This window comes from Ovis aries, chromosome 18, assembly GCF_016772045.2.
Source record: "Ovis aries strain OAR_USU_Benz2616 breed Rambouillet chromosome 18, ARS-UI_Ramb_v3.0, whole genome shotgun sequence".
Taxonomy (NCBI): Eukaryota; Metazoa; Chordata; class Mammalia; order Artiodactyla; family Bovidae; genus Ovis; species Ovis aries.
The window spans coordinates 21,275,192-21,397,087 of record NC_056071.1 but is presented as its reverse complement, the minus strand read 5'-3'; the positions used below and the strand labels follow the sequence as shown (position 1 = coordinate 21,397,087).

The following is a 121,896-nucleotide window of genomic DNA, read 5'->3' as shown; positions in this document are numbered from 1 at the left end:
TAAATCCAATCATAATGAATCAAACTAATCATAATGAATCAAACTAACCTCTAGCTAATAGAGGTATGTTCTCATTAAATTTTCTGAAAAACAATCTATGAGACGCAGGAAAAGTAGAGAGAAATACTACACAGGAATTAAAACAAATGAATCAATACAAACGAATTTCAAAAGCAATGGTAAATGAAAAAAAGGTGCCAAAGTTTATCTAGCATGATGTAGCTTTTCTGTAAAATTTTAAAAATAAAATTTGGTATTCCATATGCAGTTGGTGGATCCATATGCCGTATATAATAAAAGTGTAAAAACATTAATGTGAATGATAGGTACCGACTTGAGCCCAGTGACCACCTCTAGGGAGGAGGGAGAAACAATAAGGGTGGGGTTTTAGATCTGCCTGATTTTCTATTTCGTTAATAAATACCAAGTAAATGAAGCAAAATGTTTTGATACATTTAACCTTGATAGGGGAGGGCGTGGGTGGCGCTAACATCATTTTCTGCAGTCTTCTGCGTGTCCCTGATAGTTACTAGCTTACAAAAGGCAGAGACACACTCTCAGAGGCGTCCAGGACATCTTTACACACATCAACATCTCTACGGAGAGGAACTACGGGGGCTGCAGACAGGGAGAAAACCAATGAGGCTGACTGACTAGGCTGGAGCTGGAGTCCAAAAGAGCCCACGGATGCTCATAAAGAGCCTGGAAAAGGGGCCGGGGCTGAGGAGCGAAGAGGGGGACCCCCGGGCGGGGGGGATGGTGTCTCAAGTGCAACTCGGGAGACGGTTTTAGAAACTGAGATCCAGATTTAGTAACTGTTTTCTTGGGTGGGCCCGAGCGGACCGTCAGCGACACAGATCGAGGGAGGAAGCGGGCTGGGAGGCGGAGGACGGAGGGCAGCTGTTAGGCCCCACAGGGGTGGGAACCGAGGGAGAGGATTGCTCAAGCGTAGGTCGCCCGTTTTCGCCCCGCTGAAGGAAGTCGGCCTGGCTGGGGAGGGCGAGCAAGGTGTTCAAACTCTTTGAAAACTGTAACGTCAATCCGAAGGCCAGGCGAGCCCTACCGGGGAGCGCTTCAGTAAAATGGTACCCTAGCGGCTCCCTCACGTCGGGCCCGCTCTGCCGCGCGAGCCGGGGGTCTCCTCGCGGGGTCCGCGCGGCGGGTCGCGAGCCGGGCGCGGGACGCCGGGGAAAGCCCTCCGGCGGCGGGCGCGGGGCAGGGTCGGGGCCGGGCGGCGGGCGGGCCGCGCCGAGGGCGGGGCCGGGCGCGCGGGGGCGGACCTCGGCGCGCTCCCGGCCGCTCGCTGGCGGTGGGGCCGCGGCGGCTCCTCTGCCGGGTCGCGCCGGAGGACGGGCTTCGGGCGGCGGCTGGGGCTGGCCTGCGGACGGACGGGTGGGCCGAGGCAGGGCCCGCGCCCGCCGTCTCCCGCCTCCTGCCGGCGCCGGGCCCGCGCCATGGCCGCCTCGCCGGGCTCCGGCAGCGCCAACCCGCGGAAGTTCAGTGAGAAGATCGCGCTGCACACGCAGCGGCAGGCCGAGGAGACGCGGGCCTTCGAGCAGCTCATGACCGACCTCACCCTGTCGCGGGTGAGGGCCCGGGTCGCGCGGGCGGGGGCGGCCACGGCGGCGGCGGCAGGGGGAGAGGTCGCGGGGCCGAGGCGCCGGCGGGGCCGGGCGGGGGGCCCGGGAGCGGGCCGGGAGAGTCCGGGAGCCGGGCCGGCGCCCCCCGCGCGGCCTCGGCGCGGGCCCGCCTTCCGACACCCGCTGACCGTCTGCGGTCGCCGCGGAGGTGGGAGGGTCGCGGGGGCCGGCTGTGCGGGGAGATGGGAAGGGGCCGAGCCCGGGAAGGCGGGCCGCCGGGTGAGGGAGGCCTAAGGGGGAGGGTGACCGGGAGCCCCGGGAGGAAATCACAAACAGCTTGGAGGCGGGAGGTGCGGCTTCTCGCTGCTCCGAACATCCACCGCCCGCGAGTCCTCCGGGACTGCCCGGCGGGGCGGGCCCGGGGCTCCCACCCGCTCCCTCGGGAGAGCTTCGCGCACCCGTGCATCCGGGGACGGCCCCGGCCTGCTTTGGGGTCCGTCTGGGTATCAGGCGGTGACTCCTTATCGAGTATGGGGCTTTGCTCCTCTCTCTCAGTGGAAGTGCTATATCCGTCCGGTTTACCGAGTTCGGCCCCGGTGTATCATGCGAACTGGGAAGGTGCACAGCGTTGCGGGTGACCCGAGGAGGGTCCAGGGGGACCGAGTAAGGTCCAGGGGGCCGCGCGACCAACACCCGGCGAGGTTAGGTAACTGTCGAGGGAGGCAGTGCAGGATGGAGGATGGAGGACACAGGAGTGTCTGCGCAGGGCTGCGGGGAAGGAGGGTCAGCGTGAGCGGGGGCAGGCCTTGAGGATCCTGAGTGCTGACCTTGAAGGACCATCAGGAGGATGGGGGAGGGTATGCAGGCGCGGGGCCGGGGTGCGGGGCAACCCGGAGGAGAGCCCAGTTGCAGCAGACTGGTGGTTCCTGGCTCGCTGAGCTGCAGACGCGTCCGTTGCTGGCCAGCAGTGTTTGGGTATCTGTTGCCAGAATTGGGAGGGTTTTTGTAGAAATCAAAGTTAAGAGATTTTAAATGTAAAACCGACATTTCTTTACATTTAAAATTGGGAGACCTGATAACACTCCTGATTCCCATGTGACAGCCGCTGGCGGGAGCTGGGTGGTGGCTGCGCACGCCTTCTCTGGCTGGCCACAGTTCACACCACACCCTGTCATGATCCCCCCTCCTGATCCCCCACTGCTGAGCCTAGATGTCATTTGCCATTTATCATATTTTTGATGTTTTGGTTTTTTTTAGTGAAGTTAAGGAGAAACAGAAATATTTCTTATGCTTACTTTTCTATCATCATGAGAAGAAATATATGCAGATTAAAAAGACAGGATTTCAAGAATTTTTTTTTCCCTTGTGTCCTGGCTGGTTTCACTCATTTATGACCTGCCTGGTGTCCATTTGTGACCTTGGTTGTGTCCCGGGATGAGCATGTCAAGCTCATCACATTGAGGAACATGACAGGGTGAAGGCTGAGAATTAATGCTGGGGCCTGAGTTGTTTAAATACATAAATTTTATGTGTACAGATACATGCATTCTGTATGTATATCTAGAGGTGATCTGCTTGCTCACCCAATTCATGAATCCCGTTTAAAGTGTCTCAGACAAAGGAGGCCGTAATGTACAGACTCTTTCAAAGGCAGTTAATTTTCACAAGTCCTGTGTTCACTGAAGTGAGTCTGATTATGTTACTTAAATATGTTCAAATGTAAACTTGTATGTAAAATTCTTTGCTTTAACTGTGATATAACCATTAGCTAAAATATAGGTACCAATAAATTCAAAGTTACAAATGTAGTGAGTTCAAATGGAATTAAGTTAATGTGATAAATGCTGTTTTGCTGAACTGAATTGAGGCTTTCAGTGTGAATCTCATGTTAAACCCTATAGTTCAGATTATCTGGAGTTTAGCAAGCCTGACCAACTGTGCCTTATATGATAATTCAATTCAGCCACCACTTTTCTCTGTTCTAATTACCACAAACTTATGATGTCATTTTGTCCTTCACCTTGTACAGGACATTATTTACATGTTAATTCTGCCTATTACTGTCTACCAATTGCAAGTAAAATAATGAATGCTAGTTGGGTCCTCTGTGTTCATAAACACAAAGGCAAATGATAATTCTGAATTTGCCTAGTAATTTTTGCTTATTTACATTTTTAGGAATAACTTTCATAATGAAATTACAAAGCTGAAGTACTTTTCGTAGAGAGTTCTTTGATTCCCCGAGCATATGTCCCAAATTCCAAGGGTCCAAAGATCTCAGATGGAAAAGAATCTATCCTGTTCAGCAGATTATCGATAATCTGATGGCACATATACTGATTTTCCGTCACCAGCCCATGGCAGTCATGCTTATGGATGGAACAGACATTGCTAATCAACCTAGGTACTCTTTCCTTCCTGAGTCTGTGCTGGGCTTTGAGTCTTTCTCCTTATAATCAGAGTTGGAACTAAATCCTATTTGTTTAGTTGGTGGGATAGATTAGATTATGGAGAATTTTCCACTCTAGCTTTAGGGGTGCAGCCTTATCAGGAAGCAGTGGATAATTTTTGAGAAGAGAATGCTAGGAGGATCAGTTCAGTGATGATGGTAAAGAGAAGGAAGAAAGCAGAGGCAGATAGGCCTGGAAAGAGGCTGTTCCTTTGTTCATTCATTAATTTGTCAGTACTTGAGTGCCCAGTGGGGAGATGTTGGGGTGGAGTGAAAGGTGGGAGAGGTGAAGATGTGGTACTTCCCTTCAGAGATCTTGTTAATTTGTTTAGCAAACACCTTTTGAGTCTCTTGTGTGTGTGGGAGGGGGTGTGGGGTAGGATGGACCCTGGGGATACAGTAGTGTGAAGTCGCTCAGTCGTATCCGACTCTCTGCAACCCCATGGACTGTAGCCTGCCAGGCTCCTCTGTCCGTGGAATTCTCCAGGCAAGAATACTTCTTGCCATTTCCTTCTCCAGACAGTAATACGGTAGTGTCTCCTAATAGATTGTAGGGATGCTATGGAAAACGAAGATTAATGGGGAAGACATTCATTTGACAAGTAAGCTCATATTTTGATGAATATTATGAAAGGGGAACAGCTGGGAGGGTATGGTAGAGAGTCCTCACCTCTTACAGTGTCATAAAGAATTAATGGGAGTGGAGAAGGTGTTTGAGGGTATATACTTGTGTGTTGAAGGAGGCAGAATGTTTTAGGCACAGGGACAGAGGTGCAGCAAGGGAATGAAGAGGGTAATTTGAGATGAGGCATTCTCGGGAATTTGGGACTTGATCCCAAGGACAATGGAAAGGCACTGAAGGGGTTGAACCAGGAGAGATTTACGTTTTAAAAGAATGACTGTAACTCCCGAATAGGATAGATCAGAGGACGAAGTCACAGGGAAATGGTTTAGAGTCTAGGAGGTGTGATGGTGGGAGTGCAAGGATGCAGTGAGGTGAACAGGTTGATTCTTAGAAGGCAAAAAGGACCAGAATGGTGAATGGATGAGGGAGCTGAGGGAGAGGGAGGACTCGAGAATGATCTCCAGCTTTCAGAGCCGAGCCATTTCAGGGTGTCCTCTGTTGAGAGGGGCTTCCCTGGTGACTAAGATGGTAAAGAGTTCATGTGCAATGCAGGAGACCTGGGTTCGATCCCTGGGTCATGAAGATGCCCCTGGAGAAGGGAATATCTACTCACTCCAGTATCCTTACCTGGAGAATTCATGGACTGAGGAGCCTGGCAGGCTACAGTCTTTGAGATCACAAAGAGTTGGACCGACTGAGCAACTAACACTTCCACTTCACTTCTTTTAAGGGAGGAAGTGCTGGCAGGGGCAAGTCGGGAGCAGACTCGGTGTCAGGAGATGCCGAGTTTGAGGTGAGCATGAGGCACTTAAGTAGAGATGGTTCAGCGGACAGTTGTCTGTTCGCTTCTGGAGCTCAAGAAGGAAGTCTTAGCTGTGGGGGGCAGGGCGGGGGCGGGCGGGTCTCTTTGTTGGGTAGCAGCAGGAATAGATTCTGCTGCCTAGAAAGAATTTCTAGAACAGATCTTATAGATTGGTGGCCTGAATTGTAATTTGGCTGTGTGATTTTTTTTTTTTTAATTTCTTTGGTGGGAGGCCCCAAATGTTTTTTTTTTTTAATTAGGGCCAACAGTGAATATTGAGATTTTTACATTAAAATCTGGACTCTGGCTTCTTTTGAAAAATGAGATTATCTAACAACACTTACTGTCCATTTCTGCATGACTGCTGAATGGCAGCTGCCCCCATTAGACATGCCCTTCATTCTGCCACAGACTTCCTCACTCTCTGTGGTTTCCTCACAAGTGATTCTAGCCTGCTTCGCTTATTTGCCTTCCATACTTGGCACCCCTCCGCTCTTGAGTTTGTAACTCTGCTGCAGAATGAAACATGCAAAGGGCCTAGGAGATGTCCAAGGAGCTGCACCATTTAAAGGAGAGGGACAGGAGGAAGGGAGGAGAAGGGGCGACAGAGGATGAGACGGTTGGATGGCATCATTGACTAAGTGAACACAAGTGTGAATGAACTCTGGGAGATGGTAAAAGACAGGAAAGCCTGGCATGCTGTAGTCCATGGGGTCACAAAGTCGGACAAGACAGCAGAGGAGGATGAGCCCGCAAAGATGACTGAAGGGTAGACAGAGAAGTAGGGAAAAAACCAGGAGGGTCATGGTTCAGAGAAGGGAGGGCGGACCAGCCGAGCCCAGTGCTGCTGGCTAGTCTGATGTGATAAAGACCCAGCCTCTGGTCTAGTCATTTGGAGGTTGTTGGTGGCCTTGGTGAGAGCCACCACATCCACAGCATACTGGGTGGAAGGGAACTTGTGAGGCACTGAGGGCTTGAATGAAGGAAGCAGGAAAGGGTTGGGAACCTGCTTAAGAAGTCTGGCTTTGAAGGACAACTGGTAGTGTTGAGAAGCCCCAGGATAAATGCCACATAATCTGGAATGTTAATTTTGCTTGAATATTTGGGAGGAACTGTCACTTTCATGGGCTTCCCAAGTGGTGCGTGGTAAAGAGTCTGCCTGCCAGTGCAGAACATGCAAGGGATGTGCGCTTAGTCCCTGGGTCGGGAAGATCCCTGGAGTAGGAAGTGGCAACCCGCTTTAGTATTCTTGCCTGGAAAATCCCATGGTCAGAGCAGCCTGGTGGGCTGCAGTCCTTGGGGTCGCAGAAGGTCAGATATGACTGGGCATGCATGCACATCAGTTTTGCATTAAAACAGGCAATAGATACGGTATAGTGAGGCCTCTGAGAGAGGAGCAGAGAGAGGAGAGGATAAAGATTAGGTGTGGTTTGACTGTGGAGTGTTATCGCTTTGCCAGGCATTGTGCTGATCACTGTCCATTCATTGTCTCCTGGAGTTCTCACAGCAGCCCTATGGACTGTGTGGTCTACAGTGTTCCTCATTTTGTGGAAGGTGGCATGGCCAGTAAGAGGCAGTTCTAGGGTCTGATGATGGTTGTCACACTGAATGTCTATATGCTCAGCTGCTTTTCTCCCCCACTAAGATACCCAGTTGTACTAGTGGCATCTGCCGAAAACAGTTCTCCACTGAACTGCTGTGACACTTTGGTCAAAAGTCAATTGGCCATATACGTGTGGGTCTGTTCTTGGACTCTCTCCTGTTTCTGCTGATCTGTTCATCTTTCTTTTGAACAGTAGTGCACTGTCTGGATTATGATAGCTTTATAATCAGTCTCAAAATGAGGTAACTTAAGTCTTCTGTCTTTACTGTTCTTAAAAATTGCTTTGGTTACTCTAGCTCATTCACTCATCCATAAATTTTAGAATTGTCTTGTCAGTTTCTGTGAAGAGGCCTGCTGGGATTTTTGGGGGGGATTGTGTTGACTCTTGACAAGACTTTTTCAAAAACGAATTGGTGAGACTTAGATCTCATTTCTTATAGACATTGGAGGAAATTCCACTGAAGTATGAGACCAAAAAAAAAAAAAAAAGATAACCAACCTCTACTGTACAGCACAGAGAACTCTGTTCAATATTCTGTAATATCCTAAATGGGAAGAGAATTTGAAAAAGAATATATGTATATATATAAATTAATCATTTTGCTGTACATCTGAATCGAGCACAACATTGTAAATCAACTATAGTCCAATATAAAATAAAAAACTTTTTAGACTTTTTAAAAAATTGAAAAAAATAAAGTGTATGCCTATAGGCTAAAAGTTGCTAACTCAAGGTACCAGGTGAGGTAAAAAAATGAATGGAGGGATCAGGAATGAGGTGGTAAATGGTCACTGATCTCAGGCCAGAGTGGAGGATAACAGGGTACAGTGAGGACTTGGGGAAGCTGGAGAACCCAAGCCCTGTCTGAACTCCATGCCTCGCCTCGCAGCTCCATGCCTTGTTGCCAGGCAAGAGCATGGGTTTAGTGTTCGTCAGATCTTTCAGTCAAGAGAAGATGGAAATCCAGATTTTTGTGCCTTCTTGCAATGTTTTAAAATTTAAAACATCGAGTGGGTCAGTTCCATGTGGGTCGAACAGAACTCTCTAGGCTAACCATGGCCTGTAGCCTGATGGTCCAAGTCCTCTGTCTCAGGCTACTCATTCTTTGATCCTCATTCTCCTTATCAGTAAGCATGATGGTATGGGAGACCATCTCTAAGGTTCTTTCTAGCTACTGGTTCTGTTTCAAAAGAGGAGGGCCTCAGAATTACTCAGTAGTTTAGGAGATGGCTGAAGCTATCAGCACTAATGACGTTTTGAGCAGTTGTCCCAGACCTTTACACACACTGTCACATCTGTTCTCTGGCTTAATCCTTCCATCATCTGTGTGAAGTAGGCAGCAAAGTGGTTTGTGCAACCACATGGGAATGCCAGGTTACGACGTCAAGTCTTCCCATTCCAAATCCAGCGCTCTTTTTTTTTTTACTGTGGTGCAGCCATCTCTGAAAACTCTAGGAATGGACATTTTGGTAGAGCCAGCAGATGCAGGAGACGTGGGGAGGGACTCCAGTTCGGCTGAAGGCCCATCTCTAGCTAGATCCAGAGCTCAGCTTGGTTGAAGTGTCAAGGCTTTTGGGTAAGAGTTTAAGCATTTGTGAAAACTCCCTGAAGGTAGAGACTTTGGCACATATTCATCTTAGTAAGCTGGTACCTGGCACTGTACCCAATACACAGTTTACCATTTTTATGTAAGTGAGTAAGTGGATGGGCTGATGGAAGAAGGAATCAAAAGCTTTAGATTAAGGGGGCTGAGAATTTTGTCTAGAGAATCTCAAGGACAGAGAGTCGAATGTTTCCGGTTGAGAATGTTAAAAGCTGAGACTTTATACTGATTACTTAGCTGATAGATGGGAAAAGCTCACCATGGCCTCCCTCTCGTATTTGACTCTCAGATCTGGGTTTTGATTAATAGATTATTACCATTTCCCTGTGCCATGTTTTTGAAAAATCAAGTACTGTGGGTATAAGGAAGCTAAGGCTGCCAAAGGATTTTATATGATATGCTTTTATAACCTCCAGACAGATATAAGCCCTTATCTTTGGAGATACCTATTGAAATATGGAATGCTAGGCTGTCTGGCTTTCAGTGGAGTGTAATGGGTAATGAAGGAGATAAAGATGAATCAAGGTTGGATGTAAGTTGATCGTTGTTGGAACTGGAAGATGAAGAAATGGGGTTTCATTATACTCATCTCTGCTGCTGCTGCTGCTGCTAAGTCGCTATAGTCGTGTCCGACTCTGTGCGACCCCATAGACGGCTATTTTGTATGTATTTGAAAGTTTTCATAATAAATGTAAAAACAAAAACCCAGAGCTCGCCATAGGCTCGGTGAAGCTTTTGGTCACTTTTCCCTGAGCTTGTGAATAGTGTGATCATTGAGGAAGAAATGGATCACAGGAGAGGAACATGGCAGAAATAAGAATGTGGGTTTTGAGTTTGCCATAGCTCAGGCTCCTCTAACTGGGTGACTTTGGGCAGGTCTCTGACCTTCCCTAAGTCTGGGTTTCCAGGGTTGTAAAGGCAGGATCACTTGGTCTCCCTTGGTTGTTGAGAGGGTGAGGGATAAAGTGGGCATAGCATCTGAGGACAGCCTCTGGCTCATCTTAGGGGCTCATATCTGGTAGTTTTTATGATTATTAGGCAAAGACAGAGAAAGTAACGAAAGGGTAAAACTCTGCCTCAGGGTTCCCAGCTACCCCCTTCTTCCCTACATGAATTACAAGTGCCAAGGGTTATATAACCACCGAGGTAATTTATTGTTTTAGAAACAGAACTCTCAAAGATCAAATTGGACCACTCTGGGATTAAGGACCGTAACCAGTTTACTGCCTTTTGGAAAATGAAGCAAGAAAGAACTTATAGAATAAAAGCATATTAAAACAGTGGGACACCATGTTATACCTGTTGAATTGGTCTCCTTCTTTCCTCTAATTAAGGATAATATCCCATGTTAGTGAGTTTTTGGCCAAACAGTTTTCTCACATATACATTGCTATACCCTCTGGGAAAGCATTTTGGCAATGTGTGTCGAGAGCCATCTAAGAGCCCAAACCCAAGACTTAGTAATCACTCTTTGAAATGTATTCTAAGTCAGGAATGCAGAAGAAGAAATGTTATGTAGCCATTTAAAATGCTTATATAATATCATAGAAAAAGTTGTGATGCAAGCTTGTAGACTTGTGCCTATGTTGTGATCACCACTGTGCAGTTTTGTTTTGTTTTTTAATTTTGGCTGTGCTGGGTCTTTGTTGGGGCATGCAGGCTTTTTCTAGTTATAGCGTGGGCTCAGTTGCCCTGCAGTATGTGGGATCTTAGTTTCCTAACCAGGGATCGAACCCCTGTCCCCTGCTCTGGAAGGAGGATCCTTAACCGCTGGACCACCAGGAAGTCCCAGTGCAGCTATTACACCTGAAAGTAAATGGAGACTGGAAAAGAGCATGGAAAAGGGAGGATAGTATGTTAGGATCATGGGCAGTGGCTTACTTTTTTAAAATTTCTTTTATTGCTGTTAAAGATTGTGCCTGCATGCGCCACCTCCCCCATCCCCCCTCAACACACACACACATGCACTCAAAGACTGTCTGTGCAAGAAGGTCTTTGAGTCATGCCTGGGACATGACATGGATAAATTCCTTCCCCAAAATAGATGAATCAAAACCCAGAAAGCCCCGGAAACTGGAAGGTTTTAAGTAGAGAAGAAATTGAAACCAAGACTTTCACTCTTGAACCATGTCGCTGCATAACACTACTTTGATGCTTCTTTCAGATCTTTGCTGTCATGTCTCAACAGCTTTGAAATCTCTCTGTCCCCAGGTTCAGTTTCAGAAGCTTCAGCAGCTGCGCCTTACACAGTACCACGGAGGATCCTTGCCCAACGTGAGCCAGCTGCGGAGCAGTGCCCCAGAGTTCCAGGTACTGGAGACACTTGCTTCCTTCACACCTTGTGAGATCTCAGCTCCATGGCCAGGGATCGACCCCAGGCCCTCAGCAGTAAAAGCAGAGTCTCAACTACTGGGCCACCAGGGAATTCCCAATACTTACTATACTTTCTTTGAACTGAGTGGAGTGTAAAAGAGGCAAAAATTTTCCTTGAAAAGATTAGATATCAAAGGATAAAGTTCAGTAGTGTTCTGGGCAATCCATTATTATTCGTTTCACAAATGGTCCAATGTAGCACTGTCCAGTGGAAATACACTGTGAGCTACATATGTCATTTAAACATGCCTTCATTTAAACCATGTTAAAGAGAAAGAAATCAATGTACTTAATTTTAACATTGCTTAAGTAATTTCAATAATTATTTGACCCAGTGTATCCAGAATAATATTATTTCAACATATAATCAGTATTAAAAAATTGATGAGATATTTCATCCTCTTCTTTTTTTGAATGAAGTCTTTGAAATCTCATGTGTGTTTTGCACTTAAAGCACATCTTAATTTGTACCAGTTATGTTTCACCACCTTCATGTGACTGGCTTCCACCACATTGGACAGGACAAATCTATGGCACAGATAAGTGGTCAGTACTTTGTTTAGAGGAGTAGTGTCATAGAGCGCTTTAATCATTCATGTTATTGAAAAGCCTTATTCGAAACAATGTGGAATCAGTGATTTGGACAATGGTATATGATATTGTTGTTGAAATCTGAATTAGATTTAGGTATCCTAGTCTCTGAAAACTTAGGAGCCTGACATTTTCGTTAACGCAATTTAAGATTAAGTGTTAAATCTGGTATATAAACTTTAAAATGAGGTATAACTGTATTCATTTGGATGCCTCTCCATTTTAAAAGTACTATCTTCTTTCTCTGTGGCGAAATCTGGTTCACTTGTTTGATGATGTCCCATAAAGCAGAAGTAATATTATTTAAATGGAGACTTGCATTTGAGAGTGCTGATAGAAACTCTTAGGTATAAGGCGGGTAGAAAAAGTACTCTGTGAACCGGTTTGTGCCTTAGTACACTGGAGTCTTGTCTTTAGCATAATGACTTTGGGATCTCACCGCAACACTGCCTGCATTAGAAATCCACTTCTAGCAGTCAGACTATCTTACATCTTGGCCCGTTGGGTCATTCAGTATCCAAATAAAGTAGATCTCTACCTTACGCTGGAGTTCGTGCTTCAGAAAATAGGGCATCGCCAAGGGGTACTGGGTTTGAGATTCCAGTTTTGTGGTATTTTCCTATCAGCCTTGGAGGAATACAGAGCAAACTGTACTGTCCCTCCCCTGGTATGTTGGATGGGACAAAGTGACAGGCCCTGGGCTCCCCAGGATTCTTTGAGTAATTTCTAAACTTTGAAGCAATTGCAAACTTAGAGAAAATTTGGGAGCACAGTAAAAATAGCTATATTTTTCCCCTTGAGAATAAGTTGCTGATCTCATGCCCTGTCAGCCCCAAATACTTGACCGTGTGTATTTCCCACCATCAAGGCTATTATTCTACATGAGCTGAATAGAGCCGTGAAATCAGGAAATTAACAGTGATGTGTTACTACCATTTGACAAGCTTGGGCACCTTCAGGGTGGTATGGCTGTGGACACATTATTAGTATTTGATCCTGAGACCCCATTCAGGTTTCCCCTAGAGGTCCCGTTACTGTCCCTGACAGCAAAAGGATCGAGTTCAGAGCACATACATTGTCTTTAGCCCCTTCTGGACAATTTTTCCGTTTTTTATTTTTGACATTAAAAAAATCATTTTCAAATTGTGTGACCTTGCCACTTCTGAAGGTTGCAAGCCAGTTCTTTTGCAGAATATCCCTCGATTGGGGTTTGTCTGTTGCTTCTTCAAGATTAGATTTAGATTATGTGTCTTTGGCAGAAATAGCCAAAATTGATTTTAATTTTGTATCCAGTGAAGTGAGTGATGTTTCATTTACATGATGTTCACTTTTATCACTTGATTCAGGTGGTATTTGTCAGTCTTCTCCACTCTAAAGTTACTCTTCTTTGTAATTAAATACGTATTTTGGCACCCTACTCCAGTACTCTTGCCTGGAAAATCCCATGGATGGAGGAGCTTGATAGGCTGCCGTCCATGGGGTCGCTAAGAGTCGGATACAACTGAGCGACTTTACTTTCACTTTTCACTTTCATGCATTGGAGAAGGAAATGGCAACCCACTCCAGTGTTCTTGCCTGGAGAATCCCAGGGACGGGGGAGCCTGGTGGGCTGCCGTCTATGGGGTCACACAGAGTTGGACACGACTGAAGTGACTTAGCAGTAGCAGTTTGTGAGGAGGTAATTTATCAGGATTCTCATCAAACTTTCAACTTATACATTTATTTATTTCTACATATATATAGGGTGTAGTGATTTCTTATATTATCTGATGGGTTGTAATCTCTAACTATTATTAGTATTTTGGTCCTCACATTTTCCCTGATTAGGCTGATAGGAGCCCCTTCCCAAGAGTCTTGTCAAAGTGAGAAAAAAAGGGAATCCCAGAACCATAAACTATTTTTTAAGCAAACAGCGCTAGAGTTTAACTTATGGGCAGTACCTACTTGTATATACGGGGGCCTAATCTCTGGCTGCAGTGTGTGGGCTTCTCATTGCAGTGACCTCTCTTGTGGTGCGCGGCGTCTAGAGCTGATGGGCTTACGCTATATGTGGGCTCAGTAGTCCAGTGGCTTCTCTTGTGGCGCATGGCATCTAGAGCTGATGGGCTTACACTGTATGCGGGCTCAGTAGTCCAGTGGCTTCTCTTGTGGCGCACGGCGTCTAGAGTGGATGGGCTTACGCTGTCTATCTGGCTCTAGAGGATGAGCTCAGTAGTGGTGGCATATGGGCTTAGTTGCTCTGAGGCACATGGGATCTTCTCAGATCAGGGATTGAACCTGTGTCTCCCGAGTTGGCAGGCAGATTCTTTACCACTGAGTCACCAGGAAAGCCCTGACCTCTCTAAGATTTATAGTTTTACATTGTATAATTACGACCACAGCCCAAGTTAAGAACAGTTTCATCATCCTGCAAAAGTTCCCTTAACATCCCTTTGTAATCTATTTCCATCCCCACCTCCTGCCTCTGGAACCACTGATCTGCCAGAGTGTCCGCCAAATGCAGTCAGACGCAGAATTTGTTGACATAGAAATTGCATTTGAGACTCACTCACCTCTATTGTAGCATGTATGTGTTTCTTAGAGCTGCCATAACAAAATACCACCAACTGGGTGGCTTGCATTTTAAACAACAGAAATGGATTCTGTCACAGTTCTGAGGCTGGAAGTCTGAAATCAAGTCCATAAGGCTATACTCTCTGGGGACTCCAGGGAAGAATCTATCTCCTCGTCTCTTCCGAGCTTCTCTTGGCTGCCGCCAGTCCTTGGGGTCCCTTGCCTTGCGTGCTGTCACTGCCCTGTTGATCTCTATTCCATATGACCGCTCCTGTTTGCCTGTGTTCGGATACCCGCTTCCTTCTCTTATAAAGACACCACCCGAATCCAGTATAACCCCATCCTAACATGTTTACATCTGCAAAGACTCTCTTCCCAAATAAAGTCACATTCACAGGTACTTGGGGCTATGACTTGAACAAATCTTGGAGGAACATGATTCAGCCCACTGCACTGCAGTCATCAGTTGTTGTTTAGTCGCTGAGTTGTGTCCATGTGTCTTTTGTGACCCCGTGGACTGTAGCCCACCAGGCTCCTCTATCCATGGGATTTCTCAAGCAAGAATACTGGAGTGCATTGCCATTTCCTCCTCCAGGGGATGGTCCCAACTCAGGGACCGAGGCCAAGCACCCTGCATTGGCAGGCGGATTCTTTGCCACTGAGCCACCAGGGGAGCCCTGTTGCTGAGTAGTATTCCACTGGAGGGAGGGACTATAATTTGTTTATCCATTCATCACTTGGTGAGCACTTGGATGGTTTCCACCTTGAGGCGGTTGTGAGTGAAAATATTCACATTCAGTTTTTGTGTAAACACCTGGTAGCGGAACTTTTGGATCAAACGTAAGTGTATATTTACCTCTGTGAAAGACTGCCAAACTACCGTACAAAGTGGCTATACCATTTCACATTCCTGCCAGCAAAGTTCCAGAGACTCTGTACTCTCTCCAGCCCTTGGTATTTCAGTTTATTTTTTTTTAAATTATGATTAAAAAAGCACAACATGAAGTTTATCATCGCCACCACTGTTAAGTGTGCAGTTGAGTAGTGTTGAACATATACACGTTGCTGTGCAGCCAGTCTCCTGAACGTTTTCATCTTATAAAACTGAAACTCCATGCCCATTAAACAGCAACTCGATTCCTTCATTCTCCAGCCTCTGGCAACCACTGTTCTACTTCTGTCTCTCTGACTCTGACCACTCTAGGTACATTATATAAGTGAAGTCATATAATACTTGTCTTTTTGCGACTGGCTCATTTAGCATAATGCCCTTGAGGCTCATTCATATTGTAGCATGTGACAGGATTTCCTTCCTGTTGAAGGTTGAATAATACTTCATTGTATATATATGCCACATTTTGTTTATCCATTCATCTACTGATGGACACTTGGGTTGCTTCTACATCTTGGCTATTATGAATAATGCTACTATGAACATGGGTATGCAGACACCTCTGTGAGATCCTGCTTTGAATTCTTTCTGATGCATTGCCAGAAGTGGGATTGCTGAGTCACATGGTAATCCCATCTTTAATGGTTTGAGGAACCCCCATACTGTCTTCCACAGTGGCTACAGCATTTTGCATTCCTGCCAACAGTGTGCAAAGGTTCCAGTTTCTCCACATTGTTGTTACTATTTGCTGGTTTTGTTTGAATTCTTTTTTTTTTTGGATAGTAGTCATCCTAGTGGGTGTGTGGTGGCAGTATATCAGTTTTAAAAAGTTGGTCATTCTGGTGGATGTGTAGTGGTATCTCATTGTGGTTTTAATTTGCATTTTTCTAATGACTTAGGAGGGCATGGCAACCTACTCCAGTATTCTTGCCTGGGAAATCCCATAGACAAAGAAGCCTGGCAGGCTATAGTCCAGGGGATTGCAAAGAGTCAGACACGACTGAAGTGACTTAGCATGCACAGTACGCGATGACTTACGATATTAAGCATCTTTTTGTACACTTATTGCCGTTCTTATCTCTTCTTTGAAGAAGTGTCTGTTTAAATTTTTTGCCCAGTTTTAAAAAGGAGTTCTTCTTCTTATTGTTAAATAGTTAGAGTTCTTTATTTATTTTGAATACCTTTTCTTCAGTAGATATGTATTTGACAAATAGTTTGTTCTGATCTGTGGGTTATCTTTTAATTTCTTAAAGTTTTGAAGAGCATAAGTTTTACATTTTGATGAGGTCCAATTTATCAAAATTTGCTCTTTTATGATTTATCTTTTATATTGTCTCTAAGACTTCTTTGTTTAATTCAAGGTCAGAAAGATTTTTTTTCCAATGTGTTCTTCAGAAGTTTTATTGTTTTAGGTTTTATACTTCAGTAATTTCAAGTTAATTTTTTTAATGTGATGCAAAGAGTGGGTTGGAGGGCTTTTTTGCATATGGATGTTGAATTGTTGAGCGTCATTTGTTGAGAAGACTTTCCTTTCCCTACTAAATTGCCTTGGCACCTTTTAATATTTTTATTTACTTATTTATTTGATTGTACTGGATCTTAGTTGCACCGCTCGAGATCTTCTGTCTTCCTTGCTACATGTAGGATCTTAGTTGTGGCATGTGGGATCTAGTTCCCTGACCGGGGATCAAACTTGGGGCCCTGCATTGGGAGTGCAGAGTCTGAGCCACTGGACCACCAGGGAAGTCCCACTTTGGCTCCTTTGTTGAAAATCAGTTGACCGTATATGTGTGGGTCTGTTTTTGGACTCTCTCTTCTGTTCCACTGGTCTCTATGCCCATCATTTCACTAATATCACACTGTTTTGATTGCTGTACCTTTACAAGAAGACTTGAAATCAGGTAATAGGAGTCCTTTAGCTTTGGTCTTTTTCAAAATTTTTTTTGCTTATTTTAGTTCCTTTGCTTATCCGTAGAATTTTAGATTTAGCTTATTGACTTCTACAGAAAGGTCTGCTGGGATTTCAGACGGGATTTCATTGACTCTATAATGATGGTGAATCTAAAACTGATGTTTTAATACTGAGTCTTCCAATCCATGAACATGGTGCAGAAGCAGAGGTTCTTGAGTCAAGTATTATTTAAACACAGCCCACTTCCTGTTTGTTTATAGATCCTTTGGAGTTTACAGAATGTTTTCACTTCTGCTGTTCTACTTGATCTTTAATACATTAATTGGTAAGCATGCTGCTACTGCTGCTGCTAAGTCGCTTCAGTTGTGTCCAACTCTGTGCGACCCCATAGACGGCAGCCCACCAGGCTCCTCTGTCCCCGGGATTCTCCAGGCAAGATTACTGGAGTGGGTTGACATTTCCTTCTCCAATGCATGAAAATGAAAAGTTAAAGGGAAGTCGCTCAGTCATGTTCAACTCCTAGTGAGCCCATGGACTGTAGCCTACTAGGCTCTTCCGCCCATGGGATTTTCCAGGCAAGAGTACTAGAGTGGGTTGCCATTGCCTTCTCCAGTTGGTAAGCATAGTACTGTGTTAGTATTGGTTAAAGACTAATTTTCTATTCTAATGGAGGATCTGAAAGTATACTCTTCATCTAACCCATTGGGCTCTTGTTCGGAGAACACAAACTTAGCTGATGAGTAAACCAAAGTAAGCTTTTTCAGGCTATGTTCTGATAGTCCTTAGCAAGAGGCAGGTCATCAGTCAGGAATGGCTAGGGTCACAGCCCTCCTGTTTCTGGGCCGGGCCTGGCTTGTGCACACAAGCCAGGAAGGCAGAGAGAGGAACTGAGTGATACCCTCTCTCGGAGGGTCTGGGGAGGGCCAGCTGGTCTCTGGCGTGTTTCAGCCTGCGTGACAGCCAGGGCTCCTGTTCACTGTGCAGCCTGAGTGTCAGGCAGCTACTGAGAGAGACAGAGGGCATCTATTTGTACAGCACTCTCTGGGCGCAACTCTGTCCTTTCCTAACCTTCACGTAACTCATCTAGTTCTTTCAAACTGTATCACTAAAAACTAATCACACGTTTGACATTTCTGACTTCATTTTTAAAAAGTTGGGTCATCTTGTTTGTAACTGAGAGTTTATAAGATCTAACTAATTTAGGAAACAGTCTGATGGGAGAAAACCCTGTTGCAGGTAGCAAGATGTGGGCCAGATGTGGAAGCTGATTTTTCTGAGACCCACTCCCAATACACAGGGGTATAGTGAAACCAAGAGTTCCTGTAGCAAGTATGTAGGAGAAGCCGAAATTGCAAATCCTGGTTCGATTTTAATGGCTTTCCATTGATGCATTTCCTTTAAAATTTTTATAAGATTCTTTCAAAAATGATTGACAGAAGATTTATTGGTTGAATTCAAACAAATGGAAGACTTAAGTAGCAACATGAACCTTAAAATGCTACTAATAATAGCCAACACTTGTTGAGTGTAGGCTGTGTGCCAGACACCACATTAAGCTCACTACAAAGATTATTTAATTTTCACAAAAACTGATTGGAGTTGGTATATGTCTTTGGTAGTTGTCAAAGCATTCTTTGAGTTGTATGTGATAAAATAACATAGCAACAAATTACAGTTCTGAGACAGGAAGAACTTGTATTTATCACTTTTGACTTCTTTTTCTTTCCCCCTGTGCTCTTCACGTTCTCCCCACCCTGCCAAGACCTGTGCTGTCCAGCGTGGTAGTCACTGCTGTGCTGTCTGTGCTTAGTCGCTCAGTCATGTCCAACTCTTTGCTACCCCGTGGACTATAACCCACCAGGCTCCTCTGTCCATGGGGAGTCTCCAGGCAAGAATACTGAAGTGGGTTACCATGTCCTTCTCCAGGGGATCTTCCCAACCCAGGGATCGAACCCACGTCTCCTGCATTGCAGGCGGATTCTTTACCATCTGAGCCACCAGGGAAGCCCAAGAATACTGGAATGGATAGTCTATCCCTTCTCCAGGGGATCTTCCTGACCCAGCAATTGAACCAGGGACTCTTGCATTGCAGGCGGATTCTTTACCAGCTGAGCTACCAGGGAAGCCCATGGTAGTCACTAGCCATATTTAAATCTTTAATTAAGATGAAATAAAATAAAACACAACGGAAGATTCACTTTCGCAGTCACACATCCTTCAAGTCTCAGTAGGCACTCCCTAGGTTAAGGCTGAACACCCAGTGCTTTCGGATGATCTGTGCTCCCTGCTTTCCTTCATCAGCCAGTCAGGTCACTGTGTCTTGGCTAAGGTGCTTGTTTGGATTATAAGAAAAGTGTTCTGGGGGAATTCTCAGTGGTTAGGACCCCAAGCTTTCACTCCCAAGGGCCCAATTCCATTCCTGGTTGGGAAACTAAGATCCTGCAAGCCAGTCGTGTGGCCAAATAAATAAATATATAGATATATTCTGATTAAATTTATATTAAAAATTTTTGAATGGACCTAGATATTATTATACTAAGTAGAAGCAAGTCAGAGAAAGAAAAATACCATATGATATCACTTAAATGTGGAATCTAAAATATGATACAAATGAACTTATTTAGAAAACAGAAACAGACTCCCAGACTTAGAAAACAAACTTATGGTTACTAATGGGGAGAAGGAGTGGGGGAGAGATAAATTAGGAGAGTGGGATTAACAGATACAAACTACTGTATATAAAATAGATAAACAACAAAGTCCTACTGTATAGCACAGGGAACTTGTATTCAGTATCCCCTAATAAACCATAAAGGAGAAGAATATGAAAAAATGCACGTATGTATAACTGAATCATTTTACTACCCACCAGAAACTTAACACAACATTGTAAATCAACTGTATTTCAATTTAAAAAAATAAAAAATGTTAACTTCCACTTTACTTCTCTGAGGCACATGCATTTTGAAAGAGGGTGCCTGAAAAAATCACACATCTCCAGTTGGCAGAATTCCACACAGTAAATGTTGGTGGTTAACCTGAAAGGCTGTGCAGAAGGGCTTATCCTTAAATTATGGAACGCACACACACACGCATATGCCGGTGGGCATCTGAACGAACAAACTGACCTGTGAGGCCTTTGTGTTCTCCTGTTCCTTCCCTCCTCTAAGAGAGGATTAACTACTCTTCTTTTTCTCCTCTCACTAATTGATAGATAATAAATACATTCATAAATTTCTTGCAACCACTGTGGTGGCAGAAATGTATTTCTGTATGAAGCTTACAAAGAGTGGAAATGGGTGAGTTGGCCTCTCCGCAGAAGAAGACTGTGGCCCAGTTGGTAATGGTGGAACCCCCTCAGCTTTGGCCCTGAGGTCTGGGCAGCCTGCACGCGGCCACTGCCCCTCACTGAAGGAGGGCTGCTGTGCTTAGTTCCATGATCATGGACTCTCAGAGACGATCCCAAAATAGTCAGGGCTTGAGTCATGGATTAGAGTCTCCACAGAGACCTCAGAACAGCCTCTCTTGTGCCTTCAGATGGTCTTCAGAAATTCCATCTATCTCCACCTTCAGCTCCCTCCCAGAGCTGACAGCATCTGCTGACCCTCTCCCACCTCATTCTCCCGTCTCCTGGAGTCATGGCAGCAGCTTGTAAGGTGAACTTGCCCTGAGCCCCTGCCTCCGTTAGGTCCTGGGCAGGGGTAAGCTGTGGTATGCCGAAGAGTGTGGCTTGGGTGTCCGAGCTCTGGCTCCACTGCTCTTTTGATCTGTGATCCTTGGCTTTCCCTCAGCCTCTCTAAGCTTTTTTTTTTTTTTTTTGCATATAAAATATAATCATAATTATCCATAAGGTAATCTGAGATCGTGGGAGGCATGGGAGCATGGACCGAGGGATTTGGGAGCTGGACTGAGTTAAGGGAACTAGGGTGTAAAGATAACTGATTCCTTCCCAAGCCGCTAGCTAAATTCTGTTTATGTATGCTCGTTCGTCATAGTTTGTGGCTTCTGTGGCAGTCATCTCTCAGAACTTGAAAGTGAGAGGGAATTTTGTTCCCAAGGTCATAAACCTTAGCTAGCGCAGCACTTGGGCACAGCATGCTCTCTGCCAGCCCTGAAACAATACCCTTTTATCCAAATACTATTAGTTAATAATAGAGAGGGCAGTGGCCTTGGTCTTCTGCGTGAGATTTAGAAGACCACATTTATAGATTATTTTATCATGCGTTATTTCCAAGAAAGATTTTCACCGATTGCTAGTATCTCTTATGTCTAAATGACAGTTTTCTGAATTTGTCACTAAACTTTGTTTAGGAGTCTGTACCCCCCCAAACTACATGCACTTTGCAACTGTAATTTTTTCCCCACTGCCTATCTCTGTGCTTGATTTGCTGCCTGGCTTGCCTTTGCTTTTGACTTCAATGAGTTCTTCTCTTCTGCCCAAGGAAACAGTGAGAAGCCCAGAAAGCTAGGGCCTTACTTAATAGCTTTGGAATGTGCCTCTGTCCCAAAATAGGAACTGTGACCAAGAATACGGTTGTCATATTTTTAATACAGAGTCGGGTAGTGCTTTCCCCCCTTTTTGTCTAACCATACATGTTGAGTAGAAAACTTACAGCATGAAGGAGAAAAGTAGGCAACTCATGAATCTCTAGTCACTCGGAATAGAGGTCTTTGATATTATGCTAGGGGCAAGGAAACACTGGCCCCGCACCCTGAATCGGGAACATCTGCCTCCATGAGAACTTGAACGAGAAACCTGGAATACGGCCACATTCATTCTGCTGTTCACGTGCTCCCAGCTGCTCATGTGATGGAGGGTAAGGAAGAGCATGGATACTCCAGACAGTGCTTCCAAGACTGAGCTGTATTCCATTAATTTAAATTTTTTTATGCCAGATAATACTGGAAGAGATGGGAACTTCTCCTGAGAAGTCCACCTGTTAGATAAAATCAGGGGTCTGCTTGAAAAGAAATTCTTTGAGGACTAGAGTGCCAGACATTTTGTTGTTACTGTTTTCAGATGCTAAGTTGTGTCTGACTCTTTGCGACCCCATGAACTGCAGCACACCAGGCTTCCCTGTCCCTCACTATCTCCTAGAGTTTGCTCAGATCCATGTCTATCGAGTCGGTGATGCCACCCAACCATCTCATCCTCTGTCGTCCCCTTCTCCTCCTGCCTTCAGTCTTTCGCAGCATCAGGGTCTTTTCCAGTGAGTCAGCCCTTCACATTAGGTGGCCAAAGTATTGGAACTTCAGCTTTAGGATCAGTCTTTGCAATGAATATTCAGGGTTGATTTCCTTTAGGATTGACTGGTTTGATCTCCTTGCAGTGCAAGGGACTCGCAAGTCTTCTCCAGCACCACAGTTCAGAAGCATTTTGCTTTAGAATAAAAGCTTTAGTGCCACACATAGGCTGCCCAGCATGATGGCCAAAAGGTCAGACTCTGAGTTCAAATCCTGCCTCTGCCACTTTCCAGCCAGGTGACATGGGACAGATCGCTAACATGTCAGCCTCAGCTTCATCATCTGTAAAGTGAGGGTGGTGGCGGGGCCCAGGTCAGAGTTTTGTCGTGAGGAACGGATGAGTTAATATCTAGGACACTGTCAGAACAGTGCTTGGCACAGGATGAGCCTCTGGAGGTCTTTCCTCTTGTTGATGGCTTTGTTCCTACCCGCTACTCCCACCCTGCTCTTCCTACCAATGTAATTACTTCTACCACCTCGTCTGTGGCCACCTCAGTGGGCACTGCTACCTCTAGGGCTTTGGCCTCTGCCTGGCTTGAGTTCCAGCTCTGCCACTGTTTAAGTCCAAAAGCCTCTGTGTCTGCATTTGCAAGATAGGGGTGTTGCGAGTGTCCTTCCCAGGGTCCTGGTAAAGATGACCTCAGGGTCGTGCATGTGAGGCTTGTTGCTGTCTTATTTTACTGCGAAAGCTTGAAGCCAGGGTGTCACCCACAGAGTGCTGGGCTCTGTGGTGAGTTCCAAGTACTTTGTTCTTATTAATAAGCTGCCAGTGCTTGAGAATTGACACGACTGAAGCGACTTAGCAGCAGCAACAGCAGCTTGAGAATTATTTTTAAAAGGTAATTGGAACTAAATCAGGTTATCCTCATGTAGCATTGCTGTTTGCTTCCATATTGAGAAATGGGCAGGTGCTTGGAGGTGGGGACACCCGGGGTGCACCTGCTGGACTATGGGTCCTGCATTTGAAAGTTGAGAGCTTTGTGTGAAGCGAAAAGCAGGTGCGGGAGCCACGGGTCTAGGGGTGCTGGCCCCTCTGTCACAGAGTCCTGTCCACGGTCTTCCACGTTCGTGCTCCTCCACAGGGCAAATCCCTGTTCCTGCTGCTTGTCAGACCGAAGCGCCGTCCTCCCCACATCCAGCCATTTTTATCCTGTCCAGACATGTGCAGGTGTGCTCAGCCGCTCTGCCATGTCCGACCCTGTGGCCCCCGTGGACTGCAGCCCACTGGTCTCCTTCTCTCCACGGTATTATTCCAGCAAGAATACTGGACCGGGTCACCATTGTTATTCGTCCAAACATACGAGTGTGCTCAGTCGCTCAGCAGGGTCTGACTCTTTGTGACGCTGTGGACTGTAGCCGGCCTGGCTCCTCTGTCCGTGGGATTATCCCAGCAAGAATACTGGAGTGGGTAGCCCGTTTCTTCTCCAGCAAACGTATGTAGATACTGAGGAAATACTTGCTTGGACTCTGAAAATCGCCTTCCATATACATTAAACAGCTACTATGACTTGCTCTGACTTTACCCATTAATAAATATTGACTGAGTGCCTGTTAAGAGTCAATGATTATTGAGCTTATAAAGATAATCATCCACTTAGGAAGCTTATAATCAAGTTTGAGAGACAGGTTGTGTACACAAGAACTTTAACAGAAAAGCATTGACTCTAGTTTCTTTTTCTTTTTTAGCTTCCATTTTAAACTTTTATATTCAAAAAAAGTAACACATTGTGTTTTTTTTATAGCTTGTTCCCTAATTCTTTGTTATTCCTTGAAAAGTGATATATACCAATTGTATAAAATATAGAAACTGTGTAAAAAATGAAAAGGAACAGAAAAAGTTATCTGTATCTCATCAACTAGAATCTCCTTTTGAATGTTTTATTTTAGTTTTTTTCATGCATCTTTTATAGGTGGTATCATTTTCTGTATTTATAACCTTTTAAGAAAATTTCAACCATTATGTAATCATTATTTCCCTAAGTTATTAAGATACTTTGTAATTTTAGTAGCTAAATAATATTTCATCACAAATGATATAATTTATAACCACTTTCAGTATATTTTGGATATTCTGACTGATTCTGAGTTTTCTTTATTATACATCATACAGTAATAAACATCTTTGTGTATGAGTCATCTGTTTCTGAAACATAGATTCCCATAGGAAGAATATTCAAGGAGTAGAAATATTTGTAAGGTTATTAATACATGTGGCTTTGTTGCTGTTTTGTAAATATCAAAGATATTTAACCTAACAAAAATTTTGACTCTGATTTGAATATTGGCTTAGCCAAAATGTTCATTACCTTAGGTCCCTAGCCTTTGCAGATCTTATGTTCCAAGTGTTGACTGTTTAAGAATGACTCCAAATGGGGGAAATGAAACTATATAGATACATGTATATATATATACACCAGAAACTAATACAACATTGTAAATCACCTATATTTCAATTTAAAAAAAACTAAAAAAAAAATGGAATGACTCCAGAGTTCATGACGTAAGAAGTCTGCGTATATACTGAAGCACGAAACTTAATCACATGGACCTTGAGGGGCCATGAGTTGAGCCCCTTGTCTAGTGAGGGACCGGGGCTGCTTAGCACATGTTTCACTGGGGCTTCATGGTTCTTTCTGCAACACCTCTGGTATGTTGCTTTAAAAATTAATTTTTTTAAGTGTAGAGAACTTCTGTGAAAACTGAAAAAGCCATCAATTTATAGTATACAAGTATGCAAAGAAAATCTGTGATCATCAGAGAAATGTGCCTCAAGAAAAAAACAAGTTTGTACAGTTTTTTCCATATTAGAAAAATGAAGATTTTCTTTCTGATTGTTTAACGGTGTTTATTAATCTGTCAGTTATAGAAAACAAATATGATTTCATTTTTAGTGCCTACTGAAGAAATTTTTCTCTGTAATAAGTCATGAAATGGTTATATGTATCTTTATGTCAAAATAAGAAAATACATTCATGAAATCATCAGACAGTAAGCTGCAACAGCTCAACAGACATTATCCCCCTTGCATTAATTCTAAAAGATCTTTGTATTTTGGTGGGAATGCCTTATACTCTAGCTAGGAGAGACAGTATGTAGAAAACAATTTAATCAGTGTCTAGGAAGAAGTCAGAGAGCACTGTTAGTAAAAGAGACACTGCTTAGACCAATCACAGGTTAAGCTCTGCTTAACCTAATACCTCTGAGTGAAACCACCCACCTGCCAGGCCCCAGCATCACCATCTAGAGCAGCTTCCCCCTGCTCCCTTTGTCTGAACTGTTCCCCTTCAAGTTGCTTTCTGTCCTCTTGGTGACGAGGGGGTGGCAGTTACTTCCTATCTCGCCCCCAGCATGTTTCTTGCTTTGATTTCCCAGTCCCTTGGCAAACTGTCACCCCCAGCTCTTCCCATCCTAGGAGCTGCCTTTTCTTCGCTCCCTTCTGCAAGGTCTCAGACATGTATGAAAGGAGAGAGCCGTGTTTCTGCATGCCCGGACCTTTCACATAGTGACCTGGCCCCGTGGCCCTGCCCAGTGTGCTAAAGGCCTGGAGTCAGTCTGTGATGGGCCAGCATCGCCCTGATGATGCAGCTGAGCGCAGATATGGAGTCAGGTCTATCTGGTTTCTGGCTCCCGGTGTGGGCTTCTTCCCCAGGCTCCGGAGGCCACGTGACCCCTGATCAGCCAGCCTTCGCGCCATCCCTGAGGCCCAGAGAGAGAAGCAGAGGGACTGGGGCTGCCTCTCACCCTGTAATTTGGCTGCAAGTCACCATCGTTGGCCTCCTGCCTCAGCTCTGATAACTGGACTCCTGTCTGGTTGTGATTGCCAGGATCCCATGGTAACCTGCTTCGTATCCCTGGGCCTCCCTCCCGGGGACTGAAGTCCTGCCCTGAGTCAGTGACCGTGGCTCTTGGCTGATGTCAGCCACCCCTCTCCCTGGATCCCCGTGCCCTAGATTTCTCATTGTTCCAAAGGGCCTGCAGTCAGGAAGCCTCTGTTCTGAACTCTTATCTCAGCAACGGCAACTCTGCCGTCCCAGTTACTCAGGCCGAAACCTTGGTCTCATCCTGAACTCCTCCCGTTCTCTCTCCTCCCACGTCTGAGCCTTCAGCAAATTCTTGGTCCTACATGAAACATGTATCCCGCCTCTGCCTCCTGTGATCTGCACTTGTATCATTCCTGCCCTGGATTCTTACAAAGACCGGTATCCCAGCTTCTTCCTTATCGCTTTTCAGTTACTCTCAGCCCTGCCATTCGAATGATCCTGTGAAAAAATGAGCCAGATTCTGTCACTTCTGTTTTCAGAATCCTCCGTGGCTTCCGGTCTCACAGTGCAAAACCAAGGTGCGAAGCACAGTCCCTGCCCCATGAGGCCCTTCCCCTCTCTGCTCTCGCCTGCTGCGTGTCTGTCCAGCACCCTTCTCAGCACTCTCTCCACTCTGGCCCCTCTCTCTGCTCCCCAAGCCCCCGTGGGCCTCACTGCCAGGAGCACTCTTCCCCAGATGCCTTTTTTTGGCCGCGCTGGGTCTCTGTTGCCGCGCTCGGGCTTCTCTAGGTGCAGCGTGTGGGCTTAGTTGCTCCAAGGCACATGAGATCTTAGCTCTCCTACCAGGGATCGAACTTGCATCCCCCGCACTGGAAGGCAGATTTTTTTTTTTTAATTTACTTATCTGTAATATTAAAGGATAATCACTTTACAATATTGGGTTGGTTTCTGCCATACAACAACAACAATCAGCCATAAGTGTACGTACATTCCCTCCTTCTTGAACCTTCCCCCCAAACCCACCCCTCTTTTGATTGTCACAGAGCGCAGAGTTTGAGCTCCCTGCATCATACAGCTAACTCCCACTGGCTATCTGTGTTACATATGGTACTGTCTGCGTTTCACTGTTACTCTCTCAATTCATCCCCACCTCCTTCCCCAGCTGTGTCCACAAGTCTGCTCTCTGTGGCTACGTCTCCATTGCTGCCCTGCAAATAGGTGCATCAGTACCGTCTTTCTCGATTCCATATATGCTGTATGCTATTTGTCTTTCTCTTTCTGACTTACTTCACTGTGTATAGTAGGCTCTAGGTTCATCCACCTTATTGGAACTGACTCAAATGGAAGGTGAATTCTTAACCACTGACCATCAGGAAAGTGTGCCCTTCCCCTCCCAGATACCTGAATGGCTTCCTTCCCCCTGGTCTTAGCTCTTTATTCAGATATCTCTCTTCGGTGAGGCCTTCCCTCCTTATAATCGTAACCCCACCCTAGTGTCTTGTTTCATTATTTTTCTTCTAATCACTATCCCACGTGCTATGTATTTCTGTTTATTCATCTAATTTTTTTTTCTGTTTCCTCCATTGGAATGTAAGCTCCATGAAGTCAAGGGCACTTTGGTTCACTGTTATATCTCCAAAGTCTGGAACAGTGTCTGGTCAGGGTATGAATTCATTAGATTATCTGTTGAACGAATAAATCAGGTAGTTGAAAGAATGAATCAGGTAGTTGAATGTTTGCCATGTGTCAGCACTGTTCCAGGCATTTTATATAAATATTATCTCATTTAATTCTCGTGATTACCTACGAGATGGTACTTTTGTGAATCCCATTTTGCTGATGAGAAAACTGAATCTAATGAGAGGTTAAGTGACTTGACCAAGAGGATCTGACCACACACAAAACATTGGTTAGGACAGTATGTTAGAATGAATGTTTCTTTTTACTAAACAAATCTGCATTCAAGTCCAGCTCTGTCAGTTATTGGCTGAGTTAAAACCTCTTTTGAGCTTCAGTTTTCTCAGATACAAAATATGGACAATGATTCTACCTCTCAGGTAGCAGGACTGCATGAGATCATGGGTATGTGATTTTCATGTATTTTTTCCTGATGACTGGTAGGGTTGACATTTTTTAATAAATATATTGGCCATTCAGCTTTCCTCTGGGAATTTCCTGTTTATAACCTTTACCTTGCTTTCTTTTCCTTTCTTTTTTCCTTATCAAGTTGCAAGAGTTTTTTGAGTATTAGATATACACATTGTCCTATGTGTTACAAATAATTTTCCTCCCCCTGTCATTTGTCTTTTGGTAATGTTTTTGGAATCTTCTTTGATTCATGTATAGGCAGACCTCAGAGATACTGCAAGTTCAGTTCCAGACCACTGCAATAAAGGAAATACCACAATAAAGCAAGTCATAGGAATTTTTTTTTGTTTTCCAGTGCATATACAAGTTGTGTTTATACTATATTGTAGTCTATTAAGTATAATAGCATTATGTCTAAAAAAACAACATACATCCCTTCATTAAAAATATTATATTGCTAAAAAAAATTCTTTAGCAAGTGGTAATCTTTTTTACTGGTGGAGGGTCTTACCTGTGTGTTGACGGCTGCTGATCAGGGTGGTGGTCGCTGTAGGTTGAGGGGGCTTAAAATAAGACAGCTAAAGTCTGCTGCATTGATTGACTGTTCCTTCCACAGACAGTTTCTGTGCAGTAGTCAGTTCTGTTTCATGACATTTTACCCACAGTAGAGCTTTCAAAATTGGAGTCCATCCTCTCAAACTCTGCTGCTGTTTTATCAACTAAATTTAAGTAATATTCTAAATACTTTGTTGTCATTTCAACAATCTTAACAGCATCTTTTCCAGGAGTAGATTCCATCTCAAGAAATTACTTTCCTTGCTCATCCATAAGAAGCAACTTATGTTTAAGTTTTATCATAAGGTTGCAGCAATTCAGTCACATCTTCAGGCTCCATTTCTAATTCTGGTTCTCTCACTGTTTCCACCACATCTACAGTGCCTTCCTCCCTTGAAGTCTTGAATCTCTCAAAGTCATGCATGAGAGTTGGAACCCACTTCTTTTAATGTTGATATTTTGACCTCTTCCCTTGAGCCATGCATGTTCTTAATGGCCTATTGAATCTTTTCCAGAAGGTTTTCAATTGACTTTTGTACAGACTCATTAGAGGAACCACTATCTATGGCAGCTAGAGCCTAATGAAGTGTATTTTTTTTTTCTTTTGGCCACACCGTGCATGGCATGAGGGATCTTAGTTCCCTAAGGATCAAACCAATGCCCCCTGCAATGGAAGCACCAAGTCTTAACCAGTGGAGCACCAGGGAAGTCCTGAAGTGTATTTCTTAAATAATAAGACTTGAAATTACTCCTTGATCTATGGGCTGCAGAATGGATGGTTCACACCTGCTAACACAACATTAATCTCCTTGCACATCTCCATCAAAGTTCTTGGGTAACCGTGTAACTTGTCATCAAGCAGTAATATTTTGAATGGGATCTGTTTTTTTCTTTTTTTTTTCCTGAGCAGTAGGTCTCAAGCATGGGCTTAAAATATTCAACGAATATGTTGCCAACAGACGTGATATCATCTAGGCTTTGTTGTTCCATTTATAGACCACAGGCAGGGTAAATGTAGCATAATTCTTAAGGACCCTAGGATTTCCAGAATGGTAAATGAGCGTGAGCTTCAACTTCCAGTTACCAGCAGCATTAGTCCCTACAGGAGAGTCAGTCTGCCCACTTTGAAGGGCACTGACTTCTCCTCTCTAGCTATTGAAGTCCTGGATGGCTTCTTCTCCCAATAGCAGACTGTTCATCTGCACTAGCAGTCCCCAGCGTTTTTGGCACCAGGGACAGGTTTTGTGGAAGACAGTTTTTCCGTGGACTGAGGTTGGCGGGGAGGATGGTTTCAGGATGATTCGAGTGCACTGCTTTTATTGTGTACTTTATTTCTATTGTGATTACATCAGCTCCATCTCAGATCATCAGGCATAGATCCTGGAGGTGGGGGACCCTGATCCACTGAAGATCTGCTGTGTGGTGTAGCCACCTTCATGAATTATCGGCGCCAGGTCTTCTGGATAACTTGCTGCAGCTTCTACTTCAGCACTTGTTGCTTCACCTTGTACTTTTATGCCATGGAGGTGGCTTCTTTCCTTAAACCTCATAAATGACCTTTGCTGGCTTCAGAAGTTTCTTCTGCAGCCTCCTCACCTCTCTCAGCCTTCACAGAATTGAAGAGAGTCAGGCCTTGCTGTGGACTAGACTCTGGCTTTAAGGGAATCTTGTGGCTAGTTTGACCGTCTGTCTAGACCACTGAAACTTTCTCCATATCAGCAATAAGACTGTTTCCCTTTCTTATCATTCATGTGTGCACAGGAGTGGCACCTTTACTTTCCATCAAGAACTTCTCTTTTGCCTTCACAGCTTGGTTAACTGGTGCAAGAAGCCTAGCTTTCTGCCTTTTCTGGCTTTCGACATGCCCTCCTCACTTCAGCTCAATCATTTCTAGCTTTTGATTTAAAGTAAGAGATGTGCAGCCCCTCCTTTCACTGTGAACACTTAGAGGCCACTGTGGGGTATTAATTGGCCTAATTTCAGGACTGTTGTGTCTCAGGGAATGGGGAGGCTGAGGAGAGGAAGAGGGATGGGGGACGGCTGGTCGGTGAAGTTAGAATGTGCTCATTTACTGCTTAAGTTTACTGGCTTATCTGGACCCAGGTCCAGGGTACCCCAAAATAATGACATCAGAGATCACCAATCACTTATCACTGCAACGAATACAGTGATAATGAGAACGTTTGAAATCGCAAGAATTACCAAATGTCACAAACGCACAAAGTAAGCAAATGCTGTTGGAAAAATGACACCAGTAGACTTGCTCGATACAGGGTTAACCCAAACCTCAATTTATAAAAAAACAAAACAGAACGCAGTATCTGTGAGGCACAGAGAAAGCATTATATACCTGTAGTTAGCGATCGAGTGTTAGTGGCCGCTCAGGCCTGGGAGAATACAGATTTACTCGTTCAGCAGTACTTCTTGAGTGTTAGGACCTCACAGGACGGTCGCTCAGTAAGGGCAGTGCTGTATCTCTGACTTTGAGCTTGCGTCACCGACGGCGGCTAGCAGCTTTGATTGTAGCAGATTCTTGAAAAAGAACGTGTTTTCTGAGTCAAGTAGACCCGGACAGCTCCCAGACTTTGGCCACATAACCAGAAATTTCCAGAGGCTTGGAATTTGTGGGCGTAGCTCCAGGAGATCAGGCCTGCATCATCCTCTCCTTTCCCTGGCAGCTCTGCGGCATGGATAGAGCAGAGAACAAGGACTTCAGACTTGCCCTGTGAGGTGAGCACCAAAGGCAGCTACTGGAGGCATAGTTCTTACTCCCAGCCTGGGAGGCTCTTCAGAAATCATGTGATGTATTACCAGGTCACCAGCTCTGTGGATGCTCGAAGGTTAGGGTGGGTGCAGCAGTGTGGACCAAGAGCAGCATCCAAGTGCTCCCCGCCCGAGCCCAAGCTGCAGGTCTGTGCCCCTGGAAAGTAAATGTCCTGGGAATGAGTCACCAATCCTCCTGGTTTCACCCTCCGGGCCAGGTTTAGTTTGTGGAGACATCTCACACAGGAATTGTCTTGTAAGCCTCTTGGGGGTCAAACAAAATGGGTCTCTTAGAAACCTTTAATAACACAAAAGTCCTTGTTTTGAAAGAAGCATCTTCAGCAAATTTCTCCCATGAGACTCTACAACCTTCCAGCCAGTGCATCAAAATAAATACAGTGTTCATGCTCCGCTTTCGTATCTTAGCACCTGGTCAGGTATGCAGGCCTTGGAGGCAGACTGGGGAACTGATGACCAGCTTCCCCACCAGCTAGCACTGGGACTTTAGACAAACTCTCTAAACTCTCTGTGCCTCAGCTCACTTGCTGAGGGGTGCTACTGAGAGTACTTAATACAACATTGTGGTGAGAATGTAATTACAACATGTGTCTTTAGAACAATGCCTAACATGTAGCTACAAGGATGCTTGCTCCTTGAAAGAAAAGCTATGACAAACCTAGGCAGCGTATTAAAAAACAGAGACATCAACTTTGCCCACAGAGGTCTGTATAGTCAAAGAAATGGTTTTTCCAGTAGTCATGTACAGATGTGAGAGTTGGCCCATAAAGAAGGCTAAGTGCCAAAGAATTGATGCTTTCGAACTGTGGTGCTAGAGAAGACTTGAGAGTCCCTTGGAGAGCAAGGAGATCAAACCAGTCAATCCTAAAGGAAATCAGTCCTGAATATTCATTAGAAGCACTGATGCTGAAACTGAAGCTCCAATACTTTGGTCACCTGATGTGAAGAGCTGACTCTTTGGAAAAGACCCTGATGCTGGGAAAGTTGAGGGCGGGAGGAGAAGGGAGGGACAGAGGATGAGATGGTTGGATGGCATCACTGACTCAATGAACATGAATTTGAGCAAATTCTGGGAGATAGTGAGGGACAGGGAAGCCTGGCATGCTTGCAGTCCGTGGGGTCACAAAGAGTCGGATATGACTTACCAGCTGAACAATAGCAACAACACTTAGCTATTGCTTGAGAAATGCTGTGAAGTTCCTCATACATACTCTCCTGTTGAGTGAAATTCTAGAAGCTAAGTGTACCAGCCTTCCAATTTGATTTCAGTAAATTGTCGGTATCATTTTTCTGTCTTTCGTTGCAAGTACTCTTTCTAGGGCTAGAAAGTTAAGCTTTGGCTGTTTTTTTATAAAGCTGCTTAAATTCCAGACAGGCTAGTTACCTCCTACTCAGACTTCAGTGACTAGCTGAAAATACTTTTGTGGAAAGTCTTCATCAGCCTCTCGTGGGGTCAGCAAGGCTGTGTGTTGATCCCTTGACCCAGCGCAGCTTCCAGGAAAGGTAGAGGGAATAAATACCCAGACAGAGAAGACGGGCCTTGGTGGTGCACAGCCCAGGACAGAGCCCAAGCCTCTGGATTTCCTTGCATTTCAATTTCATGTTAAATTCATCTTGTATTGATACGAATGCTTTCCTCCTGAGCCCAGCGTGTGACTGCTGAATCATGAAGAGAGGGAGAAAGAGCACTACCTTTAAAGCAGTGATTGTCTGCAACTAAACTTTCATTTCTCACACTTTTTGGCAGTAGAAACAGCCAAAGTTTTGTTCTAATTCCCTGCAAAGTTTCACAATAGTCAGGAGTCAGAATTGGTCCCTGTGTTATGAAACTGCCACTTTTTATACTTTAGACTTTAAAGATGAATCTTTAGTTGTGTATGACTACTTTTGATGTTTTCCAAGAGTCAGGGTAGCATCTACAGAAGATTCTACACTGACCTTGATACCAGGTACCAAAGCAGTTTTCCCGATTCCAAAGCAAGAGTTGGTGCTTCAAGGAATTCCCCAGGTACAGAAATTGGCTGCCTTGGTGACAGCTTACTAACTAACATCTTAGCCCTCCTCCGTCTTTACCCCCACCCTCTTGGGGACATGAGTTCAGAAAGCTCTCCCCTAATTTTCTCCTGTAACCTCGGCAGAGGCAGTTGCCTTGGAAACCACCTCCTTTTATGTTAGTTTGCTTGAGTGCAAGAGAAAACATTTCCCCACAGCCGTTAATTAGGTAGAAGTTTAACAGTGGCAAGGAGAAGAGTGCAGACTGTGCCTGAGTGCCTGCCTGTGCTTTGTGTACCCCATATCCTTTAATCCTTGCATCAACCCTCTGAGATAAGCATTATCGCCATTTACTGGGGCTTAAGTAGTAACGTGCCCAGGGTCACCCGAGGGTTAAATGCTGGAGTCTGGCTTCATATCCATGTTTCTCTTGCCCAGGCTTTTGCTTTTATTTTGCAAATCAAACAAGTATGGACACAAAAAATCAATTCATTTTCAGTTAGGAAAGTGTTTGTATTTTCTTTTTCTCAGTTTGGGTAGGTAGATGCCTTTTTCTCATCCCCTGGGGCCATCAGTTGCCCAGTTCAGGGTGACTTGTGCTTGGGTTCCTTCTCTGAGATTCTGTCTGTTCACTTGTCTGCCCCCTGGAAAGTCTTTTTGCTGGTTGAATCCTACTTTCAGTGCTTTCCTTGACCTCTAGGAACCCTGTCCTGGGGTTAGTCTGAAGTTGCCCCTGAAATGAGATCTCCCTGCTGGAACTTGGTCGGGAAAAGCTAGAACTGGATGGCTAGTGTTAAGTCACTCAGTCATGTCCAACTCTTTGCGACCCCATGGGATGTAACCTGCCAGGCTCCTCTGTCCATGGGATTCTCTAGGCAAGAATACTGGAGTGGGTTGCCATTTCCTTCTCCAGGGGATCTTCCTGACCCAGGGATGGAACCCGCAGTCTCTTGCACTGAAGATGGGGCTCAGATAACAAAGGCAGGATCAAGACCAAATGCATGCAGGGTCCAAAAGGTCAAGGAGCCAGTGAGGATGGTGGGGGGTGGGCAGTGGTCAATTCGAGCAGACACGGCCCCACAGGTCGTGACTCTCCAGGCGCCATGCCTGCCCAGCCTGCTGGGTGCCTGGGACCTGAAGAGCTCAGGGACTTGCTGTTGAATCAGAGGCACGCTATCTCTTCTCAGTATCTCTCACCCACCATCTTGTCATTCACGAAATTGCTCAAGACATGCCTTCTACTAGTCTGTGCCTGTTGATCTCTAAGTAATTTACAGGCCTAATTTAGAATTAACTGATTTAGGACCATCACTCAAAAGGTTTGAAGCAGCTTATAAAGTGTAACTCGAAATGAAACCAAGAGGAGGACACTCAAAGGGAAACATTTATGGGAAGCAAAGCACAGCCTTGGCTGGGCTTCTGCCGATAAACTCTCGCTTGGAACAGAGGTCTTTCTGTATTGACTGCTGGCCCTGGCCAAAACAACGCTGAGCTTTTAGAACCAGAACAGACCCTGTAAGTCTTTTGTTGCAACACGCTTACAGTTATGGGTGAGAAAATTGAAAGCAGGAAAAAGTAGATGATTAGCTTAGTGTTTCTCATCTAGTAAGTAGCTGATCCCAGGATCAAATTCTACTTCCTATGTCTATAGAGTTTTCCAGCCATCCTGTACCATTTGACCAGCACATTTGCCTTTTGTTTCTGCATGCAGTGGAAAAGGAAATTTACCCCTTCCTCCCTCCCTCCCTCCCTCCCTCCCTCCTTCCCTCGCTCCCTTCCTTCCTTCCAAATAGGGTTAATACCATTAATTTTTGTTTTTTAAGATTTTTTTTTTGATATGGACCATTTTCAAGTCTTTACTGAATTTGTTGCAATATTGCTTCTGTCTTATGTTTTGGTTTTCTGGTCACGAAGCATGTGGGATCTTAGCTCACTGACGGGGGACTGAACCCACACCTGCTGCCTCGGAAGGTGAAGTTTTAACCACTGGGTCACCAGGCAAGTCCCTCATTTCAGTGCTACCACTTGTACCACTGCCTTGCATGGTGAAAATGTAGCGAATTTGTACCAGACGTGGGGCACTATTGCTCAATACTCTGCATATACTGTTTACTCTTCCCAGTAGCCCCAGTTACTGTCTCGATTTAAACCGGGGGACAGTGGAGACTAAGCAGGATGAGGACCAAGCAGGCTCCCCAGATCTCGCAGCCGTACGTGGTAGCACCGGATCTCAAGTCCTGGCTCCTCTCTTACGGAGATCATGCCTGTGACGCCTGGCAGCCCTTCTGGCAGTTTTGTGGTGTTTGTTCTTTTGTCAGATGACTGAAACAGAACCATTTTCTCCAAATGCAGAAGTTGAAACCTGTTGAGGAAATTCAACCGGAGTATTTCTTGAAGAAAAAAGAAACCATTTCCTGATTTCTTCATCTGTCCACCCGGTGACATCTTTAGGGCTGTTACTAGCTGCCCCCTGCCTTCACACACCAGGATGGAGTTCTGCGATAGTTCTTCAGGGACTTCTGAGGCTGTTGGGAGGGTCCGAAGCTCGATGCCCCGCCTCTTTGATTCTTTTGGCCTGACATCTGGCCCTTAAAGTCTCACTGTCCCAGCCGGCCGTCAAGGAGAGGCAGACGGCAGAGGCCCCAGGTCTAGTCCCTGCGGTTACTGTAGACATTCCTCTCTAGATTCTGATTGGCTTTTACTGCAGACTTCTGGCGTGTCCATTGTCCAAACCTTGGCGCTGAAGCTCTGGCTTTTCAGCTGCCTCTGATCCTTTGGACTTGTTTGTATTTGCCACAGATAGAAAAGTCAGGAAATATGGAATTCACCAGCAAAGAGACCTCTGGGAGTGTGTCTGTTACTCTGTCGAAGCAATGATACGCCAAGTAGAACTACAGTTAGATGCCATGAGCCAGAGTGATTGGTAGATGGGGCTCAGACTGTAGACAGCGTGGGTTCAAAGCCTGCCTCCACCCTTGCTGAACTTCGTGCTGAAGAACATAAGCTTTCTAAGCTTCAGTTTCTTCATCTGTGAGATGGAGATGTTAGTAACATCTCACAAGTTTGTTGTAAAGTTAAACAAGATGATGTATAGGAAGCATATATGCCTGGAATGTTGTCAGTGCCAATACAGGTTAATAATTTAGCCTTTTTGCCCATCAAATAAGGAAAAATTTTGAGTTCATACTCAGTGTTGGTGAGGGGCTAATAAGATTTGTTCTTGTCTGTGTTACTATAGACAGTGTAAAGCAGTGTACATCTTTTTGAGAGCAGTTCAAGAATATGTATGAAGTGTTAAGATATTCATATTCTGTGATGAAATCTACTTTTGGGGCTCCAGCCTAAGAAAGTAATCCAAGGTAGCGAAAGAAAATTTCAGGTGTGATAATGCTGCAGTATTATTTATCATAGTGAATAACTGACTCGAGTAAAAGATGGTACATCTACTCAGTGCAGTTAAAAATGACAGGTGTAAAGACTCTGCAGATAGATGGAAAAATGTTTCTGCTGTTAATACTGTATTAAGGAAACAGTTGAAAAGGAGGCCCAGCATTACAGGCACCAGCGATTAGAGGAGAATGTGAAATTCCCACACAGCTGCCAGGACACGGCTGCTTTATCTCCAGGGACTTTTTGACACGCCCACTGTGACACTAGTTTGTTTGTTTGTTTTTAAATATGGGGAGGGGGGGAAATCAAGTAATGAACGAAACATAGGACCTAACTCATGCCTGAGTCTTACCATCCGTTGCCAGCCTCTAATCTCAGGCCGCGGGTAAAGGGTGAAGGGCAGTGAGGGGTGAAGCAGGAGCTCAGAGATGCTCTGAGAAGTCACTCGTGTCTTACGTGGGTGTCTTCTCAATTTCTCGAACTTCTCTTTGTAGATCCGGGGTGGGGAGAGGCGGATGTGGGCATCCGTGTGGTTTCTCACTCTTGACCTCGCCACTGTTGGGGACCTACTCAGTGAAATTCCTAACAGTTTCTTCAGCCACACATCCATCCTATTGATGCTTTAACTCTTCTTCCTAGTGATTATTTGGGAGAAAGAGTGATAAGTTTTAAAAGTTAACCAAAAAAAAAAGTTAACCAAGTAGGTTGTAAATTAATCATTGTTCTTTACAAAAATTTTAATAGTAATTCATCCTCGTAAGACTTCAAACAATCCAGGAATTAGTAGGATACAGAGTCCTCAGTAATGAGAGGTAGGTTCATGATGAGAAAGAGCCTGGAATGTCTGTGGTCTCTTGCACATGACTTGATTATAAAAACAGCAGTCTTTACTTTGGCTGATAAGTCTCATGTTTTGACAGGGTTCAGCAAAATGTTCCCCGAACAAAATGCCTGTGTCAGAGGGGTCTTGTCAAAATGTCCAGCTTGGGACTACAGCTAGGAAAAAACACATACAGGGAGCAAAGACACTGAGTGAAACAGTGCTTCTTTTTGTGCAGCAGGATTAGAATTATTATATAGTTATAATGTGTATATATTATAATATATTATTAATAATATATTAATATATTATATATAAATATATAGGTTATTGTAATAACCACCTGTCCTTCTGTGTCCCAGATTTGTCTATGAAAGTGTTCTGTCATTGTGAAGTGATGTGATAAACCCAGGGTGGAGGGGTTCAGAAAGCGGCTGGGACTCATCTGAGCGCTGCCTACCCCAGACCAGGGGTCGGGGGGGGCACCAGGGAAGATTTTCCTGGGGGGAGAGGTGTCTGAGCCGGGACCTGAGGGCTCTAGGACTATAGGACTAAAGGTTGGCATGGGGCGTGTTCCAAGCAGAAGAAACAGCATTTGGCAAAGCTTGGAGGCAAGAGAATGCGTGTCCTGTTTGAGGAACTGGAGGTTTGGTGAGACTGGAACACAGATCGAGCGTGAGATGGGGGTGGTAAGAGCTGAGACGGGAGGATGGAACAGGAACAAGATCACAGAGGACTGTTCTTTCTTTGGAAGGGATTTAAATTTCCTCCTAAGGGCAATGTAAAGCTGTTGGGGAAATACTTCTTTATTTGCTTGCCTGCTCACTCAGTTATATATTCTCCCAGATTAATGCTTATGTAAAAGTAATACATGTTTGTTGCAAAGACTCAATACAGAAGTATAGAAAATGAAAAGTAAGCTCCCTTTCTCTCCCTTTCTTTTAAATAAACATATTTATTTATTTATTTAGGCTGCCTTGGTTCTTAGTTGTGGCATGCAGACTCCTTAGGTGCCTAGTTGCAGCATGCATGAGGGATCCAGTTCCCTGACCAGGGATCGAACCCAGGTCCCCTGCATTAGGAGCGCAGAGCCTTAACCTGCACTCTGGACCACCAGGGAAGTCCCTCCCTTTCTTTTCTTGACAAACTCCTCAGTCTAATCCCTGGAGGGACTTGTTGCCAAGGGTTTCTTTTGCATCCTTCCAGGAGTTTTCTCTGTATAAGCAAGTATATATTGTGTGTATGTATACTTTCTCTTTACACAAATGGAACCATGCCATTCTAAATAACTTCCACCTTAAAAACAAAACTTGAACATCTTGGACATCTTTCTATATCAGAACATAAAGATATGTATTCTTTTCAAAGACAGCATTGTACACTATTACATAGCTGTCTCATCATTTATAATACTTAACCAGTTTCTTATTGAGGTCTAGCACTTAAGACTGTGTTGTTGTTGTTTAGTCGCTAAGTCATGTTCAGTTCTTTGTGACCCCATGAACTGCGGCACACCAGGCTTCCCTGTCCCTCACTATCTCCTGGAGTTTGCTCAAATTCATGTCCATTGTGTTGATGAAGCCATCCAACCATCTCATCCTCTATTACCCCCTTCTCCTCCTGCCCTCAGTCTTTCCCAACATCAGGGTCTTTTCCAATGAGTTGGCTCTTTGCATCGGGTGGCCAGAATATTGGAGCTTTAGCTCCAACATCAGTCCTTCCAGTGAATATTCAGGGTTGATCTCCTTTAGGATTAACTGGTTTGAACTCCTTCCTGTTCCAGGGACTCTCAAGAGTCTTCTCCAGCACCACAATTCAAAAGCATCAATTCTTTGGCACTCAGACTTTTTTATGGTCCAACTCTCACATCTGTACATGACTACTGGAAAAACCATAGCTTTGACTATATAGACTTCTGTTGGGAAAGTAATGTCTCTGCTTTTTAATATGTTGTCTAGGCTTGTCATAGCTTTTCTTGTGAAGAACAAGCATCTTTTAATTTAATAGCTGCAGTCATCATCTGAAGTGATTTTGGAGCCCAAGAAAATAAGTTTTTCACTATTACAAAGCAAACTGCAGTGGAAAGTCTTGTTATGTGTATCTTTGGGTATTTATGTAAGGTTGATACCTATAGGTTATGTTCCTATACATGTATAATATATACCCAATATATACCTGTATATCCATGTACAATAGCTGGGTAAGAGGATGTATACATTTACAATTAAGGAAGATATTACTGATTTAATCCCTGTAGAGACAGTTATACTTTCTATTCCCACCAGCATTATCTGAATGTCTGTTTCTTTGTATTGTCTGCACCATAGGCTATATATGCTTTTAAAAATTGTGGTTAAAAAATAAAAATAAATGATATATACTTCACCACCTTTACCATTTTTAGCCATACAGTTCAGTAATGTCGAATATGCACTGTTGTGCAATCAGTTGCCAAAACTTTTTCATCTTGCGAAATAGAAACTATTTCCATTAAATAACAACTCCCTGTTTGCCCCTCCCTCTGCCCCTGGTAACCACCATTCTGCTTTCTCTCTCTGTGATTTTGACTACTCTGTGTACCTTATAGTAGTGAAATCTTACAGTGTTTGTTCTTTTGTAATTGGTTTATTTTATTTAGCATAGTGTCTTCCATGTTCATCCATGTTGTATGATGTGCCAAGATTTCCTTCTTTTTACAGGCTGAATAGTTTTCCATTGTATGTATAAACTATGTTCTGTTTACCCATTCATCCAGGGAAGGATCTTTGGGTTGCTTCTACATCTTGGCGATTGTGAATAATGCTGCTATGATCATGGGTATGCAAATATCACTTCGGAATCCTACTTTCATTTCTTTCTGATACACTCTTAAAAGTGAGATTTCTGGATCCTATGGTAATTCTGCTTTATATTTGAGGGAACAGCCATACTGTTTTCCATACTGTCTATACCATGTTACATTCCCACCAGCAGTGTACAGAGTTCTTATTTCTCCATATCCTTTCCAACATTTGTTATTTTCTGTGGTTTTGATAATAGCCATTCAAATATGTGTGAGAGGATTTCTCATTGTAGTTGATTTGCATTTCTCTAATGAAAACTGATGTTGAGCATCTTTTCATGTGCTTATTGGCCACTTGTATGTTATCTCTGGAGGAAAGTCTATTCAGATAATATCCATTTTTTTACTCTTTGCCAATCTAATGGGTAAAAATGCATCTTGTTGTTTCAACTGGCATTCCTTTAATTATGAGTGAAATTTATTCATTCCTTCAGCAAATAAATATTGAGCAGCCTCTAGTTGTCTGGCACTGTGCTAAACTGTTAAGGACATAACACAAAAGGCAGGTTGAATGTCTCTTTATGCTTCTTTGACCATTTGTATTTCCTGTTCTGCATGCTTTGTTTTTAAGTCTTTTGCCTGTTTTTCTATTGAGTACTCTTTTTATTGGTTTTTGAGACTTATTTATTACATATTAAGGAAATTGACTTTTTGTGTATTAGATTTCTATTGCTGTGTAACAAATTACCACAAGCTTAGTGGCTTAAAACAACAGGAATTTTATTATCTAACAGTGTCTGTGGGTCAGAAGTCTGGTTACAGCTTACCTAGGTTCCCTGCTTCAGGGTCTCACCAGTCTGCAGTCCAGAGAGTGGCGGAGGCTGTGGACTCATTAGAGGCTGAACCGAGAAGGCACTTCTCAGCGCCCATGGGCTGTTGGCAGTTTATTTTCTTGTGGTTGCCGGACTGAGGCACCAGTTTCTTGACGGGGAGTCCCCTTGGTTCCTACCAGCTGCCTACACTTCCTTGCCCTGTGGGCTTCTCTAGTTTGGCCAATAACTTCACAGCAGCTTATTTCTTCCAGGCCAGTGAAGAGTCTCTCCAGCACCTCTGCTTGCAAGACAGAGTCTTTAAAATATCAAAACAGATTCACTCCATTGCCATATCCTGGTGGTTAAAAAAAAAGTCACAAGTTCTGCCCACATTTCAGGGCAGAGAATTTCACAAAGGCATGAACCCCAGGCTGTGTTGATCATCAGGAGACACCACAGAGTCTGTGCACCACGATCTGCCATATATATTCCAAATAGTTTCTTCATTTAGTAGCTTTTATTTGTTTGGTAGTTTTCTCCTCTAATTTTTATGGAACAAATGTATTGATTTTTGTCGCTTCTGTATTATAATTTGTATGTTTAGAATGACCTTTATCATGTCAAGATTTCTCAAGCATTCACCCAATTTTTTTAAAACCCATACCATATTCTAATACTGTTGTTACTTTGGGATTTATTTTGACTTGAGCCTTGAGACAGCCTTTTCCTTCTATGTCCAACTTATTGTCTCAGTTCTTGAATAATTTATTTTTTATATGATTCTTTCTGTTTTGTTACATTGATGTGGCTGCCCATTTCCTCTGTCCATTTCCATATCAGTGTAGTTACTGTAGCTAAATTTATAATATACTCTTTGTTTTTTATTTTAATTGTTTGTTTTTTAATACATATGTATTGGGTTGGCCAAAAAGTTCACTTGGGTTTTTTCATGTGACGTAGTAGGAAAACCCAAAGGAGTTTTTTGGCCAACCCTGTATTTAGTATTCATGAGGTTTAAAATTAAAGATAATCAAAAGAGTATGCAATGAAAATACCCCTTCCATCTCTGTCCTAATCACTCAGTTCACTCCCTACGGGCAATAACCATACACATTTTTGTAACTTGATATTCTTCCAGAGGTATTTTATTTAGTATTGAATCCACTTCACCCCAAGGTAGCTAACCATACCCATTTATGTACCTTACATTTTTCACTAATATATTGGAGATCTTTCCATCGCACCTCACCAGGAGCATCCTTACTCTTCTTTTGTTTTGTTTGAGTGCACAGTATTCTATTGTATGGATTTACCAAAATGTCTTCAGCTAATTCTCCATGGATGAACATTTAAATTATTTACAGACTTTTTGAAAATTTACAGACTAAGTTGCAACAAATAACCTTATACATATATAATTTTGCACACCTGCAAATACAGCTGCAAGAAAAATTTTATAGGAGTGGAGTTGGTAGGACAAGGAGTATATGCATTTATAGCTTTGATGGGTAGTATCAGTTCACCCTCCATGGAAACTGCACCAGTTTACATCCCTACCTGCCACATATGAAAGTGCCTGTTTGCCCACATCCTCCCCAGCTCAGTGTTTTATCAAACTGATCTTTGTCAGTCTTACAGATGAACAGTCATGTCTCTGTGTACCTTTAAGTTACATTTCTCTTATTATGAGTGCCATATATTTTCCCCTATGTTTATGAATTATGTATTATCTTTACTGTGAACAAACTGTTCATATCTTTTGCCCTAAATTCTTTAGAGTGGTTGATCTTTTTCTTATTGCTTTTTAAGGAGCTCTTTATATATTAAAAAGGAAAGTAGACATTTTCCCAGCCTGCCATTTGTCTTTTGACTTTTTCTGTGATTTTTTTTTTTTTACCATGCAGACATTTACATTTTTTATGTATCAAAATTTAATGTTTTTCAATGACTTCTAGGGTTTTGTAAAAAGTCTTTTTCTCCTTATTTCTTGTAGTACTTTGTTCCTTCCTCTTTAGCTGTAAAATCTTTGATCCATTAGGAGCTTATGCTGATATATGGTGTGCAGTGTGGATCTGACTTAATTTTGTTCAGTTTCCTAGCCAGTTGTCCCAACACTGTTTATTGAATAATCATCTTTTCTTCACTGATTTAAAATACCACTTTTATCAGATACTAAATTCCCACAAGTGTCTGATGATATTTTGAGACTTCCTGTCCTCTTTTATTGATTTGTGTGTCTATTCATACACCAGAATCACACTAACTGATTACCATAGCTTTATATTACATTGTAAAATTCTAGTTGGGTTAATTCACTCTCATGTTTCTTTTCAGGGATTTTTCCAGGCTGTCCTTGCATGGGTATTTTTCCAGGTGAACTTTAAAATCGACTCATTAGTACCTATCTAAAAAAATCCTGTCATTAATGAGTTTTATGTAGTTGAATGATGTGATCAGATTTGTGTTTTAGAAAAATTACTCTGACTGCATTGTGGAAGCTAGGTTGGAGGAAACAAGATCGGAGACGAAAAGACCAATGACAAGCTGCTGCAGTGACTGGGGAGTGGGTGGGTGAGAAAGTGAGGAGTAGGCTTGGGAAGTGTCTGCAAGGTCAGAGTGACCAGACTTAGTGACGCCTGGGATCGGGAGAGGCTGGGAGGAAGTGTTCAAAGAGGACCCCAGACTTCCAGGGCTCAGCCCTGGGGCAGTGCCATCCCCAGACATTTGAAACACACGAGATAGAGCCGGTATGAGAGGAAAAGGACAGATTTGCCTCCGCACATGCTGAGTTTGAAGTACAGCCAGGTAGTCCTAGAAGAGTTGTCCAGTGAGCGGTCAGACTACAAGTCTGAAGCTTTGGTGAGAAGTCTGTGTTGGAGATACAGGATTATGTGACAGAGCCCTGAGGAAGGCCAGCGCTTGCAGGATGATCAGGGAGTTCAGGAGCTGGCGTGTTGTTGATTGGTCGCTGAGTTGTGTCCGACTCTTGGCGAACCCGTGGACTGCAGCTTGTAAGGTTTCCCCATCCTTCACTGTTTGCCTGAATTTTCCCAAACTCCTGTCCATTGAGTCGGTGGTGCCATCCAACCATCTCATCCTCTGTCGCCCCCTTCTCCTCCTGCCCTTAGTCTTTCCCAGCATCAGGGCAGTCAGCATAGAAGACTGGACAGAAGCTCCCACAGCGGTGGGAGGAGAACATAAAGTCGTAGAAACCAGGGAAGAACGTCTTCAAAAGAGAGTGAATTGTCAGTCATCTCAGATGCCTCTAAGAGGTCAAGTAACTCAACAGCTAAAACAGTCCGACTGGATTTAATAACAAGGACAGTCTGTGGTTATCTTGGGGAGAGAAGGGTCAGTGGGGAGGGGTCGGGGGCTGAGGTAGGGGGTCGGGGGCTGAGGTGGGGGAGTCGGAGTTGCGGTGGTGGTCGAGGCAACTCCGTCAAGAAGCTTGGCTGTGGAGAAGGGAAGAGACAGGGATGAGAGGAGAACAGAGTAGCAAGTTCTGTTTCAAGCCCCACCCACCGCCCATGGGAGAGGCTTGGCTGTGATGAAATGCAGGTGAGAGGGAGGCAGTTAAAGGTAAGAGGGTAGTGACTGAAGGCTTGGAGGACCCGTAATCCTGAGATGGGCAGAAGGACTTAGAGAAACTGGCCAGCGTGAGCTGTCCAGAGAGAGTAATCCAGTTACAGTGTTGATATACGTTCTCTCAGGTTTTTTTTTGTTGTCGAGTTTTCTGATATTTTTGTTTGGCTCTTTTTTAAAACTCTGTTTATTTATGGTGCACTGGGTCCTTCTTTGCTGCCGCACATGGGCTTTCTCGAGTTGTGGCGAGCAGGGGCTCCTCTCTAGTGGTGACGGGCTTCTCCTTGTAGTGACGCCTCTTGTTGTGGAGCCCGGGCTCTAGAGCGCTGGCTTAGCAGTTTGTGGCACATGGGCTTAGTTGCTCCAAGGCATGTGGGATCTTCCCGGATCCGGGATTGAACCCACGTCTCTTGCATTGGTAGGCAAATTCTAAACCACTGGACCACCAGGAAAGTCCCAGTTTGGCTATTTTTATATCTTGAGAATTTAGAGAAAGAACTTCTAAAAATTGGAATCAGGTTTAGAAGTTTAATTGACGATTAAGTTAAAAAGCAAAGTATAGAATAGTGTATTAGTATGCTACCATTTGTGTAAAAAATGTAGTAGAAATAATATATATTTATATTAACTGTACGTGTATAATCCGTATTTGGACGGAGTTACAGAAACTAATAAATCTGGTCACCCACTGGGAGGTGGGAGATGGAAACAGGTGAGTAAGAGTTGGAGGTTGTCTCTTCACTGTCAAGCTTTTAAGAATTTAAATGTATTATTTATCCAAATGATATGATCTAAGCTGGTTGGTTGTTCTAAAAAGTAATGGTTCCGCCAGAGCCTGAGCTTTCTTAGCTATTTATGGCTCTAAGTGTGATCTCTCTGTCCTGCCATGTCTGAGAACCTCCAAGAAGCAAGCTTTATGTCTGTGAGCTGTAGGTGTTTGCTTTTTCTCTGCTTTTCCCCACTGGAGACCAGCAGTTCTGGGGAATTGGAGAGTCCTCTATTATGGTTCAGGGAAAAGGACTTTGCCCTGGACTGGCGTGTCCTGGCCGTACAATCCACAGTTTGACTGAGTGGGCAATTAAGGTTTCTGCACCCAATTCCACCATGGACAGCCGGGGGTTCCTGGCATCCATAGGCTCATCTCCTACCATTCAACCCGGTTATGACACCATCTTCCCAGAGATAAAGGACTCAGTCCTATCAGACTGCTGCCCTCTACACTTTAGACACCAGTTGCAAATCTCAGTCTTGGAGTTACCTACAACTTCTGTCCAACTTGGCTGCAAATCAGAGGTTTCCATGATCTCCCCCTCCTTTGGATTCAATGAATCTGATAGGGCATCTCATAGAACTCAGGAAAACATTTACTTACACTTACCAGTTTATTATAAAATAATATGATAAAGGATACAGATGAACATCCAGATGTAAGAGAGGCGTAGGGCCAGGAAGGTGGGAAAGGGCACAGAGCTTCCAGGCCCTCTTCAGAGCATACCACTCAAATCTCCAGTGTTCAGCAACCAGGAAGTCCTCCAAACCCCATCCTCTTGGGTTTCTATGGAGATTTCATTGCAGAAGACTGATTGATGACATCACTGACTGTTAGTGATTGATTCAGTTCTCAGTCCCTTTCCCCTTCCTGGTGGTGGGGTGGGGACACTGAAAGTTACAACCCCCTGATCACAGAGTGGGTTCTCTTGACAGCCAGCACCTACCCTTAGGTATGCTCCAAAAGTCACCCGATTAACAGCAAAAGACACCTGTGCCGCTGTCAGCCCTTAGGAAATTCCAAAGGCTCTAGGAGCTGTGTGCCAGAAATGAGATGCAGAGCTGGCTTATAGGGAAGAGAAAGGAGAAAGGGGGCAGTCATAATCCTGACAGGGGCAAAGTTGCCCCCTGGTTGTCCGCTTCCCAGCTGAGGCACACCCCCTGACAGTTAATCCTGTGACTTTTCAGTCTCTCTATTACCATAAAGAATCTGCAGTTTCGATCCCTGGGTTGAGAAGATCCCCTGGAGGAAGGCATGGCAACCCACTCCAGTATGCTTGCCTGGAGAATCCTATGGACAGAGGAGCCTGCCAGGCAACACTCCACGGGGTCACAGAAGAGTCGGACACAACTGAGTACACCCATACACTGGGATCCAAATGGGACTTCCCTCCACCTTCCTCCCTCCTCCTGGAGGTGAGGTTGCCTGACCTGGCATCGGCAGGGCTGACTGTGCTGACCTCCCCAGTCACAGAGCTAGGGAAAAGCCCACCTTCCTCACAAGTGAGGGGAGACTCTGCCCTACTCTTGGAAACCAAGAAGCTGTCAGTACATGGTCTCCCACCAAAGGAGAGGCCCCACTCAGGATGGCAGCCCTCATCAGCTCACATCTGAGTGGTCGGTTATCTCTCTCCTGTCTGTAGGCAGAGCGGGGCCCTTGTAGGTGAGATGAAATGGTTTCCTCCTTGTGAGTCCTGCCAGTGTTTATATGAGTGAGGAAAGGAACGCCAAACCAACATAACCCGGGGTCTCCAAACGAGCAAACCGGACGTATTTGCAGGTTTAACTCAAATTAAACGGAGAACCTGGTCCCACAGCTCAGCCCCTCTACTTTTGCTAGTTTGGTTCCTCATGGAGAAGAGTGACCTTATAATGGTGAATTTTTAGAAACCTCTCAGTGGGCAGATTCCCCCAAGGATAGTTTACAGCTCAGCCTAAGGGAAGATGTAGCAGAAGCAGGGCTGTATGAAAAGGGAGTGGCCTGCCTGGGAAGGTTGTCGGGTCCCCTCTCAGCAGGGGCTGGATGCCCACAGCCAGGGTGCTGCTTAGTGGGATTGATGGCCTGTAAGGGTGTTGAGGCCCGGAGGAGCAGGACGCTCTATGTGCCTCTTCTGAGCAAGTGGTCAGATGAGGAAAAGTACCCAAGGCTCTTTTAAGTCAAAAACAGGATGTACTTTTTTTTTTTAACTCAACATGCTTTATTTAGAATTGCCACGTGCTGGTCTAACTAAATATTTCAGATTATTTTATTCCCTCTAGAAACATTTTCTTTTAGGATACCTTTTTAGTTCCTTTATTATACACTTATTTTGTCCTTTAAAGTCATGTGAAAAAAAGTACTTTAGTACTAACTTTGGCAGGCCATGTGGTAAAACACTGAGCTTTCATCCCTTTTTTTGCATGTCTGTAAAAGTTATAGAAGGTCCCTGGAGAAGGGTATGGCAACCCACTCCAATATTCCTGCCTGGAGAATCCCCATGGACAGAGGAGCTTGGCAGGCTATACAGTCCATGGGGTTCCAAAGAGTCAGACACGACTGAAGCGACTTAGCGCACATAGAAGTTATTGGGCTAAAGCTAATAAAGGTATCCTTAATTTATTCTAGTGTCAGAATTTAATTTTTAAAAATTAAAAAAATTTTAATTAAAAAATTAAGCTTTTAATTTGAACATTTAAGGTATCCCCCAAAGTAGAGAGTAGAATAGTGAGCCCCTTTATACTCATCACCAGCCTTCTTGGTGTGTCCCAGCTTTACTGAGGTGTAATTGGCATGTGACGTTGTATTGGTTTAAGGTATACAGCATAATGATTTACTGTGTGCACACATTGCAAAGTGGTTGCCACAATAAGCCTAGTTAACATCTAACAAAATAAAAACTGCTCCCTCAGGTGATTCAGGGGCTCTGAGAGAGTACTCTGTAAGGCTGGACTAAGGCCAGCTTGAAGATAGTGTAGCCCTGGCCAACCTCTGGGAGAAAAGCCCGACCTTATTGCCCAAACCTAGGAGCCTTACAGTTTTGTGAATCAAAATCTGTCCCTCTGGTGTGGCTGAGCACCAGCCCCTGCCCAATTCTGACACTGCAGAGGGCGGAGGAAGAGGTTGGGGAACTGTGGTCCGCTGGGGCTGGCAGGGCGCTGGTGGGTCTGATCCTGGAGATTTGTAAAGTATTTTGAATTTTCCTTTAAGTTTTTTTTTTTTTAATGGTGATATAATAGAGTCTCTAAGCAAGCTATGAAATCCTTTTTATTCTGCTCATATTTTAAGCTAGAAGTTAACTGCTCCATTTAGCCCCGAGGCAGTGGATTTCAAGCTGCTGCTTTGCTGTGGGCGGTCTTCCTCCCTCCTTCCCTTCATCATGAGAACCAAAGGAGGCACTTGCTGTGGCTGGAATGAGCTCCAGCTGTGTTCCCAAGAGACGACAGTTGTCCCTTGATTCGACTGACCCTTTTAGAAAAAGGGAACCTATAACATCTTCCACTGACTTAACCTGCATGTAAATAAGAGGCCTTGCAAGCTCAAGAAACCTGCCTTACTCCCTACCCTTGTAAAGTCTCCACTCTTCCCCATAGAGAAAGTTATTCAGTACCAGGGGCCAGTCTTTCCTGCACTTACCAAGAAGTAAAGATGAGCTGCCCAGCATTGTGGAAAGGCTAGAGTGCCTGCTGAGCAAACTAGCGAGTGTGACCTTGGGGCCAAGCAGTAACACACCGTGTCCAGTAGTACCTTTTTGATCTATTGAACTGCCAGCCAGTCTCCTGCCCCACCTGTAAGTCTACTAGGACAGATGAAACAGATGGGAGCTCAGATACATAGAGGAGTTCGGGATAATTGAGGTAGCATTTTAATTCTATAGGAGGGAGCATGGGATGGTCAATACATAGTCTTGGAACTCATGGCTTATCTTTTATAAAATATTAAGTCAGACCCCTACCCCAAATGAAACTGTTGGATCCAGTGTAAAGATGTAAGCATGCTGTTTATACTACAAGTAGCCAGATATTTCAGCTAGGCTGTTACTCTGCAGTTAGATCTTGGGCGTTCAATAAATTTATAAGAACGTAGTTAAAAGTTTATTTGGGACATTTCTAGAAAATACATATTGTTTTCTGTATATATCAGCAAAAATCCGCTTATAATCTGCTTATATGTGGGCAGCTGAGCAAAGGAGGCAAAACAGCGAGGTGATGAGAGCCCCGAAGCAGTCTCAGAGCCCCACGTTCAGATTGCTGGGCTATATGGCTGTGAGGAAAATCACTTTGTCTCCTTGGATCCCAGTTGCCCGGCTGTAGGAGAGCAGAGAGCTGGGCGCCATGGTGGCCAGCGGCCCTTTGCTCGCCGCTCGGGTAGCCAGCAGCTCCTGTGCCCTTGTGGTGCTCATCCCCACCTGGTCTTCACGTGCTCTGTGCTGAGAAGCCAGGTGGCCAGTTCATGAGGCTCAAGTAAGGTGCAGTGGAGAACCTGAGGGGCTCCCTCCCGAGTGCTCTCCCAGGGGGCTCTGTTTTGCTCCTGAGAGCCTCTCTTTGCTTCCTGGTCCACTGGTGAGAGGGGTGAGATGGTCGCATAAATGACCCCTGCTTCAGGCTCACACGTGGTCCTTATACCGTGAAACAACAATGGCATTGCATCCTGTCAGCATGTATTTCCAGTACTGACTGGTATTCCAGAAAAACGTTTCTTGCTCTTACAGGAATTTTATTATTTTTTGTCTTGCTCTATAGTCATAACATCTACAAATGAAACTATTGAGAATTGTCCTCTGTCGACTTGTTCCTGTTTGAGAACACTGACTGGGCATCCCCTTGTAAGGATACTGAGGTTATGGTATTCTGGATCAGGATGTTTCAAAGGAACCATTTATCTGCTTAATCTCAGTCTTCTAAAATTTTCTTAACTGTTTTTTGAAAAAATATTTATTTGTCTTCACTGAGTCTTAGTTGCTGCATGTGGGATCTAGTTCCTTGACCAGGGATCAGACTCAGGCCCCCTCTATTGACAGTGTGGAGCCATAGCCACTGGACTACTAGAGAAGTACCCCTAAAATGTTTTAAATCCATTAAAGCAAAACCTCAGTAGAACTTCTGACAATGCAAGAAGGTACTTGGTCATCCTACTAGCATTTAGAAATCTGTATTTCACTCAAGAAAATTTGCAAATTACATGTCTCCCGCTTTTAAGAACACTGTATAGAAATATAGCTGTACGCTAAATTGACTTTGTTGCAAGGAAAAATGTCTTGGTCATTGACATACATATAGTATACTATAGCACATATACCTTTAATAATGACCATCTCCTTGAGTTGGCAATAAGCAGCTCTCCAGTTCTCAGACTTCAGCTCACTTCACGACTAAACATGGGCTTCGTAGGAATCTGCTTGCAGTTTCTTAGTCACATGAGAAAGATCTGGGGTTTCTAATTAACCACAAACTTAATGGTACGCTGGCAGTGTTGAGCATCTGCTGAAAGAACCAATGCAAATGTGGGTCACGTTGACAGATCAGCAGTGCCTAACTAGAGGAAGTGATCTTCCCCTAGGAAAAAGCTGCCAGGCTCAGCCATTCACCCCAGGCGCAGGTGATGTGCAGTGGGTGGCCGCAGGTGGTGCCTGCCTGAGGTCTCAGTCCTTGTGGGGAGAACCCAGGGAGTATGGTGCTGTCTGACACTGGCCTGCAAGTCCACAGTGCTGCTGCTTTTGGCAAACCCACATATCCTATTTCATCCCAGAAAGAGTTCTGGCATCAGCATTAACCCTGCCACCCCCACCGCATCAACCACCCTAATGCCTACAAACCTGAGCCAGTTTGCTGTCCACGTAGAGATATTTTCAGAGACAGTCAGGAGCATGCAGTCCTACGGAGTGGGGAGAGTCGAGGCCAGGACTCTGCGCGTGGACACTCAGTTCCCGGTAGTACCTTGAACTCCTTTAGATTTGTTTCCTCCTCGCAAAGTTCAAGGCTTCCCGATGGCTCAGCAGGTGAAGAATCCGCCTGCAGTGCAAGCGACGCTGATCCAGTCCCTGGGCCTGAAAGGTCCCCTGGAGGAGGGAAGGGCAACCCGTTCCAGTATCCTTGCCTACAAAACCCCACAGACAGAGGACCCCATGGCGGGCCACAGTCCATATAGTTGCAAAAGAGTCGGACGTGACTGAGCAGGCATGCACGCCTAAAGTCCAACCACAGCAACTAAGTAAGGGTCGCCTACGACTTCCTGCTTACCAGCTCAGGAACCACCCTGACCCTTTCACCTCAGCTTCATTGCCCTCTACTATTAAGGTTTGTGGAACCTTGGTGTTCAGGCTGCACTCCATGCGTCTGCCCTCTCTCAGGTTTGGGGCCGTAAGCCCAGAAACTACCTTTGCCCTGCCTTGGGTTACCACTCAGTCCTTCCTCTCCGTGCGCAGCCCTTGGCGATTCAGTCACAATGCAAAGCAGAATTGTCTGGCCACCACTGGGCTGTTTGGGTTCCTGTTGAGCCTCCTAGTGCTAAACTTCACTGTCAGGCTGTTGATGCTGGCACCCCTGAGTTCAGTTCCCTCAGCTGCCAGCAAGGACACTGCTGCCATCAGGGTCCATTCCCATCTGTTTTCTAGTGCCTGGGGGCCTGCGGCGAGACCTGTGCTGGCCCAGGCAGAGACTTGAACTTGTGCCACAAGGAGGAAGAGAAGAAATTATCCAATGTAGGCAGAGATTATCCCACCAAACACACACTGAATCCAAGTAATAATACAGGATCTGGGCCAACAGGGGTTAAGTCAAAAGAGGCAAGTGTAAATAGAAAATATATATGTAATAGGAAACCTGGAAGACATTCCAAGAGGTTTCTGTGTTTTGGATCGTCGTCTTCTTCTTTTAAATTTAATGTTCTGGCCGTGCTGCCTGACATCTGTGGCTCAGGGTCTTAGTTCCCCAGTCAGGGATCAAACCTGCACCCACTGCGGTGGAAGTGCAAAGTCTTAACCACTGGACTGTCAGAGAAATCCCCCTGGACCCCTTTTGAAAGACCCTCCATGCCCCCTCTGTTCGCTGGCCTCTGGTAGTCCAGTCTGGCAGTAGCTGTGCTCTAAGACTCCTAGATGAAAATGTTGTTTTCAAGTACATTCCCCATTCGTGTGATTTTTTATCACCAGAGAGACCTCTGTTTTCTTTAGTCCTGGAACAGAGTCATCCGTCTCTTAAAATTATGTCTGTTGTGTGAACGGGTTCTGATAAAGTACACGGTGGGTGTTCAGCCTCTTGATGAACAAAGGTGTTTCCGTTTATTATTCCTGCAGTAGTGCACTCTCTCTTCTGAGCTCAGCATCCGTCTTGCCTATCGCAATGGATATTTTTCTTCCAGTACCACAGGTGTTCCTCAGGAAGATCTTTTTATTTTAGGTGTTGATAGATTTGGATTGTAAAAGAACTGTTCAACTAAACCAGCCCCAGCATTTCATCAGCCCCCTTGGGAGAAATAGGAGTCATCCCCAAATCCAAGATATGAAAATCCGTATGTTTAACAGCAAAATGAGTGGCTAGTTCTTAACTAAAAGGAGCTCCCCTAGAAAGACATACTCCATCATAGGGTTCTTTTCATAATGAGCTAGCTCTTTGACCTACGATTCAGCTTACGTGAAAGAAGGTCTGTTTCCATGTGTTTCTCGAACATCTCTGGCATAATATTGTATACACATTGCCCCATTATGTATGATATAATGGCGCAGCCTAGAATTTGGTTTTTGTCAACCAAAAAGCTTTGCCTTTTATGATGCCAGACTCAAAAATGTAGAGAATGTACTCCAAGCCTGCCTTAACAAAGGACTTTGGATTTATTGACCATGACTTTATCTTGAATCTGTTTGTATTTTCATTTGTGCCATTTGGGCTATGGCGAGTTGCGTGTTTCCCACTAGTATTCAGGTACTATTCTTTTTTTTCTCCTTGACTCGGGGGTCACAAACTCAGACGTCTAACATAAGACGTCCTCAAAGTGGTCTGGTGTCCCATTTGCAGAGAAGAGCTACTCTCAATTTCAGTCCTCATTGCCATGTGGGAAGTTGGGACCAGTGTGGCTAAAATGTTCAGACTTTTCACTAGAAGCCCCAAAAGTTTTTAAACATTGTTGAGTTAAAAAAAGACAGTGAGTTTAAAAAAGACTGTGTAAGCCAGTAGTCCCCGGTCCATAGGTACCCCATTTTATCTCTGGATGCTGTGTCTGTGTTTCTGCATGCTGGATGCCATAGGTACCCACTTCGTTTCTGTCTTAAGCAAACGTCTTTTTCATTTCACACATACCTCCTTGTTACTGGGATTCTGTGTATAAATTCATAGTCTCCAAATTGTGACAGTGTTTAAAAAGTCATTCTTTCAACTTCCATCTTCACACACTAAAGACTCATTTATTTTTTTATTTGGCTGTGCTGGGTCTTAGCTGTCTTTAAGACAGCTGGGTCTTTGCGGGATCTAGTTCCTTGAGCAGGGATCGAACCCCAGCCCCCTGCATTGGGAACTCAGTCTTAACCACTGGACTACTAGGGAGTCCCGATACTATTTTAAATTATTCTATAATTATGCTGACACAGCTCCATGCTGCATTTGATTCGCCTTGACTCAAGGCAGAGTCACAGATACCAGTAAAACTATAAAGCCAGTCTTGTCATCTGTTGTTGCTAAGAGTTGTTGTTCTTGATGGCAAGTGGCAATGTCACAGTCACAGGCCAACCGACTCTTCTCCATTCTCTCTGCAGCCGGCGTTCCACCCAGCTGACAGCGTGCGAGGGACCCGCCACCACGGGCTGGTGGAGCGGCCGTCCCGGACTCGCTTCCACCCGCTTCACCGACGATCCGGGGACAAGCCGGGACGACAGATATCCTTTCTCATTGTCTGAGGGGAGGATAAGTTTTGAAATGTTTGAAAACTTTTCAGAGTTTATTTTCCCAGTAATTTCCTTTTGGCCTCCAAATCTTCGTTTCATCTGACGAATGGAGGCAATAAACCTAAGTGACTTGGAAACTAGAAACATTTCTGCAACTAAAAATTGGAAGGATCCTTGTAGGTGTTTACTTTATGAAAGTGTCAATAAAGTTCCGTCTAATGAAGTAACTGTCATAAGCAGCCTGTCATTCAGCCCCATTGCAAGGCCTTCTCAGCATTTTCTTCAGACATTGACAAAATCAGAATTAACCCTGACTTTAAACCAGGTTAGATTTAGTCGGTCACACTAAAACAGACATAGAGATAGGTGATTTATGTTTATTTCTGTTCACGCACTGGCCTGCTGCTAGAACTTATGGAAGAAATTTTTATATAATTTTCTATTTAGGGAATTTCGAACTCAACCAATGACATCTAAAATACAAAGCTGGTATTTAGGAGAATCTTGCATAGTGATATTTATTCACACCAAATCCTGTGCTGTGAAGTAGGAAGACAGAAAAGGAGGCTGTGAACTCATCGGACAATTTTATTTATCAGGTCAGAGCAGGACGTGGTCTAGCGGTGTGTACAGGGCTTTGGGAAACAGGCCTGAGCTGGGATTTGCGGGAGAGGAGACAGGTAAGTATTCCAGGAGAGTCTGCACTCTGCCCTCGTTCTTCTCACCCGCAGGGCCGGAGGCAGGCAGGAGAGGCAGGGTGAGTCTTGCTGCAGAGCTGGGTTCCTGGCAGTGATGGTAGGGTTGGCTTCAGCAGCCTAGAAAGCAGGAAGTGGGGGGAGGGCTCTCGTGTTTACCGAGCACCTACTCATGCCAGGCACTGTGCTAGGCAATTCATAATCATTTAGATGAACTCAAAATTTACTGGGCAGTTTGCTTTTTTAACCCCCACTTCCCAGTGAGGAAACTTGAGTGTCAAAGTGACTTGCCCCAAATTCCACAGCTGAGGCTAGAAGGGCCCAGATTCAGCCCCAAGTCAAGCTGACTGACCCCCAGCCTGGGCCGCCTTCTTGCTCCAGTGCTCAGTTGCCCCCAGGACCACACTCAAGAGAGACCCCTGTGGAGGAGGTGTGGGGACACAGAGGAGCTCCCACTGCTTGTCTAGCCCTCAGGCTTCTCACAGTTTTTTATCAATCTGAGGCGAGGATAAGGACCCCAAAGGATGTTTGCTTCTCGCCTCTCCCCACCCAGGGGCTTCCCACCCAAGTCCACCAAGATGCCTTGACTCCTGACATCATGCAGCCATTATCAGAGCAGGCGAGAATGATGACTGATTCTTTCCCTTTCCCTTCTGGGAGGTGGGAATTCTACCATTTAACCACCAACACATCCCTCAAATTCCTTTCTGGAATGGATCATAACTTTTACATAGAAATGCAAAAGGGAAATGAGAATAGAGGCAGTTCTTCAGCAAATTCACACATGTGTAGGTGGTTGTCCATCGAACCATTTTCTAAATTGCTTGGAATTTTCCAGTAAAAGACTTAGTGTATTTCTTTGCTTGATGTGACTAACATTATATCTTTTCCTAATTTCTCAGCTCCCTCTTTCTCTCAGAGATGTTCTCTCTAAATATTTTAATACATACAGATATATTTATGGCTACCTCAGATCTTTTTTACAGCAAGTATAGTCTAAATATATGCATATACTCACAGCTTTTTAATTTAAAAAAATTTTATTTTATTTTGGCTGCACCTTGCTTCTTGCAAGATCTTAAATTCCCCCACCAGGGATTGAACCTGCTCCCCCTGCAGTGGAAGTATGCAATCTTAACCTGGGCTACCAGGAAAGTCCTCCTCACAGCTATTGTTTTTTTTTTTTACTTTTTATTTTGTATTGAGCTATAGCGAGTGAGCAAACAGTGTTGTGATAGCTTCAGGTGGACAGTGCAGGGACTCAGCCATACATATACATGTATCCATTCTACCCCCACCCCCCACTTCCATCCAGGCTGCCACATAACACTAAGCGGAGTTCCCTGTGTTGTACAGTAGGTCCTTGGTTATTCATTTTAAATACAGCTGTCTCATAGCCTTTTTTTTTTTTTTTTGGCTGTGCTCGGTCTTGGTTGTTGTGAGGGCTTTCTTTAGTTGCAGCAAGTAGGTGCTCCTCTCTAGTTGCAGAACGCAGCCTTCTCCTTGCGGTGGCTTTTCTTGTTGCAAAGCACAGGCTCTAGGCACACAGGACCCAGTAGTTGTGGCACATGGACTTAGTTGCCCTGCAGCATGTGGGATCTTCCCAAACCAGGGATCGAACCAGTGTCCTCTGCATTACAAGGTGGATTCTTAACCACTGGACCACCAGGGAAGTTCTCATAGCTTTTTAAACTAGGAGACTATCTAGAGAAGGAGGAGATCGAGGAAAGGCAACAGAGAAAAATGTTCATTCACTTAAAAACAGCTGGTGTTGGGCGCCATTTACATTCTGTGGATGTCATGGCAAACAATCACGCACTTCTGCCCTCCAGTCACTCACAATCTAGCGGGAGAGGCTGTGTGGCGACTGCAGGCGCCACCGCCCGGAGGCTGTGCAGACTCAGAGGCGCACAGCCTGAACCAGTCCTGGGGGGATGGAGAAGGCATCCTGGAGGAAAACCTGAGGCTTGAAGGATAGGTAACATGCGAGAGGACAGTGTTTTTATTTATTGAACAGGTATTTTCACAGAACCCCTTCTCCGCACAGGTACTGTTCTAAGCACTGGGGACTCAGTGGTGAGAGAGACAGCGGTGTCCCTGCCTTCCTGAGTGGGCGATGTCAGACAGCAAACAGGTTAAAAAAAATTATCAAAACAAAATAATTTCAGGTGGTTGTAAGTGATAGACAGAGAGGAAGACACCCCTGGAGGGCGTGTTTCAGGCAGAGGGAATAGCCTGTGCAGAGTGCCAGAGAGGGAGCCTCCACTGTGTGTGCAGGCGACTCTGTCTCCTTCCAGGTAGTAAGTTGTAGGCTGTATAACTTGACCATGTATCCGGGTCAACTCATGAGAGCAGCTGCAAAGCAGATCACCTCCTAAAGGGAGGAGAAGCAGGAACCAAGTAAATACATAGATGAATTAGAGTTTCTCATCAGACAGTATACATCTGATTCACAGACCATGAGACGTCTCTCTCTTAAGCACCTAATGGGGGTCCCAGGACTGGACATCTGCTGACTCAAAAGAGTTGTTTCGTGTAGGTCTGCCCATGAATGAACAGTGAGTCTCCTTTGAGGAATCAAGGGACCTTGAGCTCCTGTGTTGAGTCCCTAAGTCATGTCTGACTCTTTGCAACCCATCAACTACAGCATGCCAGGCTTCCCTGTCCTTCACTCTCTCCTGGAGTTTACTCAGACTCATGTCCATTGTGTTGATGAAGCCATCCAACCATCTCATCCTCTGTCACCCGCTTCTCCTCGTGCCCTCAGTCTTTCCCAGCATCAGGGTCTTTTCCGGTAAGTCGGACCTTCATATCTGGTGGCCAAAGTTTTGAGCTCCTGGTAAAATGTAGAAGTAGAATGATTTTATGTTGAAGATACTAAAATATGTAGAAAGGATGGGGAAGAGGGCTGCAGTGCCATCTTTTCTTTCATGGCCTACATTCATTTTATTTTGTGATAATTTGCTTAAAATGGTTGCCTTTCTCACCAGTCTATTACCTCCTGAATGAAGTTTTATCATTTGAAAGGATTAACACTGGTTTGAATCTTTGTTAGAACAAAGAGAAGACGTGTACCCAGAATTTTCTTATTCTAGCTGTTTCTTGGCTCAGGTGTTATTTTAGATAGCGGGTACACTGGCTTAGGAAGGGGTCAGTCTCATGATACAGTGATTGCAAATACAATGAACTCCGCTAACAGTGTGGCCAGACACAAGCAGCAGAGCGCCGGCACCAGGGCGTTCCTCCTCCGGTGGGTGGCCATGGCCACAGAGAAGGCTGGCGCAGTGGGCTCTGAGCTCTGCCATGGGCATGGGGCCACCACAGGCAGAGACAGGGCACTGCCCAGCCGAGCTCTGGTCCAGGCCATACTCAGGACAGAGGTGAGGCGCTGACTGGTCCCCGACTGGGGGTCTGGGCTTGAGAACTCAGAGGAGAGGCCCTCCCGCCTTCCTGCAGCTGCTTGTGTCCTAAGCAGCCCTTCTCACTCCTCAAAGGAGCAAATGTGTACCCCAGACACCATCCTGCTGAGTTTCCAAACTATTAACATAAATTTACGTATTTGTCATATGATCTCAGACCTGGGGGTCGTACATAGAAGAGGAGGAGGACACACTAATGACTCATAGAAGTGCCTTCCTCTCAAAGAGATGTGTTTTTAGGAAGAGAGAAAAGCAAACGTCTAGAAATTTTCTGATTTATATTTGCCAGCAAGGTTGGAGCGTGTGTTGCATCTGGAAAACTAGAATGAATGGTCATGATGAGACGCCTTGAGATCCACTAAAGCTAGGAGTGGCTTTCCTCTTTGGAGCAGGCCTTGCTTTGGTTCTGTTCATACAAGGAGATGAAAATGTTAGAACATTGGTTTATAGGACCAAACTGTTTCTTTGAAGGGCATCGCCTGTTGTATTTGAGAAATGTTGGACTCTGTCTCTTCTGGAAGGTTCACAGTTTTATATTAGGGCTGTGAGAAGCCTGGCAGTTAAGAAACTTTAACCCAGAGTTTTCAAATCTTGCTTGATCACTAAACCCAGTTTTTACCTAATACCCTTTAAAGATTTCCATCTCAAAGGGAATGCAAGTTTTTAGAGTTTTAAGGGGGAAAGAGTCAGACTTCAGAATTCTACCCATCTCCCATTTGTCACTCGTGTGCTGAGGGAAACAGGAAGATATCCTCGTACATTCAAGGACCAAAAAAGGTCTCGTTCCTGTGCCTCCCTTCACGTGTGACGTGCAGATGTATTCCAGCAGGACGTCACTGGAAGCCAAAGGACCAGAGGAAGTTGAGCGATGGTGAAGACATGGTTAAGAAACTAGGAAGGAACCAAATGCTGACTGGTTTTATATATTAAATCCAGCCCTGACACCTGTCTCATTGAGTGTGGGTTCTATTAAGCAGACCTAGAGTTCAGGAACCCTGCCAGCTGCATGGATGACCACGGGCCAGCCCCACAGCTCCAGCAGAAAACAGGGTTCCAGAGGGAAAGAGAGAGCCTGGCGCCTCAGGCTGCTCCTGAGCCCTGCCCCAGGTGCCCTTCCCGCATGGGAACAGGAAGCCAAAAGAAGAACCGGGCCATGCAGCCATTACTGGGGAGCCCAGGGAAGAGACAGGGTGGGTTTTGTGTGGGGTTTCTGACGCTCACTGACCCCACCCATGTGCAGGGAAATGGGCCACAGATGTCCTGTCTCATCAACAGAAGGGCAGAACGTTCTCAGTGACTGAGGCCTTCCCCTCTAACATTATCTGAGCTGAGAAGGAACAGGAGTCCCTTGTGGGTGGACTGGGGCAGGAACGGGGAGGAAGGATTCTCCTCCGCAGAGCCACAGGGCCTTGGGGAGAGAGAACAGCCCAGGGTGACTGACACCTCCACCTGAGTGCCTGGGTGGAGGGCGCCCCCCATTATTTAGGATGGACTGGAATACGATGGAGAGAGGAGAGGCAGCATGACGAGTCGGGGTGGAGGTAGAGTTTGGGATGCTTTGGGTGGAGAAGCCAAGTAAGGCAGTGGGAAGGGCGGGCTTGGAGTTCATGAGAACTGTGGCAAGCTGGAAGTTTGGATTCATGAGTTACTGGACTGTGGGTGATGGATGGAGCCAAAGGCATGGATGGGACTGAGCAAGGCAAGCATGGCGGGCAGAGGAGGGGGGCTGCCTCTCAGAATCTCCTCAGGTGATCTTCCCAAAGTGGCTGCACCCGGAATCTCTCTCCAGCCTCCCACCCTACTCCCACTCTACTTGGTACCCACGATACTGAGGCTGTTCTCCCCATCACGTGCTTTTGAGAGCAATGCAGGCGGATGTGGGCTGAGAGACCATGAAGCCATAGAAACTCTGGGACCATTAGGGTTGAAGGCAGAAGAGGAAGACCCAGAAAAGGAGCTGAAAAGCAGTGCACAGGGGGATAAATCAAAAGATCCATTATAATGTGGGTTGTTTTTTGACTTAGGTTTAACTGAGGTGATGGAGGCTTTCCTGGTGGCTCAGATGGTAAAGAATCTGCCTGTAATGCAGGAGACCCAGTTTCAATCCCTGGTCAGAAAGATCCCCTGGGGAAGGAAATGGTAACCTACTCCAGTATTCTTACCTGGAGAATCTCATGGACAGAGGAGCCTGGCGAGCTATAGTCCATGGGGTCACAAAGAGTGGGACACAGCTGAGCGACTATCACTTTCACTTTCTTTCAAGGTGATAATGGGTGAGGGGCTGACCTGGCTTGTTTTCCCTGTCGCCTAGGCTGCTCTTCTGTTTGTTTCCTGGAAACTCACAGGCACTCTAGAAATGTTCATTGAATTGAATGGTAAATTCTAGTTTACAAATAAGGGTATTTTTTCTGTCTGTTTAGGATGTTCTTCGAGGCGTATCAGTACCGTGGAGTGATTAAAGCCACCTGAACAAAGTTTTCTCAGATCTTCAGAAGAGCAAATAAACGTTTTCTAAAAGCTGCTTCTGTTGAGTTTAGCTGTAAGCCACTGACACGAGGGGCAGTAAAGCAGACGGTATAGTACCCGCCTGCAGTGCAGGAGGCCCGGGTTCGATCCCTGGGTTGGGAAGACACTCTGAGAAAGAAATGACAACCCACTCCGGTATTCTTGCCTGGAGAATCCCATGCACAGAACAGCCTGGTGGGCTACAGTCCATGGAGTCACACATACACACATACACACACACGCACGCACGCACGCACGCACGCACGCACGCACGCACACACACTGAGATGAGTAGGCTTCCCTGGGGGCTTAGTGTCAGACATTACCGAGTGACACACACACACACACACACACACACACACAGATGAGTAGGCTTCCCTGGGGGCTTAGTGGCAAAGAATCTGCCCGCCATTGCAGAAGACATGTACCAATCCCTGGTCCAGGGAGATCCCCTGGAGAAGGAAATGGCATTCCACTCTAGCATTCTTGCCTGGAAAATCCCATGGACAGAGGAGCCTGGTGGGCCACAGTCCACGGGGTCGCAGCATTGGATACGACTTAGTGACTGAACAACAGCAAAAATTGACGTGAGTGATGGCTAACGTTAGGGCATCTCTTGATGCCGATAGGTGTTGGGTTTTGAATATCCATTAAGTGAGACGTGAATGGTGAGAACTGGGAGAGCTCAGAGGTCACATCTTTTAACTTTTGATGCCTCAGCCCCGTCACGTTAAAATTTCAGAAATTCACCACGTACTCCTCAACATTGAAAAGATCGATGTTTGATCATTGTACGACTATTACTCCACTATGTTCTGTTTGTTTACTGGTTCTAGATAAGTGGACTTAATGACTTTAAAGGTGGCAGTGTCCTGAGAGAAGTGGTACATTTCTACTTCAGAATTAAGTATTTCTGGACAGAGGTTCATTAAAATCTGCTGAAAAGAGAAGGGCCCAGTGCCTTCTCCCTAGTGGTTCTGCCAACTAAGACACTGCCGTTTTTCCTTCAGAGGCATTCTTGTCTCTTCACCTTTTCCTCTCTGTCTCCTACTGTGGTCCATTCCGACCTGTACTTTGCGTGCATACATATGTACTAAGTTGCTTCAGTTGCGTCTAACTCTTTGCAACCCCGTGGACTGTAGCCCATTGGGCTTCTCTGTCCATGGGATTTTTCAGGCAAGAATACTGGAGTGGGTTGCCATGCCCTCCTCCAGGGTATCTTCCGGACCCAGGGATCCAACTCACTCCTCTTCTGTCTCCTGCACAGCCTAATAGTTAATGTTGAAGAAGCGTCTGGTCTCTCTTCTGAAAGCACCTCTGTTTTATTGCATTGACTAAGATTCAGATTAAGAAAGAAGGTAACTAGAGCTGACCATACTTGTGTACAGGAAGTGAAACTTGTGATCATAGTGCTTCTGGCAGAGAAACATTTCGTTAAGAGTTCAGCAGTGTCCCTGTTTCACTCATGCCAGGTTCTGCCTACATCATAGTTCCTTCTCCATCAAGGCCTCCGTTTCCTCCTGAGCCTTAGATGGTAGTGGCTTCTTTGATACAGAATCACTGAAGATCACAGGAGAATAATATGACTTAGAATGTGTTTAGAAGGTATTCTATGTGTATAATTAAATTAACCAAACGGCTCTATTGTACTCAGCACATATAGTGTAGCATCCCATCTGTTTTTCCCTGTTTCCATTTCATCTGGAATGTGTTCTAAGGCAGGCTAGACCCAGTGAAGAATACAGAATCCATAAAACGGGGCCCCTGACCATCTAAGGAAGTTCACATTTCTCCACAAACCTAATGTAGCTCTCTTAGGGTTATAAGAAACAGGAACCCTCAACTTGAAGAAAAAGGAAATGTATTGGCTTATGGTTACTAGAAGCCCAGAGGGCTAGATCCAGGGGTCCATACAATAGCACTGAGACTCAGGATCTGGGGGCGTGCCACCTGTACCTTGACTTCCAGGGAGAGAGACCCAGGCCCACATGGTCCCCGAGCTCACCACCGCAGCTGGGGGCAGTCCTTTCTTCCCCATGAGCCCATCCCTGAGCTAGTCACAGGGGTTAAGTGACGTTGAATGGAAATGCTGGGTGTGGGTACATTCTGTGGGACAGGGAGGCCTACACAGAGTGACAGCCAAACCAGGTTTCGGGTCGGGGTGCAGGCAGGTCTTGAAAGTAAAAGAGGTTGGGCACGTAAAAAAGAAAGAAAGAAACACCCCACATGAATCACGCAAAGATGGTGCTGGTTAGGAAATAGGGGAATAAACTTTTCCAGGGGAAGTTGATAAGCCAAAGTAGGAGGAAGAGCTGTCGGGTATAGAGATAAAGATACAAACTGAAAACTCAGCAGCTGAACTCCGCACAACTCCAGCCGCTCAGTTCTGCCTCAGCTTCCCCTTCGTCTGAGTTTTCCTTGATTGAAATTTCTACTTCGATGGTAGCACGCTTGGAGCGAATTACGCCTCACAGCCCCTGGATGAAAGTTGGCCCAGGTAAGCAAGTCATATTTTCAAAGATATGATGGGCATGTGCTGTGCTTGGACAGTCTCACTTTATTTTACCCACCTCAGATGTCATTTTAGAAATTTCTAATCTAAAGCACAGACAGACTCTTGTTTTCACTTATAAAACTTAAATCTCTCCACATAATAATCACAGGCTTATATGAAAGTCTAAAATTAAAAGTTATTTAAATCAATCTGAGTCTTCATTTTAAAGGCCAAATAGAAACACATTCAGAATACATTGATCAATATGATAGTCTGATTTGGTATTATTATATTTAAATATATAAAGGTGTCATGGTAAGCTACTGGAAGAAATAGAGGCGATAGTAAGCCTCTAAAACTGTAATTTGCATAGTGGATTTGATTTAGGGTCTCTTTGAGTATTTTTATATGTAGAGAATATGTACCCCCAAATTGAGTATTTTTTGGAATAGTACTGAAGGGGACAGGATATAGAGCTAACTGAACACATTCTTACATCCAGTGGATGCAAGATACCATTTTCAGATCGCCTGGTCAGATTTAAGAGGCGTTTGAAATGGACATGTTGAAAACTTCTAGCTCCTTGGATTGAAGTCCATTCTCCATCTATTCTTGGGGCAAATACTGACAGCACTTGCTGTGGATAATGTAGTCAGGACCTGGGAAAGGCAGGTATGAAGAGGGTAACAGCGGGCCCCTACTGCAAGTAGAGTTTCAGCAACCCTTAAGAATCTTGGGATCCATGATTGTAGAATGAACATAGTATCTTATTTTAAATCATAAAAGCATTAGGCAGTCCATGGTGCCTCTGTCCATGGGGATTCCCCACGCGAGGATACTGGAGTGGGTAGCCATTCCCTTCTCCAGGGGATCTTCCTGACCCAGGGATCAAACCTGGGTCTCCCTCATTGCAGGCAGATTCTTTAATTAAATCATAAAAAGATATTTCCAATTTGAGATTGTAAAAAATTTGTATTTAAGAGAAAAATGCCCTATGCTTTCTAGAGCATGAGGATTAGTTAGATTAATATTTTCAAACATTGGATTACTGTAGCAGTTATGTTCCTCTTTATGGAACTCTGTAGAGGAGTGCAGCATTTCTGTATCAGGGTTTGCCAGGCATCCCCTGTGCACACACTCGGGGTATGTGATGAGGGGTAGTTTTTCACACATCTGGAATAAGACCTCACATCCCCAGAGAGGAGTTGGTCATGGATCTGAAATATTTTGAAAGGCATTCAAAAGTGCTTGTTTGTCGTTTAAAAAAAAAAGACCAAAAACCTCCTTGCATGCCCAGCTGGCTCATTTGCTCGCCCTATTTGCACGAGTTTCTGATAGTTTTTATCATAGAAGTCAGAAATCACAGGACCTGGAGAGATCAGCTGTGCAGCTGGGTGAGTAGAAGGGCCGGTTCTCAAACCCAGGCCTGAGGTTTCCCTTGCTCCTTGTGGACTGAACTTCTTTTCTTTTTATGTTATTCTGGTTTTTAAAGGCAGCAGCCTCCTTGGAAGGAAGAGAAGCACCCTGGGTTCAGGCTAACATCTGCACTAAACAGGTACATAGCTTGTTTTCTAGTAGAAATAAACTTTAAAGAAGGCAAATCACCTTGATGGTCCTGCTGCTTTTTAGTCTATCATTTGTTTGCCAGAGTACTCTTATATCGATGGGTTGTGTTTTTACAAAGTGTTAAAAAAAAAAAAAAGCAACCTGAATCTCCCACCATGTAGCAAACACCTGCTCAGGACAACGTAGCCGTGAGAACATGACGTCTGAGTGAATGACAGAGTTCGCCTCCTACTCTGTGTCCTTGAGCAAGGTGCATAGCTTCTCTGTCTCACTTTACTCATCTGGGAAAAGGAAGATAACAGTACCTACATCAAGGGATGGTTGCAAGGATTAAATAAGATACATAAGAAACACAAGGAAGCATAAGCATTCAATAACCGTTTTGAACTTCAAGCTTGACCCCAGTGTTTAGGTCATTTTGTTCAATCCTGATCACATTCTACAAGAATGAGTATGACTTTCTGTTCTAAGAAGTTACAAATGACTTGTCCAAGGTCTCTTAGCTAATATGTGATGGAACTGGGATTAAAAAAAAATTTTTTTTAGTGCAGAATTTTAACATACACAAAAGGGAAAAGCGTTACAAGGATTCCATGTGCCCATCTTTTAGCTTCTGTGTCTAGCCTATCCCCTGCCCTTCCCACCCTTATCCCACCACCAGCCAGATAGAGTATTTCACCTGCAAATATCTCTAACACTATAAGGCTGATAGGAACCTTTAAACAACAACAACAACAACAACATAACCGCAATGCCATTATTCCACTTAACAAAATTAACAATAATTCCTAATATTATCTAATACCCAGTCTGTATTCACATCTCCCCAGTTGTCTCCCTGCATTTGATTGATATTCTCTTGAGTCTCTTTGAATCTGAACCCAAGGCTCCCCGGTCCCAGAGTCCTTGCTTTTGCTGCTGCTTCATCCTGGTTCTGAACTGCCTGTCCTTTGTGTAAACCCAGCCCAGCCATGGTGCACAGTCCAGCCACAGGGCTTAGTGGCTGCAGAAGGCCATCACCCGAAATAGCCCACAGAGAAGCATTTTAGGCTAATTTGAAGCCTCACACAAGTTCTTTTTTGGCAGTTTGACCCTTGATGGGACAAGTAAATAATATCTCTTGGAGTCAAAGCTGCATGTAAACTGCAACTGTCTGGGAGAATCTCAGAAATTTGCTATAGTTCCACACTCCCCCCAATTTTTGTCATACAGTTCTGTCACAATCTTAAAAACCATTGAGGCCCTCAAACAGTATTTATTCATGTGGGTACATTTGATTGTGTTTAGCTATTGATATTGGAAATTAAATTGAGAGATTTATAGAAGATACTTATTAATACACTTAGAAATAGCAATAATAAACTCATTACTCATAAATAAACTCATTTATGTCAACATAAATCGTATTTTTGTAAGCCAAGTTATATTTTCTGAAACAAACTAAATCACTGAGAAGAGAGGCGTTGTCCCTTTTATGTATCTCTTGAAGACAGCTCGATCCTCTGCTTGTGCGTTCAATCTGCATTGACATTGCGCGTCACGAGGCTCTGGAAAGCTACCGTGCTCATGAGGGCAAGAGTGAAAGGGCAGAGAACACGTTAGGGTTAGTCTGAAAATCGTCCCGACCTTGCATTCTCCCTGGAAGGGCTGGAAAGCCGCTGCTTTGGTGATCCTCCCTGGGGGAGGAATTATTCCCAGATGGAGAAGATCTAGCCCAGCTGCAGAGACTATATTGGCCACAGCCATCTTCTGAGTTGTGAGGAAAGATGGAACGTTTCTTAAAGAAAGCCGTGAATCCAGTGTCTTCCTTGTTGAACCATATCGTTACGCCACTAGCTTCAAAGTGTGAGATCTCACGAGTACAAATTGCTGTCTTCTGGGTGTGGGTCATCCTCAGAGGCTGATGTTGTTGTAAGGGACTGCAGGTAGGTCCAAACCCCTCATTTTATGGATGATTGTAAATCTGTTATTCTTGCTTTCTCTCCCATTGGTAATTTTCAGGAAAGAATATTGCATTTTCACTAAGGAAAAATGGATTTTTCAGCCAGACTCTCTCTCCCACCCCTCCCTCTTAGGACCAATTCTGACTCTGCTCTTCACACCAGCGCTCTGAGTACCAAGCCCCAGGACCCCTATGGAGGAGGGGGCCAGTCGGCCTGGCCTGCCTCGTATGTGGGTAAGACACGTAGGCCGGAGGCCAGCCACTTCTGTACCGTCTTGTTCTGTCCTCGGGGAGTGGGGGGGAGAGAAAAGCTTACACCGTGTGCCTTTCCTTGGCTCGTATTCCCCGGGGAGCAACTCCTGGCCGGGGAGGTGTGTGTGTGCTCGTGATGAGATGAGAGTGGACCTTCCCTCCCGCCTCTTCCTCTGCAGGTTCTCCGTGGCGTGTCTCGGCCCTCAGACTTTACTGCACACTCTCCCATTGTAAGGTCCTCATCGGTTTTATGGGGACTCATAGCAGCTTTCTAACTGGTCCCCTTATTTGCAATCTCCTGTCTTCCCGATCCAGTCTTATGTCGGGTTCTCTGAAAGCCCTTTTTCCACCCAGGATCTGGACAAACTGAGAAATAAAAGCAGAAGTGACACAGGGAGGTGGATGCCGCCTTTCCCCCTGATAAGAGGAAGTGGCTTCTCTCTGGGGGGCCATGTCTATTCAGACCAAACCCCAGAGGGACGCTGACTCCCCCAGTGGCCAGCAGCCCGGGGCCAGAGGAGCGGGAGCTCACCTGTTGCCCACTTTGCTGCAGGTCGTTGTCCCGCCTCCCCAGGGTGACCAGGAGTGGGGGAAAGAGTCATGCCATCTGCTTCCAGAATGACCCAAATCTGATCAGATTCCAGTCACAGTGCCACTCCCCCACCTCTAGGAGAGAATCCACATCTCCCAGTTTGGAACCATAGGGACCCCAGGATCAGGCAGCCTGTGCCCACCTCACTCCCCTTTCTCCTTACTCACCAACCCTTCCCCCCCAAGTCTGTGAACTGCTTTGGGTTCCAGAACTGCTTCATCCTGCTGCCATCTGGTCCTCTCTTAACTCACTCCTGACTCAGCTGGCCAGCACCCTCAGCTTTGTCCTCATGTCTGCAGAGCCATCCTTACCCTTCCTCCCTTTGCCAGCCCAGAACCCGCCTTGTCCTCCCAAAATCCTGGAGCCCCTCCCTGTAGACGGCTATCGTGCCACTGACTGCCTCTCCCATGGGTGTGCTTCTCTTCTGCTCCAAGCAGATTGCTCTTTAAAAAAAAAAAAAAATTAACTTTTATTTTAAATAGGAAAGCATTTCTAGTGCGACAGGCATCAAGGTATTTAAAAGGCATCAAAATTTGGTGCATAGCAACTCTGGATCATAGAGGTTTTTATTCTTGAGGGTAGCAGAGCAACCCCCACGAAGGGTCTTGCAGGGGAAGCTCTTACAGGAACCCCACATGAAGCAGCTGTGTGAGGGGCTGCTCCCAGTAGAGTTCCTGCAGTCAGCGTGTTAATGGTCTTATCTTCCACACAGAGTCAGGCATGGAGGAGCCCTCAGTGATGGAGAGTGAGGAGGAATTACTTGGTGGCTTATGCATACAGAGCACACTCTAGTCACTGACTAAGCTGCACCTGAATCACATTTGGTTCAGTAAGATGCCGTCCAAGCCTGCCTTTCTGGGGTTTATTATCTAGCACGAACAAGGGTCCCGAAATAGCCATTCCATGTGCACACTGACCGTTGTCCACAAACAGAGCTATGTGTTTGGTCTGAAAACGAGAATAAATACATCTTTGGCCAAGATAATACTAGCCTTTAGTTTCTTTTGCTTTTTAGATAGTTTAAAGCCTGAGTAGTCCCTATTCCTTTTGAGGAATCCATTCTGGGTCTTATTTCCTTGCATACAGTAGGGATGGGGTTTAATCATCCCGGTATGTGTTGTGATAATGCTGTATTTGTTCCCTTGATGCGATTCAGAGATGCTGCATTTACCCAAGCAGTTTGTCAAGTATGAGCTGCTTGAGGACAGGATGGGGCCGTCGAGCTTTGTGTGCACACAGGGGGCTGTGAGGGTAAAGCTGGCAGCTGTGTTGAAGCTGGATGTGGTTCCACCACTCACCACTTAGAGGAGTAGGACCTATGGGAAGCTGGAGTAGTTTAGCTTCCGCATCAGTAGTTACAAGTAGTGCGTAGGGATATATAAGCCTGTGGACTTCCCTGGTGGTCCAGCGGTTAAGATTCCACACTTCCAGTGCAGGGGGTATAGGTTCAATCCCTGGTTGGAGAACTAAGATCCCACACGCCCGCTGCATGGCATGGTCAAAAAAAGCAGAATGTGTGCTTAGGGCTTGCCCAGTGGCTCAGCAGTAAAGAATCCATCTGTGATACAGAGATACAGGAGGCGTGGGCTTGATCCCTGGGTCGGGAAGATCCCCTGGAGGAGGAAATGGCAACCCACTCCAGTATTCTTGCCTGGAGAATCCCATGGATGGAGGAGCCTGGCAGGCTACATGTCTGCCACATGGCATGGTCAAAAAAATAAAAATGAAAAAGAGGGGGAGAATATATAAGCCTAAAAAAGGTGCAGCAAGGTCTTAGTCTCCGTGGATTGGGAGGGAACCAGACTGATAGACTTCAATCTGGAACTCCCGAGAAAGAGCTGCCTTTCTGCCTCTGCCACTCCTGCGTTCCTGTTGCCCTCTGTTCAAAGTGTGCGCTTCTCTAGAAAGGGCTAAAGGCCTAGAGAGGACAAGGAAATCCTAAGTAACAGGACTTTGAGGCCTACATGCAGAGAGGAAGAGAAATAGCTAAAGCAAGTGATTAATCAAGTGAAGTATTTACCCTAAGAGTGATGTTGCCTGCAAGGGAAGAGGTGCGAAGTCTCAGAAGGCGTGAGTGAGGACAAATAAGAAAAGCAACAGAGTGTCAGTGTTGATCCTACAACGGAGCCATACGGCAGGCAGAAAGAAAAAAGGAAATCCTGGAGCAGAGTCCCAGGGTCCCCACTTTTCACATCAGCAGCTCGAGCCTGCCGTGTTTGTACCCCGGTATCTGACAACTGAGGAAGGCAGGCCGACCTCCAGCCTGGACGTCGGAACCGTGTCCCTGCTTCAGTTGCCTTGGAAGTACAGCAGAACTCAGAAACACATCCAAATATGGCTGTGTTTACATGGGAAAGCCAGTGTGTTTAAAATATTATTCAAGTCTCCAAGGATAGGAATTATTTCTGGAGAATTCTATCTGTTGGTGGGAGCTATTTTAAATAGTTTCTTGTCTTTCCCCTCTCCCCCTGTCATTCATGAAAGTTTCTCATTTGCTTTCCTTTCAGACTTTTAAAAATATCGACTAGCTTTGCAAAAAGGTATTTCTTATTATAGGAGCTACCAAATAAAGTAAAGATTTTAAAAGTGATGGGAAAAATTATAATTGAAGCTGGGAATTAGACTCCACAAGCAGAGAGCAAGAACTGCCTTTTCCCTGGGAATCTTTCCTGAGGATAGTGATGTAGCTTCAATTAATGTTCCCACTATTTTTTTTGGTTCTGAGTAGATCATAAGGGAGCATCTGCTGACAGCTTAACTACATGAGCAGAAAGCTGTGATACATTCACGAGCAAAAGTTTGTGTCCCAAGAAGACACAGTCATTAGGCTGATACATGGTTAGTAATTCTCATAATGGTTATTCAATTTGTGCGACAAGGCATCCATGGTGAGGAGTTGATGGAAATGAGAGAAATAGACTTTTATGCAACCAAGCAAGATTTTTATAATTTCTCTCTTGTTTAATTATCCAGAACTTAGCAGCATGTGCAGTTTAATTATCATTTCATACTCACAGGCACGCACACACACACACACATATACCCCCTGAATGGGTAAGCCTGATGGCACTCTGTGACACTTGCCTATTGCCCTGTAGTCTAGGACTGTACCTAACCCACCTCTGCTCATCACTAGCAAGTGGAGGAAGGGGCCAGGGTGGTCCTTGCCCTTTCAAGTAGCAGTCTAGAGCTAAGGGCAGAGCAAGGCATGTTGTCTTCTTAGCACCCAGAGCTGAGTCTCACCAGCCTTAAGAAACACAGCCCTGAGCTCCTTCCCAGGGAAGGAGATCTGCCTTGAACCCCAGTGATCCTACCGCAGGTAATACTATACCTTTGACCAGCACCATGAAGGATTAAAATGCAAATAGCCCTGAAAGAAATGAGCCTGTTGGAGAAGGAAGTGGCACCCCACTCCAGTATATTCTCGCCTGGGAAATCCCATGGACAGAGGAGCCTGGTGGGCTATATATTCCATGGAGTCACAGAGAGTCAGACACAACTGAGTGACTAAACAAACGAGAGAGAGAGAGAGAGAGAGAGAGAGAGAGAGAGAGGTGAGCCTTGGTTGCACAGACGGGAGGGAGAGGGGGATGGCAAAGGCATCGGAGATCTAAAGAGGGGGCAGAAGTGTCACACAGGTGGCAGGAGGGCTCAGAATGGGGAGGTCTCCTGAGAGAGACACTCTGGTTAAGTACTCTGCCCCCTGCCCTCTACTTCTGTTCCACAGATCCAGGCTGTGCTGGGAGGTGTTCTAGATTCGCCAGGCGTGAGGGTGGGGAGAGGGAAGGCGGCCTCAGTTACGTTCAGGAGGTCAGCCCCTGGCGGCTCCTAGTCCGCGAGGTTTCTTGGAACACACGTGAGCCTTGGTTGTGGCTGCTTGTCCCCTGCAGGGCTGCTCCATGTTTCCCCTGCTTCTGGATACCCACTGACAACTCGCTCCCTTTTATTTTTATCCCTGTATTTATAGTTGTATCATCTGATATTTTTCATCCAGTAGTAAAAATCCAGGCTTGGATATGTTGGGAAAAAACTATACAACGTGAGAGCTGTGAGTTAAGTTTTATTTGGGCAAAATGAGGACTGCAGCCGGGAGATGGCATTTCAGATAGCTCTGAGAGACTCTTCTGAGGAGGCGACAGAAGGAGCCAGGATCTGTAGGAGTTTTGCAACAAAGGGCAGGTAGTCTGAACATCAAAAGATTGTGGTTAATTAAAGAAAACCAGACAACCTGTGTATGGGAAGGTGCAAGTGTCCAGGCTCCCTGAAATCCTTCCTTTCACGTGCAGCTCAGCTGTTGGGGCCAGTGCCCTGTGTCTTCACATCCCAAATTTCCTCAGGGCTCACCATGGGGAGTGGCTGTAGTCTGATGGCTGGTAGATGGAGGTGTTTTTTCCTTCCTGAGTTCCCTGGTGGCTGCAATCGCTGGTGACTGTGACAGCCTTTGTTTACTGATATGGCAGGAAACATTCCATTTCTCACATATTTTGGTTATATATTAACTTGGTGCTAACACATTGGTTATTGCCACCATCATCCCTCTAGTTACCGAAACTCTGAGCCAGGAGTTAATTGTCTTTAATTACTCTCATTCCCACACCCCTCACACCCATTGAGTAGCCAAGTCTGTTCATTCCACGCCTGCTGTGTATCTCAAATCCGCCGCCTCTTTTCTGTCCTCGCTGCCAATAAATACCCCACTTATTTCCTTCTTGTCTGGACTGTTATGGAGGCTTTTCACTTGGTCTTCCTGCCTTCAGACTTTCTCCTTTCAATCTACCTCACATTCCGCTGCAACAACAGTCTCTCCAAAACAGAGGGGATACACGTATGTGTATAGACTTCCCAGCTGGCTCAGTGGTAAAGAACCCACCTGCCAGTGCAGGAGCTGCAGGAGACGTGGGTTCAATCCCTGGATTGGGAAGCTCCCCTGGAGGAGGAAATGGCAACCCACTCCAGTATTCTTGCCTGGGAAATCCCATGGACAGGAGATCCTGGTGGGCTACAGTCCTTGGGGTTACAAAGAGTCGGACCCAACTGAGCGACTCACACTTTGTGCCTTTTTACTTCACTCTCTATATTACTTCTTTCTTTTCTTTGTGATTTGGTTAGAGGTTCTCAGACTTTGTAAACTGTTCTTCTTTCAGGACAGAGGCAGTAAAAGATTTTAAAGACGGAGATAATTTTAAAGAAAAGTAGATAGGCACCAACCTTAGACTTCAGTTCAGTTCAGTTCGTCGCTCAGTCATGTCTGACTCTGTGACCCCATGAATCACAGCACGCCAGGCCTCCCTGTCCATCACCAACTCCCAGAGTTCACGCAAACTCAAGTCCATCAAGTCGGTGATGTCATCTAGCCATCTCATCCTCTGTCGTCCCCTTCTCCTCCTGCCCCCAATCCCTCCCAGCATCAGAGTCTTTGCCAATGAGTCAACTCTTCGCATGAGGTGGCCAAAGTACTGGAGTTTCAGCTTTAGCATCATTCCTTCCAAAGAAATCCCAGGGCTGATCTCCTTTAGAATGGACTGGTTGGAAGTTAGCTCTATCTATTTTAAGTTTACTATAAATGCTGATGCCCTCTGAGTGAACATCACTATACCAAAATTGCCTTGGAATTTTCAAAATTCTATTTGAATCAGAAAGATTTACTAATTCATTAATAAATAAAGGTGAAAGCACCGCATAATAGTGTTTTTTTCTTTCCCACTAGGTTTCTGTGATGGTGAGAATGACGTTCATGGGGAAGGTAATGAACTGATTTCACCTACCTGTGCTGAGTGGGATGCTGACTGTAGTATACATAACCTCCTCTTAACATCTGATCTAGTTAATACTCAAGTTTTCTGGACTTCCCAAAAAATGCTGACAACTGCTGACTTGTTTACTTTTCTGAGAGGCTCTACAGAATTAAGGCCAGCCCTGACCAAGGCCACGAGAAGGGAAGTGTGTGGTTAGACTACGAAGGCTCCTTGTCCTCTGGGTCCCCATGGTCCCGCAGCCATAGGGCTGTGCAGGGGAGCAGGTTGTGATCACATGAGAATAGTGATTAGACACTTAAGCCATTGGTTGCTCCAGTGTCCATCCTTCCTCAGCTGTCTTTCTCAGCCTGTTTAGAAAGTTTTGTGAGCCAGTAATCGACAGATATAAATAATGTGAGGAAAATGCAAAGTGATTGCAAAATGAAATTGCAAGCCTTACAGAAGATAATGAGTTTCATAAAGCTGATTAATGTTGGGGATCTCCTAAATGACTCTGGAAGCTATTGACAGATGAATTTATTTATTTATTTATTAGCTCATTTATTCATGCAGTACCAGGAACTATTTTCTTTTCCCTAAAATTTTATAATCTGAAATTTAATTTTCATAATCTGAAAGTGAACAACTAAATTAGGTTTATACACTGCAGGGGTCAGGACTTATAGGGACTGTGATAAATGAGGAGCTTCCTGTGCCAGAAGCAAATCTCTTTCATCATCATATATGCTCCTTTCTGGGAAGGCCATTTCAGGCCAGGAGTAAAATCATGAAAAGTTGAAACAGCAATAAATATCTAATCCACTAGGACAGAAATAAAGAGATGGCTGCAAGGTTGTTTGCATTTCCAGTGAGTTCTTTGAAGAATTACAACCAGTCTTGGATATGAAGTGACAAAAAGCAATGAACTTCAACAAGGAAACAATCCCCTTTACAGTGCTGGAGTCCATTCCAGCCATATTCTTGTGACCAGACTGTTATGAGAAGTAGCCTTAAGCCATCTCACGCATCCCTTGCAACTTTTCCTGTCATCTGATGTTATCTTTCAGGGGCTTCCCTGGTGACTCAGATGGTAAAGAATCCAGCTGAAATGCAGGAGACCTGGGTTAGATCCCTGGGGCAGGGAGATCCCCTGGAGAAGATTTCCTCATCCCTCTGGGTTCTCAACTCCTCTTTCTGCCCCACACCCAGCCCAGGACCAGGCATCTTCACTGCCACCTTGTCTTCCATGGAATATTCCTCTTCTCTCTTTGTTACCTTCCTCATTCCCTCTCTCCTGGATTTTTGTGGGTCCCTCCTCATTCCTTTTCTTCCATCCTCTCCTCGCCAGGTTTGCAAGGCCCTCCCTGACCTGACCTTGACCTTCCCACCCTTCTCTTTTATATACTCAGTGGCTGTCCATCACCTCCACTCTCAGCCTTCGTTCATATTGCTCTCTCGCTGGGGATGGCCGTTTCCTGTGTCCCTAAAAGGCTGGAGCCCTTTGACCTTTTGGGCCTCCCCCAGTCCTCTTTCCAGACATGGGTATCCACATGCCACCCTTTCCCATGTGTAGGGTACGAAATCCTCAGGGGCTGAATTCACGTCTCACCCATGCATCCCCCACAGCAATACTCAAAACACCATCTGTAGTAGACAGTCAATATATGTTAACTCAGCTGTTTTCACAAAGGTCATTTGTTGGGCCAGAGGTGGGGGTTGCAGTGGGGGGCCTTCTAACGCGGCGACTGTGCTTCTTCTCCCCTTCAGTGGTGTCTTTCCCTGGCCCGCTGAGGGAAGAGAACCTGCTGAACGTCCCCAAGCCACTCCCGAAGCAGCTGTGGGAGACCAAGGAGGTAGGTGGACAGCTGTCCTCATTGTCACTGAATGTTTGCCCTTCAGAGGTCAGTGTCAAATCCCACAGGGGATTTGGGAGAAAAAAAGCAGAGCAGAAGTCTGGCGACAAAGATAGAAGAATATACTAGGGGATGATGGTTCAAATAAAACAAGCATAATTGTATCGAAGGGTTAGCAAAACCATCTCTTAACTTTCTAGTTCCCATATGAATTCCCTCTTTCAGAAAGACTGGTTGGTCCCTCCTATCTCTTTCATATTATAGGAAGTGCTGAAACCCAGTTACAAGTCAGAGGCAGATTTTTCTGTTTTATAGCCAACACCAGCTGCCAGTCACTAGCTTCTGTCCATAATGGCTGGTTCACCAGATAACTCCTTGCTTTAGTGAAACCCATTTGACCTGAGTCACCTGGAAGTCGGAAAGAAGTCCTCTGTTAAACAGTTTCTAAGAGCCTTTGAGTACTTGTCCCTGTCTCCACCCCGGCTCCCTCTCTGTTAACCCACCTGCTATGGAAGAGAGGGGGGTCCCGTGGTACCCAAGTCAGGCTTTCTTCCATACAGAATCTGCCACCTCTGAAAGAAAACAACGTGTCCACCCAGCTCTGAGCCAAAGGAAACCAAATGAACTTTTTGGCCAACCGTATATATATGTGTGTGTGTGTGTATATATATATATATACACACACACATACATACATACATATATGCTAAAAAATAATAATAAAAAAAGGAATGAACCTATTGACTCAGCTCTTCTCCCAGAAACGATTGATGGAGAACTGCAAGTGCGTCAGAGCTGAGTGGGATGAGGGGCACTCCCTGGCGGTTCAGTGCTGCGGTCGTTGCTGCCTGGGCAGGCGTCCTGTGGGCCAGTTTCTTCTGCCACGTCTACCAAAGTCATCATTAACATTAGGGTGGACTGGAAAGGCCTTTTGTAAAAGCAAGGTGTTTTGATATTCAGTCTTCTGGGGGCAAAGAGATGTAAAAGTTCACATACTTAGACACAGGAGAAGCCCACTGTCCTTTTCCACGGGAGGCGCCAGTGGTCTTGGAGGCCTTTGTCAGAGGACAGCTGTGTCTTCCCCACAGAGGGGTCAGAGGCAGCCAGTCTTCTCTGAGCACCAGGGAAGAGGTACTCTCTAGGGAAAGCGGTGTTCATCTCTATCAGTTCTTTTTTTCTCTGCTGTGCTGCATGGCTTGCAGGATCTTAGTTCCCTGACCAGGGATTGAACTCAGGACCAAGGCATTGAAAGCACTGAGTCCTAAGTATTGGACTGCCAGGGAACTCCCCTCATCTCCCCTAGCTGTTACAGATTTGCAGTTCTCCATAAATCACTTCTGTGAGAAGAGGTGAGTCAATAGGTTCATTCTTTTTTTTTTTTTTTAAGCATGTATTAGGTTGACCAAAAAGTTCGTTTGGTTTTCTGTAACATCTTAGGAAAAAAAACCTAAACAAACTTTTTGGCCAACCCAGTATATATTGAGTACCTGTTGCCAGACATTGAGGTGCAGGGATGGGACAATAAACAAAATGAAAATACCCTCAGGGACATCCCTGGTGGTCCAGTGGCTGAGACTGCCCGCTCCCAATGCAGGGCACCCCCGACTTCCATCCCTGGTCAGGGCACTAGGTCCCACGTGCCGCAGCTAAGAGTTCGCAAGCCGCAACTGAAAGGCCCCCCATGCCGCAGCTGGGATTGAAGAGGCCGTGAGCCGTAACTAAGACCCAGCACTGCCAAAGAAATGAAGTAGATTTTAAAAAACAAGGGGAAAAAAGAGAAATCCCCCCCCGCCGCGCCGAGTTAGATTTTACTTGAAATATTTCTTTTCTTCAGATGTTAATTTCCTGTTTCTTCACTCTAGTTCATGTCTCTTTTTTCTCCTGTTCCTCTGAGGCTCGTTAGAAAATGAATGTTTATTTAAAAGCTCTATGGGACGCATATTGGCCTTTTACAAGAAAATAATTCATTTAGAAGAGAATCATCTAGAAGGATCAAATTAAGAAAAATTTATTAGTATCATGCCTCCCTTATGCCTGGAAAAGTCCAGTCAAAACTTAAACTGCTGCTTTGTGAGGATGCTGTTTCTATGCTGGCTCTCCACTCGCACTGACTGGAGCCCCAGGATACCTGCAATGACAGTTTTTAAAAACTTGAATTTGGCTTTACGGTGAGTAAGCCCGGCTTCCTATGTCTCTCCCCAGATCCAGTCCCTGTCTGGGCGCCCTCGATCCTGTGATGTGGGAGGTGGCAGGTAAGAGATGTTCTTTCAGTTCTTGTTTCAGGGCCGTCCTGAAGGTTTTACCGAAAGGAACGTCTCGCTGCTTCATCAGAGAGCACTGAGAAATTTCACACATTACATATAAGTTGAAAGTCAACTGAATTTTCACAAAAACAACAGCTCTCTTTTGGTATGCTCATATTTCATTTGTTCAAAGTAATTATATGACATAACTGCAAAAGTAAAACTGCCATAAATATGTTTGAGAATAATATCACCGACTCTGGGTAAACAAACAACCCCACTGGAGGAAGCCGGGGCCTGCAGGCGTGGAGGGGGCCCACCAGCCTCTCGCCTTTAGAATCCGTGGGCCCCTGGCAACTTGGTGACCCAGAAGTTACCTAAGAGAGTACCGAATGCCACAAAACCATGAACCTCAAAGGGATAGATTCTGTGTTATGTACATTTTATTTTTACCACATTTTTTTAAACTGATGGAAAATGAATAAATAGGAAAGCTTGTGGTATTAAAAGGAGTTTCTGTGGAACAGCTAATTAATGTATTTAGAAGTATACAGCTTCACTCCCTGAAAAATGTGAGAGACAGCTTTCACAGAAAAACATGTGCAGTACTAAGAGATTAAAATGTTCCTGAGGAGACGGGACCAAGGAGGGACGTGGAGACAACAGAGCTGATGAAGCCCGCACACTGACACCCGTGAAGGCGCTCTCACTGAGACACAGGCATGGGGAGGGCCCTCTCTCGCGGTCTTCGCAGAGAGGGCTGAGCCCTGGGGTGCACGGTGGGGTCCTGAGAGCAGGAGGGCAGAGGGAGCCCCAGTGACCCTCAAGGCTGCCCCCCAGGGTTGAAACAAAAACCTCGAAACGGCAGCTCTTCCAAAGCCAAAACCGTGTGGTTTGAAGGCTGGCCTCTTGCACGGTCTAGCTGAGCGCAGGTGCGCTTTCTAGATGGTCTGACAGTCTGCAGAGGAACTCCAGCTATCGTACCTCAGGCCGTCCTTCTTTCTCATCTCCCCTGTAAAGCCTTCACTGTTGTCTAACAGCACTGAGTTCAGGGCCCACCCTCCTGAGCAATGGGAGCGCAGGCATTCTTTTCAGCTAGTTAAATATAAACTCATGCAATGAACAGCCCACTGAGCTGAGATCAGGGTTGACCTCTTGAGAAAGTCAAAATGCCCTCTAGGATGCCCACCTGGTGAGACCATCACGCCTGGGGTATAGGTGGTCCCCACAGCTAGGGCTGAAGATTCTTCTCAAGAATTCATTTTGGCTCAATCCTCAGGCAGATGGGTGATGGAGGCCCCACAGGCCTAAATTACAGAAGGGGCTGTGTACTTTCAACTCCTCATCCCCGCCCCCGAGAGCTTTGAAACCAGGGTTCCTTAGGTGACAAAACTTGGTTCCCTGCTCTTACACTAGGTGTAGGATTCTGTCCCGTGACTTCTGTTCATCTGGTGTTTATTGACCCCCTACTCCTAGGCACTGGAGCAGAGCAGTGAACGAAACAGAACAGGTGCCTGCTCTCAACGAGCTGAGGCTCCTGTGGAGCGAAGTAGGCGAAAACAATCAAGCCAATGAATACAGGTCACGTGTTGGTAAACGCAGTGAGGAAAAAGAAAGCCGAGTAAGGAGAAAGGCGACCGCGGGTGTCTGCAGGAGCCTCTCTGACACGATGGCTGTGACCAGAGTCCAGGATGCAGTGCAGGGAAGGGCAGAGGGAGCAGCAGGAGCTCGCCTGCAGAGCGTGGAGGCAGGTGCAGCCCGACCCGGAGTCAGGCTGAGAGCTGGAGAGCTGTGGACCAGGGAGTACGTCGCCTGCCTTATAGCGGATCCAGGAGGTGGCTCTAGCAGCTGAATTTGGAAGGTTACAGGGTATATTCCTCTCCAGCAGAGGGAGGGGCCTTTGAATGTCGGTGACAGCCTGGGTTGTGTTTGTCATGGTTACTTTCTCCGTCCCTGCTCTGTGCTACCAGATGCGGTTTCTGCCTTCGCCTTTCCTCCCCCCCTCTGAGCACCCAGCCAGAGAGCCCGTTGCCCTCATAGCGAGCAGCTCTGCATTTGCCAGTTTATTTCCTAGTCCTTGGCCCTAACACTGCAACCAGCTGTCTGGAAGACAAGGTGTCCCGTTCAGCTTTTCTACAGTCTAAATCATCCTCCTTCCTCGCCCCAAAAGGACCCCTTTCCTACTTCCCCTTCTCTCTTCAAGCCTCCACAGTGATCCCAGTCCTATTTCACCAAGAAAAGAGAAGCGGCAGGAATGAACGCCCAGCTCCCTCCCGCCCCGCACTCCATGCCTCCCAGCCCCACATGCCATCCTTCCTGGTTTCTAGTCCCCAGGGACCCAACTGGCCGTCTGTTCACACCCGATAGCTTTACCCATGCCCTTGGCCTTTCCGGAAGCCTCTCTCCTGCTTATCCTTCCCGCTTTTGTGTTTTCTACCTTTCCCTATCTACTAGGTCTTCTCTCTGCATTAATCACACTTAAGGATTCTGCACCGAAAAGTACTATCTGACCTTGCGTTCCCTTCTAGTTCCTTCTTCTCACTTCCAGACTTCTCAGCCACACTTTCTGAAAGGCTTTCCCCTCGAGGCTCCCTTACTGCTTGTCTGTTGCTCGGCCCACGGTGGCCTGGCTCCCTCCCACACTGTTCTGACAGAACGTTCCTCGAGAGACATCCCATGACACGTCCTCCCGTGTTACCGAAGCTCAGCATCTACGGCAGAAGTCCTTCTCTTACTCACACCACCTACCCTGTCCCCAGTCTGCTCATGTGCTTCCCTGTTCCCTGTCCTGGTGGGGGTGGTTCCACCCGTCCCCGTGCCAGAAAATCAGGAGTCACCCTTGAGCACTTCCTTAAACACCTCCAGAATTTCTCCATATCTATCCGCCTCCACGCTCTCATTATGTCTTGACTGCTCAGTGGCAGCACTTCTCACCTCTTTGCCTCCAGGCCCCGCTTCTTATATCCTCCCCCAAGTCTGGCCTAAGGATGAGTATGTCTTTCCCGTGCTCTCCACCTTCCCCTGGCTTCTTGTCATCAGTTTAAGCCTCATGTACTTTCTGCCTCCTCCTCCAGGCCCATATCCCATCACATCTCCCCTCCAAACTTGACCTTCCTGTGGCGGCCAAGTTCCTAGTGCCCACAGTGTAGTCACATGCGTCTCTGCTTCGCCCGTGCTGGGAACACTGCCTGCAACGATCTTCCCGTTTGGAGCATCTGAATTCTTGAGCCTTCCAACTCAGCTCTGACATCCGTCAGGAATCTCCCCTCCCCCAACCCTCCAGGCCTTGTACCATCAGGCTCCGTCACTGCACAACTGAATCGGATTATACTGAAAGTTATTTTGTTTATGGTTGCTTCCCTTGCTTTGTCCAAGTCTCTTGAGGCCCTGATGCCAGTGGCCTGCACCTGGAAGGTGCTCCGCTGTGTGTGCTGTGCTGAGTCAGGGTCTTCAATCACATTCACCACCTTCCTCCCATCCTGGCTGAGGGCCCCTCCTCCAGCCACTCTCCTCCTCATCACCCACTCTGTTCTTTTCCTACATCAGACATGGACCGCACAGTCACTTCTAACCGGTTCTCCCCACCTCCCTCTCTGCCCCTGTAAGGAGCTCTCCACACCACAACCACAGGGGCCTCTCTAAACTGTGATTCTCCATCTCACACCTAGGCTCTCTGTCTCCTGCCAGCACTGATCCACACTCTCCAGAACAGCCTGTCCTCACGCCCTTGTTTCCTCCCTCGCCCGCTCATCTGCCCCCGCTTCCGCACTCTGCCTAGCGCCCTGGCCGTGCCATGCTGCCTGCTGTTCCATGAGCACAGGGTCACACGCTTCGCCAGGCCCTTCCTCCCTAACTGTCCGCACAACCACGACTCCTGCTTCTGCGTTCCCAGTGACACTCATATCAGTCCTGGACCAGCAAGCTTCCTGCCATACTGCAGTCATTTGCCTTACCTGTCTGTCTCCAGCCTGTCAGTGAACGCTAAGAGCAGTGCCCCCACCCAGCCCTGGGCTCAGTGGCCCCTCCCCGGGCCCACACTTCAGAGGGTTCCACTCCCGTGGAGTAAGGAGTCCAAGGGGCTAAGGGGATGTGGGGAGTGGCCAGACCTGGGTCCCTGGGCTGGGGAAGACACAGGCCTGATCTGCGGTGCAGGACAGGGCTGGGGAGGTAGGGAGTGGACTGCGGGCTGGGGCCGCCTCTCTGCATGTTCTAGCACAGAGCTCCAAGGAGTGGGAGAATTCTAAACTTGAATCTGGCCTTCCAGGCTATTATAAAGGTACAATCTGTCAAGATGGAAACATAGAAGATAGTTCATTTAAAGATTTATTGATTTGATTTATAACTTTAAAAAATTTAAACAATTGGCCTGCGGGGCCCCCGTCTGTACTCCTGCTCACGCTGCACACGCCCTGCTCATTCATCATCCTCCCACCAGCACTCAGCCTAGTGCCTGGGCTCAGAGCAGCCGCGCCACAGATCCTGACAAAGGAACGGTCACATCTCTTTCTCACTTGAAAGTTTATGGAAACTGTTAATGGAAAATGTATGCTTTGGAAGGTATCTGGCTGATACAGGAGATCCTTTTTGTGGGGGGAGGGAAAGATAATTTAGAAATGTAACCAAAAGAATTGAATAAATGCAGAGCAGCGTCTCATATCTTATACAGTGCTTGACAATTTTCAAAGTACTTTCGCATCAATAATCTAACCTTCTGTACAGTGAAGTAAACCAGCTATATGTGTATCCCCTCCCTCCTGGACATCCTTGTACAGTGGAGAGTAACGCAACATTGTAAAGCAGCTGCATTCCAGGGGGGAAAATGCTGACAAAGGAAAACAGTAAAAGCACACACATGCAGCTAATCTTGTCTTAGAAAAGACTCCTGTAACGCGGGCATAGATGACATCCTTAGTCTAGCATTACAGGTAAGCAGATCACACTCTCAGAATGAGGAAGAGGCAGTCTCCACGAGGACTTGGATCTTTGGTACCCACGGCTTTTATTGAACAAGGAAAGGTATCATACACATCCTATTCCCCAGCAGCCAAATGCATTTTAGAAAGTAATACTTAACCCTTCTTTTTTTCAGCACTTTCCCACACAATGGTCAAAACATGGGCCTCTCCCCCTTCCTGGGAACCCTGAACACTGGGGGGTCGTTGCCAGATCTAACCAACCTGCACTACTCGGCACCACTGCCAGCCTCCTTGGACACCAGTGACCACCTCTTTGGGAGTATGAGTGTGGGGAACAGCGTGGGCAGCCTTCCCGCTGCCATGACTCACCTCGGCATCAGGGGCTCTTCTGGTAAGTGGTCCCTGCTCCATCGGGACCATGCCTGTGTCCCCTGGTGGCTCAGCCATTGGTGGTCCCTGGCCGGGTGGCATGTTAGTAAATCATAGAGTGAGAATGACTGTGTCTGAGTTAGAGATAATAACCCACTGGGCTTCGCAGGTGGCCCTGGTGGTAAAGAATCCACCTGCCAATACAGGAGATGCAAGAGAAGCGAGTTCAGTCTCTGGGTCGGGAAGATCCCCTGGAGGAGGGAATGGCAACCCACTCCAGTATTCTTGCCTGGATACCATAGATAGTACCATGGATAGAGGATCCTGGTGGTCTACAGTCCATGGAGTCACAAAGAGTCGGACACGACTGAGTGACTGAGCAGGCATGCACACAGCCCACTAGCTCAGGTACCTCTCAACTCTGCTGGCATTTCACTTAGGTGGTTCTCTTTCTGCTGAGTTTGGTGAGCTCTGGGGCAGCTCAGTGAGACCTCATTCTTTTTTGTTGTTCTGTTTTCTTTTGGGTCGGGGGCAGAGTTGACTGTACCACACGGCATATGGGGTCTTAGCCCCCTGCATTAGGAGCATGGAGTCTTAACCACTGGACCACCAGGAAAGTCCAAAACCTCATTCTTCATTGTCTTCTCCAGCCCACATGCCCCAGGGACTTGGAGAATAAGATTTGAGAGTCAAGAAATAAGTGTCCATTCTATTCTGTGTTAGCTGTGGTCCTTTATCAACATGATGATATTTAATAATTGCAGATATCTCTTTAGATTCCTCCAACTTCCCAATGGATTGCAAAAGAGAATATTTTGAATTTTAGAAAATTGTGGGTACAAGGAAAATATCTATCCTTAATAGATATGTATATTAAGTATAAATCTGCCATAGTTCAAAACTACTGGATCAAATTTTCAGAAGTGCTTAAAGGTGCTTTAGCTTTACTAAAAAGCTGCTCATGAGGTGACTTGGCTATTACCATAGGAGTTCAAGTCCCTGTCACTCAGACCACATGTTGAAACATGACTGCATTTGCTTGAACCCTGACAGACGCTCTTGTCAATGTCTGGGGCAGGTAGTATAGCCTCCAGCCACAAGGGTCCCAAGAATGGTGGCATAGCCCATCTCCTTTAGAAAGATCCCCAGCAATGGTCTGTCACTGGGGAAAGTGCTTGCTCTTTCCGCTCTGGGTTCAACAAGACGTGTCTATGCAGATCTGAACTCACTACTCAAATGAGGGTAGGCTGCTTCATCATGGTCCTCTGGAAGTTTCTCTGTTGATTACAGTGACGCTACCATTATGCCTTTAATATATAATTTTAGGTTTGAAGAATTGACTTAAGAGACCACCTCTATTTTGGGGTCTCTGGGAGTCTTTGGGATCTCTAGGGTCTTTGAGTTATCCTGTTGCTTTACTTATGTGACCTTGGTGACGTCTCTGAACAAGGTTATCTGAGGTCACGTGAATCCAGCAGCACTGGCGCTTAGCCCCCTTGGGTCTTGGGGAAGCTGGCATTCTCCAGTACAGCCTTGGACGTTGCTTCAGCTGAAAATCCTGTGTTTAATTGCTGGCTGTTATTTTCCTCAAACAAGCATTGTATTATCGAGGATATGTCACAACCAGTGCTTAAGTTCTTAGAGTTTCTCTGCACTCCTTAAAAATGCATGGTATGAAAGATTGCACATATACTTTTTAAGATGTGTGTGCTTTCTTTCTGCATGACTGAGTTTTAAAAAAATGTCTAAATTCATATCTTTAGCTCTAATTTTCATTCTTATTCGAGCCAGCCACATCTCTGACTTTTCCATGGTGAGTTAGGTAGGGGGATAACTACTTAGAGTTTTGTCAGAGACGTCTTTCCTACCTTTTCAAAATCAATTGTGTGTGGGTGTGGGTGTGTGTGTGTTAGTGCTCAATCATGTCCGACTCTTTGCTACCCTATGGACTGTAGCCCATCAGGCTCCTCTCTCCATGGAATTCTGCAGGTAAGAATACTGGAGTGAGTTGCTATGCCCTCCTCCAGGTGACCTTCCCAACCCAGGTATTGAACCTGAGTTCTGCATTGCAGGCAGATTCTTTACCATCTGAGCCACCAGGGAAGTCCTCAGATCACTTACTGGCTAAAAAGCCTTGGTCATTTATGCATTCCATAATTTTCATCTAATACTTAACTTTTTATCGATGTGAAACAACACAGAGTTTTGCTCACCCCAGCTGTGGGCACAAGAAGGTGGGCTGGGCTCTGAAACACAGGGGTCACCCGCGGAGATGCACTGCAGGGCTAGCATTCATTCACGGAATGAAGGCACTCTGCCAGGCCCTGGGCCAGGTGCCAAAGATCCAGCGGGGCAGAGAACAGGCTCCCTGGCCTCCTGGAGCTTGTGTCCTTGCAGCATGTGTTATGGAAATGCCTTTCCCAAACTCTCTTGCTCTTGCTAAAATTCACTCCCCTCCCCTTAAAACAAAGCACCAACAAGGTGTCCTTTTCACTACACTGGAGGAGACAGTGATGAACCGCTTTTCAGGAGCCAGAAAAACAAAGAGAAGGGAAACCCTGGTAGAGGGTCCCTACCTGTGACTTGGTGCTGGGCTCAGGGTGTTTAAAGAGCCCCTCTGAGGCAGCCTGCCCTCCACATCGAGAGCCACGACACCCAGTGAAGGCAACCGAGGGTCCTGGCTGGTTGCCAGGGACAAGGCACTGGGGGCCCCAAACATAATGGGTTGTGCGGCCTTGGGATCTGTTCTTGGACTGGAGCGGAGGAACTGGACAGTCACCTCTGCTGCCGCCTGCACCAGTTCTTGCTCTCCCAGTGGTGGTTTACATGATCTAATTCTCGAGAAAAATCTATTCTCATCCTTTTTTAAAAAGCTTTTTATTTTGTACTGGGGTAGAGCTGATTAACAATGTTGTGTGATAGTTTCAGGTGAACAGCAAAGATACTCAGCCATACATATGCATGTACCCACTCTCCCCCAAACCCCCCTCCCATCAAGGCCACCACGTAATGCTGAGCAGAGTTCCCCGTGCTGTACAGTAGGTCCTTGTCGAAACCATTCTCATCAGAATGGCGTCGTCCCTCTTAGTGTGAGTGCCTCTTCTCCTTGCCCTTGATACCACTTTTTTCCCCTTTGGCTTAAACAGCAAACATTTATTTCTCACAGTTCCAGAAGTTTGGCAATCCAAGATTAATGTGTCTGTGCAGAGCCCTTCCTGGTTCATAGGTCCCTATATATATATTTTTTTTTTTAGTCGGACCATAAGTGCTTTACAACATTCTGTTTGTTTCTGCTGTACAACCTTGGTACCTTTTCCAGCAGGAGAGTTGCCCAGAGCTCCTTCTCACACGAAATCATCATCAAGTACAAATAGGAAGTTGAGTTTTTTCTTCACTGTTTGGGAAACAGATGATTTGGTCGGTGACTATGGGGTGTACATTGCAAACGTTCTGTCTTCCAGGTCTCCAGAGCTCTCGGAGCAACCCCTCCATCCAGGCCACGCTCAACAAGACAGTCGTCTCCTCCTCCCTGAACAGCCGCCCGGAGGCCTCCGGTCCCAGCGCCTCTGCCCTCCACCCCTCTCTCCGCCTCTTCTCGCTCAGCAACCCGTCCCTCTCCACCACCAGCCTGAGCGGCCCCTCCCGGCGCAGGCAGCCGCCCGTCAGCCCCCTCACGCTGTCGCCCGGCCCGGAAGCGCATCAAGGTTTCAGCCGGCAGCTCTCTTCAACCAGCCCCTTGAATCCGTATCCTGCCTCACAGGTAAAAAGCAGGCGAACTGACAGTGAAGCAGACCGAAGCAGATGGGAACTGAACCCGGTCCTCACTCTAAGCGCGGGTCACGAGGTCTCGGATGCAGTCAGTTCCCACTTCTGTGCAAAATCTCATCATTCCTAATGCACTGCTGCTGCCGAGTCGCTTCAGTCGTGTCCGACTGCCCCCAGGCTCCCCCGCCCCTGCGCTAAGGGTTTCCTGAGAGCAGAGCTGTTCTGTCGCTTTGTTGTTGCTGTTTAGTCGCTCCGACGCGTCCGACCCTTTTGTAACACCATGGACTGTAGCCCACCAGGCTCCTCTGTCCATGGGGTTCTCCAGGCAAGGATACTGCAGTGGGTTGCCATTTCCTACTCCAGGGGATCTTCCCAACCTACCGATCAAACCCATATCTCCTGTGCTGGCAGGTGGATTCTTTACCTCTGAGCCATCAGGGAAGCTCATGTGTTGATTACTCTTAAGCAGACACTGAACAGTTTGCAGTACTCTCAGGAAGTTGGAAATGGAGGAAAGGGTTAGGTGTGGAGCGTGAAACCCAGTTATGTCTGAAATACAAGGGAAGCCAGGTTGGGGTTTTAAATTTGGTGTCGAAAATCATTAATTGACTCTCTGAGCACTGTAAGCCACAGAGAAAGCTGAGGAAGACATTGAAATACCCTCCTGAAGCTTCCATATTGAATTAGACCTCTTCCCTAATTACACTGACAGATTTAAGAACAGTCCTTCTCTTGTTGATTAAATACTTAGGTACAATAGGGTCATATCTCTATAAAAGGACCCGGATGAGTCTGTTTAGAAAGAGGTACACTTTGAAGTCACAAGCCTGTTACAGAAATTTAGGGTGGAAACGTCATCTTTTTTGACTTGTTGACTTTGTTTCTGTTCTAAGGTTTCAGAGTGGTTTTTCAGAGTCATCAGTGAACATGTTTTTAACCTGTTGGTCACTCCCTAGATATATTATCACATCACTTACTCACCACTTCACTCTAAGTGAGTAATGATTTAGCAAGAAGTTGACAGAACACAACAGAAATTAGCAGATCCAGTTATTAGTCACTCTTTACCAATTATTAGCTATGGAATCTTTATCATATGAGTAATCCCTTTCAGGAGGCAGTAAGAGAGTATTTCATAATTGTTTTTTAATGGTTCCTTCATGTTATTGGATTGCCTTTAATTTATTTTTCAAGATTATTTTATAGAGGCTTCTCTGGTGGTTCAGTGGTAAAGAATCTGCCTGCGGTGCAGAAGACCGCCTGCAATGCAGGAGACAACAGTTCAATCCCTGGGTCAGGAAGATTCCCTGGAGAAGGATAGCAACTCACTCCAGTGTTCTTGCCTAGAGAATCCCAGGCACAGAGGACCCTGAAGGGCTACAGTCCATGGGGTCACAAAGAGTCGGACACGACTTAGCGACTAAACCACCACCACAAGCTTATTTTACAGGACATAAAAACACCGTCTAGCTATATTTTAAGGAGACCGTAGAGATAAACAGCACTCTTTTTCAGATATTTTCATTTTTGTCTGCTAAATATTTAAAAATTAAAACAAAAAAAACCCGATGTTATTTGTGCACCTAATTTAAAAGGTCAAATAGTTCTGAAGGGCCTGTTATGAAGTAACAGCTGTCTTCCAGGCCCCACCAGCCACGTTCCTCACTGCCTGGAGGAGGCTACTTCCGGCGTCTAGCTGCTCTTCGGTGTAACCGTGTTGCTTCGTGCTAGTTTTATTCTAGGTTTTTAGCTTCAGGTGTTCTCTGAGGACATCCTCCTGTGGAAGCCCAGGGCTTAGCTCTCTTTCAACCCTCCCAGGCCCCTCCCTCCCTGCTTCCCACGTTCTCCTGCTCACTCCCCTCATCTTCACAGTGTGGTTTATTCCATTTAGTTTTGCATAGAACAGTACTCAGTGTTTAGTGTTTTCATGGTTGTAACCGTGTAATCAGAGTTGAACCATGTAGCTTGGTATGAAATAACAAAATGAGGATCTTTTTCTCCTGGGAGTTAATGTCTTGTGTTTTTCTCACTGTGGTTTTCTCTGTATGTCTTTCTCTGTATTTCTATTCAATCTCAAACTCTCAGCATCGGGTAGATCTCCTTCTGATATATTAAACACGAGCCCTCCAGTAGCTTTCCAAGAAAGAGTACATGCGGCGTGGCTTGACTTCATTGTGTCCTCATTCTCCCCACCGTTTAACTAATAATTGGCTAAGTATAGAATTCAAATGTGAAATAATTTTCTCTTGAAGTTTTGAAGGTATTAATCTGTCACCTTTTAGTTTCTAGAGTTGCTACTGAGAAATCCAGTGCCATTCTGATTCCTGAAGTGAATGAAGTGAAAGTGTTAGCTGTGTCCAACTCTTTATGACCCCATGGACTGTATAGCCCGCCAGGCTCCTCTGTCCATGGGGATTCTCCAGGCAAGAAGACTGGAGTGGGTTGCGATGCCCTCCTTCAGGGGATCTTCCCAACCCAGGGACTGAACCCACATCTCTTATGTCTCCTGAATTGGCAGGCGGATTCTTTACCATCTGAGCCACCAGGGTACCCCCTCTGTTACTTAATACTTGAAATTAAATCTCCCTTTTTTCCTTGCGAGGTTTGCAGGATCTTCTTTTTTCCCCCCTTAGTGTTCTAAAACTTCAAAATAATGTGGCCTGATATGAGTCTGACTATCTGGTTGGTTTCTTCAGTCTGGAAACTCACCTCCTTCGTTTCTGAGAAATTTTCCTGAATTATTTCTTTGACAGTTTCTTCCCTTCAGTTTTCTCTGTTCTCTCTTGAATGTATGAATGTTAGACATCCTGTACTTTCCCTCTAGCATTCCTTATTTTTTTCCTCTTTCTTTTCTCTCTCTCTCTTTTTCCTCTGCTTTCTGGAAGAGTTTCTTAACATTATCTTCCACCCTTCTGTTGAGGTTTTCATTTCTGCTCTCATCCTTTTAAATTGCCAAGACATTTTTTGTTCTTGTTCTCTGAATGTTCCTTTTTTCAAAGCATCATATTTATCCCATGGATGCCTTATCATCTTTGATGTCTCTGAGGTTTTTAGTGATAATTTTTGTTCCAGTTTCTTTTTATTTTCTTTGAACAGATATTTTCCAAATTGCATAGAAGCAGCAAACATGATATAATGAATCCTCCTATGCCCATCATCCAGCCTCAACAGTCATCAACATTTTTTTTAAAAGAAGTAGCCAGGTCTTAGTTGCAGGAACCTGGGCTCCCCGCATTGGGAGTGCCTTAGCCACTGGACCACCAGGGAAGTCCTCGACATTTTCATACTCTTGTTTTATCTGTATCCCCTCTCTAAAAAAGTGTGTATAGAGGTACATATTATAAATAAGTATGTATTTCTAAAAGATAAGGATTTTTTAATCACCCTAAATATTATATTGATAGTTCTTTTTCATGACAGCTTCTTCCTACATAAATTTCCCCAGGTTTGTTTTCTCAGTTTGTCTGCCTGGGTCTCTGACTTACATCCAGACACATTCCTCATGATCTGGTGATCCTTGGCGTCCTGCTCATATCTAGCAATAGGACACAGACACATGCACACAAACTGACTGGACGCTCAGTGTAGGTGGGTGGGCTTGTTGAGTACACGCTTCACTGTAGGCAGATCCAGCTCAGCCCGTTCCCTGGGGACCCTCTGGTATTGTAAGTTGGATTGTCTCCCAGGCTGGTCAGATTCCCAAAGGATGCTCTCCTGATCTTGTGCCTGGCCTGGGCCTGGGCCCAGCACTGTGGGAACTGAGCTGAGAGAGAAGTGGAAGCTCAAGGGGCCACAGTGAGCTTTTTTTTTTTTTGCTTTCTCAGAAGCCCTGAATTTTCAGCAGTGCCTCACCTTCTAGGGTCTGGTGCAGCCAGTCCAGAGACCCCGGGGCCATACTCCCTCCAGAGTGCCGCCTTCAGCCTCCCTCCAGGCATGGGCTCTGGAGCCCACTGCTGCCTGCCAGCCTCTCCAGATTTAGCTTTGTCTTCTCCCCTGCTGTCCCCCCTTCCCCCCCACCCCCACCCGCAGGGACTCTGCAATGGAACCAGACCGCCTCCCTGCTGCCAGCCCTGCATTTGGTTCCCTCAGGTCTGCTCAGCCAGCTACTGCGTGTCCATCTGCTTTTCATTTTCCAAACTTCATTGCCATTTTCTTCCTTTTCATTATCTTCATCCTCGTGTTGTTTATCTTCATTTTAGCATTATTTACGATGGTTTTCATTTTGTTTATAATGTTTATTGTTGTTTAACATTGTTTTAGGGTTTCAGTGGGGTTTGGGGAGACAGCAGAGCTAAGTGCTTTTTTTCAGTCTTCTATTTTTAACCAGAAGTTATGGCTGTTAAAAAAAAAAAAAACCAAACAAGCATGATTTTCACTGAGAAAACTGAGACAAAACTGGTTAAATTGGCTGCATTTTGCTTTGTTTGTTTTTGAAGACAATAGAAATTGTCACTGAATGGAAAATGCTTTGTGGGGAAGTGACATTTGAAGTACACTTTGCAGGAACAGAGTAGCTTTCTCAGAGCACAGTGTAGACTGCCAGGGCAAGGAGAATATCAGGCTTTTTCCTCACTTTGACATTTCCTAATTGTAAAGGGGGGCTTCCCTGGTAGCTCAGCAGTTAAAGAATCTGCCTGCCGAGCAGGAGACTCAGGTTGAATCCCTGGCTCAGGAAGATCCCCTGGAGAAGGAGATGGCAACCCCCTCCAGTATTCTTGCCTGGGAAATCCCCTGGACAGAGAAGCCTGGTGGGCTACAGTCCCTGGGGGTCACAAAGAGTCTGACACAACGTAATAACTAAGCAGCAACAGCATCCATGAAGGACTGACCACTAGCAGCTCAGAAGCTGAGTAGTTAGTGGCTTTGTTTTTTAGATGGTGTCCTCGGAGCGAAGCCCGCTCTCCTTCCTGCCCACAGAAGCTCAAGCCCAAGTGTCCCCCCCGCCCCCTTACCCCGCAGCCCACGACCTGCCCCAGCCTCTGCTGCAGCAGCCCCATGCCCAGGAGCCGCCTGCCCAGCAGCCCCAGGCGGCCTCATCGCTGTCCCAGTCGGACTTCCCGCTCCTCACAGCCCAGGTGAGTCCCACCCGGAGCCCCAGGCAGGAGGGGACACTCATGCCACCCCGAGTTCCAAGCTAAATGGTTCCTTCCTTGTTCCCTGAAGGGCTCATCTTTGACCAGCTTCTTCCCAGATGTAAGCTTTGACCAGCAGTCCATGAGGCCAGGTCCAGCCTTTACTCAGCAGGTGAGTGATCCCCCGGGCCTGCCTCGTCCCCAGAGCAGGAACTGTCACCGTCAGGCTGCTCTGCGCGGGAAACCCACACTCAGCAGGCTTGGTCGGTACCGCACTTCTCCGACCTCAGATGCACTCAATGGCCGGGTAGCCTGCCATTGACCTGAGCCCTAGCTGCTGGTGCCGGCTGCCTTAGTTCATTGTCAGGCGTCAGCGGAGGACCTTTTGGAACACGTGGTAGAAGACTTGTGATGACATTCTAGCCATAGAATTATAGACGCGCTCATGCTGGAGGGAACCTAGCAATCCACGGGTCTATCATAATGAGGCGACAAGGAGCAGGCAAGGGCTTTGCCTCGGCCCGAGTTGCTGTGTGTGGCTTCCTGGGAGCCCATCCTGGCCAGGCAGGGGTCCTTCCTGAAGGTTCTTTCATGCAGCCATTTTCTTTTGCTTTTTAGTTTCTCCCTAATAACACAGACTCCCTAATAGCTTCCCTGATGGCTCAGAGGTTAAAGCGTCTGCCTCCAATGTGGGAGACCCGGGTTCAATCCCTGGGTCGGGAAGGTCCCCTGGAGAAGGAAATGGTAACCCACTCCAGTATTCTTGCCTGGAGAATCCCACGGACGGAGAAGCCTGGTAGGCTAGAGTCCACGGGGTTGCAAAGAGTCGGACACAACTGAGCAACTTCCCTTACTTAATAACACAGACAATCTTTTATATCCCTAGATTTTATGTTGTTGTTTAGCTACTAGGTTGTGTCCGACTCTTTGCAACCCCATGGACTGCAGCATGCTGGCCTCCCCTATTCTTTACTGTCTCCCGGAGTTTACTCAAACTCATGTCCATCAAGTAGGTGATGCCATCCAACCATCTCATCCTCTGTCACCCCCTTCTCCTTTTGCCTCAATCTCTCCCAGCATCAGGGTCTTTTCCAATGAGTTGGCTCTTCGCATGAGGTGGCCAAAGTATTGGAGCTTCGGCTTCAGTATCAGTCCTTCCAGTGAATATTTGGTGTTTATTTCCTTTAAGATTTTATAGTATTCAATAATTATGGTTTGGGCTCCAGGATATATTACAGAGAGAAGGAAGAGCACTTTCCAGAACTTAACAAAAACAGTAAAACAAATAAAGACAGATGTTTCCTGTGTAGGCCATGGGGAGTGGTGAGAACCAATAGTCTCTGCCGCCTGATTTTCTAGAGAAGCCATGTGAGTCTAGGTGAGTCAGTGTCTTTCTGAAAAGTGATGGAAACTCCTACTTTTGAAAGATTTTTTAATGGTTTAAAAATTAACTTCAGGAATGGCACCTAAAATAGCCCCAGTTCTGAGCTGTCCTTATCAAGGCTTTTTGCAGAGAGAGGCATGCTTGCATTCCTCCCTCTGAGTGAGAGAAGGAGATGGGGCTACTGTCTCATTTCTTTAGAAAGCAAAGAGGAAAAGAGCCCATCGCTTCCTTGGTTATAGACAGAGCCTTTGAAGGGTTCCCACCAATGGTAGTTTCCAGAACCCTCAGTGTGCTGAGGAGGGAGGTGGCTGTGACCGGTGGGCCCGCAGAAACCGCAGCCAGTGGCATTATCCAGGATGGTGTAGAGCGCCAGGCAGTGTGCAGACAGGGACACATCACCCACAGCGTGGCCCTTGGACCCCTCCTTTACTGCAGCCCACCCTCTACCCAAGCAGAATGTTCTGTGTGGGCTGTCATAGCAGAGAAGGCGTATGGCAGCTCCAATGGCTGGTTTTGCTTGGGGGGCACACAGCACGGTCCTTCCCAGGGAAGCAGAGACCGTCCCTCACACAGTGACCTCTGGTGCCTCCAGGTGCCCCTGGTGCAACAAGGTCCCCGAGAACCACAAGACTCCTTTCATTTGAGACCAAACCTGTATTCCAACTGCGGGAATTTCCCAAACACCGTCCTGACAGGTGAGTGTGGGCCACCTCCCAGCTGCTTCTTTCACGTCACTGTTTCTCCAGATACTGCTGTAAGACAGTTTAGACAACATGACACTATATAAAGCCAAAAAATAAAAGCCCTGCAGCTCAGCTTTACCTTGTTGAGATGTGGGAGTCCAGCCCCAGAGACTGTGAGGCAGCAGGGAAGGGCCTGGCAACCCAAGCCTTTTTCCGACCTGCTTAGTTTCCAGTGACTGACAACTATTCAGAGGGAGAAAACCTGCAAAACTGGGACTTGTGGAACTGACTGCAAAGAACACAGATTCCAGAGCAGGACTGTGGGACATGGGTGATGACTGTCCTGGTGGGCGAGATGGCAGGGGGTTGTCACCAGTTGTGTCCTGAATGACCTGACCCCCACACCTTCTAATCTGCACTGTTCTCCCTTCTCACTGCTCTTTCCAGAAGACTCAAGCACCAGCCTATTCAAAGACCTCAGCAGTGCACTGGCAGGCATGCCCGAGGTCAACCTAAGCATGGACACTCCGTTCCCACTGGAGGAAGAGCTCCAGATCGAACCGCTGAGCCTGGACGGACTCAACATGTTAAGCGATTCCAGCATGGGCCTGCTTGACCCTTCTGTAGAAGAGACATTTCGAGCTGACCGACTGTGAGGTGATCAGAATGGGACAGGAGGACGTATTTCTGAAACAGCTAAAACAGAACGGAATAGAACCAGCTCCACCCCTGGGCGTTACTTATCTCGGGCTTCTAACCTGGAAGGAGCCCAATTCCTCGGCTTCCAGCTCTCAGATGAGGTCCCATCTCAGTCGCCGTGGCCTTCTCTCAACCACAGGGCTGGGCGCCACCCCTCAGGCCGGCAGCACAGGCCCTGTCGCTGCAAGCCTGCTGCTTTGGCGCTTCTGGTGACTCGGTCGTCCTCGCACCCATAACATCTGTTATTGACCATCTAGCCGGTCGATGAGTAAGAGAAAATGTGTGCCGAGAGGCCTCAGCAGCCGTGTGTAATGCTTAGAACCACTGATCTCAGTCGACACTGAAGAAAAGAGCCGGAGCCAGGGCCAGTCAGGGGCTGCAGGCCTCTGGGAGCTGACTCACCTCCAGCGACGGTACCAAGCCCCACAAGGCCTGCCGTGGTCCCGCTGTCTCACCTCGGCACCCCAGGCAGCCGTGGGATGTCCAGGGCAGCGTGGAGGGCCAGGACTCCCTGAGAGGCCTCCATTCGAACACAAGGATTTCTGCCGCACGTCCAAGAAGAGACTTGAGTTGAGCAAACTGAATTCTAATTGGTTTTCTCCCAGTTTGTAATCTCTTCTCTGCTGCTGCAGTACCCCTTTTCCTTTGGATGAGAGGAAAAGGAAAACTATTTTATTTTATTCTGTCACTGAAAAAAAAAATCAAAATCCCCTGGTAATGGATGAGCCTGAAGAGAACAGGGCTTCTACTCCGTGGCTGCGGAAGACAGAGAGGGGGCTGTGTGTAGGTATCTTACAGGCACACAATGTCCTCTAGACAAGCTACAAACCATCTAGGCCTCCCTGTCTACAGACTGGCCAGGAGGAGCAGCTGGGGGTCTGGACCAGCACCACCCCCCAACCCAGCAATTGTGCAGCAGCAGAGGGAAGCTGGTTCTCTGTGGAAAGGGCGTGTTCCTGTCACCCCACTAGACCGTAAGCTCCTTGAGGGCAGAGACTGTGCCTTACCCATCACCAAACCCCTAGCACCCAACAAGTGCCTGGCACTGAACAGGTGCCGCCGACCTGTGCGTCGAATGCACTCACGCGTGAATGAGCAGATGGATGCAAGAATGAATGACTCTGCCTCGCTAGGAGGCAGCCTAATCTTTCACTGACCCTCTTCCTCACCAAAGCTCAGAGCTTCCGCTTTTCTAACACTTGTGCCTGTGGTTAAGTGAAGCGTACACTTTAAGATGCTTTTAACACTAGGTGACCAAGTCCATGCTTAGGCCACATGCCCTGTCCTCCTCAAGGCTACGGACGTGGGTGGACACTGTCTTGTGAGTGCACCTAGGGTGGCTAAGCAAGCTGGGGCCTCCCCCATACTGGGACCTCAGGGGTCCCGGCCATCACAAACATCTTCCCTCTCAGACCCGTGTTTTGCTCTCGATTGCATTAAGAGATTCACCCTCTGAGGCTGAAGAAATAGTGTATGGCAAAACAAAGGCCTAATTTACAGAACTATCATTAGGCATCAGTAGTTTAGCACAAAATGGTATTACTATATTTCCACCTGCCTCCTCTAATTCAGTCTGTGCCAGCCCCTGACCAGAAACCCCAATGGGTGGGCTTAAAAGCCATCAGGGGAGGAGTCTGGGCAAAGGGGCCTCACGTGGGCCTGGGAAGGCAGCCTAGAGTGGACAGACACACTGAAGGAGGGATAAAGATGCTAGAGCCAGACAGACAGCTTCTTTCCAGGGGACACCAGGCACGTTGCTGAAGGGTCCAGATTGCTCCCACCTAAAGAAGCAAGGCGGCATCGTGTGGGCCTGAACCTGACACATGTCCCTGGTGGCAGGAAGGGTCTGTCATGGGGTCCTTGGGCTGTTGGCCTCTCCAGACCTTCTCCTATTTCCTTCTGTCTTCAGGGGGCTCCCCTCCCTCCAATCTTTCAAGTAACCCCAATGGTGCACTGATCCATCTCCACTGCAGAGCCCAGGTCTTGGTCTTCCCGCGTCACATTCGCTCTGAACACCCCCGCTCTTGAATTAGAAAGACCAGAGCCCTCCCTGCCTGAGCTCTGGCTCAGGAAGAGGCTGTGGGCCTCCCCTTCAAAGCCTTATTCGCAGGTAGACTTCCAGATCTCAGTGACTTTTTGTGAAAGAAAATGGCCTTTCATTGCACACAGCACCCCAGCGTGCTGAAAGAGCCAGATGCTGCCTGCCTCTCGTGTGTCAGAGACTCCCTGAGATCTGAACTAGCCTCTCAGACAAGGGGGAGTGCTGATGTCATGAGAGGGTTTTTTTTTTTTTTTTTTTTTTAATGGAGATTCTAGGATAGTCTGCTCTCTACACAGTGCCTTACCTGTGGTGATCACTGGTATCAGGGTCCCAACTCTCTCTGGCTGCACAGCAGCCCAGCCGTACAGGCAGAGATCCCGAGACCTGCAGGACCAAGTGTGCTCCCCCTGGGCATTCACCGAGGACTTGTAGAAATGGAGGCTCCTGGGAAAAGTGACTTATTTGGGGGGAGGGTAACGATGACAGTAAGGTTTAGCACTGAATCCAGTTTGTCCTTAGGTCCATCCATCCCCTCTCTTCCTGTGAAAAGGTTTTGGACATTATACAACCCACCTTGCTTACCCAGTGTCAAGGACACCCATGGACAGGGCTCGCCCTGACCTCCTCACCGCTGCCTTTGGTCCTCAGCATCTGAAATGGCTGCAGATTTCAGAGTAAACTATTTTTCAATATTTAGTTTTTCACAAGAAATCGATGGTTGTACTCCTCTCATTTACTAGCAGTTAAACAGCATAGAACTAAAAACCTATCTGTGTTTCTGTTTTTCTCGCCCTTCTATACGGTTGTGGTTTTTAGGACATAAGGTGTCAGGAGAACCTTGGTTATGTCTAGATCAACATGAATCCTCCACTGTCCTGTCTCATTTCTCCTAAGTCTACTGTATATTACCTGAGCTGAAATGTATATCCCAGTCCATTTGCATAGTTGAAGACACTTCCTACTCTGACCCTCGTCGTCTCTTCTGATTCACGCACGGACGGTCTGGTCCCAAGCGTGTTTCTTCCACTGCTTTGTGATGGAAACATCACAGCAAAACTAATCAGACCTCCCACCAGTATCCTAGTCCACATGCCCCTCGTCAAACAATATTTAAAGATTGGAAATTTGTATAAGATAGCTTCCAAGTTTTATAATGCATTGTTTTACATCTTTCGTAATTAAAAGCAGCACAATAAGGTTGTATGTGCGTCTGGTGTCTTCCTTGGCCTCCAGTGAGATAAACCAGTGGTGAGCCCTTCTCAGTCAGTGCAGCCCAAAGTCAGAGATTTCTGGTCCATGGCTGAGCAGAGCCTGCACTGGCCCGCTTCTCTTACTATGTGCTGTGGCGCCCTGTCCTGGGAGAAGTCCAGAAGGAAGTAGAGGCACATGTGTACCCAGGACAGAGGCATCATTGTAGGGGCTCAGCATTCTGATCCGTCTTCTGAGGTTCAAGCCACTGATGTACCTCCCCCAGCCTCTGCTGCAGGTACTGGTCTTTAGCTCTTTCAATCCTAAAGGAAATCAATCCTGAATATTCATTGGAAGGACAGATGCTGAAGCTGAAACTCCAATACTTTGGCAACCTGATGCAAAGAGCCGACTCATTGGAAAAGACCCTGATGTTGGGAAAGATTGAGGGGAGGGGGAGAAAAGGGGTGACAGAGGATGAGACGGTTGGATGGCATCACTGGCTAGATGGACATGAGTTCGAGCAGACTCCAGGAGATGGTGAAGGACAGGGAAGGCTGGTGTGCTGCAGCCCGTGGGGTTGCGAAAAGTTGGACACAACTGAGTGACTCAGCAACAACAACCCATTTCACCAAGGACTTGGGTTCCGCTTTCTACCCTCAACCCGCTCCCCCTGTCCCAGCAGGGTTCAGAGCATTGACCCCTCCAAACAAACAGCCTCAGCTGCCCCCAGAGACCCAGAGGCTCGTCAGAAAGATGACTCTTCTGAAATCTTACTCAGAAATCCCACCTCTGACCCCGACTTCCTGAGCCACCATTTCTACCCCAGTCCCCACAGAGCCTGTCATCTGACCCCACTGACTTCTGTCCCATGTCCCTCCTCTCAGTCTGCCTGTCCCCTCTTCATTCCCCGGCTGAGCCCACCAACTCAGAGGTCTTCAGGACACACTCGCCAGCCCTCCTCCTGCTCTGACCCCGGCGTTTCTCAGTAGCTGCACACTGCCCCTAAACTCCCTCCCTCTTCTGCCTCCAGACCTCTGCTCTCATCAGGGCCCTTCTCTCCACAAAAGCGGAAATTCCAGGTTTCCTTCAGAGGGCAGCTCCCTCGGCATCCCGGCTGCCCCCACACCATCCTTTCTCCTGGAAAACTTGCCTAAATCAGTACCCATCCGTACCTCCTCCCCTCTGCCTTACCTAGTTCTCGATTTTCACGTGTGATTTATCTGTGCTTCCTCCAAGGATTCCTGGTCCTCCCCAGGCCTCATCCGCTCCAGCAGCTTTTCACCCTCAGCCCGATGACAGTCTATGCGTGTTTAGTTCCTCAGTTGTGTCTGACAACACCAAGGACTGTAGCCCACCAGGCTCCTCCATCCATGGGGTTCTCCAGGCAAGAATGCCGGAGTGGGTTGCCATTCTCTTCTCCAGGGGATCTTTCCGACCCAGGGCTTGAACCTGGGTCTCCTGCATTGCAGGCAGATTCCTAAATATCTGCGGCATAGTCTCCTCCTTGCTAAAGGCCAACAGTGAAACAACACTCTCAAATCTGACTTCTCCAACCACAACCTCTCTCTGGAAGAGCTGCTCGCGCTCAGCTCTGGTCTCAACTTCTCTGGCCAGTCCAGTCCCTGTCCTCCGTGGCCCTTCCCTGACATTTGAGCCCTGTGGCCACTCCTGTTCCCCTCCTAGGTACTCTCTCTGGCTCCAGTAAATCCTTCTCTTGTTCTCTCAGGGCACATCCTCCACTACCATCTCTTTTTTCAGAACCACTGTCCCCAGGCCATCACCTCCAAGCTGATGGCCCCTGACATCCAGCCTCCCATCCCCCTTCCTGTTAGCTCAGGCTCACCTGCGCTCCATCCCATGTGCCTGCCGCACAGCCCTTCATAGCTCTGTGTACACTGGCGAGCATTCCTCATCACACTCGACACTGGCCGTCCCCATACAACTCTCAGCTCTGTGAGGACAGGGACCTTGCCTTCTACTTGAATTCTGTATCGCTGGTGCCTGGCATGTAGGAGGTGCTCAATAAATATTTTCGAACTGCTGACTTTTGCCCGCCCTCTCAGATTACAGACCACACAGCCCTTCTCCTCCTCCCCTCAAATCCAGCCTGAGTCATTCTCTCTCTCCTTAGCCTGACACCATCTTCTCATCCGGCTCCCTCCTCATCTCTGGCCCATGAAGCAGCCTCTACCTCCCCTTAGAAATTAGCAGAGTAGGGACTTCCCAGGTGGTCCAGGAGTGAGGACTCTGAACTCCCAGTGCAGGATGCCCGGGTTCGATCCCTGGTCAGGGAACTAAGATCTCACTTGCCACATGATGCGGTCAAAATAAAGAGATTTTTTTTAAAGAAAAAAAAAAAATTAGTGACAGATTTTACTCTTATGTTTTTGTGCCCCAGGGTTCTTAAACAATAAGTACCCCCCTTCCCAGTTTTATAGCATTGTAGGGGTTCATTGTGTAATGAATTCATAATGAGAGCACTTAAAATCATGCCCTGCACATCATAAACACTCAATAAATGTCAATTATTATAGTATTTGTTGCACGGATACACTGTCATTTTAAAAAAAAGGATTCACAAATCTTTAGAAGTACTGAATCTGTATAGGGCTTGCTTTGAAACACCAAATCTTACGGTCTTAAGTTGGTCCTACTTAGGTCCTGTTTGCCAAATGAGCGCTTTACTATTTGCAAGCATGGAAAAGCCAGTTATATATATGGGACTGTGTCCCCCTGTGGACACTAGATGGAGCCGAGACACAAGAGTAGCTGTTAGGACCCAGAAACAGCCCCTAGCGCCCCCTGACCCTCTCCTCCAATTTCACCTTTAGACGGGTAGACGGCAGTGTGCTTAGCAGGTAATCCTGCGACGGCAGCGTGTAAGTCTGTCGAGTGACCGCTCAGACCCTGCACGTCACACGTCCCCGAAGCAGGCCAAGAGTGGCTTCTTGGGTTTATGGGTGAGGAAGGAGGCCCAGATGGCGCTGAGTCACCTGGCGACACCGGGAGCCCAGACCTTGCGCACGGCCGGGCTTCCCCACCGGCGCATCGCGGACCCCCAAAGCTCAAATGTGCGGGCGGAGCCCGGCAAGCGGCCCAACCCCGTCGGACCCCCAGGGCCTGAACCGCGCCCCTCACCCACCCGGGGGCCCGGGGGACCCAGCCCCGAGCGGAGGGTCCTGGAGCGCGGGGAGGGAGCACGAGCCCAAAGGGAGGGCTGGATTTTCTCTTTCCAGCAGTGTTTTTACATTTTTTTAATAAAAGGCTTTGCTTTTATAATAATAGTACACGCACATTATAAGAAATTCAGGTTAACAGCGAAAAGCACAAAAAAGAAAATTGTCAGGTGGTCCGGAAAGCAGCACCCGCAGAAACGTCGACGGGGACATCTGCCGACGCACCTATTCAGAGAAAAGACCAGATAGATGCCTGGAAATTTCAACCAAGAAGTGTTCACAGAATACATGCTTCTTTTGGAAAAAGTCTTTCACAGAAAGGAAAAAAAAAGAAGAAGCCTAAATGTAACTAAAGAAGTTGCCGAGCTGCAAATAATTAAAAGAGAAGAAAAATACCCAGAAGCTGAATTCATCCTTTAAATTTGTTTCAACTGTAGATGGCATCTCTTGACAGCAATGGAGTGGGGAGGAAATGAGCTCACCCACTTCCCCTCTCCTCCCCCCTCCCAAAGGTTGTGAGTTCTTATTTTCACATTGTCAAGGTTTGTGCTACTTACATCCTGTCCTGTAACCATCCTTCCCACCATTGTTTGGCCCCATTCTGTGTGTGCCTGGGTCCCCTGCTCACCGCCAGGCCTTTCAGAGTGGGTTTCCCAGCCCTCCCTCCTGAGTTCTTTCTTTCATTTATTTATTTTAGCTACACTATGTAGCATGTGGGATCTTAGTTCCCCAACCAGATATTGAACCTGCGCCCCCTGCAGTGGACGCCCAGAGTCTTAACCCCTTGACTGCCAGGGAAATCCCATTAGTACTTTGATTCTCCTCGTGTCTGACTTGACTTATCCCTAAGAAATCTGTTTAGGAAGGGCTTTGGGCGGGCAGTGGTCACAGACAAGGGGGTGGTTGGCTGCTGGGAGCAAAGGTTGGAGACCTCAGTTCTGAAAAGGGGGTGGGTGGGCTCTAAAATTGGCTGAATTATCCCCAGTGAAACTGACATAAATCCCCAATGTAGGGACAAAGCACTCATACTCTCCAGTATGATTCCTGGCTGAAAACTGAGTCTTCAGCTTGTATTTGGTGGCACGTAGTCCCCAGGTGGCTCAGTGGTAATGAATCCTCCTGCAGGTGATGCAGGAAACTCGGGTTCAATCCCTGGGTTGGGAAGATCCCCTGGAGAAGGAAATGGCAACCAGAATACTGACACTTGTCTGGGAAATCCCTTGGACAGAGGAGCCTGGAGGGCTACCGTTCATGGGGGTCGCAAAAGAGTCAGACACGACTGACTACACAAGTTGAATTCTTAGAATTTGGAAATAGAGGAACTGACAGGAGTAGGGATCCCAGAGGGTACTGTTTCGTTCTCTCGCTCTCTCTCTCTCTTTTTTTTTTTTTTTTTTTTTTGCCACCGCACACAGCATGTAGGATCTAAGTTCCTGGCCCAGGGATCAAACTTATGCCCTCTACCTTGGGAGCACGGAGTTTTAACCCCTGAACTACCGGGGAAGTCTCTTACTTTTTAAAGAAAGAACATGCCAGATTTCTGGTTCAGGGGCCCTCTGTCTCCAGGCCATCACCACTACCTTAACAACCCCCCTCACACACACGTACACACACGCACAATACATACACATTTCATCCCTTTGACAGCAGTGCCCTGTCCCATATTCACCTGGAAAAATCCAACTTCTCCTTTAAGACTTAGGTCAAATGACACCGCCTCTGTGAAGCCTCTGTGAAGCCTCTGTGAAATCTATGTTACGGCTTGGCAAACAGGGATGTGTGGTCAGCTTGTGCATAGGGATAGGACCTAGGGACTTACCTGGTGGCCCACTGGTTAGGGCTCCATGGTTCCACTACAGGGAGCCAGGGTTCGATCCCTGGTCCAGGAACTAAAATTCTGAATGCTCTGTGGCATGGCACCAAAAAAAAAAAAAAAAAGACCATCTAGACACAGTCCTGCTTGGGGGCCAAGGGTGCGGGCTCTGGAGTTGTAGAGACCTGGGTTCAAATCTGCCTCCACTCTTCCTGGCTCTGAAGTCAGGGCACGCAAGTGGCCTCTGTGTGGTTCAGTTTCCTTATTTATAAAACAGGGATGGAAAGGTTGTGCCAGCCCCTGGTACACACTTCCTAAATCTTAGGTATTGTTTTCACTGTTAAATGTTTTCCCTAAATGGGTCCTTTATTGCTAGACCTCAGAAACACAACAAAAGGATTTGTTGAGAAGATCAAGTACTCTGAAAGGAGCACTAAATAGTTTTCTCCGCGCACAGAGGGCTCCTGTGGAGCCGCCACTCTCCTGTCTAAGGAGCTGGTGTGACTGGCATTGACCAGGCTGACCAGGGCAACAGCAGCCAAACTCACATCTCCTGGTTGCACCAGCTTTTTCTTTATTCCAAAGGACCTTCAGGACTAACCTCTTGTGCTGGTGCTCTTTCACTCAGCGTGTCTGACTCCTTGTGACCCCATGGATGTAGCCCCCCAGGCTCCTCTGACCATGGGATTTCCCAGGCAAGAATACTGGAGTGGGTTGCCATGCCCGCCTCTAGGGAATTTTCCTGACCCAGGGATTAAACTCACTTCTCTTGTGTCTCCTGCATGGGCAGGCAGATTCTTTTATTTATTTATTTTTTTTTAATGGAAGGATAATTGCTTTACAATATTGTGTTGGTTTATGCCATACATCAACATGATTGAACCATAGGTATACATGTGTCCCCTCCCTCTTGAACCTCCCTGCCCCCTCCCACCCCATCCCGCCCCGATAGGTTGTCACAGAACGCTGGTTTGAGTTCCCTGAGTCGTAGAGCAGGCAGGCGGATTCTTTACTACTGCGCCGCCTGGACTAACCTCAGATAATGCTTCTTCTTCACCTGCTCAAAACTTGGCCTTGTAAGTATCGGATCTCCCTTAACTGCTTTCTGCAGGGCTCTGGTTTCACTCCAACAAGCCCAGCACACTGCCAGGGGACTGCTTTATTGGTTGCAAGATGAGCCATGCAGACTGGAGGCTGCTGGGCCCTCCCCTCCCAGAAGCTAGGCCTGCGCACACAGGGGCCCCTGGCACGCTGGCTGGACCCGCTTGGCCAATCGGATGCTCCCTCCCAGGACTTTGAAGCCTGAGTGGGAGAGTGAGTGAAGCAGGAGTGAGTAAGCAAGGAGTTACTGACACTGAGCCACATTAATGGCAGTACCTTGGAAAGAAGTTTCCCCAGGCCCCTGTAAGGCCATTATTCCGCACTGGGAAGCTTGGCCATTCAGCAGTTCTCCCAGGCTGGGTGCTGCCCCGCTGACTTTCTCATCTGTCCTCTGGAGCAGAGAACTGCTTCACCTCACAGTTTGTGAGGCTGAACTCCCCAAAGAGAAGCCTGGGGATCTTGTAGCGCTGTGTCTTCCCCGGCCCCGGGGGCTGGCCTGCCATCTGGGCTCCTGTTGCTGACTCTGCCTTCTCCTTCAGATGCACGGGTAGCAGTGGGAGCTGGTGAAATGTGTCATTTCTGGCTCCAGGTTCTTTTGGAAGAAAGAATTCTGTGGGCCAGCTCTGGGGAGCGTCCACGGTTACACCAGCACACAGCTCTAGCTGCTGCAGACAGCCTTGACCCAGGGGGCCTGAGAACTAGTGCTCCCAACCGCAAAGCCTGGCAAACCCTAGTTCCTCAGAATGTTGACAAAGAGATGCACAGGTGGGGCTTCCCTGGTGGTCCAGTGGCTAAGACTCTGCGCTCTCAATGCTGGGGGCACGGGTTCCATCCCCGATCAGGGAACTAGATCCCACATGCCGCAACTAAAGTGCCTGCATGCCTCAACTAAGACCCGGTGCAGTCAGATAAATAAATTCACATTTTTAAAAAGGTCGGGGGAGATGCACAGAGCCGTGCTCCTCTGGCCTGGGGTGTTGGCTGCCTAAACACGGTGGAAAGACGTCTTCACTAAGGGCATTCTCAGGGGCTCTCAAGGGCCAACCCACTTCCAAGAGGTTGACCTGGTGGTTGGCATTGCTCAGACTTGTTTGACCCCTGAGTCCTTTTCTTCGGGACCATCTTGTGTGGCTGATGTTCTTTGGAACACACTGGAAAAGGCATGGAGACGGATAGGGATGGATGAGAGCAGGAGGTGGGAGAGAACTGGACTTTGAAAGGAGCAAAGGAGAAGGGAAAGGATGGAACAAAATGGAAAAGAACACTTGGAAAGGAGAGGGCATCCAGAGGTTTCCAGGGGGTTGTTTTGGCCTTGCCGCAAGGCTTGGGGGATCTTGGTTCCCTGACTAGAGATTGAACCCACGTCCCCTGCAGGGGAAGTGCAGAGTCTCAATCACTGGATCAGCAGGGAAGTCCCTCCTGGAGGTTTCACAGAAGGCCTGGTGAGTCCAGGCTCAGGGAAGCCCATGAGACGCCTCTGAACCATCCATGAAAACTATTAATTCACCTACGGATGGCTAGAAGTCTTTTTTTTTTTTTTTTTCCCCAACTCAAAAATGTCTCCATGGTCATCTAGTTTGTGTGAATGAATGTGGCTTACCAATGCAGGTTTGTTAAAATATCTGTGTTAAATTTGTCATTTCATCAAATAAATCTTGACTTGAAATCTTGGAGAAAATAAAATTGAAAGCCAGAAGAAAGTTATGTGATTAGGTGACAATTAATGGTGAAGAGATTGAATCAATATGGCAGCTTGAACACATGTTCCAACCTAAGTGGAAAAAAATAGATACATTAAAGAAAAATCTATCATAGGGCTAGAAACTACAAAGGGATATCCTCATTATCAGAATTTGTGAGGAGGGACTTCCCTGGCAGTCCAGTGGTTAAGACTCCATGCTTCCAATGAAAGGGGCATGGGTTTGATCCCTGGTGGAGGGGCTAAGATCCCACATGTTGCTTGGCACAGCCAAAAAAATAAAAATAAATAAAATAACAGAAAAAAATGATGAGGAGTAAAGGATGCCGCAGAGCGAAAAGCAAAGAGATGGGATTGAGTTGAAGGTGAAAGTCTAGCCATACGTGTTCAGAAGAGGATGCTGTGAAAGGAAGGGCTGGTCTTTGGGGGGAGGCAAGTGCAGGGTAGGTGGGCGCAAGGTGCAGGAGATCCATGCAGCTGATAAGGTGACCAGTGGGTGTGGTTAGGCCTTGCTGTTCCCCACCGCACCAAGCAGCTGGCCCCATGATGCTAGCAGACAGCAGAGAGATAGCACAAACCAGGGAGGGGCCGGACACAGGGCTCACTTCCTTCAGAAACAATGAGCCCTTTATCAGTAAGATAAAGACTGACAGCCAACAGAAACTCCAGGGTGAAGACACCACCAGGCAGTTCACAGAGAAAGAAATACAAATAGCTCATACGCACATGAAAAGACTCTTGATCTCATGCATAATGAGAGAAACAGGTTAAAACAATGAGATACAAATTGTTCACTCTTGACACCTCAGGGCTGGGGAGGGTGTGGGGAAATAGGGCTCTCACATACAGCTGATGGCATGTAAATTGGTACCACCTTTCTGGAGGACAATTTGATATCAGCCTCTAGACAGAATTATGAGGGCACTGGAAGAAAATATGATAAAAAGATTTTTATATTTCTAGAGTGGGGAAAACTTTCCTAAGCAAGATGAATATACCAAAGATAAAAGACAGGTAACAGACATTAGGGGCAACATACATAATAACTTAAAATATGCAGAGTCTCTTCATATCACAGGATAAAGTTTTATTTTCCAACATATAAATGGTCAAAAGACAAGAATAGGCAATTCACAGAAGAAACGCAAGTGACCACTTGTTGAGAAATGACATTTATGCTCACTAAGGATCAGAGAAATGCAAATTTTTTAAAGTGATAATATCTAGCATTGGCAAGAAGAAAGGCTTGCTCCTGGACACAGTGGGCTTTATATGCTGGTAGAGTCTTTTGAGAAGGCAATGGCAACCCCCTCCAATATTCTTGCCTGGAGAATCCCGGGGATGGAGGAGCCTAGTGGGCTGCCGACTATGGGGTCGCACAGAGTCGGACAGGACAGAAGCGACTTGGCAGCAGCAGCAGCAGCAGCAGAGTCTTTTGAAGGACCATGGAGAGAAAGCATCAGCATGAAAAATATCTACTTCTAGGGACCTATCCTTTAGGAATACTTGCTCAGTGGTAGGTGAGTATGTGAAGAAGTATGCACGTGATAGAACTCTTTGTTTTAGAGAAAAACTGAAGATAATCTAAATAATCAGAATGTGGGGAGAGTAAGGGGAGCTCACGTTCTGCATTTTTGTATTGTTTGAACTTTTATTTAGGATATTTAAAATTAATGCCAAATGTTTGATTTTCAGGAAGTTATTTAGGACTTCCCTTGTGGTCCAGTGGTTGAGAATCTGCCTGCCGATGCAGGGGATATGGGTTTGATCCCTGGTCAGGGAAGATTTCATGCGACAGGGCAACTAAGCCCATGAGCCACAACTACTGAAGGCCTTGCTGTAGAGCCCAGGCTCCACGGATAAGCCACCACGGTGAGAAGCCTGAGCACCGCAGCTAGAGAGGAGCCCCTGCTTGTTGCAACCAGAGAAAGCTCGAGCACAGCCACACAGACCTACTGCAGTCAAAAATAAATTTTAAAAGAAAGAAGAAGAAATTACTTAGAGTGAGCTGAAACTCCAGCATCTCCCATCCCTAAATTTAAATGACCTTGAAATCAACACCCAAAACCTCTCAGGCACAGCCAAAACAAAAAAGGAAAAGCATAGCTCAGAATCTGAATCCATATAATCTAGCCCCTCCTGATGGGAAGAGATGAAGAGGAGTCCTTCACACAGCACCTCCTTTACCTGGCTGGAGAGCCTGATGCACGGTGAGTATGTGGTCATAACTGCGCAGAGTAAGCTGGCCAGTTCCCCGCGCCCATATCTGGGCTGAGACCTTTGTCCTCCTCCAAACACTAGTGACCCAGCCTGCCCCCAGGTGCCACTTCCCTCTCTGCCTCCGCCATTTGGTCTCATCTCCCCATGGCTCTGCCTGCTGTCTTTGTCATTGCTCCTATTTGGGACTGATTGTCAAGATACATAACAATTGCTACAGCATGGCCATCTGCCAGGCAGAACAGACACCACCTGCACCAGTGGACAGAGGGAGCAAATTACCCCCAAACTCAGTGATCTGGAACAACAAACTTTTATGATCACACACACTCGTGGGTCAAGAATTCTGAGCTGCTGAGCTGGGTGGCTCCGACTCAGGGTGTTCCGTGAAGTTATAGCCAAGATGTCGGCTGGCGCTGTAGTCCTTTGAAGGCTTGGCCAGGGCTGGAGGATCTTCTTCCAAGACGTCTCTCTCACAAGGCTGTGGGCGGGAGGCCTCAGTGCATCATGTGTGGGTCCCTCCACAGGGCTGCTTGAGCACCATCACAACGTGGCGGCTAGATTTCCCAGAGGAAATGACTCAAGGGAGCAAGGCAAACTCGTAATATCTATCTATTATGACCTAGCCTTGAAAGTCACATGCTCATTTCTGCAGTATCCTAGTGGTTACACTCATCGGACTTATTTTGTGTGGGAGGAACTGCACAAGCCTGTAAATACCAGGAGGGAGACTCAACGGGGATATTTCGGACACTGGCTGCCACAGCGCTGTATCACTCCCTGTTTAAAATCCTCTAGAGGCTTCCCTGGTAGTCCAGTGGCTAAGACTCTGTGCTTCCAATGCAGGGGGCCCCAGTTCCATCCCTGGTCAGGGAATAGACGGTACATACCATGGCTCTTTAATAAGAGATCCCAAGTACCACAACTAAAAGTTCACATGCAGCAAGTAAAGACCCCACATGCCTCAACAAAGATCAAAAATCCTGGGTGCCGCAACTAAGGCCCAGCCCAGCCAAACAATAAATAAATAATTTTTTAAAAAAGATTAAAAACACAGTAAAATAAAACCCTCTAATGACTTCCCACCACTCTTAGAATCAAAAGCAAATTCTTGGCCATGATCTTACAAAGGCTGGTGTGAACTGGCCTCTACCTACTGTCCAATCTCATCATGTCCTTCTTTACCCACTAAACACACCAAGCTTCGATCTGTCCCCCAACTTCCCAAGTTCATCCTTTGTGTTTCCTGCTCCCTCTGCCTAGAAGTCTCCTTACCCAGATCTTTGGGTGACTGGTTCCTTCTCATCTTTCAGATTTCTCAGCTCAAACATCATCCCCTCAGGCAGGCTTCCCTGACTACCTTTATCAAAAATAGCCCCTGCCCTCGCCTATCACTCTCTTTCACATCACCTTGTTTTGGGAGGTTGTTCACTGTTACAAATGTGCGGGTACTACCTCAACGATGACATGTAATTTGCATTTTACAGTCTGGTGGTATGATGTATGTACCCCTGCAGTCACTGCCAACGTCGCGCTACATTTCCTTAGGGGATGCACATTCACATCCCAGGGTGTTAACGTCTTCCTAGCACTGATCTCTACCTGAAATTATCTTGTTTATGGGATCACCACTATTCTCCCTTCACGTACCAACGAGAGTTCTTGTTTACAGGCAGCAGATCCTTCTCTAGCTGGTTTCAGCGGGAAAGGAATTTAAGGATATTGGGTACCTCCTAGAATCTCCAGGAAAGCAGAGAACCAGGCGTGGAGGCCATCTGTGTGGATAGCCCCCATCGCACTGACACTGTCATTTGCTCTGGGCGTGCGCTTGACGATGGGCGCCACCACTGGGCTGCCAGCTGCCGCTGCCTCTGGAAGCCAGACGGATCCACTGTCGTCCTCTCTTGGGCCTGCTTCTCAATGACATGTAGCCTCTTGTGAGTGCATCTGATTGGTGGTGTCTTAAGTCACGTGCTCTGCTCCTTTTCTACGTGAGGCTGGGAAGCCACCTGGCTTCTACTGTGGGGAGGTATGTGTTCACTGGGTGGGAAATTCTCAAAATGTAGGAAGGGTGTTCCATGGTGTAGGGATGTCAGAGTGAGGATGGTGTCTATCTTGCACCGCCTATCCCTTAGTTACCCCTTAACATCCTCATCAACCCTCCTTCCATAAGTAGTGTTACAAACAATAAGAGAACCCAAGAGAGAGCTGGTTCGCAAAAAGAAAATAGTTACTTGCAAAGAGAATTCATGACTTCATTCTAAAATGTGGGACTTTCTGCCATTTTCTGACCATCTTACTCATGTACCTACTTCTTGTTTGCTGACATCAGCCCTCTAGTAGGAGTTATAAGAGCTGGGGCCTTGTTCATCTCTGTATCTTCATAGAGCAGTGTCCAGCACATCACAGGTACCCATAAATGTTAAGTTAGTGAATTGTGTCCATGAAGTCCCTTCCTACAGTGAGCAGGGCTGACCGGTGCGACCAGTAGGGAACTGTGGAAGTGGCAGTGTGTGACTTTCAAGCCTCAGTGGCCATGGCTAACAGCCTCCTCCTTTGCCTGTTCCAATTTCAGGTTTCAGAGAAGAGGAATCCAACTGGCTTATGTTGCCTATTTGTACCAAGCCATAGATTGTTAGGAGGCCCTATAAACTGGGGGCTTTGGGGAGAGCTGTTTGCCCACTTGGATCATCAGAAAAGGCTACGGCCTCCCAGACACTCTAGTTGACACGTCTAGTACACTGGGATCACATCTTACCTGAGGGCTGGATTCGAAAATCTCCAGGTAAGGCTCTATCCCATAGCCGCTGGTGTTCACGTGTCCCTGTGTGACGTGCTCAGTTGCTCAGTCGTGTCCGACTCTTTGGGACCCCATGGACTGTAGCCCACCAGGCTCCTCTGTCCACGGAATTCTCTAGGTAAGAACACTGGAGTGGGTTGTGATATCCTACTCCAGGTGACCTTCGCGACCCAGGAATGGAACCCCAGTCTCTTATGTCTCCAGTGTTGGCAGGTGGATTGTTTTTTTTTAACCTGGGAAGCCTTAGAGTTACTCATGAATGTCTCTTATGTTACCCTTAAAATTCTCCACTGTCTAGTACCACCAATCAAAAATCCAGTTCAGCTAGTTTTTCCCTTTAACTGGGAAGATAATTGTTTCTTTGGTTGTGCACATGAAGTAGCTGGTTTTCCTTACGGGTCTTATTGTATGAAAAGCACATCTTCAGACTTTTAGGGTCATGATGAAATGCTCACATATAAGGGGCACATGGGACCCTAGATTCTTGCAGAGAACCACAGTTTCCGGTCACATTGATCTCTGCTTATTATGGGGTACGTGCTGTCTGAGTAGAGAGGCGGAATCTCCAGTACTATTAAAATCATCCTCTCTTCTCCCCTCCCCTCCTCTCTTTTCTGATTACTTCTCTCTCCTCCCTTTTGAATGAATATATACTACAAGGTTTAGTGATTACCAAAAAAAAAAAACCAACCATCCACTTGCTCTTATTGGATTTACACATGAATTGCAACGAAGCCTGGATATAAAAGGCATAAAACTAATCTGATCCCAGGGAGAAAAGCTGCAAGCACGGAAGTAAAAGAAGAAAGCAGTGAAATTGTACTGATAATCCTGTTCTCTGAAAGGGATCGCTCATGTGAATTGAAAGAAGGTTTTTAAAAAAAAAAGAAAGAACGTTTTAGAAAACAGCTATTACCTATTCTCAAGGCAATCAGACAAGGACAGTGCAGGGCAAGTGGGTGCCTGGTCACGTTAGCTTGTCACTGGAACCTGTGATTAATAGGATTAGAGGTGATTGGATTATTAAATGAGGTAGGTGAGAGAAACCTATGTGGCAAGCAGGAGAAATGCATGGAGAGATGGAAAGAAAGCTAGAGGAAAATGCCGGCCATCTAGGATAAAGTGTGGAGATTTAATGTGGTGGAAAGAGTCCCTGAAGGGAATTCCCTGGAGGTCCAGTGGTTCAGTTCAGTTCAGTCGCTCAGTCATGTCCGACTCTTTGCGACCCCATGAATCGCAGCACACCAGGCCTCCCTGTCCATCACCATCTCCCAGAGTTCACTCAGACTCACGTCCATCGAGTCCGTGATGCCATCCAGCCATCTCATCCTTGGTCGTCCCCTTCTCCTCCTGCCCCCAATCCCTCCCAGCATCAGCGTCTTTTCCAATGAGTCAACTGTTTGCATGAGGTGGCCAAAGTACTGGAGCTTCAGCTTTAGCATCATTCCCTCCAAAGAAATCCCAGGGTTGATCTCCTTCAGAATGGACTGGTTGGATCTCCTTTCAGTCCAAGGGACTCTCAAGAGTCTTCTCCAGCACCACAGTTCAAAAGCATCAGTTCTGTGGTGCTCAGCCTTCTTCACAGTCCAACTCTCACATCCATACATGACCACAGGAAAAACCATAGCTTTGACTAGACGGACCTTAGTCGGCAAAGTAATGTCTCTGCTTTTGAATATGCTATCTAGGTTGGTCATAACTTTTCTTCCAAAGAGTAAGCGTCTTTTAATTTCATAGCTGCAATCACCATCTGCAGTGATTTTGGAGCCCCCAAAAATAAAGTCTGACACTGTTTCCACTGTTTCCCCATCTATTTCCCATGAAGTGATGGGACCGGATGCCATGATCTTCGTTTTCTGAATGTTGAGGTTTAAGCCAACTTTTTCGCTCTCCTCTTTCACTTTCATCAAGAGGCTTTTGGCTCCTCTTCACTTTCTGCCATAAGGGTGGTGTCATCTGCATATCTGAGGTTATTGGTATTTCTCCCGGCAATCTGGATTCCAGCTTGTGTTTCTTCCAGTCCAGCATTTCTCATGATGTACTCTGCATAGAAGTTAAATAAGCAGGATGACAATATACATCCTTGATGTACTCCTTTTCCTATTTGGAACCAGTCTGTTGTTCCATGTCCAGTTCTCACCGTTGCTTCCTGACGGGCATACAGATTTCTCAAGAGGCAGGTTAGGTGGTCTTGTATTCCGATCTCTTTCAGAATTTTCCACAGTTTATTGTGTTAGGACTCCATAATTCCACAATAGGGGATGCAAGTTTGATCCCTGGTCAGGAAACTAAGATCCCACAAGCCACCCTGCACAGTTAAAAAAAAAAAAATGGTCCCTGAAATGTCTAAATAAATCAGTGGAACAGAATCAGCATTCAAAACATGTGTGTTTTCTCGATTCCTCATTCCCTCTCTCCCCCTCCCTGCCTCTCTCTCTCTCTCTCTGTCTCACTCACTCACACATACACACACACAAGGGCAGAGAGTTTTTTGTATTTCCTTCACTGCTGTCTCCCCAAAACTTAAAACAGTGCCTAACAAGTAGTAGGCCCTTAATATTTGCTAAATAAATGGTTATAGTGAACTGAGATGGGTCATCTTGTACCTATCCAAATGAGAAGTCAACTTGACCCTAAGATACATCCTGGTGAAATTCCTAAACTTGATGGGAAGATAAGGACTTCTCCTAAATTTCAAGCAAAGGAATCAAAGTCAGGTGACTTTCAGAAATGTTGATAATCAGGACGGCTTTGAACTTCACCTGGCAACACGCACTGCCAGAGATGATAGAGCGAAAACCACAGAGTCCTTAGGGGACAAGGGCTCCCCAGGGCTCCCGAAACCAGGAAGACAATCAAAGGAAACCCAGGACCTGGAAACGCAAGGACATGGCCTCACGGGCCGGTGGCAAAACACGGAGACTAAAGGACACCTGGAAAGAGAGAGCCCTTTCTCACTCTGCTGATGCTTACAGAGTACCATCAACACAGCAGTCTTCCCATGACCCTAAAATGTGGGCCACCTGCTCCTTCTCCCCAGCCTTGGCTTCTTGCGAGAGGAGACAATGAACAAAGGAAAGAGCGATGGAATCAGCACCGGGAGAGCAGGGTTGGACCTGCTGCCTTAACTTGGCCCAGGTGGTGGGGGCAGCCTCAACCCTCCCCATGGGACAGCTGGGAGGTCACAACCCAGCCCACCACTGGCAACACAGCTCTGTGGCGCTGCAGGTGCTTTGACCCTGGGTGGTGACCAGAGGGATAGTCTTCCCAGACCCCACCATCCGTCTGCACCTATGGGAAGGGCTCGGCCTGGACACTCTCCCCACAATAGAACTGCAGAAATGAGGCAGGGGCATAGGAGGCCATGGAGCAGGGAGATGGCCAAGGAGTCACTGGAGCCCAGACTAGCATGCTTGTTGTGATGAGGAAAGGGCAGCCCAGGTCCCTCTCTCAAGTCTCTGGGGCTCCCACCTTTGTGAGCTCCACCCTGGAGCCGCCTTTAGTCCTTTGCCACAAGCCAGACCAGAAGGGAGCGAGCTCATGCCCACCTCCTCCTGAGCCTCGGCCATCCGCGAGCAGGCACAACCCAGGACTCTCCCCAGCTCCATCCAGGTGGATGAGTCACACAGCAGGAAAGGCAAAACCAGGGCCCACTTGGAAATGGGGGAGACCCCTGAAGGTCAGGACCTGTCCCTCTGCTCTCTCTCCTCCTCCCACTCCTGGGGCCCAGTTCTATCCACGGCACTTGTTTGTGTGTCTCTGTCCTTTCCAGGATTGATTGAGTACCTACTACACACTGCAAGCTGGTGGAGAGAACAGTCTCAAAACCTGTTGGGACTTCCCTGAGAGTCCAGCGGCTGACTCTGTGCTTCCAATGCAGGGAACCCAGGTTCAGACCCTAGCTGGGCAACTAAGATCCCACAAGCCGAAACTAAGAGTTCACGTGATGCAACCAAGACCCTGGCACAGCCAAATAAATAAACAAATTGATAGATAAATAGTTAAACATTAAACAAACAAACAAAAAAGACCCTGCCATTGTGGAATTTTTACTCCACAGAGATGACAAGGCAGAATCCTTCATGGATCACCTGTTCCCAGGTCTCTGAAGCTCCGGAGCAATCACCTTGGCCATCTCACCCCATCAGGGCACAGTAAGAAAGGAGGTAGGAGCTTTTGCACCTTGGGGACAAAAATAAAAACCGAGTCACTGAAGTGTCACTCTTACAGCAACACTGAATTCATGACTGAAGACAGAGGAAAAAAAAAAACGTTGTCTGAACAGAGACATATGTAGTCAGTTTTAATTCCCATCCCTTTGGCGGGGGGGAACATACTGAATGCCCCCTCCCCCAAATAGGATAAAAATTAATTTCCAGAACAGACACAAAACAGCAGCTGACTGCCTTCAGTACCAAGCACTGTCTGGTGGCTGAATCACCCGGACTTCAGATTACGCCCAATGGACAGCTGAGGTGGTGACTTACCTCCTGGGCAGGGAAGAGGCAGATGGAAGTGCAGGGACGTGTGGGGGCCGGGGAGTCTTCTCCCCGTCCCTGTGTCTTTCAGCCTATCCCTCTGTCTCTCTTTCTTCCTGTGTCCCGTGTCTATCCTTCCATCACTCTTGCTGGTTGTTGGTGTCCTGGCCTCTGTTGATCTCTGCCTGCTGACCTGCCTCTCTCAGAACATGAGATCTCTCATCTCTGCTTCCTAGTACATCTGCTTTTCCCCTTCTCTCTCTCTCTCTCTCTTTGCCTCTGGACTGGCTTTCTCATCTCTGCTGAAACATGGCAGTCTTTTCATGACCCTACACTTTGGTGCCTGTGCTAACTGACCCTGTCTCTAAGTGACCCAATTCTTGATACCCAGGGCAGGGAGGGGATTGGCTCAGTCTCTGATATGCTTCCTCTGGGTGGCCCACCTCTCTGTTCCATGGCTCTGTGAGCGTGGTGTGTGTGTGTGTGTGTGTGTGTGTGTGTGTGTGTGTGTGTGTGTGTGTAGGTGGAGGGCATGGTCCACTCTTGAGAATGGCCATGGGTGTGAAAGTTCTCAAATAAAGAAACAAACCCTGGGGACACAGCTCAAAAAATTCTATGTTGCAGACAGAGGTGTTCCTGGAAACTCCTGGGACAGACCCCACATGTAGTGTTCCCTTCTGCAGATTTTATACATACATAAATTCCTAAAGCTTGAAAAAGTCATATATCTCATACGACTGAGATAAGATAGTGACAATAGATCTCTGTTTTACAGGATTCAGGCTGAAAGGTTTTCTAAATGCAGTAGGTTGCTTTAGCATCTTCATGCAGCCTCTTTCTAATTTGAAGATACTATAATTATATACCATGCATTGACATTGCTAGAAATCTGTGTAAAAACTTGGCCCAGGAAGGACCTAACCAAGATATGCAATTTCCTTGATTTAGACCGGCCGAGATTGTGTCTGAAAAATTCCACACATTGTCAGAGACATTTCTGTGAACAGGGCTTTTCCCTACCTGCTTTATCAAGACCTCCTCACAGCTCTATGAAGGACCAGGAAGGCATATTTTTAGGAGAAAATATCTCGAAAAGACGCAGCCCCTTTAAAAGAAATTTTTAACACCGAAAACATTTTGTATTGGCATATAACTGATGAACAACACCGTGGAGTTTCAGGTGAACAGAGAAGGGACTCAGCCATAAATATACAGGTGTCCATTCTCTCCCCAACCCCCTCCCATCCAGGCTGCCGCATATCATTGAGCAGAGTTCCACGTGCTATACAATAGGTCTTTGTTGGTTATCCATTTTAAATATAGCAGTGTGTACATGATCTTCCTGTAGTCCCTAACTATCCCTTCCCCCCACCAACCATACGTTTGTTTTCTAAGTCTGTGAGTCTCTGTTTTATAAATCTGTTTGTATCGTTTGTTTTTAGATTCCAGACATAAGGGATGTCATATGACATTTCTCCTTCTGTCCTGCTTCATTCAGTGTGACACTCTCTATGTCCATCCATGTTGCTACAAATGGCATGATCTCATTCTTTTTGATGGCTGCGTAATATTCCACTGTATAACCGTGCCACATCTCCTCTGGCCATTCCTCTGTCGATGGACACTTAGGTTGCTTCCGTGTCTTGGCTGTTGTGAACAGTGCTGCAGTGATCATTAGGGTGCATGTATCTTTTCCGGCCACGTTTTTCACTGACTATGAGCCCAGGAGCGGGATTGCAGGGTCATATAGGAGCTTTATTTTTAGATTTTTAAGGAACCTCCATACTGTTCTCCATTGGGGCTGTACTGATTTACTTTCCCACCAACAGTGTAAGAGGGTTCCCTTCTCTCCACACCCTCTCCAGCCTTTGCTGTTCGTGGATTTTTTTTGAAGATAGCCATTCTGACCGGTGGGAAGTGATTATCTCACTGTAGTTTTAATTTGCATTTCTCAAATAACTAGCGATGTCAAACATTCGAAAAGATGCTTCTTCTTAAATGGCAGGAGGCTGGGGGTGGAGGGGGCAACGACAGTTCTTAGGCTGCAGGCAATACAGCCTGGGGGGCGAGGGGAGGGAAGGATTCTAGCTTTTTCAAGACTCTGAGTGCTGAATAAACTGCCAGAGGAGTTGTCTGCGTTAGCTTCTCTATAGAAACTAAATACAGCAAAATTCTCTCACCCTGAATCACAGAAAGCCTAATTGTTGTTTAAGCGGCTGTTTCTCATCCAAGGCATTTGGCAGTTCTGTCTTGTTTCCCAGGAATTTCTTGAAACCATGGTTTGTCTCGTTTCAAATTATGCTGTGATTATGCCAGGGATGGGCTGGGGCCAGGGTCTGCCCTCCTAGCCCATGCAGAGAGACTCTGGTTTGATCTGTTATTTATTTTCCTAATTTAATTTTTATTTGGTCAGTTGTACAATAAATATTGTTTGAATAGCAACAGTTCCCTCATCCAGCCCTGCAAAGTTCAAACTCTCAAGCCAGTTCTTTTAGTATTTACCTCCCTAATTCTCAGTTAATATGCATCTATGATTATTGACCGATTTTTTTCAATGTGAACCATCATCTATCTACTGATTTCCATCCCCCTATTCTTGACGATGAAGGTGAAGCTGGCTTATCACTCACCTCTCCGCCTGTACACTCCTGCACCCACACAACCCACACTTGCCTTTTTCCTTCCTTATCTTCATAAGACTGTTCATCCCAATTTTAACTAAATCAAGAGTGTTTATATTATTATGACTGCAGAAGAGGCTACAGGGCTAATGCCCTGTCCATCAAGGGGAGGGCACCTGACTCCAAGTAAGGGATCAGGAAAAGATTTCTAGAAGGAGTAACAGATCGAAGTGACTTCAAGGGATTTCCCTGGAGGTCAAGTGGTTGAGACTCCATGCTTCCATAGCAGCTGGTGTGTGTTTAATCCCTGGTCGGGGAACTGAGATCCCACAAAATTTTTAAAAATTAAATTAAAGAAAAAAGAGAGAGACTTCAAAACTAAGCCTCAAATAGCAAGGGGAGAAGGGATCCTGGGTAGGAAGTGCTCAGGCCTAGAGATGGAGGGAGAGTGCAGTCCACCAGGGAAGCCAACAGAGCCCAGTGGGCTGGATCAAGGCCTGATGGGTGGGGAGCAGTGATGGATGAGTTGAGGTGTCAGCAGAGGGTGGGAGCCACTGGGGAATTTGATGCAGAGTAGTGCCAGGATCAGATTCTCATTTTAGGAAGATGCATGTGGCTGCCCTGGGAGGATGAATGGAAGGGGTGTGCCCAGAAGCAATTTATCTGGGCAAGAGACAGCCCTGGCCTGGAGAAAATTGTCTGGAAAAATACAGACACCTGGTTGGATGGGGATGCCAATCACGAGAGTCAAAAAAAGGAGAAACTGGCTTAAAAGGGAGGGTGATGCTTTCTCTCTCGTTTCGGCATGTTGAGTTCAAGATGCCTATGGGCTTCGTGGGTCTGGAGCTAGAAGAAAAAAAAGCCAGGGCTGGAGCAAGATGGATAAATACCTTTTTAAATTAATAGTTGGCTCCATAATTTCTGTTATAAATCATGCTAAGGGCTTGTTTCAGAAGGTGACATACCCACTCCCAAGAAGGCCTGGGTATCAGTAGGTCTCAAGATTCAGAGGAGCGGGGAGATGCTTCATATGGCAGGGAGGCAAGTTTTGTGGTTGCCATGGTGAAACGAAAGGTAAAGGGGATGGCGAGAAAGCAGGATGGCGGAAGGCTGTGCAAGGCCAACATAGCCTCCCCACCTAAACCTTTGGCGAAGCCCAGTAACCCCACAGTGCAGTGCAAGTAAATGTCTTGAGGGCACCGAAGAAGAGTGCAGGGCTGAATAGATTCCACTGGCTGGAGTGACACGGAAGGTGGTCAGGTCCAGGGGAGCTGCCTCAGTGGGCGCCGAGACCCAAGCAGAGAAGGAGGGAGTAGGAGACACGGAAGTAAACTCCATAGTGTAGACGGCGCAGGGCGTAGACAACACTCTACACTTCCAGGCTCTTGGCTTCGAAGGTGCTTCAGGGGCTCCATGGTTAAATTCTCCTCCAAAGGCCTAAAAACCCTTTAATACCACCATTAAGCTATATTGTTTTCTTTTCTTTCTAGAAAAAAGAGAGAAAGGGAGAAGAAAATTGTGACTGTTTTTTTAAGATGCAAAGTCTCACTGAAACCTGTGTTCCTCTTTCACACAAAGACATTTTTGGACATCAATGGTCCAAAATGAATATGGAGTGTTTTCAAAAAGTTCCTAGTGAAATTCTTGTTCCCAAATTGTGCCAGTTACTGGGCAGAGAGGGGCCTGCCTTGATGAGGAAATGGGGCTTCGATCGCAGTGTGACCCCCCCGCTCTCTGAAACAGGTTGATTGGCTCTGGACAGTCTGGGGCAGCTCCCCCGAAAAAGTTGGGGATCCAATTCTCCCTGGATTATTTTTTTTCTTTTGCTCTCCTTTATTTTGTTCTTTTAGACTTCATTGTTATTATTAGAGTACAATTGCTTTACAAAGTTGTGTTCATTTCTGCTCTATAACAAAGTGAGTCAGCCATATGTATACGTTCCTCTCCCTTTTGGATCTCTTGACCACACCCCCCAACCCTCTAGGTCATCGCACAGCACTGAGCTGAGCTCCCTGCTATACAGCACCTTCCCACTAGCTACACACTGTATATCTGGTAGTGTGTGTATGTCAGTCCCAGTCTCCCAGTCACCCCACCCTCCCCGTCCCCTCCTGCGTCCACACATCCATTCTTTACATCAGCATCTCTGTTGCTGCTCTGCAAATATGTTCATCTGTATCATTTTTCTAAACTCCACTTATATGCTTTATTATACGATGTTTGTTTTTCTCTTTCTGACTTAACTTCACTCTGTATCTCCCTGGATTATTTTTAAGTACACCAAAGAGAAGACTGTGGTCACAGCGAAATCTGCATGTTGTTGTTTAGGGAGAAAAGGGAATGTAGCATAAACCCTTTGGACGGCTCTCTAGGTGTCTTAGTATCTAGATGTTTTCAAGTCATTTCTTATTTTAACAGAACTAAAAATTAGGCTGAGCATAGACAAGGGGGATCCTTCTCGCTTATGTATTGATATAAGGAGAGCAGAGTGATTGGAAGGAGCGAGAGGAGTGGGAGGAGGCAAAGGGGAGATGGATGGGAAAGATCTGAGCTTGTTTAAAGGCTAATGAGAAGTACACAGGGAGTAAAAAGGCTGTGGACAATGAAGGGTACTTCCTGGTTTTGAGGTTGCAGAACCAGGGGGAGGGAATGGGTTGAGAGCTCAGGAGTAGGGTCTGGCCTTAGAAGGAAAAAGGTGGGTGTAAAGGATTGGGTTGGGGTTGAGGGGGAGCAGGAGGTTGAAAGAAGTCCTAGCTGAGTTCTCTTTGCTCCTCAAAGCAGAAAGGGAGGCTGTGTGTTCAGAGTGGCACCAGGGAGATGGAGGTGGTGGCGGCGGTGGTGTTGGAGATAGAGTTTGGAAAAGCTGACGTGGGCAAAGAGAGTAAAGGGTTGACCAGGGAGGCACGTTGGGGTATTCTAATAGGGAGTGGGGGCCCCTCAGCATCCGTTCCCCCTTCTTCCATGGTGGTCAGCCAAAGGCCAGGGAGTCCGCCTGCCAATACAGGAGACACGGGTCAAATCCCTGGGTTGGGAAGATCCCCCGGAAAAGGGAATGGCAGCCCACTCCTCTATCCTTGCCTGGGAAATCCCATGGACAGAGGAGCCTGTGCGCTACAGTCCACGGGGTCGCAAAGAGTTGGATACGACTGAGTAACTAAACAACAACAAGAACCTACGTCCCTGTTGCCCTAAGGAAAGCAGAACAAGCATACTAAGGAGAGATGAAGCCCCCGGAGCATCCCTCTCTGACTCCATCCCCGAGGCCCCCAGCACCTTGAATTTGGGCTGTATCCCTCGCTCTCCACCATGGTGGCCCAGAGGGGCTGGCTGAGTGTGGTAGGTCATGCTGCAGGTAGATGAAGCAACTGCATCACAGCACTGCCCTGACCATCAGGAAGAGAGATCGTGGGAGCAACAAAACCCTCCTTTAGAGTGAAAAATAGAGGAGTTGCAGGAGCAGAGACCGGAAGCTGTCTGTCACGGATATATCAGCTCTGACACAAGAAGCGACAAGTTTAGTGAGTGGCCGTCTTAGGACACAGAAGCCTGCGAGGGGACAACCCACAGGACGATGACACAGTAGGGATCTGACCCCTCCCAGCTACTCCTGGCCAAGGGTTCCCCAGTACCCAGGTGAGAAGAGTGACCATTGAATAGCAGGGTGAAGTGGCAGCCCAACTTGGCCGAGAGGCTGGTAAATTGCACTAAGTCCATTCCATGCTAAGGGGTTATTAGTAATAGTTTTTCCTAGCAAGTCAAGACTCAGATGGTTCTCCCCACCAGGCTCATGTTTGGATCAGGAAAATAAAATGGATGGTTGGGCCGTCTTGGAGCATTTCCTAAGGGACAGATGAGCGAGAGGCTGTTGGTTGACATTTAACTGAAGCTCCAAATTTGTCCACGTCTCCTTGCAATATGTCCACGTCAGCCTGGAACTAGACTGGACTTGAGGCATGAGGAGCTGCCTGTCCTCCCAGCAGTGCGATCAGCACTCTCCCTCATCCCATGCTGGGCACAGGTCACCTGCTTGTATTATGGGGTCAAGTGCCCGAGCTCCTACCAAGGGTGGTTCTCTGTTCAACGCATCTTTCTCCTCTTAGTTCTTGGTATGGGTCACAGGGTGTCACAGCTTGAGCTGCCGTAACAAAATACCATAGATAGGGT

The 121,896-nt window shown here is 46.5% G+C and overlaps 1 protein-coding gene and 1 long non-coding RNA gene across 4 annotated transcripts; one reads left to right on the top strand and one right to left on the bottom strand.

Moving 5' to 3' along the window:
- The first annotated feature begins 521 nt into the window (after positions 1-521).
- On the top strand, positions 522-97,837 carry CRTC3 (CREB regulated transcription coactivator 3). Of its 3 annotated transcripts, none has more exons than XM_012098491.5 (15): positions 522-1,085; positions 10,875-10,973; positions 54,283-54,402; positions 63,466-63,527; positions 65,017-65,079; positions 67,166-67,266; positions 73,584-73,619; positions 75,379-75,464; positions 77,667-77,716; positions 82,797-83,014; positions 86,454-86,752; positions 91,632-91,832; positions 91,921-92,001; positions 93,806-93,908; positions 94,344-97,837. In XM_012098491.5, the coding sequence occupies exons 1-15, from the start codon at positions 1,083-1,085 to the stop codon at positions 94,550-94,552; spliced, it is 1,731 nt and encodes a 576-aa protein (XP_011953881.2). In that variant the 5' UTR covers positions 522-1,082; the 3' UTR covers positions 94,553-97,837. The 3 variants fall into 3 exon arrangements, with proteins under 3 accessions (XP_011953881.2, XP_027812885.1, XP_014957384.2); XM_027957084.2 differs by lacking the exon at positions 522-1,085 and adding an exon at positions 1,218-1,586 and having other exon boundaries at positions 94,347-97,837; XM_015101898.3 differs by lacking the exon at positions 522-1,085 and adding an exon at positions 1,218-1,586.
- Positions 96,871-100,133, bottom strand: LOC121817080 (uncharacterized). Its single transcript, XR_009597207.1, has 2 exons — positions 99,671-100,133; positions 96,871-98,252 (listed from the first exon to the last, which is right to left on the bottom strand). It is a non-coding gene; the product is annotated as an uncharacterized LOC121817080 (long non-coding RNA).
- Positions 100,134-121,896: the final 21,763 nt, after the last annotated feature.

Coding starts and splice junctions, on each gene's coding strand:
- CRTC3 (XM_015101898.3), top strand. CDS start 1,455: ATGGCCGCCTCGCCGGGCTCCGGCAGCGCCAACCCGCGGAAGTTCAGT. Junction 1,587..10,874: donor CCGACCTCACCCTGTCGCGG/GTGAGGGCCCGG, acceptor CTCTGTCCCCAG/GTTCAGTTTCAGAAGCTTCA. Junction 63,528..65,016: donor CTGGATGAAAGTTGGCCCAG/GTAAGCAAGTCA, acceptor TGGTTTTTAAAG/GCAGCAGCCTCCTTGGAAGG.